This window comes from Anoplophora glabripennis, unplaced genomic scaffold (genome assembly GCF_000390285.2).
Source record: "Anoplophora glabripennis isolate ALB-LARVAE unplaced genomic scaffold, Agla_2.0 scaffold417, whole genome shotgun sequence".
Taxonomy (NCBI): domain Eukaryota; kingdom Metazoa; phylum Arthropoda; class Insecta; order Coleoptera; family Cerambycidae; genus Anoplophora; species Anoplophora glabripennis.
In genome coordinates this window covers 377,994-485,034 of record NW_019417057.1, presented here as the reverse complement: position 1 = coordinate 485,034, position 107,041 = coordinate 377,994, and the positions used below count along the sequence as shown (strand labels likewise).

The window sequence follows — 107,041 nt, the reverse complement described above, 5'->3', positions numbered from 1 at the left end:
GATTTTTATAAACCGATACATTACATTCTGTACATTTAACTTATTAGGACTAAGATTAAGGTTAATACTAAGACTAAGTTAGGACTAATACTTTTTATAAACCAACCATAAGGTTGATACGGCTAAGTTAGGACTAATACTTTTTTATAAACCAACCACTAAACTGATTTGTTACTTCAGACTCCTATTGGTATACTGTTCTGAACAACTAACAAGAAGTGGATTGGATGTAATTTAAATCTTTAAAAATATTTTTGCCTTCAAAATCACAGAAGTATTTGATTTGGCTGTAACTTAGAAACGATACTTCAGTAATTTTTAAAAAAAGCTCTGACAATTTTTTTGCTTTTTATGAAAATAAAAAAAAATGGAGAATAATTTACTTTGTCCTTCACATAAATGTAATTTAATGGAATTATTACCCATTCTTATGGATATTGACACAGAAGAAATAATTGTAAAAATGTGGTAACCCTCTACTTACATCTACTAATTTTTTAATTTATAGCTTTTGCCGTCACAGTTGAATAAAGAATTACAAATGTCTACAGAAGAACGTCTAACAAGACTATCTAAACCTACTAGAAAATACAGAATCTATACAGAAGTCAACACATTTAGTAGGACTCCTGACATTATAGTTTTTCAAAACTTCCAATCAGGATTAATGTATAAAACTACACTTTCCTTTTTGAATTTACATCCAGTAAATATTTTTTCTATAAAATTTTATATAAATTGCATAATTTTCAATAACCTAAGGTTTCAAGACATATCAGAGTAGTTAGTGGAAACTCTCCCTATTTTAAAATAGATGGTCCTGTTAAAGACAGCTCTGTGAAACTTGCACCTGGCATGTCATATACGTTCAACGTAGAGTTCTTACCAACAGAATATAGAAATTATATTCATAATATCACAATAATAACAGATACAGAAAATTTTGCCGTTCCGGTTTATGGTAACTATTAATATCTAATCTGCTGATAAAAATATACATACATATTTTTAAAGACTTATGTATGTCTTCATTTTACATTACTCAAACTTATGCACAAAAATGAATGCTACAAAGTATTTTAATTTGAAATCTTTTATATTTTAGGTTTAACAGGGCAAGCATTATTAAATTTACCAGATCATATAAAGTTACTATCTACAGCTGTTAACATAGCTTCAGAAAAAAAGTTAGTTTTGCACAATTTTGGCAGGACAGCTGCATCATTTACCATGTCGTCTAAAGATCCTTTTTCTGTTTCTCCTTATAAATATTTTTTACAAGCAGATGAATTCATAGAAATTACAGTTACTTGTAAATCACCCAATGTAGGCCATATTAAGGACTGTATCTATGTAACATACAATTATATAAAGCTAATGGTTCATGTAGAGTGCGAGGTATACTCACTAAATACTTATTTAGACATAGATAGCATATTATTCCAAGATATTTACATGGGACTCAAAAGACAACAATCAGTTACAGTTTATAATAATAGTAATCACTTTATCGATTTCAAATGGAAATTGTACAAAAGTTTTGCAGTTGATCAGTACCAAACTTCCAAAATGATAACAAATCTCGAGGGAATGAAAGAATTTGAAAAAAAACGTTCTACCAAGTTAGAAATGTTGAGTGTCATTGACAACGAAGGACATTCTAGAATTTATGAAAAAATGTTTGAAGATCAAGTGGCAGAGTTAAAAACCGACAATTCATATTTGTACCAGAATACAGCTTTCGATATTATACCTCTGGTAATCATTTTGTGGTATACAAACCATATCGGAACTATTTGATTAAAATTAAGGTTTAATTCGAGTTATCAAAATAGAAACAAAAATTCTATAAGTAACGCCTGAAATCGCTCGTTTTCCAGATACAGCGGATATAAAATGAAACAGTTTGTCCTTCGAACAAAATGTAAAAAACATATTTTTCTTAAGAAATCCAGAAATCCAGAAATATGCCACTGATTGCCATATTTGTATGTTAATAGGTTTTTACTTCTACTTAGATACATCGGTGGCCACAGTTTTATAGTGTACGTCAAATAGATGTTTCAGAAAATGTACATTTTTTTTCAAATTTCAACACCCTGCATTTTTTTGTTTAAAATAATTTATTCTATCACTTGATGAAGTTTTTGCCTTAAAACTTGAACAACCCTGCATTTATATTTTAATTCAAGAGTTTTATCTAGATTTTTATTTTTTTTGATGATTTTATTTTAATTTCAACACACAGTATATCGAAAACAAGGCATTTTGGGACATTGCTTCACAGGATTTGTTTTTTCATTTTGATCACTCAAATTTAAATTTTAAGTTTGTCCAATTAATCTAGAACGCCTAATAAAGTTGCAGTTGTGCTTGATAAATATTCTTAGTTTATTACCAAAAACTGTTTCAGGAAGGAAAAATTTTACCAAAGAAATCACAGACATTTACCGTTACATTCGCTCCAAATAAGAATAAACGGTATGAAAGTTGGGCATATTTAGATGTTACAGGAAACACCAGTAGATTACCTTTATACTTGAATGGCACAGGAAGAGGGCCATATGTCAGTCTTAATGTAAAAGTACTAAATATTGGGGATGTTTTTTTGTGTGCGACACATAATTATGAAATTGCTGTAAAAAATGAGGGTAACTAAATTGTTATATATTGGTTTACTTGCTTTGTTTTGTTTACCTTGTAGGAAATTTGTTTTGTTTACCTTGTAGGAAATATACCGGCTACGATAGTTTTTAAAGACATGGTTAGTGACTTTGATGCAGTCATCAAATGTGTACCGAAAAAATTGCATTTACCGTATCAGGATAGTTGCGATGCATTTATATTGAGCTTTTACTCTGAGCTTAAAGGAACATTCATTGAAACAGTTCAATTTGTTGTGAAGGAATCGGAAGAGATTATTCAATTTGTATTGACGTACTTATAGATAATGTAAAATTTATACTTACATCAAATTTATGTCGTATTTTTTAGAGGTAATGTAGTTTGTCCATTACTTAAAACAGATATTCGAGGATTAGATTTTGGCTTATTTCCGTTTGGTAAGTATTTATAAATTATATTGTTTTTATTCACCACGGTAGCGTAGTCGGTCGAGTATGCAGTGGCAAGCATTTCTCGGTCAGACTTACTATTCCGGTCCGGGTTCGATCCCTGGCGTTGGCACTGTCAATGTCGATGGATAAGTGTAGCCCCTTTCCACACAGCCTTTGGCTTTCGATTTGGGGGTTGTCTCATTTCTGTGGTACGTTTTATGTTTTTATTACATGATTACTTTTTAGGTGTAAACCAAACAAAAGAATTTTTCCTTAAGAATGATTGTCAAGTTCCTATAGAATTTAAAATAGTTCTAGAAGAAAATATAGATAATGAGGTAAAGTTTGACCCTGACAGAGGTGTTGTTGATGCTTACACGAAGCAACTTGTTCGCGTAAGATATTTTTATTTACTGAAATATATGCATTTTAACATATACTTATTTTAGGTTGATTTAAATATTTGCCGAAGTAAAGCAGTGGACACAAATTTTAAAGTCGTTATGTGGGGGTCAGAACAGTATTCTTTTAGTAAATTCATAAAATACACGTGCATATGCCCTAAGATAAAATGTGACCCAACTGATATTATAATGAAATTTAGTTTTATTAACTTTGATTATAAGAGAACTATTATATTGACAAATGAGGACAGTGTGTCTGGTTTCATAACTTACACTCCGGAGGTTGTTTTTATAAACAGAATTTAAACTGTTCTATATTGCTGTTTCTTTTTTAGGTTTCCGAGAATAATAACATAGTATGCACTTTAAATAAAAATAATTTTGAAATATGTCCTAATCAATGCGAAGAAGTTGAACTCTCTATAATGACAAATACTTTAGGAATGAGTTGCCTACCTTTAGTGTAAGACTATTAAAAAATACTTGTTCCCGCTTCATTATTTGAATAGAAATATGTTGTTTAAACGAAATCACTTGTCAAGTTTTTGTAAAATTAACTTCATGAAAATGTAAAATTTTGAATTTCTATTTCAGATTTACCGTAGCTGGAGGTGAACCCCAAGAGCTATGCAAAATTACGCTAGACGGACAGGGCCCCGTAATATCGTACAGGCCTGAAGAAATCGATTTCAATGAAATAACTCTTCTGCAAACTGCAGTGAAGGAACTAACTTTAATAAATGATTCACCTATTCCAGCTACTGTACAAATTTCAAAGGTAACAGCTTGTCCTCACTTATAAACATATTTTATGTATCAAGAATTATTTTGAAACTGCTATAGTTATTTTAAAGCTTTTATTCTCAGTCCTAAAATTAATAGAATAAACTTGTAGCCGCCCGAGAGTCTCTTCAAAGTCAATGTAAATGAAATGGATATAATGCCAGATGAAGAAAAAAATATTCGTGTGAGTGTGTATCTGATGGACGTAGGGAAATATGTTAGCAAAATTAATATCACGGTTCAAAATGGAGAATCAATAGACGTAAAAGTTTTTGGGGAAGGTGTGGGACATTCACTTTTATGCGAACCAATTCTGAATTCTGAGTATAATGCTGAGGAATTACTGACACACCAACAATTTGTGTTACCTATAAAAATGACGAACGTGGGAAAGCGATATTATAAAGTACGATGGACATCCTATTCTTCTATTAGGAATTTAAGGGATAAATTAGACCAACCGCATGCTGGGTAAGTGCTTATGAATATTTAGGAAAGATTAAAAACTCGAATTAATGTATTTATTTATAAACAGATATATTTTGTGTATGTACAGTGAAAATTATCTTCCCCTTTTTCTCTGTTATCATTTGAGATATCAAAAAAGTTAAGAATAAAAGTTGCAGGGGTTTTTTAAATTTTTTGACATGACAAAGGCAGTTGAATATTGCACATCTGAGATAAAGGTCTAACTTGTATTTTTCTATATGGAACACCCTGTAGATTTTTACACTATTGGAAGGATTATATGATATTTATCTGCTCCTACTAAAGTATTAGAGACTATTATTATAGACATAGAGAAGTATTAAAGACTATTAATACATTGTTTTTAAGGAGGTAAGTGTGTTTTACCGTAGAAGTGAAAGTAGCTATGGACAACGGGAGGTAAGTGAGGTACGTTACCTCCCTAGGGAAAAAATGCGATTTCGAGTTACAAAAGCATATTTTATGAATAAATAAATAGAAATATTTGATGAACATTATTACATTTTATTAATTATGAATGAATATTTATAGTACAGTTATTACATTTAGTAACATTTATAAAATCTGGATAATTATTACCCTCGCGATTACTAATTGTCACATTTTTCTCAAAATGATTTGACCGCTCGATTTCAGTCACCGGAGGCTCAATATTATCTGAATGGTCCATTAAAACAGCATAATGCAACGTACACTATGTGAACCTGAAGTGTCATTGTAAAGAATCCTGTTGGCTATTTCATTTTAATACTTAAACTGTCAGCAACATAACTTTCTGAAATTGTGGCCGATTTCCAACTACCATGTCCCTAATACATCAACTCCTGTATTAGCCAGTAACGTTGCCGATGTTCTTCAGAATGAATGGCCTGGCCAGGATGTTCTAGTTTCAGAAACTGTGCAATCTTATTAGGAATCATAAAAAGGGTATTCTTGCCAAATGGTTGGTTGTAACTTCTACCCGCTTAATAGCGCATAAAAAAGCGTAAAATTTCTGTTTTAATTTCCAATATAATCTTGATATATTTCTTGAGAATTTCTAGGTGAGAAACAGAACCCAGACAAAAAATAATTGTAAACGTATGTGACATACCATTTTTAGAATCTGGAATTGTAACTACAATAATGTCATCGAAATTTTTGAAATTGATGTTGTCCAAAGTAAGTTCGCATAACTCATCAGAACCGTCACTACCTTCATTAGCAAATATGTGTTATCAGGTGCCTGAATGAGAAAATCGTTGACTTGTTCTCTTGTAAAAACGTTTGACTTTTTTATGTGTATAGCCATCATTCTTATGTTTCAAAAATGCTCTCAACTTGGGGTGTTTTGATATATCCACGTTCTCCTCTATGAAATTAGTTGACTTAATCATTGAGTATCCACTCCACAAACTCGCCGGTGACTTTAAAGTTCCATGAAATATGCTAGCGGTGACATTTCAGAAACACCAGTATTTTTATTTTGGCACCATTCTTTAAAATTTCTATATGCTCGTCCGTAGCTCACTTTCGACTTCTCGGGCAATAAAAATTCGCAGGCAGCATTTGCTGCACTTTCTATTTGAAAATCACTGATTTAGAAATAATAATTCAAAACCAGCAAATTTGCAACTTTTATATAGCTTTGTTTAGAAATACCTTAGAAACGACAAAATTTAAACAACCAAGGTGACTTTGCAAAATTTCGAATAATAATTGATTAAGAAATGTCAAAAAATAAAACCTAATCTTTATTTCATGAACCATAAAGTTAGCAGTTAAGTATAATTTACTACTCTCGGATTCTATTACCAGCCCTCGCTCCGATCGGGCGCAAAATCGTCCTCGACTGGTAAATAATACTTACCTCCTTTATGGTGTAAATAACTATTATTTTTAATAGTTTTTGTGACATTACTTATTTTAATATAGTTTTACAAAATAGCCTTGGAAGAATATTGACAATTAAAGAAAGCAGAAAGGTGTGATTTAGTGACAATTTACTTGATATAAATTAATAATAATAATAATAATATATAAATTAATTTATTTTTTTTTTTGCAAAACGTGTATATACTACATATAATCTCATGGAACATTTCCTTCAAAACTTACCTTTAGAACACTAATACCAAAAAGGGGGCAACAAAATGATGGTGAATTAGAAAATAAGTGTCCTTTATTAAAAATGAATTCTTAATTAAAAACAGTTAGGTAGCTTATTTAATATTTTATCTTGGAAATACAGGAAAACAATTATTTTTAAGAGTTATGACCTTAAGTTACTTTTGTCAATAATAATATTTACATGGTTTTTTTCAATCTTTTTTTTCATCAATATTGATCATCCTGTATCTCTTACATACAGCAAATTTTTTTATTAACTTATAATGTAGAATCAACCTCTAAATTTTGGCCAAACGTTACAGTTACAACCCATTTATTTTCCATTTCAGGTACTGTTTTCGCATAAAACCTGAGTATTTTGAATTAGCCTACCTTGAATCGCAAGTATTCGAAATTCAGGGTCATTCAAATTTCCAAAGACATGTTGAGGAAGAATTTTTCTGTTATGCATTATTTGATAAAACTAATAAAATCCAACTCGTAATGTCGTTTATTATGAAAGCAAGTTTTGTGGAACCTTGTCTCAGCATTAGAAAACCAATACTTAATGTTTTGGTAGCGAAAAATGATTGCTTAGAGCTAGAAGGTGACTGAATATCTTTGCATTAATCAGTGTAGGTAATGTAAAGAAATAAATTACCACATATTTTTTAGATCGCATGTCTTTAGTAAATAACTTAGCTATACCTTTGAATATTAATCTATCTACAACAACTGATTATTTTATTGGGCATGAGGAAGGCTATCAGTCAAGTTTAAGTCACAAACTAGAAGGGAATGAAGCATTAATAGTGAAAATAAAATTTGCTCCAAATTTGACTGAAAAGAGATACAAAAAAAAAACTGGAGCAGTTTTTATTAACTATATGAATCATCCAAACAAGGTAAAAATTTTATCAATAGAAATGACATTTTTGTGTTATTACATATATACATATTATTTTATTATTTAGGTTAAACTTGATCTAACAACCGAAGTATGTTTCCCTACGATAAGTCTGAATGAATCAGAACTGGAGTTTAGTTGTATTCCACTAAATTCATACTCATTTAAAAATGTTATCATAAAAAATATTACATTTTTACCAGCAACTTACTCGTGGGAAATTTTAGAAGAATTTTTTGAAATAGAACCCTTACCACCAGTCAAGGTAATGATATACGGAGTGCAACTTAAGTAAGTGAAAGTATCTCAGGTGACTTTTAAAGTCATTTTAACAAGAACTTCTTGTGAAGGTTCGTACAACCTTTTTTTACATCAGCAGCATAGCTTTCGAGAATAACATCTACACAATCTCTCTGAAGATGTTTGACATGCGCTGATGAAATTTGGCTAGTGAGTTATTAACCTCTAGTGGTTTAACTAAGTAAAGTAAATATTCCCTGAATTTGTGTATAATTATGTCATTTAGAAGAAAAGATACTGGGAGTCGTTACCACCACTGGTGGTTTCTACATAGGGTCATTTGGTCAATAACTTCCGGCATAAATATATGATAATAAAGAAACATTCAATGTATTACTACAAATTATTGACATTTTATTTGTAATAATATTGTATTTTTATTGTAAAAACTATATATTTATTATCTAGCAACCATGGGGGAACGACTTTTAAACTGTCCTCGAAGCTTGAAGCCGAGGTTCATATTTGCATCTAAATTAATGGGTTGGAATGAATGAAATGAATGAAAGAGAAAGAAAATGAGAGTGGGGAATAGCCAATCGTCGATTCTTGCCATGTTTCTTTATGTGCAATGCATTGCAATGTTTATAGTCAAGTTCAGTGACCTGATCACTCTAATGTACAGTATGCTATCTAGACAGTACTCGAGTAAATTGTACAAAGTAAAAAGTACTTGGTACTGGGTACTCATGAAAACTTTTGTTTTGTCAGTACTCAGCACTCGAAATTTTTAAGAATTCTGTAACTTTTGAGTAGGTACTTTGAATACTCAGTACATATTTGATACATAAATCTGATCAGTACCAAGTATAAGAGGTATTAAGGTGAGCTAGTGGTTAACTTAACTTATTTTTAAATAATAATTTTGAACCACCACTGACTACACAAAAACACTCCAAAATTTCATTGATGCTAAGTATTTTAGAAATTCAGTCAGTGTCTTTGATTCCTAATGATGTTTCAAGAAAAATTTCATTTTATTTGGAATAGTAGGTCATTTTAGATATATTAATTTTTTTTTTTTTTTTTAAGTTAGGTTTCTTTTGTTTTCGATTAATTGGCTGTTACTTCCAAACCGGTTTTTTTCCCGGAAAAATTTTTTGGGACTTTTTTTTTTTTTTTTTTTCGGTTTAACCATTTTGGCCTTCAATTCTTTGTCTTAGAAATTTTGAATTTGAATTACTTCTTGAAATAAATCATAATTTCTACATTAGTGATTTTTTAGAGTTTTGATGATCACACTGTATTTAAATTGTATTTCTAACAAAGAATTAATATTATAATTACTCAAAAACTTTTTTGAATAGATAAAAAATATATTTTTTCTTTAAAATACAATTAGAAATCAAATTTACTAGTAGAGTTTCCAAATACTCTGTGGTGATGAAATTCCGAGGTTTTTAGTTGTGTTGCCTTCCAGTTTTAAATTTAGTTAATTTACCTTTACTAAATAAGTTTCATCAGATTTTAATATAGAACGTAGATTCATATGATTATTTCTGCATAAAATGACCATCCCTGATTTTTTTTACCTACTTAAGTTACACAGAGCATTCTAAACCAGACTTTACCTGGAGATAGAAAAGTTTTTTTGAATAAATCCAAAATGATTAAAGATAAACCAATGAAAATGACTTCATAAGATAAAATGATAATTATTTATCAACCAGAATCATTCAGTGGTTAATAAAACCAAAATTTTGACCCATTTTTAAATATATTTCTTTCCAAAACTTTATTTAACTTTAAGAATTAGATTACAATACTAATAAAAGTTTAAATCATTGGAACTTAAAATTGGGTAATTTTAAAAAACACAAAAGAAGTTCAAATTGTAAAGTGCTAGTATTAAATGAAAAAAGTGTACTTAGACCCTTCCAATTTTACCTATCATTATATTTTATAAAGAATAAACAGTAAAATGCCTCTATATAATTTCATTTGTTTAAATTTATGTATTTTGAATATTATAAAAAAAAAACATTTTCAACCTCTGATCACCTGAAAATGTTGGGATTATGAAATTTGTTATACTTTGTATTTTGCATAATAAGGGTGTCCATTCCAAACTTCCCAGACCGATATCCTGAAAACTGGAAGAGGAATCAGTAAAAAGTGTAGTGTAAATTATATAAATGAGTGCAAAGGAAGTTTCTCTTCATAGAAGTGTAGGTGGCACAAAAAAGCCAAAGACTTTTTTCGATAAGAATAACTTTGTAAAATCCAAGTAAATAATCATTTAATTTTGAACATCTATTGCAATATAAACAGTGCCTTGGAACATTTTCACGTTTGTAAGAAGTGATTTTGTGAAAAATTGTTTGTCGTGATAACATTTTTTTGGCTTGCTATATCATCTACATCACTAAGAAGAGTAATGTCATTTATATTCAGAACTAAGAGCGAGTGCGACCTAGTGACTTGACATTCGTGGCAACAATATAAAAAATCAAGCAACACTGATCGCGTTTGATACTTCGATGGGTGATCATCAAATTTAGTCGCAGTTTGTATAGAAAGACATACCATCTCTCGGGAAGGATGGTCTCTTGTTTTAGCAGTGTTAGACAAGTAAAAGATCCCAACTCTACGACAAATTGTGGGTTCGGCAAAATTTAATGTTGGGGTTTGCTCGTCTCCTGGCGTATGATCGAAAAACCAAGTAAATTCAGAACTAAAGTCGTTTAGGTGCACTAAACAAAATCTTACATAACTTGGAGATCTCTGTTTTCGAGATATCGAACTGGGGAGTTTTTATACAGAACACCTTGAATAGCCTGTGTTGTTTTTAAAACTAGGACGAAAGTGAAAGTGATGAATGCTTAGGAGATTTTGTGTCAAACGTCATTGAAAAACATAACGATACATTAGAAGAACTTTTTACTGGTGTGGATGAAGCAAAGTCTAATTCTGCCTGGGTTAATATTGATTATGTAACAGAAATGAAGAAAGTTCTGCTTCCTGCAGTGCAGCGATTTATGCATGACTGTAATGAACAGGATTTGTTTGGGGATATCAACAATGCTGCAGAATATGATGAGTATAATATTAATAACATTTTAAGCATTGAACCGTTTCGAGGTCAATTAGATCCTTATGAATATGGAGTTGTCACTGTAGGATTCTTCCCCCCGCCAAACACAAAAATTCGAGCTAAGGCAGTTTGTAAAGTGAACGAAGGAGAGAATGAAATCCTCTCCATAGTTGGAACTTCTTGTAAAATTTCCTACAAGTTCAACAAAAAATATGTCGAGTTTGGATGTCAGGTACAGTTTCTTTTTAATACAGGAGTGTGCTAATTTTGGTAGTTTTGATGGGTTTTCGTATTTCCCAAGAATACATAAATAATATTGTCTGCGACAATTTGTTTGTAACATTTTTTATTGCTCTTTTATTTATTTATTAGGACTGAATTAATTTTAAGGGATTCACAATATATGGCGTCAAAGTTCTGCCATTAGGCTTTTATTTTATTAATACATCAGTTACATCAATGACTTATTTATATCAAGAAACAATTAAATTACAAAAAAATAATTCTTGGCACATAGATACTCCTTTTAATATTAATATTATTTGAAAGAAAATTTTACACATTTCAAAATGTTATGTTTTTCTTCAAAATTGAGGAACTATAAGAAACCATCTCAAAAGGCCCGCCCTGTACAGCAGTTAATTTCAAAGTTGAATTTGCATATTTACGTAATTCGTAACTTGCAGCTGTTTTGTGAGATATGTGAAAACACGATAATTTTAACGAACAATGGCTATTGTGTCTTTAACTATTCAATTACCTGCGATAATATTCAGGAAAGTAACACTGATTTGGAACCTGGCTGGCTACATGTCAGCCCAATGTCTAAGAAGATATTCCCTAATACTAGTGTCACTCTGACAATAAAGTATTTCCCTGGAATGGTTGGAGAATTTAGGAGAACATTCAGAGTTGTGGTAAAAAAAAATAACGGGATCACTTTGTGTATATAGAATTGTCTATAATTTTCTAGATCGGATACTTAGATCCCTTTGAAATAAAAATACATGGCTTTGCGGTGTTTTCTCAAGTTTTTGCATATATTCCAAGACCTCTGATAGGTGTTCAACCTGTTGATCTCACATATAAAGCAATATCTGTTTTATCAACATACTATCATCATCGTTTGAAAAATATATCCACCACTGGTTCAAGTCAGTCTTCAGAGACAGAAATTTTATCTCAACTAGACGACGAATGGGTTGTAATCTCTCCCAAAGTAGGTATTCATAACACATGCATTTATTATATTATTTTAAATAACATTTGTATAGAAAATCTTGAAACATAAAAGTCTTAATTTAAATGTAATTTGGAATGCAATGCACTTTTGGTAGAAAAATATAATTTAGTTTTGTAAATATTTACATTAATTTAGAACGACTTTCCTTTAGTAAAACAGTTGATTCATTTTTTAGGGTAACTATCCAAGTACAATGGATATAGATCTATCCATAGAACGATTGCTGTTGGCACAATTTCTAATGAAACATTCGAATATTTTACACTTGCACACATTTAATCGTAAACTGAAAATTATCCCCGAGTTTAAAACTCCACCATATTTGTTAGACTTTGGATATGTTGTTGTAGAAAAATCGGTGTGTTACACTGTTACACTTTTAAATTATGGACCCATTGTGACTGAAGTTAAATTAATCAAAAATGGTGTGAGCTTAGAAAAAAATAAGTTCAGAATAGAATATTCACAAAAGAAGCTAGATGTCGGTGAAACTATAGATTTATATGTCATTTTTCTTCCTACTTTAAAGAGATTCCAAAATCTAGATGTTAATGTTAAAGAAAGCTTCTCTTTAGTAGTGACTCATGGTGCAACCATTCCGATACTGATAAACGCTACTGTGACATTGCCTCGACTTACTTTTGACTTCCAGTTTATAAATTTTGGGGCCGTACATGTAGGACAGTGCCTCAGGAAATCTTTGGTGATAAGAAATAAGTAAGTGTTTGAAAAATATTGCAATAAACTTTTATAATCCTATAAATAATGAAATAATAGTACAAAAAAAAATTACATAAAAATAAAAAATTAAATATTTTACACTTAAATCTTGTGATTTGTCAAAAAATATTTTAAATATGAAATAAACTGGCACATTTCTTATGTAATATTGATAAAAAAAACCACAATTGGAAGAAAAGGAGATTGTAATCACATTGATCTTTTTATTTTTTGTTTTGTGCATATGTCGACGCTTTAGTACGAAAACATGCTATCTCAGATTTCGATTGGAAAACATGCTATCTCAAATTTCAGTTGGAAAACATGCTATCTCAAATTAAACTTGGAGAACATGCTCACTCAGATCTTTAGGTAGAAACATGCTATCTCAGTGTGACTAGAAATTTAAGTCCGCACATTGAATGGTTGAAACCGTGCGTTTATAATAAACTTATATAATATAAGTTTATAATAAACTTATACATTTTTAAAAAAGTAAGGAATGTTTATGTTCAGGTACACTGTTTATTTTATTTTTTTTATTCGACATTTTTCAATTAATTTTGTTAAGTTACACTGTTATAAACGACAAAATTGTTAATTAAAAAAATAGAATAATATGCAGTGTGCTGTAACACGTACATTTCTCGACGTTTTTTAAAATAACAAATTATAAAAAAATAGCGTATGCCTCAAAATATAAAAATGTTTGTTATTACTAAAAATAATTCGACTTTTTTCATAAAAGTTTGCTTTGATAAAAAAATTAATAGCGTACTCTTACCTGATTTATAGTCACTACTCTTACTTTTGTTAATAGAGTTAACATAATAACCAGAATATAAATATAATGTATAAAGTTGAATGATAAGTATGCACATATCGATTCAATGGGCACATATGATTTGCACGTGCACATTTCGGCGGTTCCCCATGCACACATGTTTATCATCAGCAGATCATAAAGTACCGATAATAAAAGTGTCGCATACCTGCATTTTATTTCCAAAGTCTATGCAAGCACGCGACTACCGACTACCGTACCCTTAAGAAGCCATTTGTTTTTATTGAGGTGCAGTAAAAATTCTTTTTATTGCAGTCTCCTGAGGCTTACAAAATTATTTTCAGAATAAATTGTGCATTCCAGATTTTGTGAAATAGAAAAATAAGTGTATCAAGAGTAGCGACTATAAATCAGGTAAGAGTGCGCTATTAATTTTTACATCAAAGCAAACTTGTATGAAAAAAATCGAATAATTTTTAGTAATAACAAACATTTTTATATATTAAGGTAGGTATACACTATTTTTTTTTATAATTTGTTATTTCAAAAAACATCGAGTAATGTACGTGTTGCAGCATACTGCATATTATTCTATTTTTTTAATTAACAATTTTGTTGTTTATAACAGTAAATTAACAAAATTAATTGAAAAATGATGAATAAAAAAAATAAAATAAACAGTGTACCGGAACATAAACATTCCTTACTTTTTTAAAAATATATTATATAAGTTTATTATAAATGCACTGTTTCAATCATTCAATGTGCCAACTTAAATTTCTAGTCACACTGAGATAGCATGTTTTTACCTAAAGATCCGAGTTAGCATGTTTTCCAAGCTTAATTTGAGATAGCATGTTTTCCAACCGAAATCTGAGATAGCATGTTTTCGTACTAAAGCGTCGATGTATGGTTTGGCTATATTTTTTACTTTGGATCAAAAATTCTTTATTTTATTTTACTCTAGGAAAATTTTGATTTAGAGCTGGGTTTATGATATTGCAACACCTTTGGTAATTTGATATTCACCAATTCGCTGTTGAAAGAACCCCGCCACAATCAATGGAAAATGGGTCCCAGCCGATTTTGCTGATATTGCAGTATGTTATAGTTTTTGGCTTTCTGATAAAATGTTGTCATGGGTCCAAAGTGATCCTATGAATAGTTTCAGAGATAAAGAGGGGGGAAGTATGTAATTTTGGGTGTAGGCCCGAGTAAACTTCACGAAGTTTCAAGTTGATGGATTCAAAAACTGAGGCATGTAATGAATTTTGACCAGTAGGTACAATACTTTTGGGATCGCTGAACCTGAATTCGGGGATAGCTTAGCTATCTAAAGTTACCTGGAGGTGAGATAAAGGTCATTTCGAGGTCAAACTGAAGAAAAGTGTTACAGCAGACGTATTCTTCTGGAATGAAAAATGAAATGTTGGTTCCTGTACAAAAATTCTACAAGACCTGCAGTGACCTCTTGCAATGATCTTGATTAATGGTCAAGAACAAGTAAACAATCAGTTGATTATAAAATACTCAATTTTAAGAAAAATCGACAGAGACCCACTTTCCATTTGCTTCATGTGGGGCTTGAATTGAGATTAAGTCTAATGAAATGACCTTGACTTGATTTATAGGGCTAAGCTATCCCCGAATTCAGGTTCAGCAACCTCAAAAGCATTATACTTACAGGTTAACATTCGTGAAAGGCCTTTTCTTTACTTTGATCTTGAAATGATCTTGAATTCAGTTCCCCCTCAAAACAACTTATATACGTACTAGTTGAAATTCAATACAAGCCTTTTCTTTAGTTTGATCTTGAAATGACCTTGAATTGACTTGAAGGTGGTCTTTAGGGTTACGCTATCTCCAGATTCAGATTCTGTGAGCCCAAAAACCTATACACTTGCTGGTCAAAAATCAATACAAGTCTTTTCTTCAGATTGACCTTGAAACGACCTTTACCTGACTTCCAGGTGACCTTAGATAGCTAAGCTATCCCCGAATTCAGGTTCAGCGATCCCAAAAGCATTGTACTTACTGGTCAAAATTCATTACATTCCTCAGTTTTTGAATCCATCAACCTGAAGCTTACTCAGGCCTACAGCCAAAATCTCATACTTCCCCCCTCAATATCTATTCACAGGATCACTTTGGGCCCATGACAACTTTTGATCAGAAAGTCAAAAACTATAACATACTGCTATTGCAGCAAAATAGACTGGGACCCATTTTCCATTGATTTTGTGCGGGGTTCTTTCTCTTAAGCTGCCGTTGGATGCTACCGATTCAGATATATTTCTGCATAATACCTAACAAACAATGACTACTATAACCTGCTTTCATCTGTTTGTGTTTAGATTTTTTTTAAACAAATTAACATTAAAAGTATACTAGCATGAGGTATGTGCAGAATTTTAACTCAAAAAAAAAAGGAAATGATGAAAATCTTTTTTTTATTTTAACTTGTACACCCTGTACTATGAAAAATCATTATTTTTAGTGGATATGTACCCTGCAAGTGGAATGTGGACTGCAAAAAGAAACACACCTACTTTGTATCTCTCACTGAGGGAGAATTACTTCCGGGAAAGACAGCTCTACTGGATGTATACTTCATGCCAACAGTGAAGGACTATCTTTCGGGTAAATTAAACATACATGTTGAAGGAAATCCAATGAAATCTACAGTTCATATGGAGGGTTACGGGATAGGATCTAACTTAGTATTTAACAACACAGAGCTGAAATTTGGAAGTGCACTCCCTTACACAAAAGATAACGTCGTAATGTTTATAGTTCAGAATATATCTTCTGCCCCTGTTGAATTCTGTTTCGCAGATTATAATCAGTAAGTAGCGCCAAAAGTGAAATATAATGTTTAATCATTTTTATTTACTTTTTAATTTAACTATTATATTTTCAGACAATATGCACAAGAGAAGCTTTGGATCAATGCATATTTCGTTTCTCACTGTGTAAAAGGTGTGCTTGTACCAGAGAGAAATGTAGGGGGCAAGTTACACAATACATTTGAAGATAATTATTTCACGCAGGTCAATGAACTTCGTAAAAAACTTCTGAAAATAGATCAGGGGGACGCTGATGAATCTGAAACGAAAGAGGAATTATCAGAAGATTCAGTAGACCCTCTAACAAAATATTCACCTAGCGAAATTTTAAGAATGTTAAACGGTAATATTTATTTGAATTATAATTAAGTTTTAAGTTATAGTTAACAACAATTACCAATTATTTCATAGAATTCGTAGAAACTACACAGGCAGTAGGAGACTGGGGTAGTACTGATGTTCAAGACAATAATGATAACTTTCATTCAAAAATGACGATAGTGGAACCAAAAACAAATAAACCATTAATATCGAAAAAGCTGCAAAGTGGTATCTTTGTTATTTTCCATGGTGGGCCAAATACAGGTTAATTCTATTTTCAAAAAATATTTTCCAAAAAATATAGTAGCGAATTGTAGAATACTTCAAAGCTGCCAATTGGGCTGGGATAAAGCTAAAAATACCCGTTTACAGTATCGATAGATTAATATATGAGTCGTTGGTGGAAAACAGTGTAATTTGGGCAAACGAAATAAATAACCTTATTGATGAGGAATTTGAATATGTTGCAACCAAAGAAGATTTAGTTCCTGTCCCGGAAGAAGGTATAATTGAGGAAAGTTGAAATGGATATTTGCTTTGCTTTTTGATTATTTTACTTCGGCTTATTTCTGCTACTACGGCTAAACACCGATACCAGGAGACGGGGCAACCACAACCTGGAAATTTTGATATTTATTGCAAAAACTAATTCTCGTTTATTAAATTTTTTAGACGAATACGACACCCTGATGAGAAAGGTTTATGTAATACTAAATACAAAGAAAAAGACGAAAACTAAAATTTCCAGAGATAAAGTGGCAGATAAGACGAATAGGATATCTGAAAAAAGTTCTGCAAAGCAAACTGGTAAAAAAGACAAGGATACCAATACGTTAGGAGATATACCTGTGGAATTGTTTGAGGACCTTATAAAATATAAATGTAAATCTTTTACAAATGGCGTGATAATAGAAAGCCTACATAGCGACTTTCTTAGAAAAATCAGTGTCGCTTTAAATTCTTTACTGTGTGCCATCGGAAATTCAAAATATGTACATATTATACTATTGTCATATACATTACAAAACTATATCAAAGATAAAGTAGCAGACATTGCAGAAAAAGAAAGAACAATGGGAGAATTAAAGGCTGCAGAAAGAGAAAAAAATATAAAAGCAAAATTACGTAAAAATAATATTATATATGGTATATTCATCTTAATTAATATATTTTATTTCATAGAAAATAAGAGTTCACCGGAAATAAGTGAGAGTGGAAAATCAAGCAAAAAATCCAAAAAACCAAAAAAAGAGAAGTCCGATAATGAAAAATGTAGAGGTAAATATATTTTTTATTCATATAGCCAAATGATTTCTTTTAGCACCTTTAAAAGACCTTCAGAAAGACGAGAAAGATGCATTTGACAGTTTTCAAGCATTATTGGCTGATACCTTCGATCTTTGCCAATACTGGGATAGAAGAAGTTCTTCTCGTATTAAGGTGGGGATCATATACTTCTGTAACTAAGTATCTACATAATATAGTCTTTATCTTATTCGTATAGGCTACAAGAAGTATTCTTAAAGCAGATGTTGACCCCAAAGATGATGTAAAAGAATCAAAAGGTACACAGCAAAAGAAAAAGATAAGCTGTGAAGAAACTTGTGATGAAATTGGTATATTATATAAAGTTAATATCCTATTTGTCTGTTTTTTTTTGCAATAATCATTTTTTTTTGTTTGAGTCACATTATAGGACAAAACGCCTTGGGCATTGTAAATGTCTATATAACGCCCTAGGACTTTAAATAGTTATTTACACCATAAAGGTGGTAAATTATACTTAACTGCTGCGTGGTGTATAACATTTTATCTGCTACCACAATTCTTTATGGTTCATGAAATAAATATTAGGTTTTATTTCTTAATCAATTCATTTTGACATTATTCGAAATCTTGCAAAATCGCCTGGTTTGGATTTTGTCGTTTCTAAGGTGTTTATAAACAAACCTACATAAAAGTTTCAATTTTGCTGGTTTTCAATTATTATTTCTGAATGAGTGATTTTCAAATAGAAAGTGCAGCAAATGCTGCCTGCGAATTTTTATTGCCCGAGAAGTCGAAAGTGCGCTACGGACGAGCATATAGAAATTTCAAAGAATGGGGCCAGTACGAAAATACTGGTGTTTCTGAAATGTCACTGCTAGCATATTTCATGGAGAAGCCAAGAACTTCAAAATCACCGGCGAGTTTGTCGAGTGAACACTCAATGATTAAGTCAACTATTTTCATAGAGGAGAACGTAGATTTATCAAAATACCCCAAGCTGAGAGCATTTTTGAAACGTAAGAATGACGGCTATACATCTAAAAAGTCAAAATGTTTTTACAAGAGAACAAGTCAACGATTTTCTCATTCAGGCACCCGATAACACATATTTGCTAATGAAGGTAGTGACGGTCTTAGGCATTGCAGGAGCATGCTGTTCTGATGAGTTATGCAAACTTACTTTGGACGTCAATTTCAAAAATTTCGATGACATTATTGTAGTTACAATTCCAGATTCTAAAAATGGAATGTCACGTACGTTTACAATTACTTCTCGTTTGGGTTCTGTTTCTCACCTAGAAATTCTCAAGAAATGTATCATCAAGATTGGAAATGTATTATGTATGTATTAGATTGGAAATTAAANGTTCTGATGAGTTATGCAAACTTACTTTGGACGTCAATTTCAAAAATTTCGATGACATTATTGTAGTTAAAATTCCAGATTCTAAAAATGGAATGTCACGTACGTTTACAATTACTTCTCGTTTGGGTTCTGTTTCTCACCTAGATATTCTCAAGAAATGTATAAAGATTGGAAATGTATTATGTATGTATTAGATTGGAAATTAAAATTGAAATTTTACGCTTTTTATGTGCTATCAAGCAGGTAAATGTTACAACCAACCAGTCGGCAAGAATACCCTTTCTATGATTCCTAATAAAATTGCACATTTTTTGAAACTAAAACATCCTGAAACAAATACAGCCCATTCATTCCGAAGAACATCAGCAATGTTACTGACTAATACAGGAGTTGATGTATTAGCAATCAAGATACATGGTAGGTGGAAATCAGCCATAATTGCAGAAAGTTATGTTGCTGACAGTTTAAGTAACAAAAATGAAATAGCCAACAGTATTTTTTAAATGACACTTCAACTCTAGGTTCTAGTAGTACTTCGCATCATGCTGTTTTAATGGATCAATCAGATAATATTGAGCCTCCGGTGACTGAAATGGAGCGGTCAAATCATTTTGAGAAAAATGTGACAATTAGTAAACGCTAGGGGAATAATTATCCAGATTTTATAAATGTTACTAAATGTAATAGCTGTACAATTACTATAAATATTCATTCATAATGAATAGTAAAATGTAATGTTCATAAAATATTTCTATTTATTTGTTCATAAAATATGCATTTATTACTCGAAATCGCTTTTTTCCCTTAGGGAGGTAAGTTACTTTACTTACCTCCCGTTGTCCATAGCAATTTCCATTTTTACGGTAAAATCCACTTACCTCCTTAAAAACAATGTACCTATTTACTATAGTGGGAGCAGATAAAAAACATTACCATCAAAATAAATCAATTCAGTAATAGAAATTACAAGTAACACTTAACAACATTAATACAGATTAAATGTTAATCATACAAAAAATTTTTAGAATTAAATAACAGCCTAAAAGGACATTAAACGTTGAGGGTAATACTATATACAGGGTGTAACTTTGAAGGGAAGTCATATTTATATAGAGGCTCCTTTTGACCTTTAGAAATATGTAAGTGTGATTTTTTAAATCCCATTCTGAAAATTGAATCTCTAACCCTTTTTTTTTTTCTTAATTTTTGTACCCCACTGTTGGATAACCTCAAACAACCATACAGCATAGACAATGCACTTTAAAAATTGAATTATAACTCGACTGTTTATAAACTACTGGGAAAAATTAAGAAAACAAAAAAATTTTTATAAATTTTTTAGTGATTTTTGAAAGGCTGTATCTCAGTGAAAAATGGTAATGTCAGGATAAAAAATATATCATTTTGAAGCTTTAAGTCTAGATTCTAGATCTTTTGACAACAAATTTTTTTGCGTTACACTTATTGAGCAATCAATATTTTTTTAATTTTTTTTTAGGACACGCACTCAGCAGAATTTTTTTGAACTCAATCAGTGCAAAGGTCAGTTAGCCTGCTTATTCAGCTTCAATTTGCTTTTTGACAGGTGTCCATACGATTATTGATTACCGCGATATCGATGGTTGAATGAAAAATGTCACTATTGTCTTTAATCATCGATATCTCAGCAACAAATCATTGCTCAGTAAATCCAAGCACTGTTTCAAAAACTTGAATAAAGCCGCTACAAGAACCTATTGCGGTTTTCGAAGAAAATAAATTTTTTTCTTGTCATTAATTTGAAAAAAAAAAGCAAAAATGGCATTTTATGATTTTTTAGAAAATCTACTGCTAATTTATAAATATTAATAAATAGACAGCAATAGACATAAATTTTCACAGCTTAATGTACCTGCAATAACCCTATAAATTGATAAGCTGACCCATCGAACCATTTATCTGTCCCAAATGAACAAGTTTTGGAAAGAACGGAACACTTTTTTTTTATTTGAAAAAGTTGCTGGACATTTGAGAAAACAATATCTAGTCGTTTCTGGCAAAGAAAAATAAAGTTCAAAAAAACTTTATTTTTTTTACTGAAAAAAGAAGTTTTGAAAAAAGTTGTAAATTAACAAAGGACGAAATACAGGTTAAGACGTCAACTTGGCATTTAATGCAATTAAATAAAGATTAGTATAATCATGCCATGCAAAGGTTGAATTGTGTCAAAAGCAAATTTGGAAAAAAAAATTTATATTTCATTTGAAAGAGGTTTTTTTTCGAAATATTTGGAAATGAGACGTAAAACTTCAAAATGCTTTTTCTTTTTATCTCGACACGACTATTTTTCACTGAGCATTTCAAAAATCTTTTTGTTCCCTTAATTTTTTCCAGTAGTGTATGATGAAAAAACTGTCTCCCTCCCCTCACACTTAAAAAGTTACACCTTGTACAATTGCTATTATTAGAAATTTTAAATTTATTCAATATATCTACAGGATTTTTTTTATGGGTGATAAATCACGCAAATAAAGAGAAGCCGATAAATTTTTCCGAAAATATCTTTAAAGCATTAAACGACTTTCCCAACTTTCAAGAAGCTAAAAAGGACTTAGCAGAAGGGTTTGACGAGGCTAAAGATTCTGTTCTTTTTACCATTATAACAAAGTCTGATAATATTCACATGACCAAATCAGATTTCTTTAGTATTAGTACTAATGATCAAATCACTGACAAGAAAGGAAATGAGGTAAAAAAAACAAATAATATAATACATATATTGGGTGGCCCAGAAAGTTTGGAACACTGCTCGTTTGTAGACTCCTGGGGCCTATTATTTGAAAGTACTTTTCAACTTTTCACTTTTCATTTTACAAATGCAGAAAAACGAAGAATAATTCTGTTTTATAAAAAAATGTACTTTACATAAATCTTTATGCGTATTAAGAACCTTCAGTTATTCATTTTCACTGTGGTTGTTTGAATATTAATTTTGAAAACAGAAAATAGCCAGAAAAGTGAAATGTAAGGAGTGAAAAGTTAAAAAGTACTTACAAAAAACAAAGCCTACTGGAGTATAGCCCATAGAATGTGGTGCCTGGAAATAACATTTTTTAAGATCATACTATTTTAGTTACACGTCTTGTTTATTTAAGTGTACTTGACTACTCCATAACTCCTTTGTTTCCACAATTAAATATGTATTTTTTGATCTTTTATGAAATTTTGATACCTGCTATGGAGTTTGAGTGAAACAGAAAATTCTTGAGTGAAACAGAAAATTCTTGGGCCTTACATGTACAAGTTTGAGAATTTGTTTTTATATTTAGAGGAATGATTTTATACACATAATTCCTTTGACCTTTTGAAACACGTGTCAGTAATTTATTTTTTCAAATTCCGTCATAGAAAATTAATTTTTTTAACCTTTTTTTTAAATAATTTTCATAGCCTGCCGCTGGACGAGGTAGTGTAACCTCAACTAACGGCACGCTTTAGTTGCAACGCATGCACAATTCCATACCATTCGCCGCAAGTTACTTTTGTTGAGTGGGTGTTCGCCACACAAACAGTACATAGCAGGTAACCTAGCAAAAAAACTCAAGCAGTAATCAGTAATGATAAATGAAATACACAAAAATAAATAGTCTGTTAGCTTCCAGCAATGAAAAACATTCAAATGCACAGTTAAATGTACTCTCTCCAAATGCGGAACAACTGACTCCCTTCGCTTCGACCATGGTTGACCCACACTATCTCCCTTCTCATGCACTGTAGGTTGCCTACAATTCATGTATTTGCAATATATGAATGTTACAGTGGCGGTGTACACAAGTGTGAAAGTGCATTTTAAAAAACTAATAACTCGACTATTTATTTAATTAAAAAAAAAAGAAATTCAGATTCGTATTCAGGAAACACGTACTATTACCCCTAAAAAACTGACCCCCACTTAAAGTTACATAATATTTAAAAATAATACATATAAAAACTTATGGGTTTGTAGTATAACAACCCCGGTTTCGATTGAAAAAAATAAATATAAACGTAGTTGTGGCCAAAAATATGTGATCGTCATGAGGAATACCTACGTTGTATACATCTATTTTTAATTGACCGGAAGGCGCTATCTACTAACTTTAAACAGGGGAAGTATGTTTAATTTTATAAAAACAAAAGCAGAGTAAATACACCTAACTTTATTATTTACGTACAGCAGTCTTCAAATTAAACATGTGACACATAGAAAGAACAACAAAAACATTAACAACCATTTAACATAAAATGGGAGTGCCAGGCTCACCTAGAGCTCCTGTGGGGAAAGAGCATGGCGGAGAAACCCACAATCGTTGCTCTAACTACCCAAATATAAATACAAAACAACCGCTAACAAAAGGCATAAATTAAGATCCTTCGCTAATGATAAAATAAGACCTGACTTATTTAATGTCTCACTAAATGTCACCTCACTCGAATTAGACATACACACTTCCAAGTAAAACTGAAGAGGTTTGGTGTTAGTTAGCTGGCAGGGCCGGAAGGTAATAATAACAACAATAATAACAACAACAATAACAACAATTCTTTTTTTTTGTATTCAATTATTCTTTTTACAGATACATTCCTCACGGGCGAAAATGTTAGTAAATTCAACAGGGCTCTTATATGCGTATGACATAAAGTGAGAACAAGAAATGCTTTATTAGTTGTTTTTCGAACAACGTAATCATGACAAAACAAGTTAAATGTGAAAAAAAGGAGTTGTTATTGCAATATCTGGGCAGTCACGACAATATACACATATTTTAACATGTAATATATAATGAGCAATCTTCAATAATTGTAACAATTTTACGTTAGAAAAATATATGCCCCTGAGCGTAAGACAATGAAGGCTAAACATACACAGAATTTTTATCATGAAACATCTATAATCATCACAAGCATAAGATTACATAGAACAATTAACAACAAATTACATACTTAGAGAATAATTACCTGCTAACTAATACCGGTTAAACACTTTTAATTTTTCACTACTTATATATTTTCACCATACACGGATCGTCTTACTACCCATCTCCACCCTGTTCTCACTTCAACTATCTAGGCTTCCTTCCAGAATTCCCCACCTAAGCGCTTGTTTTTACGCTTCCTTCTACCAACTGTCAATATTACGTTTTCATTATTGTATAACACCCATGTAACAGGTGACGTTGAAGTTGATACGATAAGTATGGTTTTGCACAGGTTGGTGAAAGCCATATATGGTAGCACTCAAAAAAACATTTTGTATATCATTTTCTTGCATATTTTAGTATACTGAGAAATCTCTAGATCAAAGTTATGTGAAAAAATACTGTTTGACAATGCCACCTTGAAAGTGCTATAACTCAGTAGGTGTTGACATTTTTATATGTTCATGATCAAGCTGTTTCCAAAGTCTTTCGGGCACCCTTGGACAAATTTGAAATATGTATAAAATCTTAATTTTAGGGTTATCCACATATATCGAGTGTGAGTTTATTAAGTACAAGAGCTGCTATTTCTTCTAAAAAGAAAGCTGCCAAACATCATAAAGCCATTGAAGAAAAACCCAGTATTCAAGCAAAAGGTACAGTATTCAGAACTAAATGTAATTTTCTGAATAAATCTAGTTATACTACTGAATTTTGAGTTTTATAGACCATAAACTAATTATTTGTTAACTATACTATAATAAATACTATTTGTAGTCTTTGTTCATCATTGTACACGTACTTATGCAAGTCGGCCAACTTGACTTGTACTAGCCAATTCCACCGACTTACTTGCATGTCTGCAGCAGAAATCCTCACTACTAAATTTAAGATTGTTAACTAAAACTTGTGTGTATAGTAAACTGACTAAGCTGACTTAATATTCAACTTTGCTAGTTCAAGGCCAAGTCAGCCAACTTACCTGAGTGTTTGTAGGGACTTTGTGCCATGCAAAATTCGTCAATAATATATGACAAATTTTAGTTACAGAAAACGAAGTAGCACCTTTCGAACTTATGTCCAGACGTATTTTACAACCCGAAGAAGTAGCTTATTACACTTTTACTTTTTGCCCCAAAACGTGTGGCAAATACAATCACAATTTTACCATTCAAGTGACAGGATTGAATTCAGATATTATAATAAACTGTAGTGGAGTTTGCGAATTACCTACAATAGATTTTAATCCACATGTTATGTTTCCTACTGTTGTGGAAAGTTACCGAGACAAGGCTGCAAATAGTAATTTTGTCTATATTAAAGACATGAACGTACTTGATTTTGGCCTAGTTTTCTATGACACCGACAAGTAAGTTTTTTTACTAACCCTTATTCGCCACGTGCATATGCGACTATTTCTTAACATTTGTCTTAAAATTATATTAAAATATATTATTTATATATTTACACTTATAACCGATTTAAAAATTAAATTACCCAAATATCCGTGTATGAAGAGGGCATGGGTAAGGGCAATATGTTCAAAAAATAAACTCATCTCCATTTGCAAAAACATGGACATTTTTAATAAACTAACGCAATTGTTTCAAATATTTTTTAGACCTCATAAATATGAATATCAAATATTATTGAGAAATATCTCACAGTTACCCTGTGATGTTAAAGCAAGTTTAGAAGAGAAGTCATCTTACATTTTGCAGTCAAATTTGCTGCATATCGATCCGGGACAAGAAGTATATTTACCAATATCTGTAAAAGCCGCTAAATCAAGTATTTTAAAATCAGAACTCTGTATATCTGTAAAAAACAATCCCAGTTCACAAATAGTGAACCTTGTAACAAAACCCTGGAAATTGGATTTCCATATCAAACCTAAAGCATTGACATTTGACAAAGTTCCAGTTGCGTGTAGCTTAAAGAAAAAAATAATGTTATGCAATCTTTCTCCAGTAAACCTGTTGTGGAGATTTGCTGACTTTAATTGGGCTTTACAGATATTTGATATATCTAAAACTGAAGGGTTCCTAGGGCCATTTTCGGTTTTTGACGTAACTTTTTCGTACACACCACTTCGTGAAGAATCACATTCTAAGAAACAGTTAGCTGTTCAGGTAAGATGTAACCCTAAGAAAAAGCATTTTTAAATAATTTTGATTCGACATATTCTTTTTTTTAGGTTTTTGATCTGAATTACTCAGACCAAGTACCACTTTTTGTCGATTATTTTACCGTGCATGCAGATTCTTTTGACTGCGTGGTTGAATATTCTGATCATATTGATTTGGAAGAAATCAAAGGTGGAAAGGAACACAGAGTTTCATTTACATTAATGAACAAAGGACAACACAATACATGTATTACGTAATTTTTTTAAGCTTGGTAGACACCTGATAATGTTCACTAATGACTAACTTTTTAGATTCTCCAAAATTGATAACCCACTTGATAAATACAAGCAGATACGGAAATGTTTTGAAGTGATGAATACAAATGAAACATTGGTGCCTAACAAATTATTCACGGGAACTCTAATATTCAATCCCTCGAAGCCAATGGAATTTAAAGAAGTGCCCATATTTGTGTGCAATGTTGTGGAATGCACACATTCAGAAAACATTATGAATTCTATTATTATGAAAGTGTCTGCAAAAGTTTTCTTCTCAAGGTAAGTTATCATAATAAATTGTGAAATGCGGCTAATATACCATGATACCCTCAAAAGATTTATGCTCATTGAATGTTAGACAACGTTTTGTCATTTTAATTGTAAATATTTAAAGTGAGTTTCTTATCCAATTTTAAGAATACAGTGGGATTTCTCTTTGACATTCACCATAACCATTTGTCTGTCCAAGGAAGGTGGGCTAATGAAAAATTGAATAAAATATATTTTTAATTGGTTAAAAAGAGAAAATTTCTCTCTGGTGCATATCAAGTACCACATTATTATCAAAAGTGAATAAATTAAAGAAATAAGAAATCAAGAGCAACTGGCTGAGGTTGGGATTTCCAGTTAAATTGATCTTGCTCTCTCACAGCCAAAATATGCAATTCCGATACTACGGATTGACAGCAAGATTCATTGTAAAGTTTCAGGCACTCATTTTAATGATAATATTCACGCTTATAAATTTTTCTGTATGTTTAGAAAAAATATTTAAAAATATTAGAAATTTAGTGTCTATGTCTACTCAAAAGAGAGATTAAAAGGATTGTTACAACAGTGTTATTATGGAAAGCTGACGGGACCGGTTAAAACAGCTCGTTCGTAGAAGGTGTCCATACCTATACAGGGTGATTCACAACTTATTAAAAAAAATTTGGGAATAGATGTGTCGTGAAAATTGGTGCCAATATCGTAAAAAAATATTTGTAAAATCCTTATAATTTCCGAGAAAAAAATTATTGAAGTTGTATTTTCAACCTTTACATCACTGGACTACTGTAGTCTCTAGCGTCATTCGCATTGTACGCTGAGCGCAATGCTCTCTCTTGCAACGTGGCCCCAAGAGACTCCGAATACTGAAATCCAATATTAGTTTTTACGTTTTTACATTAGTTTTTCAAATGTCAAAAATGGTTTACGAGTATAGCAACTCGGGAGCTGATGGATATCGTTTTAATTATGGTGAAGCCAGACAACATTTGTGTTATGGTGAAGCATGACAGCATTTGTGTTAGTTCGTAGAAACTAGGCGAAACGACCCCAAATGTGTTTACACAAAACTTTGAATAGTTGTAATATCAGGTTATATCAAATTATTTCATTAATTAAAACCACGAATTAATTTTATTAGTTAATAACAATAGCGGTAAAAGCAGTTGAATTTGCTGTTAAAAAATAAAATAGCTGTTATAAAATTTTATTTATTTCTTTCCTTGGAAAAAAGAAATTCTTTCAGTGTTTTATCTGTTCATTTTTTATTATCCTTTGCCACCGTACCTGTCACCGACTGCTTGCTTTGCCTTGCATAGGTCAGGTTTTATAGTGGACCAGTTTCCAGTGCCGTACATAAATGTATTTTAAAATCATTTTAGAGCTGCCCTTTTTATTATTTTTTAAATTGTATTCATAATTTTTTTTTTTGGACATATTCTGAATCACCCTGTATAGTGATGCCAGTTAAAGGGAATTTCACTGTATTTTATTCTATAACATCTGACATTGAAATCTTAGTTTTTTAGATAGATAATTTTCTGCAAATAAGAAATTTTTTCTCTGAAAAGCAGTTTTTTGTCTACCTATTTTCTAATTAATGTTCAATTAATGGTTTTAAGTGGTTACATTACACTTTTATAGCCTTAGCTAGGAATATTTGACCTGACCTCGTTCTTCTCAGGCTAGACTCTGTCTACCCACTATTAGAACTCCTAGGCCCATCTTGATGTTCTTATTGTAGGTTCTAAGGCTGCTATGGACAGAACTGCTCCTCAGACAATGGTGATCTCTGAAATGTTCCACATTGACTTCTGTAACTGGTCATATCCAGTGCATCCAAACATTTCGCCATTCTTTACTGTCAGCTTTTTCAGTGGTGACTCTGCAAAAACTTTGCACTACTGAGTCTCAGCTGAATGTCTCAGAGGACCACCATATTTGAGGAAAATTCCGTTTGTAGTGGCCTTAGAACCAACAAAAAGAACAGAAATGAACATCAGGACAGAGTTCTGATAGCGGGTCACCCTCATAGAGCGTAGTTTGATAACAAGCCCAAGTCAAAGATTCCTGGGTAAGGCTATGGAAGTGCAATATAAGTTTATAAATGGCAGCAACCAGGTACATAGATTATGGCATAACAGCTACCCGGAAAACCATCTTACTTTAAATGATGTTCAATTGTTTTCCTGTTTATACAGAGTAATACTCATAAAACTTAAGAAAAAGTTCTCATGAGCATTGGTCAGCTCTAAAACCATAAGTTTATAAAATTATTTTTTTTAAATAGCAAATTTAAAATACGAAAAAATTTGACGGATATTTCTACACTTGTATAAATTTTGCCCCTACAGCAACTGGTGATATCAAAAAATTAATAGTCTAATCGGAAAGAGTAGTATTTGTAAGAGTCGAGGAATGTTTTTTAATAACATCTTTGGGTGTTGACTTTTTCACATCTTGGATACATTTTGATATTTTTCTTGCAATCGCTTGGAACAACGGTTTTTGAGAAAAATTTTTTGTGTAAATAAGTACGTAGCTATTGAAAATATGTTCACGATATAAAAAAAGACAACTCCAAAGATATTATTGAAAGACAACCCTCAACTCTTACAAATACTATCCTCTTCGATTGAACTAGTAATTTTTTGATATTATCAGTTCCTTTAGGGGCATATTAATACAAGCGTGGACATTTTTGTAAATTTTTTTTTTATTTTAAACTTACTCTTTTAAAAAAACAATTTTATAAACTTACCCTTTTAAGGACTCCTTAAGCTCCTTTATTATGCATTTGCAGACCATTATTTTTTTAAATTTTTATGAGCACAGTGCCGGCCCTTTGAAAGTGGACGACTCTTATAAGCAAATTGTCTATAATTGGCCTTTGTGAAGCTGACTTGAAAATGTGAGGTTCAAATCGGCTGTCATTATGTCAAATTTAATGTGTGTCTATCATACTAGTTCTAGTGAGCAAAACAAATTCAAATTAGGTAGCAAATTATTTATTTTTCCAATACTGATATATATTATATATTCTAACAGCCATTCATTCGCCGTCAACGAGATCTAAAAATGAAACACTTTCCGTCGTCAAAAAAAAGGCGATTCGTAAAGTTAGTATTTTGTCTAAGCACCATTTTTGTCTATAACACTGCAATCTACATAGCATTGATAAAATTAATGTTCTTGTTAGAATCCTCAGTGATGTTATCCCATGCGTTTTCAATTGCCTCCCAAAGTTCTTCGACGTTCACTGAACGGAAGTTTCTGTCGTAAATTGTTTTCACTATATATCCCCAGGAATTTGAGGGCCAAGGTAAAACATCGATGTTGTTATCAATGAACCATTCTGATGCAACTCTTGAGGTGTGAATTGCACAATTATCCTGCTTGAAAGTGAAATTCTGAGGATACAGCATAGTCACAACAAACATCAGGACTTTGGCAGCTTATCCAAGCACAAACGTTAATGGAGAATCCATCGCTGCGCTGTGTGGGTTTGACATAAGGCTCCGAATACCTTATAATCTCTGGTGGGTAGACACGGACAGAAGCATCGGAGCAAGACTAAAAACTTTTCTTGTCCGAAAATATAATATTCTCCTAGAAGTTGTCTGGGCTTCCTACAAATTGTCTTGCCAACTCTAACCTCTGTTGTTTATACTGGGGAGTCAAAGCAACTGTATTTGCGGCCACATAATTTTTCAGTTCTGAATCTTTCTCCCGCTTCCTTGCAGTTCGCACTGATCCAGGAAAATTTGTCTCAAAGGAAGCTGCTACTGCCATGTCAAAAGGATTTATTCTTATATTCTTCTTATTTTCAATTTATAGGATTTTCAAAATCAAAGAAAATATGTGGTTTATTTCAAGTTACAAATAATTTAATGCTTTGCAATAATTGGCCGGGATGGTCTAACATTCACACAATAAAATAGGTTTTTGTAAAGCTTGTAGTGCTTTATCGTAATAGCGAGTCAAATTTGAAACAACTTGCATAAGAAAAAAAGATTATTCCAGTTAAAATGGCTAGGTCCATCTTTTTTTTGTTGATTTATGATAAATATTTCTGTCCCACCCTGTATAGTTGTATATTTGTAGTTTCGAAATAAGTCCAGCAGCTGATATCAATTTTGGACATCAGCAGATTTTTTCTATAAAGACACACACAGTTGAATTGAAAAATACAGGAAAATTTCCATTCAGTTACACAATCACTTATATAAAGCCGGAGGAGATAAGCACTGACAAATCTATTAAAAAAAGCAAATCTGGGATAAATGCAGCAGAGAAGGGAAGTAAGAAAGGTAGCAGCAAGAAGAGTAAAGAAAACAAGGATGATAAAAAGTTATTAAAGTATCTTACATATGTATATATTTTTTGTACATAAATCATAAATCTTCAATTGCAGAAAGAAAACAAAATTTAATGTAGGATGTTTTTCTATTCATCCATCAGAAGGCGATATTATGCCTAACGAAATTGCCCAGATAGAAGTGGAATGCACTCCTGAAAAAAATGAAGAATATAAAGAGGTCATAACACTGTTTGTGTCTGAGTGTGTTGACGAAGATATAAATGGAAGACAAATTACATTAAATGTAATTGGTTGTGAACCAAAACTGAATTTTCACAACTTCAAAAGAATATTTAGAGAACATTTTATTGTAGATAAAATGGAAAATGTTAATGTTCCGAAAATTGTAAGTTGACATAATTCCAACATTATTTATTGTACCGTATCTTATTATATTTTCTGTACAATATGTGCCAATTTATAGGTGTTCGTTAACACAATAAATTAAAAAGTTCGGTCATCTTCTATTAAATAGACTCTAAGGTTAAAAATTAAATTGTTAAGCCTTCCTCAATTTTTTTCAGGTGTTAATTTTAGAAAAATAGTATTAAACAATTATTTTATCAAAAATCTAATAACAGGATGATATTCTATACTGTTTGACTTGGCCCACCACAATTTTTTTTTAATTTTAACATTAAAGATTAATTGTGCAGGAAAAGAACAAGTTGTTGGCTGAGGTACAACCGCGTAATTTCAGACAATTCGTTTCTGAGATTTTTTATATTGGTTTAAAATTTCACATCACATATGTTTGCAAAACCGTATACCGGGTAGGAAAGCGCCGATGGTCTATCACAAGTTACGTGAGAGCGATAAAGTAAGACATAGAAATCCATGCGATAGAGAAGGATGGCTATAATTAAGGCGTATCATAGTCAACGCCCATTTCGCCCTTCCACAAATAAGAAGTGGATCTTATTTGTGGAAGGGCGAAACGGGCGGTGACAAAGAGAAGCCTTCATTATAGCCATCCTTCTCTATCGCATGGATTTCTATGTCTTACTTTATCGCTCTCACGTAACTTGTGATAGACCATCGGCGCTTTCCTACACGGTAGGTAATATTTAAACAGGTTTTACGTTATAACTTGAAATAAAAATTAAAAACATGTAACTGTATATTAGTCTCAAAATTGTGTGTTTGCCATTCATTCGTTTGTAAGATAATTACTAGATGGTAAAAGTTAAGAAAATTGCATATACATACATTTGGAATGTGTAAATTATTGTTTATAAATCAGTATTTTATATGTAGATTAGGGAAAAAAAGTCACATTGATTTAAATTAGTGTAGTTGTCTTCTTCTTCTTCTTGTTCTTCTAGTGTTTGGTCCTAATAAGTCCCATAGCACTGCGGCCTGATTAGGCCTATTGTGCGGCCCACTACTAGTCCTATTTAGCAAGTAGATTTGTCCTTTTTACAAAGTCCAAAAGCTTCCTTGCTGACACTTCTCTCAGTTCCTTGGGTTCCAAATAGGGTCTCCCAAGGAGCGCCATTCTGCTACGTGCAAACTCCGGGCACTCGCCCAGGATATGCAGAGAAGTTTCATCCGCCGATTCACATCCTCGTCGGACCGGACTGTCTGCAAGCTTTAGCTTATGTATGTGTTTCCTAACGTGACAGTGTCCCGTTATGAGTCCTGTCACTCTCCTGAGCCGGATTCTGTTCAAGCTCAGTAGATCATTCGCTCTTTCCTTCGAAGGATACTCCATGAGCTCCTTAGAATGGCTATGTCCTGGCCTTGAAGTCCAGTATTTTCTGTGTTCTGTCTCAGTCCATTTGCCCAGAGCCCGCCTGACCACACTGGGAGATGTGCCACAGAAGCGCTCCGGGCCAATGAACTCTGTCTTGGATCCCTTCCTAGCAAGTTCATTCGCTTTCTCATTTCCACAAATGCTTTTGTGCCCTGGCACCCAACACAGTCTGACTGTATTGTTGGTGGCCAGTTCAGTCAGCATTTGTAAACAATCCCACACCAGTTTTGAACTTATCTTGCGTGCGTCTAAAGCTTTAATTGCAGCTTGACTATCAGAGAATATATATATGAGTTTACGTTAATAACCTCTACATACATTCTCTGCCAGACAAGCCATTATCGCGAAAATTTCTGCTTGGAATACGGTCGGGAACTCCCCACAGTGTAGCTTGCACTCCATCTGGGTCTGAGTCCTGATTTCTGCACCTGTCCCACTTGTCATTTTGGAGCCATCTGTAAACCAATACTAGGCTCCACCTTTCCAGGTTATTAAACCTTTCCTCCTATTTGCTTTGATCCTCTATTCGAGTCTCAAATGGCTTGTGGAAGTGAAACCTTGGAACCATCTTGTCTGATACCATGCCAAAAGTTGGTTCCGACATAAACGTGTCTATAATCATGAAATAGGAACTACCCCTCCAGTCGTAGTTATTCCTGAGTCGATATGCTGCTAGCCACGCTTCTCTTTCCACCACTATATACAGCGGTGGTAGATTTAGCATGGCTTCTAGTGCAGCTGTCGGGGTCGATGCCATCGCCCCTGTTATACCTAAACAGGCCAATCTCTGAATTTTATTCAGTTTTTCCCTCGCTGTGGTCTGTTGTGTTTTTTGCCACCATACCACAGCGCCGTAGAGAATCCTAGGTCTTACTATCGATATATACAACCAGTATGACATTTTTGGTTTCAGTCCCCAGGTGCTCCCAATAAGGCAACGGCATACACACAATGACTGCTTCGCCTTACTCACCACTTTATCCAAGTGTGCATTTCAGGTAAGCTTATTATCCAGTATCACTCCTAGATATTTTACTTCCCTGGAAAGCCTAATGCTCCTCTCCCCTATTATAGGTTCAGAGAGTCCAATTAAATTCCTTCTCCTGGAGAAGGGTACTACGGCGGTTTTGTCAGGGTTTACTGACAGTACCTGCCCCTTACACCAGTCATCTATCCATTTCAAAGCCCCTTTCATGAGTTCTGAAACGATAATATTATGTTTCCCGACTATGAGAACGACTAAGTCGTCCGCATAGCCTTGTGTATAAAATCCCTTTCGATTAATGCCCTCCAGTGCGCCGTCTACCACTAATCCCCATAACAAGGGAAACAGTACGCCTCCCTGGGGGCAGCCCCGGCCTACCTTACACTTGGATGTCTCTCCCGAAAGGGTAGCTGTTACTGTCCAGTTTCTCAACATGGTATCTATCCAACGACATAAAGTGTCATCAAGGCCCTCGTTGCGAACTGCCGAATTAATAGATTCGAAAGGTGTATTATCAAATGCCCCTTCAATATCTAAAACAGCTGCCAAAGCTAGATCTTTGTCGTCCATCGCCCTCTCTATCCTAGAGACTAGGCTATGAAGGGCTGTGTCGACTGATCTGCCTGCCTGATAGGCGTATTGGTACTTGTGTAGAGGATTTGCCCTCAACACCCCGTCTCTTATATGCCTATCAACTATTCTCTCCAACGTTTTCAGGAGGAAAGATGTTAAACTTATCGGGCGATATGCCTTTGCCTGGGCATACGATGGACGCCCTGGTTTAGGAATAAACGCCACGTTTGTCGATCTCCATGCCAGCGGTATATAACCAAGTGCAATGCTGGCTCTGAAGATGTGATTTAAAATCGGAGCTAGACAGTCCACAGTTGTCTTACAATGTTTTGAGTTAGAATCAGAAGTGAGATACATTTTGTTTAATGCTCTGTTTTCACCTTCGCCTGAAAAATTACCTGAATTGAGTTGCATTTTATATCACAGGTGAAAAGTGTAAATTGTTTATACAAAATGCACTTTTTTCAGTTTTAAATAAAAAAAACAGATAATTGAAACAAAATATACCAGGAACCTGTCACGTTTATAATTTTATATATGAAATTAAGCGATTTGTGTTTTTGCAAGGCATGAAATAACGTCTTACCATCAGATTTTGAATAAATTATTCGTTATATTTGCTACTATAATTTTTCAAAAATTGGCACCTAAGAATGAAGTTTTTTTTTGAAACCTGTTCTTAGGATCTATTTAATAAAGATATTTGAACCTCAATTGGTTTTCACCTCTTATTAAAGACTTCACACCTATTAACATATACATGGTGTTTATTAAGCAAACTTTAAAGGGTGAATCTTTGACTAAGTTTAAGAAAAAAGTTCATATGAACATGGGTCCGCCACTGCTTGATTCTTGAGATACAGAAAGTCCAAAAAAAATGTTTGTTTAAGTAATTATTGTAAATGTTATTAACTTATTTTTAGAAGTATGTAGTTTAGTTTAATCTTGTAAATGATCTGAAGTTTGTCATATTGCAATACAATCAATAAAAGACACATTTTTTCTCTTGTTTTTCAAAAACTCTTAATGATTCAACTTAACAAAATTCCAATGCAGGTTTAACTTTAAACTCGTTTTTTTACAAAACGGCTACTTTCAGCGACAAATATACTAAGAGTACTTTTTAAACGTAAAATTGAATGGAGAATAGGTAGGTAATAAAAGACATACAGTGCCGCAACGGTTAAGGTTATTTAAATCCAGGTACAACACTGTATGTGGCACCCTCTAACATTAAACAAAAAACTAAGTAATTATTTGAGTTTCTCATCATCAATATTCTCAATTTCCCGAATTTCGTCAAATTGCTCGTCAAATTGAACAAAAATATAATCAAAATACCAAACAAAAATTTTTTTTGAACGCTCTGTATTTCAAGAACCAGGCCTTTGTGAACCCATTTTTATATGAACTTTTTATTTTAAAATTAGTCAAAGATTCGCCCTTTAAAGTTTGTACAAATACTTAAAAACACCCTGTATAACAATTTTAAGTAATTAAAAATTTAGGTCACGAGCCATTGCATATATGAGGCATCAGAGCAAACACTGCATTTTAGAAAAGTCAATCTTAATACAAAAGCAGTTAGCAATATTTACATGCAAAATAAAGGGCACGTAATAGCTTATGTCACGGCTAAGATAGACGATGGAAATAAAAATGTATTTAAAGTGTTCCCAAATAGTATCGATGTAGATCCTTTCAGTACTAAATCGTTATCAATTATTTTCAAACCTGACTGTGTAGGGGTATGTTTGTGTGTTGACAAAACTTTAACAAGCCTCTTAATGAGCTCCTGTTTGTAGGAAACCTCTTGCAGATTAGAAATAACGTACAATTGCTCCACAAATAATAAATTTTCACTTGCTCTGATTGGTGAAGGGGTAATGCCTAAGCTAATGATTATTGAACCAAACTTGGAACAAAATAACAAAAGTACCATAAATTTTCTTCCAACATACATTGGACATAGCAGAAGCCAGAGAATTTCCATAAAAAATATTGGTTCTATATCCGCTAAAGCAATCCTTCAAATAAACAATAACATTAATGAGGCGCTTACACTTATTGCATGCGAGGATACCTATAGCATGTTAAATATTTGTGATTTAGAAGGTAGGCGATTTGTTAATTTCACAAAGATAGTCGAATTCCATCTGTTTTAGAATTTGAAAATACAAAATATTCCACATTAGTGAATTTGCAACCTGAAGAAATTGCAAATTTCATTTTAAATTATGAACCTAAATGTGAGGAGAGTTTAGATGCAGTTGTAAAAATTCACACAGTTAATAATCCATTTGAGATTGCACAGGTAATAATATTTAATACTTAGCACATTTCATATTATTAGGGCCTCTTTGATTTAGATAGCAGTATCTGGACAGAGCTATTACCATGATATATGCCTGGAAGGACTGACACCGTGCATCATTAAAGAAAGAAATACTATGGGTTATAAAATCGACTTTGGTTTTGTTTTCTTACATTACATCCAAAGGAAAATGTTTACAATAAAAAATTACTCTGAACAATATATTTACAAGTTTGAATTTACTGATTTTGGTCCACTAGTATTTACACCAAGAGTAGGTCATTTAAAACCTTTAGCTCACAAAGAAGTAATTGTCAGTTTTTGTACTAGAAAACCCCAGTATTACGATAAGGTAAAATATTTCTCTTTCATATCGATTGCTTTAAAATTATGAAATTTAGGATCTGGTAGAATTTACTGTAAATAAAATAGAATATATAACTCCAGCGTCAGATATTTTATCATGGGATGAAAGACTGAAATTTGTAACGTGGGATATTCCGAAAATTGAGTTCAGTGATAAATCCACTAAAAGATTTAGTAAAACCTCATATGATGAAGAAAATGAGGAATTCCTTGAAGTTGAAAGGTAACAACATATAAACATTATAAACAATCAGGGGAAAATAGAATATAAAAAATATTGCCAGTTTGCGTTATAAATCCATGTCTAATCATTCACAGCTTTGAAGGTACAGTGTGTTGAGTTAAAGGAAAAATGGTGTTAATGTCTAACCTGTTTCACACTGTAACAATTATGGACATATAAATAATTAGAATTTTAAGCTGGATTATAAATTCTTACACATTTTTAAGCAAAATATGAGCTTTGTTCATTATACTGAGCAGGGGCAGCCCCTCGATAAGAGCTGCAGAGCTGCAGGACCACCAAAATTATAACAGGAATATAGTGTATAGATCTACATCAAAATTTTTATCAAAATTTGGCATAATGATTTTTTTCGATTTTTAATGCTACAGCTCAGGGCACAGTTAAAAAGTAAGGGCTAATCTGTTACAAGACGAGAACAAACGAGAAAATGAAAATGAAAATTTGGCGAAATATATGGGGCATTCCACGCCAAATGGACCACTTTTAACCCTCACCCCTTTCGATTTGGCTGAAACTTTTTTATTGGTTTCTATCCCATTGAAAACCTCCGAGAATTTTTTCAAATTTTTTCACCCAACTCAAAANAACATTGTCAATACCTCGACTCGAGTTGATGGCAGCTATCATAGCAGTTCGACTATACACAATGTGCAGAAAAAATCTAAATAGTGAACTAGAAAGTTTTTTCTGGAGTGACTCGACAACAGTACTCAGTTGGATTAGAAGACCAGAAGAATGGTCAACATTTGTTTGGAATCGGGTGAAGGAAATTCGGACAGCATCTTCGGGCAAAAATTGGCATCATGTTCCTGGTACGCTGAATCCAGCTGACCTCCCATCTCGAGGTTGTTCTGCGAAACAATTGCTCGAATCGAGATGGTGGGAGGGCCCGTCATGGTTATATCGAGACTCGTCGTGTTGGCCTAGGGATAATCTCCATTATGATGAAGAGGAGATTAATAAAGAAAAAAGAGATCAGTCAGTGTCAAATAAATAAGTTTTTCGTTTGCATTTTACTTTTGAAAAAGATTCTAATACACCTAAAGAATAAAGATTTATTCAAGATCTTGCGACTTTATTTGGAAAAAACCGAACCGTCTGCTTAGGGTAAAACGGGTAGTTTTATCACGAAGCAATTGACACTTTGCATGTATTTTTTTAAAACCCACTGTTCGTTCAAAAATGGACCAAATAACTTTTTTTTTTCATTTTCTTTGTTTTTGGATGAAAAAATACAAAAAAATTGTTCAAAACGATCTATTTTTTTCTTAACTTTTTCAACAAAAATCAAATTTTTTTTTGTCATTATTTCTTTCATATATATTTTTTCAATTTTGGGATTCTATATACATTTTCAAAAATTTTCAAAATGGTGTGAAAAAAGCTAATCTGAAAAAAAATATTTTTCAATCAATAAAGAAAAATAGAAAACAAAAAAACCACTATTAAAAAATTTGAGGATTTATAAAAAATAGTTTTCTAGAAAAAAAAAAATTTTTTTAAATGGTAATCGAGAAATTTTCGTTTTTTTTCGAAAATTGAAAAAAAAACAAAAATTCATAACTTTTTTTGAGTAGGGTGAAAAAATTTGAAAAAATTCTCAAGAGGTTTTCAAAAAAAAAGTCCCAAATCGAAAGGGGTCAGCGTTAAAAGTGGTCGATTTGGCGTGGCGTTTGGCGTTTATTTTTCGTCACAACCTGTTTTGCACTGAGATTTTCTCGAATAGTTCTTAAGGTCTCGGAAGAGATAATCATTGAGCAACGTCTGATCTATAGGATTAAAAATAATCCCATTGGAATAGTTTAAATGAATTTACAAGAGCCATGGGCGGATGTGTATCATCATGAAAGAGAATGATTCTTGACCTCAACATTCCCTGTTGTCCGTTTTGAATAGTTCCTTTTTTATAGTGCTTAACTGTTAATAATTATGTGGCAAATTATCAGGCAAATTTGAAAAATATTTGATAAACTACTTTCCTCTGATTTTTTTTGCATCAGTAATAAACTATTTGAATTAATTAACTAATATTGTGAAATCTTTAGAATGAGTATAAAGAATACTGTTGATCGACCAGAACCTGACTTCAAGATAATCTCAGAAACATCAGAAATTATACCCTGTTTATTTTCAGTAATTGCAGATTACGCTACATACATTAATAAAATTTGTGACATTACTTTTCCGGATACTTATATTAACGAGGTAATTTTGAAAGAAAAAAATAAGTATAATAATAAATGTAGATTATAAAACACCCTGTTTACAGAAAAGAAAGACCCAGTTCGAAGTAGAAAATGATGGAATAGTTCCTCTAGAAATTGAATGGGATTTTTTTTATTCGAGAACTGAAACAACTAGAGCTGTGGAGAAGAAAAATAAAACCGTTGAAATTAAAAAAGGTAAAGACAACATTACTTACAAGTTATAATTAATTTGTTGTTTCCGTTTTAGATTTAGCAAGACCGATTAGTGCAAATTCTTTTATCAGCACCAATTCTAGCTGCTCTTATGAAGAAGAAGAAGCCATGCCATTTGCCATAACTCCTCAAAAAACCTCCATCTACCCCAACGAAGCTCAAGAATTTACAATTGAATTCAGGCCTTTGAAATATATGGATCACAACATGATACTTCAATCAACTATTATAGGTCTTAAACCAAAATTAAAAAATATACAAATAAATGTTACAGGAAAAAGCTTATTACCCATTTATTATTTTGAACTTGAGGAGACCAACTATCTGAGCAGAAGGCCCGATGTTATTAAAAAGTGTAATAGTATTGATTATGCGGATCCGAAAGTTATCGAATTTGAATCGGTTGGAATTGGAGTTTTATCTTTAAGGTAATATTGCTTTAAATTTAAAATAGTCTATTACTAATTTTATGCTTTTCAGAAAATTAAATATAGTAAATCCTGGTAATGAAAGTTTTACATATATATTTGATTCATTAGAACAATATCCAATATTTTCATACTTCGAATGTAAAACAGGTAGCGGTTTGGTAAAGGAAGGGAAAAAATCCGAAGTTATATTTACATTCAAATCACATGAATTTGGTAACTTTGAGGGATATTACATGTTTAAAATTTTAGAGGAAGAAATAAATGTTCCATTTTTATTAGCTGCGCGGTGTAGGCAGCCTGTTGTTTACTTTACACAATCGTACATTTCAATAAAACCTACAATTTTAAGTGTTCCATCAAGTGCTACAGTTAAATTATTGAATAATGAAGATATGGAGCTATTCTATAAATTTCATAACGAATCTCTCCTTAATGAAAATCAAGATCAACAATTGGGCATATCGCCAAAAAAAGGAAAACTTCAACCCCATTCAGAACAAATTATTGAGTATGAATTTTAATACCTTAATAGTTATTCTGATTGTTAATTAATAACATCACCCTTTCTTTAGGGTCACTTTTGAAGCAGAGAAATCCGGTGACGTCAATTTCTCCGTACTATGTACTGTAGAGAAGTTACCAACACCTCTCACTTTAAACATTTTTGCACAGTGTGAGGAAGTTTTTTCCTTAATATCCTATTGGGATAAATTTAATGCGATAATGAACACATTAGATAAAGATAATGAAAATATTATAAACTTAGGAATGGTAACTTTGTAGTCACTTTATATATAGTAAAAAAAATAATAATACTGCGGTTTTTAAAGATTACTCCAAAGAAAAGAGAAACAATAAAATTCTCAGTTTGCAATAAAGGGAAAACAGGATTTTTCTACACAGTGCAATTTAATGCAAAGCCTGTAGAGCACATGTTTTATATTGATGTAAACCAAAAAAAGGAATTTGTGGCCAGTAACAAAACCTCTACTTTAATAATATATCTCGAGGCTCTCAGAAAGGCGACTTTGAAGGATTTCAAGGTCAAAATAAATGTATTTATAAAATATTAAGCAAATTCTAGCCCTGATTAAAACTGTTTCAGATATCTTACGGACCGACTTATCTATTAAATATGAATGCAAAAGCTGAAACACCATTGGTCAAGCTTTCATTTCACACCCACAATTTTGGGTACTGCATTGTACAAAAAACAAAAACCACATATTACTCCGTTACTTTGGAACTTAAAAATATTGGAACTAGGATTTTAATGTAAGTAAAAGTACTGCATAGATCCATAGAATAATGCAGTTATTTGATATTGTTTTTTATTTAAAATTTTCATTAATAAAATCTTTCAAATGTGAGTAAAATCTTTTAGTTCAACATAAAGCAAATTATATTTTTTACCTGATGACAGAGTTAGGCATTAATCAATTAAATTTTCAATCAAATAATTAATTGATTGAAATAGTGCCTATATTACGTAATAAGTGTTGTAAAAAGCATTTTACGCACGAATGGAAAAGTTACGTAATTCTATGAGTACGTAATTGCATTACACCAATAAACTTTTTCAATTGTTTTAAAAAATGACTAAAACTAACAATTATCCTGCTTTGATAAAGGCAGACACTTTAATTTTATGCGAACAAATATTTGTATACAAACATTTGTATAGAAATGATTACTAAAACATGATTGTCAGTATTAAACTTAAATTGATAAGTGATTGTCAAAAATAACTTAAGAAATTATAATTAATACATCTATTCTGCAATTAAGTTTAATTAAAATTGGTAAAAAGAAATATATAGTAACCTTTTATTTGTTACGTACCTACATATTTTATTCATAACTTACATTATACTTTTATTTTGGCGCCACTATGCTGTTCATACTATTGCTTAATATATATAATATGCTCAGTTGTTAGTTGTTAATTGAATACATTACTAGCCGGCCTGTTGCTTTCATCAAATAGTGATATTTCGCTTCATGTTAAGTATCAACTAAATATATAAATTGTTAACAAGGCCAGCTACCGGTTAGTAATGCCAGTATCTTGTTTTGCTTTGCATTAGCTTTATGTTCAAATTTTGTTATTGAGGAATTTTGATACTTACTTTATTCCTACTTAAAATAAAAAATGTTTTCTTACAATCCTACTTTATTAGCTTTAAGAGCGACCAGTTTGAAGGTGTGAGGTAGCGAAGCGTGCAGCATGGCCATAATTTGACAAGTCTGAGCCTGCATAAAAATGCACTCATTGCGTAAGACAATGTATTCGAGTACAAAGAAGTACCCGAGTACACGGGAAAGTACTCGAGAACATTTCTTGCGATCTAAAATGAAAAGTACTCGGGACTGAGTACCAAATACACTGAAAGTACTTGGAAAGTATAGTGTCTGAGTACTTCTGCTCGAGTACCGCAAAGCTCTGCTTGTAATATAACTTAACTGCACAACTGTGCTGTTCAGCAACAATACAGTATAGTGGTATACACATTGTCTGGTCTTATCTTAATTATTAATCATCTACCTCATTTTTTGGTTTAATTAAAAACAAAATAATTACGTGGATATGGAAGTCTTGTAATTGAATGAATTATTATTATGTGGAAACATCCATATTTGGAAATATAATTGTACTCACCTCAAAGCTTTCTCATTCGATAAACTAACTGTTAAATTTAAAATTGTAATTATTTTTATTTGTAATGAGAATAAGACTACTATTGACTACTACTACTACAACTACTGTTGATAATTTTCAGAATGAGTTAAAATTTAAATTTAAATCAATGTGATTATTTTTTCAACTGAACCATATGGTGACCATTTCCAATCATTTTCATGAAAGATGAAAAAATATTTGATTATAAGTTTCTGAAATCCACAAAGCATTATTTGGTTTTTATCGAATATTCCAAATTTGACTTGATGGTATTTACTAATTTTACTATATTATATTTGTATCGAAAATACATTGATGGTAACTTACATAATAATTAACTAATTGAAAACCATGATAATTACAAAAAATTAAATTGAAAAATCCCTCACCTTAACAATCTAAAGGGATAAGGTCACTTGGGAAAAAAGTGGGCATATTTGCTTAGTTCTGGGAATATTTTCCCATTTTAGTAAATGGAATTCTTTGGTCACTAGTAAAAAGTTACATCTATAGACAAATGCTAGCATACCCAATTTTACTTAAATCAGGTGAAAGCTTTCAGGGTCATTTGAAAAATAATTAATTTTTTTTTTGTCAACTTTGATCCCTTCTTCAACTGTATGAAAAAACTTTGATTGTGGATGTTTAGATAAATTGTCTTATTTTCATCCCAAGAATCTGTAGTAGTTGTATGTGCTTATAATAGGATATCGTGTATATTACATATTCACAATTTCGACAGGTTAGAGAATTTTTATGAAAATAATGAAGATTTAACAATTGATTTCAAGAGTGGACATGTACAACCTTCTGCTACACAATATATAACCATGTATTTTCACCCCATGAATGTAGGTCGATATGAAATAAATATACCACTAAAAGTGAACTCTGTGAAGTACGTAGTCAAAATAATGGGTGAAGCAGTAGATATTAACTTGCAACTAGTTAAAAGTAGTGATAAATATATTGACCTTGGAGGAGTACTAGTAGGAACACACCAACACTATGTTGTTCAAGTAATAAATCGGACTCCTACTCACGTAAATGTATTTTTCGATCTATGGCAAAAATTACCCTTCCATACCAGACCCAGAGAAAAGATATATTCAGAAATAAAATTACCGGATGTACCAGAGCCAACAAATCAATTGTACTGCCTATAACATCGGTACTTTAAATTTTTTTAAACACATTGTTTTAGGGCATCTAAATCAGTTAAAACTATTATCAAAAAGAAACAAATAGAAGAAAACAAAAAGGCAAGTAGTAAAGAAAGCAAAAAAGAAGGTAAAAAAGAGAAAAAAGTCGTTGAAGATGTAGCTAACAAGATATCGAAGTATTGCACAATATACACGCTTTTACATTTGTTATGTTTTATTTACAAGTATTATTGTAGGTCCCAAAAACCAGATAAAGATAAGGGTAAAGATAAGAAGAAAAAAGAAGATGAAGAAGTAGTTCAAGACGAGTGAGACTATATCCTGTTAATAAAATTGAGCAGTATACCTCATATTTTGAGGGTGTACATAAATCTATTTTCTATCTTCAACAAATATAAAATAATTTTTAGTTTTTTTCAATTCAGATAATTAAGTATAATGATAATATTATCAAAAAATATAATTCAAGTCTCATTTAGTCACAACTGGCACTTAATCAAGTAACACTTTTCAATTTTAGCATATTAGAGTTAATAGAGCCACCAAAGAAAACTGCAATTGACTTTCTGAAAATATCACCAAGAGATTGCATTCAATTAGGGCCAGATAAAAAATTTCAATTCACTATAGACTTTATGCCAACAGAACGAATAGAACATTTTTCGGAAAAAGTATATTCGCATCAACTTTAGTAATTTGGTTTATTAATAATATAATTCCTAGATTTTCTATGAAATTCAAGACCATATTGAACCGTTATGTGTAGTAAAAGGTTTCTGTCTTATACCAAAATTTGTACTGTCTCAAAGTCAGTTAAAATTTTCAAATGTAGTAATAGGACTCAAGCATACGATGAAGACTTTGTTAAGGAATATGGGTGACTTTAAAGGAAGGTAATTAAAATTTAATTCAAATTTAAAAACATGACTTTCTCAATTGGATTAACATAGATTTCAGTGGACATTAGATAAGAAAATTGACGTATTTAGTATAACACCATTGTCTGGTTTTGTTGGCCCATCATCAGAAATAGAAATTTGTGTCACATTTGCATCAAAGACGGTTGACAGCATATATAAGACAAAGGTAATACGTATTGTAAAATTTTATAAATAGTTTATTATCTTATAAGTACATGCTTTTTAGGCCAAATGTTTAATAGGTGGGCTAGAAAAACCTCTGGAATTGATTTTAGAAGGTAACTCCACCAAAGTTCCTACACCCATTTCTACTCTACATTTCCGCTGCCCTGTACGAGAGAAAATTCAACAGCAGATTAAAATTTTCAACAAGTATGTTAAACTCAATAAGACTTTTCAATTGATATCATCAATTACAAACTAAAATAAAATAATAGTTCATTACCTTTCATCTAATGGCTAGTAAGTTTTATAATAGTTTATTCATTTGTTAATCAATTTGTTTCATATTGTAAACATTTTTCTTTAGAACCAAAGAACGGTGGGTCATCCACCCTTTCATATCAAGCGAACAGTTTTCGACAGAAAGAGACCTAATAGTTGAACCAGATACCGAGTACACTTTAGATGTTACTTACAAACCTGAAGTGATGACTACATTAGCTCCTCACAATGTAATAGCTAAAACATATTAACAAGTAATTCAAAATTATAGTTTGTTTTTTCTAGGCAACGTTATTTTTACCCTTACCAGAAGGTAAGGCAATTATATACACACTAATAGGACAAACGCTGCCTCCTTTACCAATAAACAAAATTAAGATGGACATTAAGTGCAAAATGTACCACACACAAGTACTATCTATACGGAATTGGATGAACACAAAGCAGTGTTTCAATGTTACAACAGAATTAATGACCCCACTGACAACAAAGTGTTTGTACAAAGTTTCCGGAAATCCCCTGGTGGAACTTTTTCCTAATGAATCTAAGGACTATATCTGGAAAATTTTTATTATAAACGAGATACCATTGGATTTTAAGGTGGGTATAAGAAAAAAACTGTTAAAAACTAGATTAATTTGCAATATTTCCAAACTACTGAAAAGTTTTAAGTATAAACATTTATGTATATTTATGCCTGTTTATACAGGGTATTACTAAAAACTAGGTTAAGCGGTTAACCAATATAATTTGCCTTGTGCTGTTTTTCAAAAAAGAACTTTATTAATAATTCCTTTATTTTTTTAAAACATTCGTATTTTTCTTTAATTTTTGTCACTTGTAAAAGTTTTGTTTAGCTCTTAGTTTGTGAGAAATTGCAACTTGTTTAGAGATCTATGTTATATTGACCACTCGCTCGTGTTTAATTTTCCAACTTTTCTTAAGCAATTTTGAAAAGTGGCATTGGATAATGCATAATAATCAGATGTGTTTCTGCATAACATCTATCAGCTTTGCAATTATAATTTAAAAAAAAAATCTGTTATTAAAATTGCAGAACATTGAAAAAATTAGAAATTTTCCAGTACATTTGCTTGTCCCATTAGCAGAGCCCAAATGTTCGTTCATAGATACATTGAATATTAAATTCTTATGTTTGTCTTCTTTTCTGATCTTTAAAATGCCAACGTAGTAAACTTCATATCTTAGTTTTAAATAAATCTAAGTTTTAAAATTAGATTTAAGTAAATTACGAGAACATTTATTTAACCAAAACCATTGTCTAAATCGATAATTTAAATCCACTAATTTTCTTGTACAAATGCGAAGCCATAAGTCTAACATAAACAGAAAAATTTCATGTTATATCCAAAAATGAGGCAATATGTCCTCCAACCATATATCAAAATTTTACAAGCATGAAAAAAAAATGAATGATATAAATGACTATTAAAACTTCCGCCCGTTACACTAGGCCTTCAATGTTTTAAAAAGAATTAGGCAAAAGTGTGTCAGCATAAGATAAAAGTTTGTACAAAATTTTAATAGTATTGTAAAAAATAACCATATTATTAATGAAAATCTTTTTTAATTTGTAACATAAAAATTGCATCTTGAAAAGGGCGCAAAAAAAGACAAGGATTATTATTTTTGACCAACGGCTTGACTACCTTTCTACAATACCCCGTATTTGTAAAATGTTGAATATTTATTATGCTACTATATCGCTACCCTTATAAGTTATTAATATTTTAGGTTATTTTTACAAATATCGAAACTAATGAATACATGTATTATGAAATATATATAAATGTTTTGCCCTGTGATGCCTTAGAAACAAAAGTTGTAACTACTTGTGTACGAAAACCAGTGGACTTCATGATAACATTAGAGAATCCTATTGATTACCCCGTTACCTTTACTGTAGAGTGTGATCTTGCAGAGTCAATTTTCGATCAATATGTTACATTAGAACCATGCAGCAGGGTAAGAGACTGGTTATTTCGGCAGTAAAGAAAATTTATCGCATGTATTCTTTGTAGTATCAACTTCCTTTCGCATACTGCCCTCTCAAGAGTGACGAAATCACTACGTATTTGTATGCCACATGTCCAGAACTCGGCACATTCACTTACTGTGTAAAACTAATAGCGAAACCTCCGATGCCAGAAAATACAGTGAAATTTAAGGCTGAGTTGGGGGAAAAAGTTAATAAATCAGTTCTCTGGAATAATACTTTTAAAGCTGCTGTCGAATTTACTGCAAAGGTATTTATCACATCGCAAACATGTTTACAACTGAACACATGATAAATATTTTAGTTTGACCATCCTGTCTTTTCACTAGAAAAAGTGTCTAGCATACCAGAAGGAGAAAGTGGAAGACTTAAATTTGGTTTTGAACCGAACCAACTGGGTACAATACAAAGTAAAGCTATTGTTTTTTCACCACAAACTGGAAATTATGTGTAAGAGTTTAACACATTTTATTATTCTTAAATGTAATAGTTGTTTCAATAATTTATTTATTTACGTATCTTTCATCATAAATTAAAAAATGAAAAAGATATCTTATGATAACCGAGACCTCTATAATGCGGCTTGAAAAATGGGTACTCGGTATATTTAAATAACTGTTTAATTTGCAGTACATATTAAGAATAAGCACATCAGACAGGAAAAATGCTCTATATTAATATTAAAATTCAAATATTTAATTGTCTCTAACAATGAGAAGGTAAGTTAATCGGATTTTTGTAATTTTGTGATATTTATAGTACGTGTAGTTTGGACCTTGAATAAGAATTTTCTGAAGTAGTTCAACGCAACGTTCATAAATTACCGAGATAATCGATTTTGAAAATGGAAAATGGTTTTTTAATTCTTTTTCTCATCTCGAAAATTATGAACAAACGAAATATTAGAATGACTACTTATTTATAAGTTTCAAATATTTCATTAAAATGCACAATTGGTTGATAAACAATATTTATTATGAATTAACAATAAGGTTTCATTAAAAAAAAAAAACAAACGAGGTCAGGTAGGATGCTTTTTATTTCATTTTTAGTATTTGACATTTTACGCAGTGTGGCATAAGCTAGAATGATGATGTTGAAAGTGTGAAAGTGGAAAGCAGAAATTTTTTAAGCATCTAGCACGTCGTGTAAATGTTATGTTTTTACAGACACATTTTGTTTGCAAAATATCGGCATCAAAGCAAATTTCGTTAACATTTTGAAAGATTGTTCTTTCATCGCACAGTTTCGATGCTTCTCTACCCTTTATGGAATTTATCAAAACTTTTTATGCCCGAGCAGATGTGTTCTGTAAGCAGTTTTTCTCAACACGGTGGACGACCCACATAACCTAGCTCAAAATTTTAATCAAACACTTGAAGAATATTCCTACATACAGTTCTTATAATATTTCGTTTGTTCATAATTTTCAAGATAAGAAAAAGAAGATGAAAGAAAGCTAGATGCTTAAAAATTTCTACTTCCCATGTTTCTATGATAACTACCATTCTGGCTCGTGCCACACTGCGTAAAATGTCAAATACTAACATACAAATAAAATAAAAGAACATCGTACCTGACGCCGTTTGTTTTTTTTTTAATGAAACCTTATTGTTAATTCATAATAAATATTGTTTTATCAATTGTGCATTTTAATTAAGTATTTGAAGAAGAAGAACATACATAAGAACTTATTATAATATTTCGTTTGTTCATAATTTTCAAGAGAAAAATAAAAAACCATATGGTGGGTTTCAAAAAAAAAAAAAATGTCACACGACGGACTCGAACTAGCGATCTCGTGACTGTCAGACCTGAACGCTACCAATTAGGCCATGCTCATAGTTGATGAATGTGTCGCATCTAGTGGATTTAGCTGTCAGGTTAAACTTCAAAATCGATTATCTCGGTAATTTATGAACGTTGCGTCGAACTACTTCGGAAAATTCTTATTCAAGGTCCAAACTACACGTACCATAAATATAAAAAATTACAAAAATCCGATTATCTTACCTTCTCCTTGTAAACATTATAAAAATTATAAAACTAATAACAATATTTTAGTAGATACTACATCATTTTATTTTATTTGGGAGATACATTTTTAAATAATTTTAAAATTGGTAGATTGGTAGAGAAAAATTTTTAAGTAACAGTTAAAAAGTATTATAATGCAATTTTCTTTGCAAACTGCTGAAAAATTTCTTTTAGGTATCCATTAATTGGAGAATGTGTCTTACCTACTCCGAAAGGTCCCTTCTCTGTTAAACCAGGTGGATCAACACAGATAAGCTTTGTTAATCCATTTATGGAAGATCAAACATTCAACTACTACATCGACTCGAATGCTTTTTATTTAAAAACAATAACAGAGACATTGAAAGCTAAGAAATCAACAAAAATTATCGTCAACATGCAAGCCTTAAAATACTTGGATGTAAATGTACAACCACGCCAAATAACTGCAAAACTACACGTTGAGGTGGCCGGTAGCCCTATGAACAACATCAAATGGGTTTTTTATATTCAGAGTGAGATTTAATATATATATTATATACCGATTTATTTATGAGCATAAATAAATAATGACTTACCACCTACAGGCATTTTCTTGGTACTTCTCTATTTTTTTATTGCAAGTAAAACAACGTATTTATAAAAATGATTAATGTTGATAAACTGATGATAATAATAAATGTATGTTGTACTTAAATAGTAAATGGAATATCAGAAAAGATGAAATATTTAATCTTCACCAGCAGGCATTGCATCTTCCAATCTTCTTATAAATTTTACTCTGATTTCTGTGTTCTGATCACCTTTTAACTGGTCCTAAAATATAATAAAAGGTGTCACAATTTTTGTATTACTGAAATATTTCTGAAATACCTGCACAATCCAACTTTGCACATCCAACTGAACCATTTCTAGAGCACCTCTTATCGCGCCACAAATAATATTACAGTATTTCAGACTCTTAAGATCGTCTGGTAATTCTACAAGGTCTGTCAGAGGATTTGTGTCCAAGATAAAAGAAAACTCGTCTCCTGCTGCACTCCAGTTTGCTACGTTTGGTTGTACACCTAAATACATTCTAAAAGCAGTCTGTATTTTATCTGCTGTATCTTTTAAATCTAGACATCTCCCAGTACCAGTTTTTGCCAAAAAATCTTCGATAAGCCTAATTCCCATGTTATAACCAAGCCGTTCTAATTGCTTACTAACATCGTCAGTATTATCAAGATCTTTCATCATTTGGGCAACCAGAGCACCATACGTAAGAGTAACTAACTCTGAATTCTAAAACGAAACAACTGATCATAAAAATAAAATAACTTATATCCCAAACATACCACTTTTTTAGTATCAAATCTTGTTGAAGATCTCGACATGTTGGTATTTTGTTAAATGTTTCTTTCAAAAATAAACTTTTCTGTAAAATTAGTCTTTTTAAAAAATGTCAACTTTACATTCTTAACCTCCCCAAATTTCTTTCGACTTTGACATTTACAAGACGTCAGAAACAGTGACCAGTGACGTTTTACGTCACTTGACAGTTCGCACTTTTGTGCTTTCGAATTCCGAATATGAAAGACTGAATCACACCCAAAAAATAGGCTAATAGTCATTTATAAAGAATATTGAGAGCCATAGAACGAATTGGGTTACAAAACTTTATTCGTGCTATTTTTACAAACGCAATTACTTGAATTCATACATATTTGATTTTGCTACTATCGAAATATGTTCACACCTTTAATGTTAAAAGACGTTTAATCAAACTTTAATCCGTTGTAAATCGTACTTTTCAATTTTCCTGCCAATTAAATTTAGGTTATGTGGTGAACTTGTAAATTCTTCAGTATGTTACCGTGTTATAGTTCAAGCGAACAATAAATAATAGCGTCATTTAGTAACAATAAAAATGAGTAATTCGTCGACTTTTATATTTGTAAAATCGTAGTACTTCCCTTCCAACAATGGTTTATAACGGGAGCACTATGTCAGTTATGGACTGGTCAAGTGAAGATATTAGATCCTGTTTAAAAAAAGAAGGTGTCGAGGAAGATACAATTATAATATTATGTGATGAAAATAAGCTGGATGGTAAATGCCTCCTAATGTTAAACGAAAATGATTTTGCTTTGGACCCCATTAGTAAACTAACACTTCGAGATAGAAAAAAGTTATATTTTTTATGTAAAATGTTGCAAAGAGAGAATCAGAGTGTTTTAGCTGATCTAGGAGTGTTAGATAGCCACACTAGCAGTATATACAGTCCTCAGACGCAGTATAACAAATTAGAAAGTGAATATGGTGATTCTGAAAGAATATCTCCTCCAATATCAGAAGATGGTAGACCTCGTTACCCTCCAGAAAAGACGAAAGCATTGCTTAGTTTGTTATATGTTGTTGCTGTGACTTGGATAACAGCTTTCGTCATGGTAATAGTGCACGATAGGGTTCCTGATATGAAGAAATATCCACCTCTTCCAGATATATTTTTAGATAATGTTCCCCATATACCATGGGCATTTGATATGTGTGAAGTTACTGGAACTATTCTATTCACGATCTGGCTCATAGTGCTACTTTTTCATAAACATAGGTATGTAATTTATACTCTCATTTATATCTGCATTTATGAATTTAAAATACATTATAATGGTTCTCTTCCTATCTACATGTGTCACTTTTAATGCAGATCAGAATATTACTATTCAAAATCTTATCTGTAAAATGTGAACATTTTTGTGGTCAGTATAAATTGTTACGTCAATTTAAATTGAAATTTGATTCACTTGTTTCCCATTTATTCGTAAATGTTAAAAATGGAATTCTTCATGTAATGATTTTACATCTAATCTTAATCTACTGAAAATCTTGACCTCTGACCTCTTGTGAATTACAACTGAAGTTCCTACATCAAATTATGATTAAAACAATAAATAATAATAATATATATCTGATCATAGATCATATTTATATGTTATAATAATATTATCTTTATTATAAACCAAGTATCCAATGCTGACATTTTATTCTATTAAATATAACCTGAATGAATCATAACTTGATTGGATAATGATTTTTGTATTGTTTATAAAATATTTCAGCTCGTGCGTGACTTAAGTGATATGAAAATATGTGCACATGAACTTTGCTTCATAGTTACCAATCAAATTGAACAATGAAACAAAGGATTAACAAATATAAAAACGAATTCTGTTTGAACAGTCAATATTTACATTCTGTTACACTTCCAGCTAACACTGTTTTTATTTTTTTAGTATTTTTCGGAGCTGCACACTTTAAAAACGCAATTACAGCAATAACAAATAAAAAGACATTTCATTTTTTATAGAAACTTATATTTTACAGGTTTATTCTTATGAGAAGATTCTTTGCATTATCGGGAACAGTTTTTCTCCTACGTTGCGTCACAATGCTTATAACATCATTAAGTGTTCCTGGGGCACACTTACAATGCCAGCCTCGTAATTATCTCACGCAGGGATCGTCGAGCTTCTCTGATCTGGCGAAAAAATTCTCTCAAGCTTATGTGATATGGAGGGGCGCTGGAATGTCTATACAGGGTGTCCGGACATGTGGTGACTACATGTTTAGTGGACACACTGTGGCACTGACAATGTTAAATTTTTTTATTACCGAATGTAAGTGATTTTAATAAGTTTCTAACTAGTATTTTTAATAACTAATTTTCAACTAATAATTTTGTCAATGTTGAAAATGTAAAGATAGGATGATTTATTTGAATATGCCCTCGCAGAGAAACATTCATAAAACCAATAAAAAAGTTTCATACATTTGCCTATTACGTGAGTATGTTTGCGACACTGTCAATAGGTCGTAATAGGTTTTGTTCACTATTAGTTGTGCATATACATACCAAGATATACTCGCACAGAAAAAAATTTATTATCTTAACCAACATTGAATGTCCAAAAGGACAGGACTTCTACAATACAATGTGTTTGATATTATCGGAAAATGCAATGCAATATGATGTTACAATTTTGCATCACAATCTTATCTAAAATGTTCATACTTGCGAGTCGCTTTATTTAATTAAACTAACTACAAAACAAGTGGGAGTGTTGAGGATGCACACTTTGTTCAATCTGTTGGTTGACTATTGTACTTCACAGTTGTAATATCGGGAATTATTATACAAAAAATATAATTAGAAGTGAATTGAAATTTTACAGGTCGTCTTTTACACAGTAGACTAACCTACCTTTAAAATATTGCCGTGTTCTAATAAATCACCTCTGTATATTATATATTCACATTTTATTACTATTTATTTTAGATACTCCAAGACACATATACTATATTCATACCTTCTCTTGGATGTTGAACATGTTTGGAATTTTCTTCATTTTGGCAGCCCATGAGCACTATTCCATTGATGTCTTCGTAGCTTTCTATATAACCAGTCGTTTATTCCTTTACTATCACACTCTCTCGAATAACCAAGCACTAATGCAAACGGATTCAACTAGGACGCGGGTATGGTTCCCGTTATTCTCATATTTTGAGTCCAGCGTCGAAGGTATAGTACCAAATGAATATGAAACTCTGAGTGAGATAATTATAAACATCTGTCAGTTCATAAAGAGCCGATACAATGACATTAAAATGCATGTTACTGTTGCCGCTAAGAGTAGTACCTCTACCAACCATGTAATAGAGACTGTTAGTAGAACAATTACAGAAAATAATAAAAATAAATGAGTTGTTGGTGTGTGGGTCTTAGAAACAATTAAAAGTACGAATTTAAAAAGTATTATTATTTAATTACAGCTAACGTATCATTATTTGAAGTGGTGCAGAATTAAATAAAATAATAAGCAACAGTATTGCTGAAATAATTTATTTAATTATCATGTACTGTAAGTAATAAAATTTTAATTACGTTAAATTTGAACTGCACTATTACAAATATTATTACCTTTACTGATTTTGGATACTAATAAGGCTGATATTTATTACGAAGTGTTCATGAATTCTCTTTTATTATAAAATTTATTTATTATCTTTTTGCGTTTGCAATTTCCAAAAATACCAAAGACTTCCACTATGTTAGGATTGCTTCCAGAAATTAATTTCATTTATCCAATTGGAGATGGATATGTATACAAAATTGTTGAAGCAAATTATCAATACATATATACTTTAATTGCTGTAGTTTATTGTTTTGTAACGTGTTAATAAAAGTTTCTTTCGTGTTCAAATGGGACCATTTTCGATTTATCAAAAGAAGCTATTGTTTGTTATTTATGAACTATATCATAGTCATTTTTGTTATTAAAAAAAAATATTTATATTTTGTGTAAATATATTTCATATATTATTTATTGTAGTATATATAGTCCTCAGACGCAGTATAACAAATTAGAAAGTGAATATGGTGATTCTGAAAGAATATCTCCTCCAATATCAGAAGATGGTAGACCTCGTTACCCTCCAGAAAAGACGAAAGCATTGCTTAGTTTGTTATATGTTGTTGCTGTGACTTGGATAACAGCTTTCGTCATGGTAATAGTGCACGATAGGGTTCCTGATATGAAGAAATATCCACCTCTTCCAGATATATTTTTAGATAATGNATTGTAGTATATATACGAATGTCTGTTTTTAAGACGTGTTACACTTAGGAGAAAATGGGCAACAGTAATATATTTTTTTGCGTTTCAGTTCGTTTTCAGAGGACCGTTTTTTTATTATAAATTAATTAAGTAGCACCAAATAGGATCATTACTTTTAATATGTATATATGTTTATTATATATTTTTTCTTTTTTCAAATAATCAATCAAAAAAGTACCACAATAAAAAATAGTAAATATTGTGAAATAATCTTATTTTTCTAAACAATACTGTCAAAGGAATATTGTAAATGCAATATATATCTTGTCAGTTCTTATTCATTGGGTATATGTATATTGTTTACTAATTAATATTCTTAAAGGAGCTACAAATCCATCCAAAACTGCTTGAGAGAAACGATTACTTTGATTTTTTTTTTTTAAATATTCGTAAACTTCTGCATGAGAAAGTTAACTATACCTTTCCTTCAATCGACTTTTATTAAATATGGGTACTTTTAAATCTGTCAAGTCTTCTAAACTTAATTATTGGCTCAAATATGTACTAACCATAACATAATTAGGTAGTTATTGTTACAAATCTCTGTGATAGATAATTTATTAATGTTTATTGAAAATATTTTCTTGGTGCTAATAATTGTCCTATTAATACCTTACATGATTATACAAATTACGAGTTAAAATTGTATCCATACATGGTACTTGCAGTGGCGGTTCCTCAGGTGATGCAAGTGACGCACCGCTTCACCTAAAATTTCCATTTGGCTGTGCAATTTAAAATTATTTTTAATTTTATATAAATTTTATACTTTAGGTATAATTCTATATTGAAAATGTATTGTGTTTGTTTAATACGCAGAAATAAACAGAATAGTTGCGCGGTGAACGCCTTCTAAAAAATATTGCCTTTGTTGAGCGCGAACATCAACCTCGTACATACCATACAACGTATAGTATACGCAAGTGACGCAGTTTGAAATTGGTCTGTATTCTGCTTCTCTTCATAGCGTTGTTTACGGCGGTTGTCATGGCAACGAGGCGGCCAACTCGGGATTAAACTACGGTGTGGGGGAACGAGTGACGCAAAAATTTAAGCAGCATCGTCCATCGCCTGCCATTAACAGTTTATACTCTACGCGTCGCCCAGTGCACGATTATAATGGTTCTTAGTTAATATTTGTTTTATATAATAATTGTAGAAATGTTTCCAATGTATGATCTAGTATGTTTTTTATTGGCAATGCCATCTTCCAGATGGAAAATTGTGGACAATAAGAATTTTTTAAATTGCGAGAGACCTGTACCTTATTGTCTCGATATGGAAAAAAGGGGAAGTCAAAAGACGTGTACGTTCGAAAGTTTCGTAATGAATGGTATTCAGAGTATTAAGTGGTTGTGTGTTGTGTGGAAGTGTTCGTGTAAAAAAACTTCTGTATGCCGTGTTTAATTGTGGGTGTAAAGTTGTACGTGTGGAATAAGAAGGGATTTAACAATTTTGGGAACGTCACGCAAGGCTGTCGTAATCACAAAGCTTCTTTAGAACATACATGTACGGTGTGTGTTAATGTTCGCAGAAGACCACAAGCCAAACTAATATTCCTATTTTGTATAAAATCTAAATGAAAACCCTTCTCAAGAACGTCAGTTTTTCAGTAATATTGCAAATGCAACTAAAAATGACCAGATTCATTTAAAGCCATTTGACCTTGAAAATTTGAAAATTTTCGTCAACGCCAGCAGCGCTTTTTTTCTTTTTAGTCAATCAATGAATATGCTTCACCTATTCTCAATGTCATGAGCCGCCACTGGGTACTTGTAACATGGGATCTGTATAGATATAATAATTTATAGCAAAGCTACTAATTATGTCACATCATTTGAACGTGCAGGTCTCCCACTCAAGTGCTTAGATTTCATCACCACAAGTTCTGTTACATTTTAATTTTGCTAGCTTATCAACGCACAAATATTATGTTACCTGACCTTTACCATTTACCTATTTGTTAAGATAGGTATATCTACAATAAAACCATATAAAGTAGGTTTTAGGTACATTGTTTGAAATTTTTAAATACTAAATTTTTTATGCTGTATTAAATATATGTATTTTTTTAATAATTAAAAAAATATTTATTGTTACAGTCAAACATATTAAATGTGAAGGAATATCTTATTACAAATCCCTATTAATATGAAAATATTTCTTTTTGTGTCATTTATTATGTACAGTTGTTTGAATTTTTACCAAATAAAGATATTTTTCTTATTATTGTATTGTTTTATTATTAAAATTAAAAAATTTATAAATATACTGGGTGTTACAGACACGAAAAAAAAAAATTCTTGAATGATACAAATTGAATGCGCTGGGTGTCCGTCTTGTTGAAAGTAAAGAAAAAAACAAAGTTGGACGATCAAATTGAAAATTGATAATCTGTCATAACTTTTAGTTCTCAATAACTTTCTAAATAAATATTTTTGATATTTTTAAAAACAAAGGTACTTTACTTATGACAATTTTTGAAAATTCATTGTAAAAACACCCTGTACATTAATTAATTGCACTAATTTTTTCAGCTTACTAATTTAAGGCTGAGCAGAGATAATGCCCAGAAGCTCAAATTTCAACTCGAAAAATTTTTGTCATTTACATCATACGTGCACACAATCCGTGGACACTGTATGTAATAAGTAATAACGATAAATGCGTAACTTGTTAAATCTTGAGGGTATCAATAATAATGCCCCCTGGATCTTGACGGCGTGCAAACGTCAAAATTTGTGGGCAAATATCAGCCCTTATTTTTTTAAATCTAGTGGAAAGCGCGCTGGACTTCATTTTTACTGTTGTCGAGTGATCCAAGCATGATGATCGTCTTTGTATGGTGTCTATCTTTCACAATACATTAAAAATAAACATTTACCTTGAAAAAGTTTATTATAAAAAAGTGCTACATTTATCAATAAATAAATAAATATAAAATACCATATAATTTAAATTTCTGGTGGTTTCCATTTTGTACCCCCAATTTGTACAGAAATTCGTAATTAACAAATAATGCTTATGCTCTTATTAATTAACAATAGTTAATTAAAATGTCTTTTACAAATACTTATTGTTAAATGAAGAGAGATCGAATCTAATTCAATTTTCACCCTAGACTCTTGACCGCACTAGCTCTATCTCTATCGCACATATCTGTGCAGTACAGAGTGATTAACAAAATATTTGTTAAGAAAGACAATTAGCCATAGGCCACGGGCCTCAAATTTTTGCAATATATTTGTGCTCAATAAGTTAGCTCTTTTCTATGGGTTTTCATTTATTTTTTACAAAGTTGGTGTTCATGTGAGCCAAACTTTGCGCTTGTAGACTTATCAGTCAAGTTATTTATGGAAAATATATGTAATAATTTGTGTTGATGCTTCGTATTTAATAAGTTGACCCTTTTATCAGTCCTTGATCTTTCTGTGGTAGTGATAACAACATCTCATGTTGGTAAAATACAAAGCGTGTGGCGTTGTGTCGCGTATTGATCACCAATATTGTTCAGAATTACCTGTCAACAAAAGAGATGTATACAATTCAACATGTTCAGCGCCCAGAAAAGCCAGAAAAGGAATCTATCCACTCAGGACATTTCATGGTATCACACTTTGAAGCTGAGGAACAAGACGATGAAGACAATGTTGCTATACCAATCCCAGAGGTTACGGATACAAAAGCTATCGTACAAGTTAGGTCACAAAAGCAAGGATCTCTCATTGATTATGTGGAAAATAAAAAAAACCAGCAGCAGCTTGCAATTGACACGAGTTTGTCTAAACTCTTTCAATGCATGTCGTTAGCTTACAGGTTTGTCTTTCATTTTACCAGTGTTAGTTAACTAATTTGTCAAATTATCAAGGAATAAGGTTATCCATTTTTGTTTATGTATATTTTTCTTCAAATTGGTCTTTTCAGTTAATTTCTAAATATTTCTTATACTGAGACATTCTGTTTTTTAGATATACTTATCATGTTTAAAACTCGTAATTTCAAAAAATGCAAAAAGCATTCATGGGATATGTATTTATCAATATTAAAAATGTATTATATGTAATACTGTTTCATACAAGACATGAATGTAATGATTATAACTCATATAAATTTAAAATACTTATTCATACAACAGAATATTTTCGATTTTATAATATAACCATTGCTAAAGTGCTATATAAATTTATAGCTTGCAACATATGTTTTATCATGCAATCAAGACAAATTTAAAATAACACTAATTTAGCCCATTCTAATAACATATTCCAACTTGTAAACAGATTAATCCTCTGTAAATAGTTTATATTTATAACTAGCCTAAAAGTTGTAGAAACTTGTTTGCAAATATTTATATAGGTATGTTAATTAGGAAAAAATTAATTACACTATTTTTTCAATTGTTTACAAGTTACTAAGCTACAAATTTATATTTCCCATATACTTCTAAAGTTAAGAAGTTGCCAGGGTTTAATAAAACTGATGGTTATAATTTCAAAGCAGAATTGTAATTAAATACATGAAATTTGATGACTGGATAAAATTTATCACATATCAATTGTTATCAATTGACCTGCTCTTTTATTAGTATTTAATCTTAATATTCAATTAATCAATGATAATCTTAAGAGATACTCCATAAATACACATGTATTTCTGTAAAAATCAGTTAGTGTAGAGCTTTTGCATGAAATTTCAGTTATTTAAAAATATTTTTAATGAAATAATAAAGCTTATGATCTTTTTGTTTTTCACTTTCAATGTATGAGTAATATAAAAGTTTTAAAATAAGTTTAAATATCACAATTTTAAGAAATGCTAAGATGAAAGTTAAATGAACTCATTACAATGTAAAAAAAATAATGCAAAATTTATTTACTAGAATGATTATAACTGGACAAATTTCACTTGAGTCCAAAGTGTTCATCTCTTAATTATTTGTTTCTGTATTTTAACATAACTATATGATTACTTTGTGTTTATTTTTGTTATTTGTTTTGATATTGCAACTAAATGTTATTGTAAATGTAAACAGACATTGTTTACTTTAAAAGTGTACAATCATTTTATCAGATTACATTTATTGACATTTGTCTTCAATAATTTATATTTTTTATTTATAAAAGTTATTAGAAATTTGTTTCCTACTCAAGGACGCCGAATTCATTAAATAGTGTTTTCCGCAAAGACAAATAATTTCAAACATTTAATAACTGAATAATCTAAATCTAAGGAATGTTATGTCATGCCATCTGGGTATTTTCAAAGACGCCCTAGTAAAACGAATAAACAGGTGCAAAAAACGATCAAACCATCAAGGTTTTAGGCACTGAAATCTACGAAAATACAAGCTTTTTTATATATAACTCCACATGTAAATATTCTTATAACATTTACTTGTTTAGTCCTACATATAAAATTGTTAACTTTTATTTATAAGTACCTGAAAATAATTCTTAAAATGTGCGATTAGGATAACATCAAACGCATGTTTTACAAATGCTTTGTTTTAAGTTATAATTTTATTTGAGTAAATTTAAATAGTAACAATGAATAAACAGAACATTAAGGATTTTATTTTTGTGCTTACTTTTGTTCTACACGTTTTAGTTTTCAAGATTTCAGTACCTAAATACACCAGAAAGGATCCCGCACATTTTATATGGAAAACGGTCCTCCGGTGAAATTTGCTAAAAATTTGGGAAATTGTTCGTTTTGTACCCCTGATCAAGTGTCAATGGGGTCGAAGCTCAAAATGCCCATCTTTAGGCTCTACGGCAATTTTTAGTGGCCAAAAACGGCAAAAATTCATTTTTTAAAAATATTATGTTTAATGCTTGTACAGTCCCTTAAGTTTTCATTAAATTGTATGCGTGTGAGTATTTTACGTAGGAATATGTCCATGTCTAATTATATATGTGTATATGTATTTGTGTGAGAGGGTTTTTGAATGCACAATTATACAAGATTTAATATACACCGTCTCAATATTATTTTGTGGTTTTAATAACCTTCATTGAACTCGGAACTCTCATGCATTTTTTCAAAGAGTTCCCAAGAGTTGCCAAAGATTTTCCAAGAGTTCGCAGTTCATAACGGAAGTGGATTTCTAGAGAAAGAATGTAAATAAAGCGAAAGAGAAGACATGCTGAATGAATTTTTGCCATTTTTGGCCACTAAAAATTGCCGTAGAGCCTAAATATGGGCATTTTGAGCTTCGACCCCATTGACACTTTTGATCAGGGGTACAAAACGAACAATTTCCCAAATTTTTAGCAAATTTCACCGGAAGACCGTTTTCCATATAAAATGTGCGGGGTCCTTTGACTATTTCTCGGCCAGGGATATGGTCACCTTAATAATTTCACATAGAATGTTTCTTGCTCTCTGCCAATTAATGGTGGTTGTCACGAAATTAGTTTACTTCTTTTTACTACATATGGGGAATTCCATGACAAATCATTGACGTGACCATTTTCAATTTTCCAGATTTGTTTGATATTATTTAGTACCCATTCATAATTTTTATTTCAACCCACCAAGAAGTTAGTTGAATATTCTGGGTAAAAAATTTTGATAGCTGATCTAAATAGGTACTAAATAACAAAAAAATAGGAAAATTAAAAATGGTTTGGTCACGACCTGAGTAATTTGTCATGGTATGCTCCATATGTATCTCGTTTTATATAGGTAAAACCATTTTACCTGCTTATTTATAGATCATCAGTTGTAATTATTTTCTGATTTTTTTTTGTTTGTGTTATTTTTATTATTTAAACTGTACTGTTTGATATCAGTCAATAAAATCAAATAATCCTTAACTATCAGAATATGGAATAGAACGGTATTTACAAGATTACTTTCATAAATATATTAGTGTATATATGGAATTTGTCCAGTTGACATAGTTGTGTATGATTTACTACAAATGAAAAGATACAAGGTCGCTGAACCCAAGGCATTCCTAATGGAATTCTCCTAGAATTCCTAATTTGCACTTATGTATTTTGATTATTTTTAAATTTGACGTAGTGTAGTATAAAGTGATGAGTTTATAATGAGGACTATTAATGAATAAATGTAAAGAATTTGTACAAATTGACAAAAATAAAAAATGTACCTAATGTGTTTTCTCTAGACAAAAGTTAACATCACCAAAATGGAACAGATTTCGTGGAATAAGACTTAGATGGAAAGATAAAATACGCTTAAATAATGTTATATGGAGATGCTGGCATCTGCAGTGTAAGTCGGAAAGTTACTCGTAAGATGTAACTTCTTTAAAAATATTTTTTCCAGTTATAAAGAAAGAGAATACTTTTGTATGCCAGTTCGCCTCTCCACTTGATGTAGACACGCATAACAAGCCTGAGGTAAGTAGTATTTTTTTCAAGTTCAATGGTTTTTTAAATTCTGCGAATTTTTTCATCTTAAATGATACATATTCCCCCTTTTGTTTGAGTTAATGTAATAAATTATGAGTTCATATTTACATTTATTTGTTTAAGTAGTATTGTAGTTAGTTATCTATTGTATCAGTGTTTTCTTTGAGATTAATGAGGTGGAAGTGATATGCTATCACATTTTATGAAACACAATATTTAAAATCATCCTTAGAACTTTGAAAAACATACATCTATATGTCTTCTGTTTAAATATGAAGGTAGTGGCAATATTAATAAATTACGCTGTTTTTTATCTAGTTTAACTAATATTCTTATCATTTATTTTCGGAACATGCTGCAAAGAGAACAAAAATCTGGATATTAGAATTTTATCAGCCAATATCAATATTTTGTTTTGCTGAAAATAACCAGATATGGGAGTGAAGTAGATTATTACATGTAATTTCAGTCAAAATCAGATCTCATATCAGCAAAATCATTTGGCAAATATTTTGAATGCAAGATAAGTTTTTGGTACATTCTACTCTTAAATAATACCTATCTAATCTAAATAAAACTTCTAATGTTTACTGGTTTATATAAAAACAAGTAAATTAATAGTGTGCAAATGGAATTTTGTATTGGCTTGAATTCAAATATTATGAACTTTGAACTGTTTACAAATACGGGATTCCTGTATTTAAAACCAGCTATGCTTAATGTTGTATTTTTAAATAATATGCAAATGCTATTAAGGAGCGCTGTTAGATTGAATCAATTTTCGTTTATATATTCCTTAGAAATTGAAGATGTTTATAATTTTCAGTAAGTGTATCTATAATATTATTCTAATTTAATGTTTAATATAATTATTAATTAACGAAATAAATAAATTAATGTAATAATTTTGTTTAATCATGGTTATTTTTTTTTCATACTTTTAAAGAATTCAACATTACTTTTTGTTATGAACATTTTATTTAAGTTGGAAGTATATACAATAAGATTCAGAAATAATAAATACAATGATAAAAATCTCCTTCATTAGTTTTCAATGCACTATAATAGAAATATGACTTTTAAACATTTGAAATTGTATATTTTTTGCATATGTTTTATAGTTTTAATGATTTAGTATTTTTATTATTTTAGACAGAGAATTTAGTGTTATTAATATGTTTTTTTTTTTACATAGGGACTAGTTACTCCAACTTAATTATTTAATGTCGTACTAGATTGTTATTCTGCAGTAATCATCCTATTTCGAATTACATTAAATAAAAGTAACTCCTCTGGACATTCTGAGTATTAAAGCCGCCTAGGGAAATTTTAAAATACATTATCATTGAGATGAATCATTTGAATGATAGAAATTACAAGTAAAACAAATAAATAATTCACACTAGCTATAGATCAGATAATTTTTAAATGAAATAGGCACGTGTGTTATAGTGTAATATCGCCCTCGGTCGACTACATTCCCGGGCCAGAAGCCCTCGGGAAATATGAGCATAACACCCTAGATACCTTAATTACTAGTAGTTACAAAAAAGTGGTTCATTATTTATAGGCCGTTGTTCTGGAAGGGAAATATTGGAAGAGAAAGCTTGCTGCCGTAACAGCTGAATACAAAAGATGGCGGATGTTTTATCGAAACAACCTTTTGGGCCACATGGCCAGGGATGCAACAGATACGGTAAGCACAGATTAATAATAACGGAAAATAATGTAATATCATATTTGATTATCATCTTAATTCAGCTCAGCGATGTGGACTTGCTCGTTTGGGATTCCAACAGTTCCGACAACATGAATATGATGGTGGATGAGGACTACATGGGCTTGATGAGCGATACGTTATTTTCAACAATCACTAATCAACCGTTTGTCTTCCCAGATTCTAGAGAAATTGGTAATTGTAACAAAAAATATATATACAGGGTGTTTGGGAACTGTGAGCAAAACATTTAGGGAGTGATTCAAATTCTCTAATCCTGTATATCTAATTGTTTGTGGTTTCCAAACATCTTGTATTCACTACATTATTTGAAATTAATGATTTTTGTATGTAAATATGTTTTGATTTAAAGTTATATGTATATTAGTAGTGAAATCATATTTTAGCTAAAGCTGGTTTGGCTGATTTTATCCAGCCGAGCTTGGGTCCACTTCAACCTAACTTGGATGACTATATGGATACGCTTGATCCGTTACAAGGTAAAATATCATTAACCTGTATTGTATCTTATTTTTTTTTTAACAAAGACCTTATTGTAGAGCTTATAAGCAGTAGGTTACCAACAGTGCCTGAAGAAAACCAATCCACACAACAGACACAACAGCTGACCTGGGGTTATATAGATAGTTCTATGTCTTCCGCCACAACCAATTTACAGGTAAAAATGAAGGGGAAAAAATGACGGCGTGAATTTAGAAAGTTTACATAGCTTCAATTACAGGTTTCGAAAATAATACTTCATTTCTCAACAAATTTCAATTGTGTGAATTGTTAAGTGCAGTATAATTAATTTTTATTATTAGGTTCCCACATTGTCGTCATCACCTCAAATAAACCAGTACCAGCTCCAGCAAATACAGCAGATGCCCGTGGAGAAGCAAGTCCCCATCCAGGATACCCGGCAGCAGAATATCCAAGCTTCCTACAGTGACATGATCCTCCAGCAGCCCATAGAACAGTACGTTACCCATCAGAGTCAACCACCACCTTACTCGTCTGTGATCTCAAAAAATACCAAATCCATGAAGAATGTATCTCAGTCCAGGGGCAAGCTCCAGCAGAACATCCAGACTGTCTACAGCAAATCTATGGATAATATTTATCCATCCTATTCACAACAAAGTGTATCCAACCAGATTTTGGTCAGCGATCGAATATGCCGTAAGTTTATTTTATTTTCATGTTTGTCTATATTTTTTGGTACAAAGGTTAATTCTATCTTCGTTTGATGAAAATCTGAATAAACCAGTAATGCATCACATTTTGATAATTTCTTACTATATTTCTAATTTTCGCGTAGACATGTTTATCTTGCTGCAAATAACTTTGGAACTGATGAACTGCATCCAACCCGATTTGAACGAATTTTGCAGTTTAACATTAAGAACATTAGATCACTCCAAAATGGACCCCCAAAATTGGTCTTCTGATCAAATTTGGTAAACAATAAAGAAGTAAATGAAATCTCTGTAGATTTGTTAGCCGTAGTCGTACATTATTCAACATATCAACATAAAACAAATTCATACGTGTGGGGTAAACCTTTAACTTTTCATTTTCGAGCGCGAGCTCCGCTCTTCGGCGCTTGTATACTATTAGAAATATGCAACAGTAAATTTAAACAATTGTTTACTTAAAGTTAAAGGTTTACCCCACACGTTCGTTTTTGTTTTATGTTGATATGTTGAATAATGTTCAAGTATGGCTAATAGGCGCAAAATGTTAAGTAGCTTAGGATCTAAACGATGAAAATATTTTTGTTTTTAAATTGTAGGTAATTGTGCTGGCTAATCTACCATAATGGAATATTTTATAAATATACATAAATATATGTCCAAAAATTAAAAAACGGTGACGTATAAAACTAGGGTGACGTATAAAACCTTACCAAAACTGCAAAAATGAAGATACTTGAATTTTGCAAATTGCTTTTGGTTTCTGCATATTTACACTATGCGTGTACCAAATTTCAAGTGTCAGCAAAGCTTCGAACAAATTTGGCAGTTTCGAGTTTCAGATGCCGATGGATGTATAACACCTTATAGAAGAAAAAGTTTTGCTCTCCTGATTTTCGGCTTTAGTGTCATTATTGTATATATATTGAACTATAGTTTTCGAAAGTTTTATCACTTTTTGTTTATAATTGACATTTCTACAGCAACTTTAAAAAATTGACGTTTTATATCGTTTTTTCAATCTCATGGCTTTGTTATTACAAATTTCATAATCGGACCACCGTCATTTTGTAGCTATTTTTATTACGAACAAAATCATGTCCTAAGCATTTTTTCGTACAAAGTCATCCCGCTGAGTTATTTAAAGAAAACTACTAAAAAAAAAATTTTTTCACTATTAAATTATTAATAACTTTTTTTCCTGATAAAATACTTTGTCAGCAAATTAGCGTGTTATTGTACTCATCATTTAAAGTAGGCCTGTGTAGTTATTTCCGGGTTATCAAGGTTTGACACAGGCTGAGCCTCTACCAACTGGACTATTTGCCATTATTGTTATTATTAATAAAATTAATTTGAGGTTTTAGATAATAAAATAATTTGACATATCTGATGTTACAACTTTTCAAAATTTTATCCACTGACGTGTAAATACAAATGTTGTCTGGTTTCACCATAAATTAAAACGATATCCATCAACTCCGAGTTGCTATACATGCAAGTAGGGCTTACAATCCCGCAATGAATTGAAAATCCCGGTATTTACGGCACTTGACGTTAAAATCCCGCGGGATCTCGGTATAAACGGGATCCCGCGATAAAATGATATATTATTATAGTATAATACCCACATTTATTTATGTACCTATTAAATAAAACAAGTATAAAATTAAACTTCTATCATTTATTTTCAATATATCAAAAAAATGTTCTTTTTTGAACACTAAACATAAATAATTATGCAGATTAGGCTGTATTACGCACTCAAACACAGCTTAAGATAAACAAAATGATATGTATTTAATATAAAATAACAAAATTAATATCAATCAAAAAAATTATTAATTTTTATTTATTGTTTTTGCTGAAAATATTTCCGAAGAAAACAATATATTTACGCTGTGGTCTGATAAGGAGCTCCGTATGTCATTTACTAGATAACCGGCAGCAGAAAGAGCTCTCTCGGCCTCGACAGTTGTTGGGATTACAGATTTTAGACAAATATAGGCTAGTTCTAGATACTTTCTTTTAGAACGTATACGTTAATTATTCTGTGACAGACTACCACCACTAACAATGTAGAAAACAGTATTCGTGCCACGTGTGAAATCAACGACGCCAAACGGACAGTGAGAAGCAGCTGTGCACAATCACAGAATCCCGCAATCCACAACGGGATCCGTATATTTAAAAATTGGTGCGGGATCTCGGTATTTCGGGATCCCGGTATACCGGGATTGCAAGCCCTACAAGCAAGCCATTTTTGACACTAACTACTAAAAAACTATTGTAAACACCACCACAGTAAACACCATATGAATAACTAAATAAGAGGGTTTTATCTCAGACTAATAAATAAAGGGGACGCCGTTATTTACATTCGATAGTGAAGTGTTGATATATGTGTATTTACAAACATTGGTACTTGTGACGTCCTTGACGACGTTGATGCCAATGTTACAGTTTTATCTTTATAGCTAGGTACAGCGGTCATTTTAATTGATTAACATACAAGGATCTACCTCATTCTTGACCTCAACTTACAAATTAGTTACATTGTAATATTCATAAGACTATGACACTATTTTCTTGCAACTTGTTTTATAATTATAGATTCTGAATATTCGAAAAAAAAATACATTATTGAAATTCCTAGCAATACAAACGCCGTAAGTGGCATCATTGCCTGGTATTAAACCGTACTATGAGGGACGCCATTATTACAGTCTGTTATTGTGAAATCGATATTAGCCGAGTTCAGTGTTTGGTGTCTCTTTAAACTGTGTTTTTTTATTTAATTCAATAAAAATTCCAAAGTGGTGTATAATATGCCGACAATTACAGGAAAAGAGCCAAATATGTGCTACTTCTTTTCACAAGTAAGTTTGACATTGTTTCCATGGGCGTTCTTACAAGGGTGTAAGGTGTCTGTCCTAAGTATTTTATTTGTTAATTTATTATGTTTGTATTTTGATACTAACACTAGCTCTGTGTTTATTTGTAGAATACCATAAGATTCTGCAATACGAGCAGTGTGGCTAGAAAATTTAGCCATATCTGAATATGATTTATCAAAGGATAATTATGTCTGTTCGAAACATTTCCGTGCTACAGATATTAAGGAAAACGATGCCTCACACATGGAGCTATCCCTATTAGTACAACATTTGGAAGGTAATACGTTTTAAAAAAGTAATAAGAATAATTTAACAAATATTTTTAGCAGTGTAGATGAAAAGGTTTTGCCGTCTCAAAGGTTGCTTCCTTCGAGAAATTGCCAGTGAAGGAAATTTTATAGATGTTGCTATAAAACATCTTCAATCACATGTTGTCCCTGATCCGTAAGAGAGGAGCTGTCAATGCTATGAGCTCAAAATTCAGTTTATTTTTGTTGTGTGCATATAAAACCTGCTTGGAACATGTTTATTTTCCCATATGATTAAATGTTCAATGTAACTTAATTTTTCTGCTACTTTTAGTACAAATATGTTTTGTTTTCTTTGCATTGTTTATATTCCAGCAGATTTTAATGAAATATATTTTTGCTCCTTTTCTTGTAGTTTTATTTAAATTATTTATTTTAATAAATGTAGTTTTTTTTGAATTTATATTAAAGGAAAAACTTCTTAAAGTAAAATGATTTCATTAAACGAATACATTTATACTTTATTGACAACTTTTTGTGTAACTACAACAGGAAAACAAACATAATAATAATAATCTGTCAGACTTTTGTTTTCCAAGAGTAACTAAACTTTTCATACGATTATTATTTGACAGTTTTTCCAGTAATCGAGGACTACTATGAAATAATAGAACTAATAGCAGGCAATGACATCGAATGCATCATATTTTGTAGCATTGAATACGTTCACTTGGTAGCTATAGTATAATGACAGTTTCAATCGAGGAGTTTTCTTTAGTCACTTTTGTTCTGGAAATGTTTTTAAAATATTAATTATAGATTTTGAAGAAACCACTAACTTTTTCCTATTTATTGTCTATTTATTACACATGAAAGCTTAGATAATCGAGCACTTCTGATTTTATCAAATTCTATTAAAAAGTCTAATATGGTTTCCTTATATTATGATAGATTTTAAACCTAAACTCGGTACGCCACTGTACCAGGGACCATTCTGTTTATTTATATATCATTTGTTTATCAACATACAATAGGTTGAGGTTACATGTTTACAATGTGTACTGAAATAGGGAATGCGGTCTCCCCTTTATTTATTTCTCTGAGGGAACTTCAGCGCTGCAGCGCTTTGACGCAGCGGTTACTTGAATAAACAAAACACGGCCAGTTCGCTGTAGCGCTGTTTTAAAGTAAAGTAAAGCATATATTGTCATATGCTGGGCCGCTGAAAGTTTTGACATTATAAAAAAGCGGCAAAAGTTAAATTTTAAGTAAGGTTGAATTCAGCCAACAAAATGAATATTGGAGAAAGTAATCTTGTTTGTGTCAGGGGTGTATAAAGGAATCGTTTGCTCAACGTAGTTTTGATTTCTTCCTGGATCTATTGATTCTAAAGGACCTGCTAAATTTTCTACTTCATAGGCAACAACATTTAAGTTATTGTTAACTATGTTTAAAACTATTTCGTCATCTTCGTCGAGGACCTGCCCCATCATATTATTCATGATGAAAATATATGGGTTTAATATTAATAACTGAGAAATTAAATAGGAACTATTTTAGATGAAAACACGGTAAAATGAAATTATTTTTCCACCTTCTGCCCTAAACCATAAATGCAACCTAACAACAACAACCATTTAAATTTAAGTCAAATGTCATTCATCACTTTTACAATTGACATTTGTCAATCAAACCGAAAGTCATTCAGCGAATGCAAGCTGAAAAGGGCTGCAGCACTGGATCGCTGCAAATTACCTGAATACACCCATTGAAGTTAACGTGAACCATTAACAGCTGTTCCATGACCTGTTTACTTATGAAACACTTTAATTATCACTTGGTTAAATGAAAAAGTTAAAGCAGTGATACTTAAATATGTGACAAATATACAAATTCATTTTGTTATGAATTCGAAAATATTTAAGTATCAAAAAAATGTACAGGAAGACTTGTAATTATTATTTTTTAAAGAAACCATTAAAACCTGCAAATTTTAAAGAATTTGAAAGAATTATTTACCTGCCTTTATGTAAAATGCATTGCACAGGTGACGACAAAAATTATAGTTAGATACATTTGTTTCGAAGTAATTGGTTTTCATCAGTACGATGTAATATACTACACTTATAGCAAATAACAATTTTAATTATATGCATTTCGATTTATTAAAAGGTGGAGGTGAAAAATCATCCTACATTGAAGTTCGGCAGCTCGTACTCTGAAAATTCTGTAATGTTACGTTAACAAATTGTTTTGCTGAATGTTGGATACTATCCGAGGATTCAGAGGTGATATTACTACAATTAATAGGTGAACTTGTACTTGACCCTAAAAATAATGTTGGTACAGCACTTCCCATTACTGTTTTTTAAACATTTTTTACTCAAAATGGTCATCAAAAATAATGATGTGTTTGTCGGAGTAAATTCTGATTTACATAATTTTCGAACTGATTCTATCCACAGAAATTGTCTGTCTTTTGTAATTCTGAAAAAACTTTTATTTCTATAGAATATGTTACAGATATTCATATAGTAAGAAATGCTTTTGCAATTTGGAGCACAACATTGACTTATAGTTCTACCAGGTAAACTCATTTTGGATAAAAAAAAACGAATAAAAAACAGTAAGGCAGTTCAGATGTTTGATTCAATAAATCCCTTATTATATTAATCTAAAACAAAAAAATTTATTAATGTATAAAACGCAGCAACGTACCTGAAGTCCTGAAGATAAACTATAACCTCAAATCTCAAACATTCTACGTTGATTGAAATATTTCAGTCAACGCAATTCTATTTCTGTTGATTGAAAGATTGAAAATACAGATTTGATCTGTGGTTGCAGATTTTTGTTTAACAATTTCTATTAAGGATAATGTTTAGCTGCACCAACGTGAGATGGCCTCAGTAAATGCATGTTCTGTCCGCCCTATCCAATAAAATCCTCTTATTTATTTACTCTTACGGTAAACACTATCGCAATGACGACGATTGTAAAATCGGATTTTAGTATTCGGAGTCGCTGAGGCCATCTGGCTCTCCACGTGTATTGCGAATGATGCTAGAGACTACAGTTGTCCAGCTACGTAATGGTTGAATGTACTACAACTTCAATAATTTCTTTCTCGGAAACTATAAGGATTTTACAAAAATTTTTTTTTACGATATTGACTCCATTTCTCACACCACATCTATTCCCAAATTTTTTTGGATAAGTTCTGAATCACCCTGTATATAATAGCTGTAAGTTTGGACACATGCATCTTTCTTTTTGTTCCTGTCCATTGCATATATACACCACCCAAAATTATTTTCTTATTTTTAGTCAAGTGTTGAACATTATTGACTATAATTATCTATTCTAGAAATGGCGCCTAAGAAACAATATGCTAACCCTAAGGCAAAAGGTAGAAATTATTCAAATTTATAATAAAAAAAACTCGGTGTGAGTAATTTGGCAATACGATTTAATATTACAAAAACTGGAGCGGGTGAAATTATAAGAGAAGAAATATTGAGACATTTTTTTTTCCATTGAGCAAGCAATATACGGGGCTCATAAAAATGAAGTTTAATGAAAGAAAATGGGATCAATCGTTGCGGACTATTTTTTATATTGAAGTACAAGTATTCAACAATAACGTGTAAATTTCAGCCCGATTTGTCGATTTTTGGAAAAAAACAGACTTTTCTGAACTGAAATCAAAAAATGTATTAAAGTTTTATGGCCCCGAAAAAAAAAAAATATTTGCACATAATAGTGTAATTATTAAAGCCCAACCCTGTTCCGAAAGATGCCTATGAATTATGGAGATTTTACAAAAACGTTTTTTTTCGAAAAACTCGATTTTTGCAAAAACTAAAATATTTTTTAATTTTGAAAAAAATCATTTTATGTTGCTCATCAATAGCTATCCTTTCACCAAGTTTCATAAAAAAATATTTAGTTTTGAAAGAGATACAGCTAAGTATTTGAAAAAATTGCGATTTTTAGCGGTTTTTTTGCAATAACTAATTAATTTATTTATCGATTAAAACCGGTTTAGGCTTATTCCATCCGTATTAAAAATTCCTACAACTTTTTTGAAACATTTTTGTCTAAATTGTTTAGTTTTTTAATAAATGAAAAAAACTGTTTTTTTCAAACTGGACGCCATTTTGAAAATTAAACCCAAAAATTCAGGTGGGGTAAAGTAGTTCATTGAATTCTACGGAATTTTTACCTAATTTTTACATATTTTCAATTACTGAACTATTTTTTGGCAAAAAAATGGGGTATTTTCGACAATTTGTTTGGACTATTAGGCATGGTACTTTGAGTCTCGGTTAAGCCTTGGTTAAGTAATCACATGATTAGACTGAACATATACTGATTTATTTTATAATCACAGTCTAATCACTTGATTAATTAATCAAGTCTTAACTGAGACTCAAAGTACCGGCCTTAACCTATTAATGTAATGTTTTTTTTAATAAAAAAATTGTACTCATTCAAGAAACTTGGATCTGGGGTGGGATATATAAAATATACGTTGTACAAGCCTGGTACAAATAGTCTGCATATGTGCAAATGCATAAAATTAAAAAACCTCTAAAATTTTAGTGCCAATGCAAGAATTGAAAGATGCGGTGGAGTCCCAGCAGCAGAACCAGCAAGCTCAGCAATTGCAAGAGCAACAACAGCAGCAATTCCAGAAGTTAGTACAAGCATCACATGAGAGCAGACAGGTGCAGGGTTACAAATTCTCTGTGCCGACCACCCCTAACATTAAGTTCACATCACCCCAGCAGGTACAGCACCCACAAATGATGCCACCCTCCTTCTCCTCACTTTCTCAGTACAATGCTTCTCACCTTGTAAGTTTTATTTTCTCTTCTAGCCTCATATTTTCTTCATTCCTTAGTAGTTAGATATCTCTGCTAAGTAGGTACTTTTGGTACGCTAGTAAATAATTTTTGGGGGATAGTTTTACATGATCCGTGTCGCAGTATGCACTAGTATTGATTATTAGATGTAACTCTTAATCTGGGTATACATCTGAGCATGGATACGAGGCAAGACAAACTCACCATGATGAACCATTTTTTGTACATTTGTATGATTTTTGTCTTGCTTCACGCCTAAGCTTTATACTCTAATGCAATTATTTGCTTTTATATGGTAAGTCAAAATAAGTTTTAAATAACGTATTTAATATACAGGGTGATTTATTTGAATATGGCAAAAATAAAATGAATGGATGTTCCCGTTAAGAAATGTTTATAATTGCAGAAAGAAATACATAAAAATTTGCATATAAGAGACATACTCGTATTAAAACTTTTTAAGGTTTTACGTTCGAGGCACTGTTCTAATCAAAAATTACTATAATAATGCCTGATACAATGTGTTTGGAACAGTAATTTTATTTCCTTCATGTTGGCAATTACATTTCGGTAAAATTAAAACTATACGATCAAGTTTTACATTAAAATACAACATTCTGTTTCACTGATTGGCGATTGGTGTAATTTTTCACGAGATTTTATTCAACCAATTAGCGATCGCAGTCATATAATTTTTTCGTTAATTGCGTCCTGATATTGTACTGTGGTAATTCCATGAGCAGATCCTTAATATAATATGCCTGAATGATTTTTGAAACCATTTCATGATATATATATATGTACATTTTCTTTTACAATACATTATGTTATTATATCACAATATTCTTAAGAGGTAATTAAATTAAAATAGTATTGTTAAAACTTTTGCATACAATATGTATGAAAATTTAACAGTTTCATACTTGGTAGCAGTGGCGGTTCGTGACATTGAGAATAGGTGAATCATATTCATTGATTGACTAAAAAGAAAAAAAGCACTGCTGGCGAAAATTTTCAAATTTTCAAGGTCAAACGGCTTTAAATGAATCTGGAAATTTTTAGTTGCATTTATATTATTAATAATAATAATAATGATATTGCATTTATTGCCCAACAGAACAAATGTTCCAAATACAGGACAAAAAAGTATCGACATTCAAGTATAAACATTAAAAATATAAAAAATCATAGTTCTAAATAAATACAAATATATGGTTTAAAATTTATTGAATTAAAAAATTCAGTTGCATTTGCAATATTAGCGAAAAACTGACGTTCGCGAGAGGGATTTTCATTTAGATTTTATAAAAAATAGAAATATTAGTTCGTCTTTTTGAGTTCTGCGAACATTAATGCACACTGTACATGTATGTTCCAAAGAAGCTTTGTGGTTACGACAGCCTTGCGTGACGTTCCTAAAATTGTTAAATCCCTTCTTATTCCACACGCCCGACGTTACACCCACAATTATACACGGCATACAGAAAAGTTTTTTTAAATGAATACCTACTTCCACACAACACTCAACCACTTATACTCCGAAACTTTCGAACGTACACGTCTTTTGACTTCCCCTTTTTATATCAAGAGAATAAGGCAATTTAAAAAATTCTCTTTGTCCTCAATTTTCCATCTGGAAAATGGCATTTCCAATAAAATACATACTGGATCATACATAGTAAACATTTTTACAATTACTATACAAAACAAAATATTAACAAAAAACTGTTATAATTGTGCACTGGGTGACGCGTATTGTATAAACTGTTAAAGGCAGGCGATGGGCAATGCTGCTTCAATTTCTGCGTCACTCGTTCCCTTACGTCGTAGTTTAATCCCGAGTTGGCCACCTCGTCGCCATGACAATTACAATTACTATACAAAACAAAATATTAACAAAGAACTGTTATAATTGTGCACTGGGTGACGCTTATTGTATAAACTGTTAAAGGCAGGCGATGGGCAATGCTGCTTCAATTTCTGTGTCACTCGTTCCCTTACGTCGTAGTTTAATCCCGAGTTGGCCACCTCGTCGCCATGACAACCGCCGTAAACAACGCTACGAAGAGAAGCAGAATACAGACTAATTTCAGTCTGCGTCACTTGCTTATACCATACGTTATATGGTACGAGGTTGATGTTCGCACTCAACGAAGGCAATATTTTTTTAGAAGGCGTTCACCGCACAATTATTCTGTTTATTTCTGCGTATCATACAAACAAATACAATACATTTTCAATATAGAATTATACCTAAATTATAAAATTTATATAAAATTAAAAATAATTTTAAATTGCATAACCAATCGAAAATTTTAGGTGAAGCGGTGTATCACTTGCGTCACCTGGCGAGCCGCTACTGCTTGGTAGCCGAGTTATTGAACTAAACTAATTACAAATTAAGCAGAAGTGTTGCGTTGGCGGTTAGGTTACCAAATAATAGAATTAATGAGCTTGCAAACTGCCTTTAAATTTTGCAGATAATCTTTTATTTGGTAGACATGTAAAATATTGCCGTCTTCAAATAAATCACCATGTAAAAAAGTGTGAAAAGAAGAAAAAATGCTTTCAAAAAGTACATTAGAATATTTAAAATAAGAATGTTTAATATTATGAGAGGGAAATATAAATATTCTAAAATGCTTAATTTTTTATATATTAACTAATAATTTTATCTGGTAAAGTAAAACTATTTTATATAAAATTTTCAATAAGCAGCAGAAATTATTTATCAAGTACATCTTTTGTGTTTAGCTAAAAGACGAAAAACCGGATCTTAGACGTCGTGGAGCTCCTAGAGGGCGAGGAAGGTCAAGGTCCAACACAAGGGAGCCTCAAAAAAGACCACCCCTAATATCTGCCATTAGCGACCCTTCCTTACTTACACCGCAGACTAGTGTCTTACTAACCCAATTACTCACAAATAGTAAGTTACAACAATCAGTATACATTTAAAATGTAATGGCCCCTCACTTTTAGTGTTCAGCAGAAAAAAAAAACAATGTCTGAAGTGGTTTATAAGTAATATTTTTAAAATATCAGTGTTTAACTGAATGCTTTCATCTACAGTCGGTTTTCTATATTTATTTAATTGGGACTTGTCCTAAATTACAAAACTTATTTCCTGTTTTATTTATTTTATATATTTGGAGTTTATTAGAGTATTTGTTATTAAACAATTCACACTTCCATCTGTTTCGTTTCGTTGCCATATCCAAGCACAATTAAAGTTTCTTTCCTTATCTGTTGGTTTCACCATTTTTTTTACGATACAATTAAATTGTTTTGTTCGGTTTCAATAAATTTTTTCCATATGATATTTTGTCAGAACTAACAAGCAAAAACGTTTGATCTTTCTTTTTCCCCTAAAACTGACTTAAAAAATTATTTAGTGTTACTTGTAAAAATTAAGTTCATGTAAAGGCAAATCGTCGTAAAACAAGTGTTATTTTTGACCATTGTTTAACGTTTTTTTCCAAAAATGTTTTTTCTGTAACTCTGTGATTTTTGCATTACCGTACTTAAAAAAATTGATATAAGCTAAAGTAAATAAAAAGATGTGCAATTGTACGTTTTTGTAAGATATTAACAAATTATGTTCAAGTTATAACATACTTTTTATTATAACTTTGTACTCTCCCAATGTCTTGTAAATCACTCAGTGAGGGACCGACACATTTTAAACGTACAGTCGTTAGTTAACAATAAACGTATATGTATATTTTTAAGGCACAGAAGTTAACAATTCCCTCTACAGCCAGAGTCAAAACATGGGGTCGAGTCAGTCTAACCAGATACGTATAAAGGAAGAGACAAACTCTGTCCCCATTTTACCCCAACCTCCCCCCACTACTTTAATTATTCCATCTCAAGTTAGTATTAACACTATTCAACCTACCACGTCAGACCCGGTAAGTATGGGATTTTACAAACGTTCAGTCGTCTGTATCTCGCTGCTTTTCAGTTATCTCTGAGCAGCCCGTTCAGCAACTGCGAGAGCCCGGTTCTAGATCCTACCTCACAAAACTTACATTCACCGACATCATCGCAGGGCTCGATGGGTTCGCCTAACAGGGAGTCGTCCCATCGCGACAGGAGAGCAGGGCACATTCACGCAGAGCAAAAGAGGAGATATAACATCAAGAATGGTTTTGACATGATCCATTCCCTCATTCCACACCTAAACCAAAATCCAAACGCAAAAGTACGTACCGGCTGTTTAAGAGTATGATTTTTTTATATTTGTTTGTCTTTAGTTGAGCAAGGCAGCTATGCTACAAAAAGGAGCTGAGTATATCAGACAACTGAAGTTGGAGAGGAACCAACTTAAGGAGGAAATGATTTCGTTACGTCAACAGATCGAGACTTTGAACACTTCCATAAGGTATGTTGATTTGTACTCAGATTTTGATGTGGATTTATTATTATTTTTTTGGAACGGTGTGTGTAACTTTAAGTTAGGGGGGTCAGTTTTTTAAAGGTAACAGTACATATTCCCCAGAGTACTAATCTGAAATTAACTTTTTTTTTTTTAATCGAATGATTTAAGTTTTTTATCCACTTAAACTCTTCAGCTTCCAGACTCTGTTGAATTTTACCTTTTTAAGCCAATTGTATGAAATTAACGGAACGATAGAGACCAAAAGTGCAATGGAAAATAATTTTGTAAAAATATATAATTTTTGTATGACTGCATGTTCTTTTAAAGTCACCATATTTTTCTGACATCCATACAGATGAAGCGCCGAACATAAAAAAAATGTTCAAGGTTTTTTAAAACTTAAAATTTCTTGCACGATTCATTAAATATTAAGTAATATTGTTGCGTGAATAATTTAATGTACAAAATAAAAAAAATAAAATAAAAATACTTACTGTTCAGATAGATTTGTAATATTTTTAAAAATCATTTAAAGTTTTTAATAAAAAGTATTTTTTTAAAGCACTGTGTTTAGTTTGTGAATCTGTCAGTGACTTCTGACCTTGGCCCAGTTCAAAACCAGCTATTACTTTCCTTTCCGATTATTAACAATTTAACAATTTGATTTAATTCTAATTTGGAACCTTTACCTCCTTTCTCGTGTTTTCACGCCTTATTACAAATATGGACTTCTTTGTTCTGTCCCAGACCAGGCTGGCGCCTCCCAGACGCAGCAGATGACTGTTATATGGTGATATGTTTTTAAGAACTTACTTAACCCGAAGTGGTTTGGGGTTCTAATTATCAGTTTGTAAATTTATTAGTCTCCGGGACAAAAGCTCTTCAGACCACCCTCTAAATACAAATATTTAACCCTCCTCTGACCATAGTAAGTTGTTCTTAGAAGGCCTAATAGAACTATTGAGCCCGTCTTTCTGAAAACCGCCCCATAAATTACAGGGATCTGGCTTTTGTTACAAACCTCTACCCTCTGGCCGCTGACTGTCTAACTTTCTTAAAATATGGGTAATGGCACCAATTAAAAGGAGTTTCTTGTCCTATTATCTAATTGTGATGTGACAATGGAGTGTTAGGCAAACAAAACAAACAGCCAATGTTAATTCAGCAGAACGAGAATGTACAAACCTCTCAACGCTTCATTTTATTACATTTATTTCAGTATTTATGAGGTGTTTTTGAAATGGTAGGTAATTTTGTGACTTCTATATGAAGTATTAAACTTTTAGTACAGTGTGTCTTCATTGTTAAATTCCTATGTGATATAAAACATGTATACGAATCAAGAAAGATGAAATTTGAAAATATTACATGCCATAGCTCCCAATTAGATATGTGTTTGAGGTTATTTGAGGTTAAACTAGCTAGTCCACCAGTGAGGTATGAAAATTATATAAAAAAAAATTCATGTTCTGAGATGGAATTTCAGAAAACAAAGAGTAACCACAAAAATCACCCGTTTTTTCACAGTTCACAGAGAACTAAAGAAAATAGATAAAAATAAGTTTTTGGTCTCTAATTACTCGTCGTAAAAAATTAAGATGAGCATAGCTTTTAGTTTTTTAAAAATTTCCAAAAATCACGCCTATTTAGTGGTTGAAAAGACGCTCAAAATGAAGAATTGAATATTACCAATAAATATAAAAACTATTAGCATGTGAATTTTTTTATCGAATGATTCTTGATATAAATATTTATTCTCATTACTGAAATAAGCATGTTGAATTAGAAAATCCACCCTTAAGCGTGTTCAGGGGGTGGAATCATCCCCAAAAATAGAGAAATAATCTTAAAAATTCCAAAAAAAATATATAATTCACATACTAATAGTTTTTATATCAATTGGTAATATTCAAATTCTTCATTTTTGGCATTTTTTCAACCCCTAAGTAGGGGCGATTTTTTAAATTTTCAAAATACTAAAAGCTATGCTCATTTCAGTTTTTTGCGGCAAGTAATTTGCTACAAAAAACATATTTTTATGTATTTTTTTAATTCTCTGCTAATTGTGAAAAAATGGTCGAAAATCACAAGTTTTTCGCGGTCACTCTTTGATATGTGTTTCTAATCATCAAAGGTAGCCTCTGTATAAATGTGAACCCCATTCAAAGTTACACCCTATATAAAGAAATTGCTTATGTTTTTTACAGTAATTGTCAGTCCATGTTACCTGCCACTGGGGCCCCTGTTTCTCGAAGGAGGGACAGTAAGATGCAAGAGATGTTTGACGAATATATTAAAACAAGGACCAGGGAAAACTGGAAGTTTTGGATTGTATCCTTTCAGCAGTATATACATGGTGTTTTGAAAAAAAGATGCTATGATTTGAGACGTTGATAGAACATAAAAAATATTTTTCCCATGCGCCTTGATTGGATTATCTTTTTTTGGTTTTGAAATACAGTGTCAAACATTCCATTTAAAAACTTCATTTTTAAAAAATTACCATATATATTTTTTAAAATAATGTATTGCATTTGGTACAACTAGGGTTCTAAGGATGCTAAAATTTTAGTATTTTAATTTTTAATTGGAGTTGAAATTTAAAATTTTTTCGATACACTTATTAAACCGGTTAATTTAGTTTTTTACTCTCAATGTTTTTCAGTTAAAATCGTAAAAACTAAAAAGTCCCCTGTTCTGACTGATTTTATATTTAAACTGTTCAGTGCAGTTTTCTAGAATGTGTCAAAACTTCAAAGAGGGGCTGAGGGGACTAAATGGGGTTGGTCAGAGTTTGATCAAATGTTTGATGACGTCGTCAAACATATTCGTCAAGAGCAGTTTATTTAAAAAATGGTTTCTTTATACGTAATAAACAAATGGCGATATGAATTAAAAAGGTTTATAATTTTTTTGGGACATCGACTGCTGATGCTGCTCTGCCGCTGGATCCTAAAATCTATGTATCGCTAAATTGAATGTAATAGTAGGAATAGTTTTAAATAACAGCTACACTAATATTATGCAACACTACTTTTTCTCATCTTTTTGGCAGCATACGGATTCTGCGTCGAAAGAACAACTAATCTTTTGATGCTATCCACCAATTGATCCAATTTTTGGTATCTTCCTAAGATTGGAAGCGTTGCTTAGCAGGCCATGTTCTACGGATCAGGACAAGTAGTAATCCGATGGAGCAATATCTGGTGAATATGGCGGATGGGGTAAATCAGTCCATTTCTGCGTTTAGTAATTTCAGTATTTCTTGACTTCATGAGCAACATGTGGTCAAGTGTTCTTGAAAATTACTTTATCGTGCCTTTGCTCGAATTTAGGCCACTTTTCCTTCAATGCATAGCTCAAACATATCAATTGTATTCGGTAGCATTCACCACTGATAGTTTCATTTGGTTGAAGCAGCTCATAGTACACAACACCAAGCTGGTTTCACCAAATACAGAGTATGGTCTTCGAACCATGAATATTTGGCCTTACCGACGATGTTGATGTCTTACCAATCAAACCCCACAATTTTTTACACTTGGGTCCATCACCAGTGATGATATGATGCAAAAAAACCCTTTCTTTTTTGCTGTTGAAGCAATTTCACATGTGAAAAATTGCCGTTCAATATCTCGGCTTCAGTTCCTATGGCACCCAATTTACTTGCTTTTAAATCATATCGAGTGCATTTAAATGTTTGGAAACTGTTGTGCAATCAACATTCAAGGATTCAACAAATTCATCTTGTGTTTGAAATGAATCTTGGACGAGTAATGCTTCCAATTATCCTTATCTTCCAATTTTTTCGGTTAATCACGGCGTTCTTTGTCAACTGTATCAAAATCACCACTTCTAAAATATCGAAATCAATACTCATACATTTTTATCGATGGAGTAAGTTCGCCCTAAGTTTCCAACAGCACTCGATGACTTTCAACAGCACTTTTTAAAAAAAGAAAAGTAAAACTTCCACAAATGGTGTTTTGTTGGCTCGTAATGCTACATCTTCAGAGCTGAGAAAAAATATGTTGTTTACACTTCGGCAAAATGACACATAATAAGAAGTAACGCCTAATGACAGAGATTTAACATGAATATAATTACAGAAGGACCCGATTCGATGTAGCATAAGTTGCGCCATCTATTGTAAATCTGTGAAAATTAATTCACAGTCCTTGTAATTTTGAATGAATGAATCAATCTATCAATTGTAACTGATAAGCTGATTATTAAGATAATGCAATTATGTCCGTATCTATGGAAAACTAACAACATTTACAAATGTGTTATTTTCAAAAACTTACACATAATAAATATCAGTGCATCCATTGCTTTTAAAGATATTGGCAAGGTTATATTTAAAAAATGTATTTGATGCTTTGTGTCTGTAGGCTAAAAATTATCTTATTTTCTGATCTATCAACCCCTGAATTTAGGATTTTTCTAAATTTCCTGAATAGTCCTTTAATGATCAGTGTTTAAGAGATTTAATGATTTGTCAGTATTTTTATGTCAGTATTTTTTTCATTCTAAATGTTTTTAATTATTTATGTGTCTTTTTTATTCTACTCTAAATTGTTGTTTTATATTTTGTGTTATTCTCTTACAGTTTTTACTAACTACTGTTTATAATATGTAATTTATATCCTTTATATGGGCATTAGCCTGATTAATAAAATTATTATTATTATTATTATTATTATTATTATTATTATTAAAACGTCTCAATTTGCTTAAAAAATTGAAAAAAACTCAATGTTTTATTCAGGCGGTGATTTATTTTACATTAAAAAATTTTATATTCCTCAGAAAATTTTCCTCAACGAGACACAGTTTAGTTTAATCTTCAAGCCATTGCTGAACTCTTTCAATAATTTTGTATCGACTTCCAGTCTTGATGACCTTTATTCATCTACACTGCTTTGGATTGAGCAACATTGTACACTTATGGATCTCAGACCAGGTAATTACATTTCAGCAATTCCCCAAGTTGTGTATTTCATATGTTCCTGTTTTTAGTTGTTCTTAATTCTCTTCGGTACCTGTGCACAAAGACAGATATTTTGTCAGAACCAGAGAAGTTACCCGACGAAGCTCGAAAGATAGTCCTTAGTAGTAATCTCCCTCAAAGTAAATAGCTCACTTCTGGTGCTTCAAGCAGTTGGTTTTACATATATTTGCTCAGACTAATATAGAATCGTGATATGCAGTGCAAATTTGTTTTAACAGTACACTAGTTTGATAGTTTCCAGAGTTAAGGTCTTGCCAAATTTTTTAAATCGGGGTTTTTATACTTTTATTTTTTTATTTTAAAGGAATGAGTAAAATTAAGTTTGAAAGTGCGAAGATGCCTTATACGTTGAAACTATTTTTAAAGGATCTACCTTTAATCTTAATCGTTTTATATGTGACTAATATAAAATAGTACAACTATTCTTTATGTTTTTGTATATAATTTCGGTAGTGCCTTAAATGATGAGCGTGATAATTTTATGTATAGTGTTTCATATAGGGTACTTAACATAATTGTATAAAGTTGTTTTATGTTTTAACATTGTTAATTTTTATGTATATTACGTGAAATCAATATAAATACATTTTATTTGTTAAACAGTTATGTATTTCTTTTTAAAATATATATTATTTTTATTTCAATTTGCACTTTGAGGTGTATTTTCTTTCATTGTGTGAAAAAATATATACAGTAGACCTTCGGTATATCACGGATTTAGGGCGATGACACAAAAACGTGTTTTTAAACTTGAGTATATATATATACATACATACATACACATTAGCACAAAAAAAATTATTGATGATTAGTACATATTTTTTGTATGTACATTAGGGTGCTTCGTTTGAAACGAAATTTTTTTCGTTCCATTAGCTGAATATATATGAGCAGCTTTATCGACCGATTTGGCCGATTTATCGTTGAATTATTGCATAAATTGTAGATATAACTGCTAGTTTGGGTCATCAAGAAAATTTGTAAAATACCAAGATTTTGGCGGATAAATTGCTGCCAAATAATTTGGAGCAATTATTTTGTCACATACACTAACACAGCGAGTAAACGGCAGATAAATCTGCCGTGAATTATCGAGCGATATTTTGTAGAACGTCATCTGCGTGTTAGTACATGTTGGAGGAAATATCTGCGTGATATGTAAAATCGGTTAATTTCTGTCTTGGGTTCAGAACTTACTACAAATTCAAATATGGCATCAAAAGAATTTATTAGTGGACTGATTGAGTTATATCGTAATCACCCGTGTTTATGGAAAACAACCTTACAAGAATAAAAATATTAAAAACGAGAGTTATAAGGAATTAGTGGTGTATTGTATTCTTTCCACAATAATGTTTTAACCCACTTGTTTGCTTTTTTCTGCATTGTTTTATAATCCCATAACCCATCATTCCAAGTAATAAAACACGTTTAAAGTCGTATTTGTTTATGTTTTTGTAGAACACACAAGCAAATTACACTTACGAATAATAAATAAATTTGATTTTTTGGACTTCCGAAAGATCAACGATGACAGAATAATCTTACCAAATTTAGAGATAAATCTTTGTGAATGACATAGACGTAACGAATAAACAGTCAGATAAACTTTGTACAATAATTCGATTCAATAAAACTTCGCATTAGTGTCCTCTCTGAGATTTGTCTGAAAGGTTTTTCTTAATGATTTATATGACAATTATTTTGTACAATTTATCGCTCCAATGAGTCTTTGCATGTGTATTCAGCTATTGACGAAGTATTGTTCTCAACATTGGAAAAGAAATCTTAAAGTTAATTTTATCGATTTTTGTATTTTTCTCATAAATGACTAGACCTACAACAAAAACGTAAATGACAGTTTTATAGGAAATTAAATTTACTATAAAAAGGGTCCTCAGTATCTAAGCTTACAAACTGAAAACCTTTTTTTATAGAAATTTAATTTCCTATAAAATTGTCATTTACGTTTTTGTTGCAAGTCTATTCATTTATGAGAAAAATGCAACAATAGATAAAAATTAACTTTACGATCTTTTAGGCACTTTGAATGAACAAAGATTCCCCTATAATTATCACCTGTGGACAATAAAATAATGTGAAATGCAGTTGAGAGATAAATAATTTAAAGAAAGTAGGTTTACGTGTTAAATCAATAGGAAAATTTTAAAATTTAAAAAAATTAAGTACTGAAATTTGGTGAGAATTTCTTTTCCTATGTTTAGAAGAATATTTCTTCAATGGAGCGAAGAAAAAAAAATTTGGGTCAAATAAAACACTAATGTACATATTTTTATATAATTTTACGCTAATAAATGAATCAAAAAACTAAGCAAGAACTATTCCTTTGAATAGTACAAATGAAACAGCCTTTTTCAGTGACAAAGAAAGGTATAAATTAAACTGAAAAAATCTGTAATTTTATTTCCTTCAGATTTTGAGATTTGTTTTACATGTTTTTTTTTAGTGAAGTAGGATATGATAATCGTACGTGCGGAAGTTGGTTAGCGACACGAACGTCTAAAGCCGACATGTTCTAAATGAATGCATTCTATATAGAGCCGCGGTGTATCGAGGGTACACTGTATATAGTAATAGAATATTTGTTTTAACTTCATCGACCAAAGAATGCATAATAAAAAAGTTTAAACAATCTGCAATGTATTGTATGATTATACAAATTATGACACAATTGATGTTTTATTTTTATAGTTTTTTTTTTGCCTTTATAACACATGTATTTTAAATAAAAATATTTGATGTATGAATACAATTGAAATGTGTTTGAAAATATTTCCTTATAACCAAATGTACTTATTGTAGTGGTTTTAATATTTTCAAGGCCAGTACTGTTATATAAAGTACTGTGCATTCAGGTTGTGATACCATGGCCCATGTACCTTGTTTCTGCCATTTACAGCCTTTACATGCATTTCCTTAGCTAATAATCTGCATGACCTGTCCTTGTTTTCGGGCTAGGCTCTGTTGAGGGCAGATCGGATGTCAGGATCCCTAGGCCTGCCCTGATGATTTTGATTCTTATGTTTTGAGGCCGCTTTGCATGGAATTGCTTTTCAGACAATGGTGGCCCTCCGAGACGTTCCGTAATGGTCCCTATGATCCTTTTAGGAACTGTACTTGTCCTAATTTCAAACTAGTAATCTATAGGGTGTTGGGCAGGGTGTCTTTATTGTCTTGCCTTAATTTTAATGTGCTCTTCAAGTTGGTCCAATCAAATCTTTCCTTTAAATATCCATTTCATTTAAAAACAAACCATTATGATGAAATCGAACTTAGTTGCGAAGGTATGGAATATTTGACTGCTAACGGATTTAATTCAGTTGAATTCCTTTGATAATCTGAATATGAGCTGGGCATCTAATTGTAATCATTTCCTGTTAATTTGAACGTAACTTTTTATTACGTTTCTAAAATTAGCGCTACTGGCGCTATCTATGTTGACGTTCCCAACATTTGACAAGGATGTCTAAATACAGATGATCGTATATAAAACAGATATATATATATGTGACTATTTAATCATAGAACGAACTAATATTCCTATGTTCTTGCGCGTTTCTGGGTCGTCTCTGTTATTATATAGAACATCAGCGCACCTGTTGAAGCGTTACCATACTAAAACAAAGATCTTTAAAAAATCGCGAAGTGAACAGCCTTGGACTAATGTAACGGCATTGTTCATATAATTACTGGTAGATATAATAAATTTTAGAGGTTGGCAGTAGTTCTAATCACTATTGTACAAAATTAAAATTTACAAATTAGGTTATGATGTTATGAGTGTCATGTAATGTTTATGTATTGTATTTTAATACATTTTATTGGTATAGGTAATACAAACTATTGATGTAGTTATTTTAAAGAACAATACTGAAACAGAAATGAATTATTCTTTACACTCAAATTTGTCGAATATCTGCAGAACTTGTTTGACAGAAAGTTCTTCCATGAAATCTGTATTTAGTTATGAACAAGTAATGGAACAAAAAATCTTGCTTGGGGATATGCTGATGTCTTGCACCTCTATTCTGGTAATGGAAGGTAATGTCTAATTCATAATTGATTTCCTATAATTTCTTTAATTTAGATAATACATGGAGATGGTCTTCCGGAAAATATTTGCGAGAATTGTTCTCAACAAGTCCATACAACATATTTATTCCAAAAATTATGCGAAAGATCTGATGCCACTTTGCGAGAGTGTACAGCTATTACGGACTTAAACAGTGATCACAGTAATATCTTCACAATTGAGATAGAGAGCAGTAAATTTGATATGGCTTTAGAAGAGAAATCTTTAAGTGACCATGAACAAAATGAAATCAATATTAAAAATGAAAGTTGTCAAACAGTATTTGGTAAGAAATTTAATTTACCAGTAGAATAGGTGTATATCCTGTAAAATTTTCTAGATGGAATGATAGACATGGAACCAAATAATTTGGATGAATCAAATGACGATAATGCAACGCTGAAACCAAATAAGGGTAGTTTGTCTCCAGATCGTAGTGATACGAGTATATCTGGAGATAAAGTAAAAACAGTTTTTAAGTGTGAGCACTGCAGTAAAGAGTTAGTAGTTAAATTGTTTAATAATCTGTATATATTTACAATATTTAATCACTTTTAGATTTAATGCAAAAAGTTTCCTTTGCCGTCATATGACAGTACATAAAAACAATCCACGAACAACAAAGCATAGAAGTAAAAGTGGTGTAACAAGAAAACGTAACCAACCTCGTACTTGTGAAATTTGTAACAAAACTTTTAGATTTCATAGCAACTTAGAAAGGCACAAGTTAACACACACAGGCGAAAAGCCTTTCTTATGTAATGTCTGCGGTAAAGGTTTTGCTCAAATGGCATACCTTAAAATACATTCATTTATACATGCAGGTTTGTATGCAGTTTTATTTGCTTTTTAATTACTATTGTTTTTATCCTAAAAATCTTATTTTGAAGGCGAGAAACCATACAAATGCCAAATGTGCGACAGAAGCTTTGCAGCACCCGGAACACTTATGACCCACGTAAGAACTCACACTGGTGAACGGCCCCACATATGCAAAATATGTGGAAAGGATTTTCCTCAGTCTGGATACTTGTCAGCTCACATCCGGACACATACTGGTGAGAAACCAATAGAATGCAAAGTATGCAATCGACGGTTTAATCAAAGTGGAAGGTTGATTGTCCACATGAGAATTCACAGTGGTGAAAAACCGTACCAGTGCACAACGTGCGGTAGGAGTTTCGCCGTTAAGGGCACCTTAAAAAAACATATCCGGACACACACTGGTGAAAAACCTTATAAGTGCAAGGAATGTGGGCAAGCGTTTGCTCAAAGCGGTACTTTAGCTAACCATATGAAAACTCATAAGTCCAAAGGGGAAAATGATAAATTAGTATCTTGGAGGGATGATATTTTGGTATAACTAGTTAGTTTTCTAAAGTACTTTTATAAACCACAAAATAGTTTTTTGCATTAAACCCTTAACTGGTTATAATATATACAAATTTAAAATTTTTTCTAGTGCTTATGAGGAATATATTAATTTCTTAATTTTTAAAAGGGCCCTCCATGGATAACGAATATATTCGCCTGCTTTGTTGTGATCTCATTCTCTCAATTAAATCTACAATGTGACGTAAAATATTCCATATATTTTTTTAAATTAATCTCTATTAAAGCAGTTAGTTTGCGTTGTTAAGGTGGGCCACATATCAAAAGGAGGCATTTATAAAAACTTAAATTATTCCAAAAATTCCCCATACCCTATTTGGTATGTTTAAGACAGATGCGGGTCAGCTAAGAGACATAGGACTCAATTTCAATGAAAGGCATTTTCTCTAAAGACAAATGTTTTTTAAAGTTTAAACTGAATTATATAAGGTTTAGTGAATAATAACCAGGCCCGGTCTGGCTCTTTGAGGGGCCATCAGGAAAAATCGAAATCGGGGCCTATTTGGTTTTGTCTGTTATTAGGGTGCATATCGACTCTCCCAAGGAAAACTGTCGTATCTCAAATTTGCTTATACTGAGATAATTGCATTTGAATAGTTGAGAAAATAATAATGTTCATTATTTTTTTTATTACAAGAGCCAAATCGTTCTTCTTTAACAAAGTAATTATTGTTTAGTCTTAATTAATTATTGATAATTGAAAATAGTGTAGGATAAGAAAAAAATGGATTTTGAATGAGTTACTACAGTTTTTGTCGCCAAATTTTTATTGAGAAACAACTTGCTACATTAATAAGGTACAGAAAAATTAAACATTTTCTATTTTTAGATAAAAAAATAATTGTTAATGATCAATAATGACATAAAAGGAAAATTTATTACGATTCAGAGTCAGAGTCATCTTCTTGGTCAATATTACTTTCTTCCTGGTGGTCAGTCTTACTAGCAGGCCGAAAGGAGTTGTAAAATCCATGATACATCGATGGTATTAAATTAGCCTTACACAGACCCAAAAGACCGTTTAATTTTTTACCGTCAATTGGCAGCAAACCTTGATACAATCTTGGAAATTGATATTCTTCGCGTTTGCGTGTGTTTTTTGTTTGTAAGTATAGTTCTTTATGATTTTCTCCAAAATTATACACAAAAAATATTTAGTGATGTGAGTGAAAATATATAACAAATTGATATATATTTTGATACATATCAGCTATTATATATATGTTAATAGCTGATATATATCAATTTTCCCGCCATTTCATCAATAAAGCCAAATTTCAAACTTAACCCTGCATTTTAAAACTAAAAACTTGTGGTGTGGTAGGCTTGGGTTGGACTGTAGTAGCTCTTGGGTACCTGGCATATCTCCGACAAAAATGAATATAAAAATCTGAAATTTTAGGGGTGTACTATACATGGGAAGAACTAAGAGCGCACGTAGTTTCAAGTCACCCCTTCCACCCTAGGGGGTGAGGGGTGGTTTTTTAGATGTACCCTACTCATTTTGCGAGTTTTGGATTCTACGCGTAAAACTACCCCAGAAAGCGTGTTCTTGCCGAATTCGCACAAAAACCAAACCACCACCCTCGTATGGACTTTGTCATTTTTTCGATGGGCATTTTTCTTGGGCACATCTCCGTCAAAAATAAATATAGAAATCTGAAATTTTAGGGGTGTACTATAAGTGGGGAGACCTAAGAGCGAACGTGATTTCAACTCACCCTTTCCACCCTAGTAGGTGCAGAGGGGGTGGTCTTTTAGACGTACCCCCAAGAACGCGTTTCCGGGGGTAGTTTTACGCATAGAATCCGAAAATCACAAAATAAATAGGGTATGTCTAAAAAGAAAACCCTTCACCCCACCCCCTAGGGTGGAAGGGATGAGTTGAACAGGTCTCCCCATATATAGTAAACCCCTAAAATTTCAGATTTTTAAGTACTACTTTAAAGCAGTTTCTTTATTATCATGTTTTTGATAATTTTTATTTCAATTTTTATCTTTAATTTTTTTTTAAGTACGTATTGTGATATACAAAGACTAAATTTTCTTGTTCTAGAAATTTCCCATTTTTTATTTGTGGGTTGATAAAACTAAATTGCTAATAAACAGCGTAGTTGCTTATAAACAGTCAGTAGTACGCAACAAAAATTAGAAGTCTAGAATCTAAATATGAAAAAAAAATAAAGATCACTTGATAACTTTTCTAAAAGTTCATATATATGACATGTATTTGGTGTCAAATTAATCAGCAAGGCATTAACAATATAAAAAAACTAATTTGAGTATAGTTTTTTTTTAACAAAATTCATCTGATATATATAATGATATATATTTTGATATATATCACCCAAAACTAAATAGCATGCTATTTTACATCACTAAAAATATTTTATTGGGATTGGAATTTCTCTGATTTTGCTGATTTTTACAGCCTCTCCAGTAATATTTTTTTTCCGGTTTTGTTTCTTTACCATTGGTTTAAAAGTTACAAAATCTTCTTGAGACATTTCTTTTACTTTGTACTGTGGGGCATTTTTATTAGACTAATCCACTGATCAGGACTACCAGGAGTGTATACAGCAGAGCGACGTATTTTTGCAACTTCAATCACAGCATGCATGCTGTCATTTTCATTTTGTGTGTGGCGATTTTTTTTCCAAAAAAAAACAGATTACAGCATCCCTTAAAACGTCTTACCACCAAGTTTCATCAAAATCAATACATCTTTAAGTGAGCACTCCGTGATGTGAAATGTAATACAAACCTTTATTTTTCGGACGATAATTTTTTTTATGAAATGTAGGGTAAAAAAACTATCTGACTGTGATACTGCTGTTTTTTTTATTAATGCAATACACGACCAACTAGTGCTCGTCTAAAGATGTATTTAATTTGATGAAACTTGGTGATAAGACATTTTAAGGGATGCTAAATGAGAATACGTAATTTGTTTTTTTGGAAAAAAATCGTTAAAATACCAATTAGCTGTTTTGACGTCAAAAAAATGCGTCCTAGTTGGCCATGAATTGCATTAATAAAAGCAGCAGCATTACAGTTATAGTTTTTTTATCCTACATTTTAAAAAAAATTTTTGGAAATTGGTCAAAAAACAAAGGCTTGTATAACATTTAAGCGGGACACCCTGTATAACCAGAGAATACCATGTCAAAAATATATCATGTTAAAAAAAATGTATGGGATGAAGTATGATATGTTTAACTAATGTGTGTGTATTTGCCAATGTCTAACAAAATATCAATCGTACGCCCCCGATCACCTAAAAAATAGTCGGCTGCCTAATGTCAATCATGTACATTCTTTCTGAATGTATGAAACTAGTTGTTCAAACATTGAAATCCCATACAGACTGACATTTTCAATATTTTTAATTGCAAAATTGCTACCTTTTAGCAATATAAGTACTACAATTCCCAAGTAAGACATTCTAGATTATTTATACCTTTAACGGAGTTTAAATTTCCACGCTTAGAAATTACATCATTACGCCTGCTGATATTCTCACCTTAACTTTTAGTTTTACGCTATTTTTGACTGTTTTTTTTTATTGTGTACTGCCGAATATACTGATACCTCTTGTCTACCAAATTTTTATAAATTAGTGTATGTAATTTTATACTTGTGTTGATTGATATGAACGTCAGTATTATATTCATATATTTGTGATATTACTGCATCTAAAATAAAAATGAAACAAACAGTAATCTCAATATAATGCATTTTATATTTACAGTTTTGTAATAAAAATTTTATGAATAAATACTTAAGACTATTATTCACTGTCACTATCCTCATCAGAATCTTTAAGTGCACTAGATTTTCCATGCTTTCTTGTCCTACTATTCTCAATATCCGATCCTTCTTCGTCAGAGGAATAGATAGCTCCTCCTAAAAATTGAATTCATTGTCGTAAGTTGAAACTACATTGTTTAATAGAACGGAAATTGTATACATAGGCTCTCTGCAGTATAAGTGCCATGTTTATAATGTGATCGTGTGGATTAAAATAAAGAAAAAAGCCGCAATGGAACTGGGAACATCAGCATGTGCAATTTGAGGCGCACATTTCATGGGTTTCCACAACGGAAATAGTTACAGCAGCAGACAGCCGTAAAAATCGAACTGCTCCGGGCATAGACGAGATTCCGCCAGAGGCCATTAAGGTCTGGGCAAAGGAGGCTCCGGCTTCCTTAAAGGACTTGATAAATAAGTACATGAGTCGCGATGTTTTTCCCGACGAATGGAAGAAGGCACGTCTGGTACTTATCCCCAAACCAGGCTAAGATCCAGAGTCGGCTTTCGGTTTCAGACCAATATGTCTCTTAAACACCTTGGCCAAAATAATACTAGCGAGGCTAGAGGAACAGATTTCTAGAAACGGGGACTTCAGCCCAGGGCAATTTGGGTTCATTCACTATGGTCGCGATCGAAAAAGTACTAGAGGTGGTGTCATGGGCCAGGAGGGAAAATAACCTATGTGCACTGATCCTGATTGACATAAGGAATGTTTTTAATTCTGCGTCTTGGCCTAGGATAATGCAAAAATTAGCCCGGAGGATGGATCCTCAGATCATGAACCTGACTGGGAGTTATTTTAATAATCGCTACTTAGAAGTATGTAGGAGTCAGAGCATTCGGTGGAGGACAGGTGGAGTTCCCCAGGGTTCCATACTAGGCCCATGCTTATGGAACGTCCTATACAACGACGTGCTGAATTTAAATATTCTACGAGGATCTGCATTAGTAGCTTATGCAGACGATCTCGCAGCTTACTCGTTGTAAGAAACGAGAAAGTCCTTATGGAAAACAGAAATCAGATTTTTAAAAATATTTTGGAGTGGATAGAGCGGAACGAGCTGGAAATCGCGCCCGATAAGACAGAAGCAGGCTATTAATCGTCATGAAAAGACCGAAAGGGGTGAAATTTATGATGGGCGGCACGAACATCGAGCCGAAAAAAGACGTGAAATACCTTGGCATCATGATCGACAAGAGCTTAACTTTTGGCGCCCATATCAACAGAATCTGCGAAAAGGCGAAAAAAACTGTGTCAGCACTCTTGCGCTTGATGCCCAACATAGGCGGAGTCGGGCAGAAAAAAAGGAGGGCTTTGACAGAGGTCGTAAACGCTACCCTTTTGTATGCGGCACCAGTGTGGGCGAAAGCCCTAGAGATAAATAGACACAGCCAAAGATTGATCGGCACACAAAGGAAAATGGCAATTAGAGTAGCCTGTCCCTATAGAACCACATCCACAGAAGCTGCGCAAGTTATAAGTAGTATTATCCCGATAGACGAACTCTTTAGGGAAAGAGTGGACATGTCACAGAGGGAACGCCCACCAGAAACCAAACTTAAAATGGCTAGGATAGAGATGCTACGCCGTTGGCAAACCAAATGGGATCACACCAGAAATGGTAAATCTGGGAATCATATTTTAATTCCGAGTTTTATTGACATATCCACTGATATTCAAAAACACTTCGACAAATCAAATAGAAAAACTTTAGAATCATTTTTTAAATATCTACGGAATATGTTACCTTTTTGTTTTTGTCACATATTACATGACATTTATTCCGCGGAGTCCTTGAAGATTAATATATAAATTACCTTTTTGTGTAACATGTGCTCCATGTTTATACTTATTTTTAATAGCATTGAGAGAAATGGCTCCCTCATCATCACTGCCTTCTTCTTCCCTGGAAAAGCTTGTTGCGTGTAGTCTTGCTCCTCCATCAGCTTTCTTTCGTATTGTTTTTGGTTTTGTTGCAGTTTGCTTTAGTTTTTCTTCTTCTTTCTATTTTTTTTATTAAAAAAACCTCATGAACATATGGAAATTGTGATTTTCTGTGCTACTCACCTTAATTCTAGTAGCTTTGTCTAAATCAGGATCGACTCCAACTTGAGACATTATTTTAATTCCAGAAGTTTTCGTAGAGCGATCGGCCAGAGATAATGTCATCTTTCTGTGGGTGAAACTTTCAGTGGAATGAGGCCTAAAACTGAGCTTAGTTCGGAAAACAGCCTGTCCTTGAAGACCAGTTCCTTGTCGAATGAACAAATGGTTATGGTCACCCTGCAGAAAAAGTAGTAACCATGTAGTTCGTAACACCAATCTTCGATATGTTATAATTTTGGTCCCCTTTCGAGTGTTAAGCTACTTTCTAGATTTAATATACTTAAGTTGCTTTTATGTTGCAGATACTACTGTAGTCTTTCTATATAAATTACTAAATACTTTATTATATTAAATTATCTCCTCCAAAGTTAATGTGCTTCCATTCTCCTATGTATCATATACCTACCTATACATAGGAGTAATGAATGCTATTAAACCTTATTTGAATTAGCTTCATACGGAAACCGCGCTTGTGCGTCTTAGTAGCGATATGGCGTGGATCTGCGCTTTCCGCAATGAAAGGGTTAATAATTGTCCAATTACTCTATAGGTCGTAATATTCTAGATATATATTAATGTGTGTAAACTTTGTGAAATTCTTTGGCTATTTTTATTTTTTTTTGCCTTGTTCTGTAATTGAACTCTGCCCGAACAATGCACTTCTAAAAAATAAATAAATATATAGTTAGCACTTACCTGCAATGGTTGTTTATATACATCAAAAATTTCGGCTCCTAAATGTAAACTAAAAGATCCGTCAGACCATTTAACAAATCTGGCATTCGATTCTTTTTTAACATTTCCTTCATCATCCATTATATCCCTCCACCTTATTGTATTTTCTACCTTTAGTTTAAGTCTGCCAAAGAAATTACAAACGTGAACTTTTAAAGTACCGTACGATTTATAGAGAAGCTTCAATATTTAATATTAAAATAAAATGGCATATGCAATGCATACCTTGCTCGTCCTTCTTCATCCAAAGTTTCCTCTTCATCAATTTCGTCTTCGTATGTCTCCGGATCAAACGGTCTGGTTTCAACTGACAAAAAGTTAGGTAGTTTAACAAAATTGATATCCCTTCCTAAATCACAGCTAATTTTTGGAACTTCTACATCTATTCGTGTTTCTGGAATTGGTTCGGGTTCATTTTCTTTGTCTTCGTCCTAAAGACATAAAAATTAATTGCTACATGTGAATTTAACATGTACTATAATGTATATTACATCTTCAATAAGTGGCCTTTGTTCTGCCTCATCTTCTGAACGTGAACGTCTTCCATCGTCAGACCGTGAGTGACGCCCATCCTCTCTGTCCGATTCGGCTTTCTCTTTTTCTTCTTCACTGCTAATGTCATCAGCATCACCAAATATATCAGCAGCATCAACTGAAAATTCGAAATAATGTATATACACTGTTATTTTTGTAATTCATACTACCTTTTTCTGCATCTCCTTCAGCTTCACTGTCAGAGTCTAAAACTCTCATTTTTTTCTTTCCTTCTCGTTCTTCAGAGCTATCTCTTTGCCTTTTCTCACCTTTTTCTTCATCTTCATCAATTTGTAAATTGGGACTGTTTGAGCCACTACGGTCTCTTGATCCTTCCCTGGATCTTGATTTAGAATGAGTTGATCTAAAAAATATATACATATTGAAGTGTTTGCATTAATCATGGATGGTAGGTTTTACCTATTTTGTGACTTATTAGATGCTGCACTGCCTGATCTTCTTGAATCTGCAGAACCTGAGCGAGACCTTCTGGAACCTGGTGATCCAGTTCTAGACCTTTTAGAAGCAGCAGATCCTGACCTTGACCTTTTAGAAGCAGCAGAACCAGATCGAGATCTTTGCGATCTATTGGAAGTGACAGATTTAGATCTTGATCGATTGGAAGCGACAGATTTGGATCTTGATCGATTGGACACAACAGATTTTGATCTTGATCTATTAGAATGAGCAGATTGTGACCTTGATCTTTTTGAGGCAGGTGAACCAGATCTGGACCTATTTGAACCAGCACTGCCGGATCTTTGCGAAGTTTGAGAATCTGACCTTTTGGAAGCGTTAGATCCTGACCTTTTAGAAGCTGCCGAGCCAGACCGCTTTGAAGCTGGGGTTCCCGACCTAGATCTGTGTGAACCTGCAGATTCTGATCTATGAGAGGCTGCAGATGGGGACCTTTGTGCGCCAGCAGACCCTGAACGTCTTGAAGCAACAGACTCTGACTTATTTGAAGCAACAGAACCTGATCTTCTAGATTCAGCAGAGGCAGATCTTCTAGATCCAGCAGATTCCGACCTAGATCTAACCGACTTATTTGGACTACCTGATCTATGGGACCCTGATCTATTCGAAGCAGCACTTCCAGATCTAGATCTGCTCTCAGATCTCTCAGACTGTCGACTAACTGACCTTTCGTGGCTACCGTCTCGGGATTTACTGTATTCTCTGGGAGAATTTGATGCTGATCTATCCAAACCATGACCTGGTGTTGGTGCTGGACCTTGATTAGAGTTAACACTTCGATTACTTTCACTGTCTGATTCAGAATCTGACATGTTGTACAAGAAAAGTTATCAAACCACAATGTTTCAGTTAAAAAACTAGTTATCTAACCTTACAAAGCTTTATGGATCTGACAGGCAAGGTAAAAAATGTTTACTTGTTCTGTGGATCATTGAGCATTGAAAAGTATAGACTGTTTCAACCATAGATACTTTCGCTAACGAGATCGGGATAATCCAAAGTGATCCAGAACAATCCTCAAGTATATTTAAACGTTCCAGTGCTCAGGAGTATGATACATCGTAGTGCTCTACTTTTCCCCCCTTCGCCCTGAACACCAACCGTTTTTTTGGTGTTTTATGTTCGGCCTTGCATAGTTGAAATCATGACTTTTTTTTTATTCCTTCATGTAATTTATATTAATTGGTATCAAAAATCTTATCTATATTTTTATTATTAATAAAGGAAACAATCAACAAATAAAATAAATGAATTATAGTTTAATTTTCATAGTTAAAAAAGATTAGCGTCCTGTGTCAGGAGCTTGATGTTTTGCACCCGAAAGCAGCTCATGATTTTATTAATAAAATAGTTGGGAATATGGTCATTTTATACCAAAGTCGTAAATAACTGAATTTTGACTGTATTATCCTTTTGTCCAACAGTAGGTAAAGCAAAATATAGATTACCTATACAGTTTATTGCAATCTAACAGTGTTTTACGAATACGAAAGAGAAAATATTTTAAAAAAATATTGTCCTATACTCCGCGGTCGAAATTATAGAGAGTGATTCATCGCTAGCTTTTGGACTAGTAAGGGGGATGAAGCGTGCCGGGAACGAAAATCCATTGGCGTGTCTGCGTAAAAGGCAACAAGATATAGAAAATATTGAAAAAAGATAATAAAATATAACATCTAATATTTTCTACGGTTTGCTATAATCGGCAATTTGATCCATTTTAATTATTACAGCATTTTAAAACGTCCCATTTGTGTTTTTTTAATTTATAAGTTTATTATAGCCATGGTATTAGACCCCTCGTCTACGCTTATGCTATGACGTTTCTCAGGACTGGTAAATCAAGTCCGTTTACACCCACTAAAAAAGCATTTCCCTATTCCCTACCAAGTGCAAAAGGCAGAAATAGAATATAGATCGACGTTCAGTGTAACTCAGTCTATAGACGATTATAGATTCTATCGATGTGCGTAGCGAGCGGCACAAAGATAAATAATATTGAACCGTATAAAAATCATTTTATATTTTATACGCATTATGGTAATAGTGTTTTTATATTATGTCTGAATCACTCTCTATAATTTCGACCGCGGAGTATAGATTCTCCATCATGTAGTGAAAACGGAAGTCAGTAGATATAATAAATGATATCGTTACTAGAAAGTTGTTAAATTATAAAATAAAATATAACTTATTGTAATATTTTTATTATCATAACAAAACAAAACAAGTATAAACATGAAATTATAATAATAAATATAAAACAGTAAAAAAATATAAGGTGGAAATTTTATTATTTAGAAATATTGTCAAACTCAATAATTATTTATTTTTATTGGAACTAAATAACGTATCTTGATATCCAAGCATCCAATATTTGTCTTTAAATTCTCCGTACAATAATTATTCAAATAATAAATAATTACGATATAATAAAGAAACGAAACTTAAATATATTATGAAAGTCATAGCAATCAATCAATATAGTAAAATTCAATTGTTGATTTAAATTTAATTTAAATAAAGTAAATAAAGGATTTAAATAAAGTATATACAGTGTAGGAAAGTACCGATGGTCTATCAAAAGTTACCTGAGAGCGATAAAGTAATGCCATAGAAATCCATGGGATAGACAAGGATGAATATAATGAAGGCGTCTAATAGTCAACGCCCATTTCGCCCTTCCACAAATAAGAAGTGGATCTTATCTGTGGAAGGGCGAAACGGGCGGTGACTAAGAGACCCCTTCATTATAGCCATCCTTCTCTATCGCATGGATTTCTATGGCTTACTTTATCGCTCTCACGTAACTTCAGATAGACCATCGGTACTTTCCTACCCTGTATAAGTATTACAGCGTTCCCGGTGGTTGAGCCAAGAAACGCGATTAGGGAAAGGCCACGTGCCTGTAGATGTATTCATTTATATTTCCTTTGTCGTTGGCTAAATACCCTCTGGGTGAAGGCCAAAAAAAGAAGAAGAAGAAGATATTTCCTTCGTCTATGGTCTATGGGTCGCATTAGTGAAGTGTATTTTGTGTGGCCTATCTCCATGCTCCACGCGTATTATTCGGTATGTAGTAAATGAGCGAAATCAATGAATTTATCATGAAATATATTGAAAACAAAATTCTGGTTAAAATAAATGATTTTCTTTTTGAAATATTTTAATAATTGACTGGATTCATAACCTTAAGCTACATACGTTTTGTTTAAAATTTTTAATAAAATTCAGTTTGACAAATTCACAAGACCACTAAAAAAACATGGATTTTGATTCAGATGAGGAAAATGTTATAGAAGAAGACTTTTATTCGTTTTTAAATGTCCCCAAGGAGGTAAGGTAATTTTTTTTACTTCATTTAAAATTGTGCAAATATTTGATCTATAACTTTTCTCTCCTAACCTATAAATTGTATTATTTTGTTGTGTAATATTTGTAGTATGCACTTTTAGGCTACTAAAGAAGAAATTAACAATGCATATCGACGTCTTAGTCGCATGTACCATCCTGACAAACATGTTGATCCAGCTCTTAAAGCAAAGGCAGAAATTATGTTCAACAAAACGAAACGTGCCTACGAAGGTAATATATTATTTACTTAAGTAGGTGTATCACGTATTTGATGTCTGGATTCCTCGTATTTAATATGATGTAATATAATGTATTTAATATATGTATAAATGTATATACAGTCTAGTGATAGGACTCTTTAAACTTTCAATTTTGTATTTAGTGTTGTCAGATCCTCACCAAAGGGCAATATATGACTCACTGGGTACCAAAGGTTTAGAAACTGAAGGCTGGGAAATAGTTCAGAGAACTAAAACTCCTGCTGAAATTAGGGCTGAATATGAGCAGTTAGCTGAAGAAAGGGCAGAACGAAGAAAAAAGCAGGCTACAAATCCTACTGGAAATATTACGATAGCGATTAACGCTACAGATTTATTTAATCCGTACGATAACGAGTTATTTGATGATGAGTTTGAAAGGTAAGCATATTTTATATACATAAAAAAAATGCTAACGTAAATTAATTTACAGTGACTTTATTTCAAGTATTCCATCAATTGAAGTATCTTCAATGCAATTTAATCAATCTGTTGACTTTCCTCTAACTCAAAAGGACACATGTACTCTATCGGGGCAACTGCAGACTCAAAATGGTACTGGAGGTGGCGGTATTAATTTAAGTTGGAGGCATATATTTTCTCATAAGAGTTGGGCGGAAGTAGAAATGACAGCGGGTACATAGCTTTAAGATCACATCTGTTAATTTGAGCTGGTGGTATTTATTTTTTTAGGTAGTGGACCAGCATTATCTTTTAAGGGTTTTAGGACATTAACGAAAAGGTTTTTCTGGAATGGCGGCACTATACTGCAATTTACACCGGAGGGAGTAAGGCCCGGAATTATGTCTAGTAAGTGAGAAATAAATAGGCGTATGATGAAAAATATTAAAATTTTTCAAATTACAGCATTGGCGATGCAAATTGATAAATATTCGGTTGGATATCTTTCATATCATGGCGGAATTAGATCATTATTTTCAACGCAAGTTATTAGGGATACAGGTGAATAGACATTTTCATAATATTAAGATGTTTGTATAAACTGTTTTTTTTTTTTAGAAAATAATAGATATAATTTTTCCATACAAGTGGGTTTACCACATTCTTTTGTGCTTTTGCAGTATACGAGGAAGATGATGAATCAAGAATTGAAATTAAAAATAGCAGTGAAGTAATAAAAAAGTAAAAAATGTAAACAGTAACAATTTGTTAGTCATATTTTTTTGTAGGTATGGGACTTTTGGTGGAGTTATTGAATACGGCGCAGAGAAAAAAATATCGAAACACAGTAACTTGTCTTTTGCAGTAGTTTGTGGAGTACCGTCTGGAGTAAAGTTAAAAATCAGGTAATTGCATTTAGCGAATTATTATAATTTCAAGTTTTCATGATTTTGGTATCCTACAAATCAGTTACATTTTTTAGACTAACAAGAGCCTCGCAGACTTATTCGTTCCCTATTCATTTGTGTGAAGAGGTCATGCCTGCCCCTATATTCTATGCCACCATAGTGCCTTTAGTAGTTTTCGTTGTCGTTAAGAAAGGTTTCGTTGAACCTTTTCTCAAAGAAGAGAAATCGAAGAAAGTCGAGAAACAAAAACAAAATAATTACAATAAACTACTGGAGAAGAGGAAAGAAGCAGTGGCAGCTCAAGAACTTATGATGGCAACGTACAATAGAATACGGGAGGAAGAAAGTAACAAAAAAGGAATGGTGATTATAAAAGCCATTTATGGACGGATTATAACAGGTAATTTAATTCATTACACTAGAGTCCCAAAACGGTAGGCAGAGACTCGTTCTTTACATTAGATCTGTGCGATGAGTAAGGTGTGTGAGGAATGCGATTCCAGCTTAGGACAGCAGGAAAACTTATCCTCTGAAAACTGAATTCGTGCGTTCAAATGCGCTCTTACTTTCAAAATCTTCATTATCTCGACTTCTGGACCACGTACAAAAATAAGCGGTTTAACACAAGCTCTTATGGGAAAAATGGCTTGAGAATATCAAACGAAAAATCATTTTTTGACTCCCAGGTTATTAACAGATTGGCTATTAGCACCCGCACATGTTTCTAGAAACTCACTGAAATAACTAAAATGTGAATATAAAATGTTTTTTCGTCTTGCACGCGTTTGATATGAAAGGAAACGCCTAAGCTGAAAACTGGCACATCGTGCCGTGAAACTATGCAGCTCTAGTCGTCTCTTTTTTACGTAATAAGTAAAGTTAGAATATCCAAAATTATTCTCAGATTAAGAACTTCAAAAAGTATGGTTTGATTCATTTTTTGAGATTTACTGCCTACTATATTGGAACTCTGGTATAAGAAATTTAAAATTATTATTTTGATATTTTTTAGAACGTGGTAATCAAGGTGATGCGGAACTGTCTAATGAAGTAATTGATGTTACTGTACCTATCCAGTGTTTAGTCAAAGACAGTAAATTGGTCATTCATGGACGCACAAAGGTAGCAAATCATAAAGTCGAGACATGCAACTTTATTTGTTTTCTTTTAGAGTGAATTACCAGGTTTCTTTGACCCAGCCTTAGGGGAAGAGAAAATGTTACACATAATTTATAATTATCATGATCAGCCCCACGAAGTTACTATTGCGGATAATGAGTCTTTAAGGTTACCTAAAACATGTAAGTATTCACTTTTATATTTGGACAAGAGCACTTCTTTATACATGTTAATATTTGTTCTTATTAATTTTTCCATTGATTTTTTCTTTTTCAGCCCACAGAACAAATATAACGTAGTAGCAAATCATGCGTAGTTAAAAATGTAGTGATTGTAAAAGTGAACTGGTACTCATGAAGAGTTGGTGCAAAGTTTGTAATTTCATTGTTTGTGCCAATGAATCAAATTGTTTTTATTTCAAAGTGCGCTTGTTGTGAAAAGACTATCTTTTTTAAAAAACAATAAAATTGTTATTAATTAAATTCTGTTTATTTATTACTGTTACGTTAACTATCAGAGTTTGATATAGCCTTCATCCCTGAAGAATTTGAGTATATATCCTTAAGAAAATTTAATCCTTCGTATCTTGTTTCTTCTTGGCCTGCGGGAGTCCAACTGAAGTCTACCTCGAGTCGGAAACTGCCTAAAAAATGATGTGGTACGTTTATCCATTCCTAAAAGAAACCAGATTAGAAAAATTCATGTTTGTTTTTTATTAACATACATGTGGTGATAACATGCCAAAATATTTTTGTCCAGAAGGCTTTTCATAGAGATGGTACACGTGCCCAGGTTTTTTTACAAAATTGCAAGCTGCGTTGTTGAGGTCATTATGTAATTTCGTTTCATTTACAACTTCGTTCATAAGGACATGTAAATTTTTCATCTAGAATTTATACATTATTGTGACTATATATTAGCTGTGTGTACTGGGCACGTACCTGTTTACCTATTATATCCAATTTGTTTTTAGCATTGGCTTGAATGAACGATTCACTCTAAAAAATACAATGTTTACAAATTTATATAGATATATAGAAATTTTCTCACAGTATGAAGACTTTCCCCTAACTCCATTAACTCCAGGTGTGTTTTTTTAGAAGTTCGTAAGGGATTTACTAAAGCTATTCCCCCAGGTTCTGGTTCTCTTTCCACAAGTACAACTATAAAATTAGTGTATTTCTAAATATTTTTCTCGGCACTTTTGTGAGTGGTGAGCTATTTTATTCAAATTATATATTAGTTTTGAATTAAAATTGTAGAAAATTTATTCAGCTCCAATTTTAATAAAAAAGTAAGGTTTGGACTAGAATATTCCCAAATTCTTGGTTGTCTGTAACTAAAGACTGCTGAAAAAATTTAAATCCATTTTTCTGTGGAACGGTACAATTTAGACACATGCAAGTATACCTTCTTTAGAATAAATAGTATTAAAAAAAATCTGTCGTAAAACTTATGGCAAAAATAACAAAATACTGTTCAGGGAATTTTTATTTATTTAAAAAATTAAGTGAATCTTGACAGAATGATTAAAAATGTTTTCGAAAACTTGCAACTTTTTAAGGAAGCGAAATTTCTATTAAGGTAACTTGAACTAAAGTGGTTTATTTTGACCTAAGGCAGCTACTGTTGCAGTAAGAGTAACCTTTGCAATTAAAATTTCATTGATAATTTGATTATGTACTTATTTCTTTAAAAATTGCATTAAATACGTACAAATTCATCCAATATCTACCTTTATTTTTTGGTGCTTCTTCAGTGTCTGTTTCATTTGATATATTTTGAAAGCAACGTTTCATTTTGGAAAAAAATATTTATATATTTAATTAAAAAAAAATTATAGGTTACGTTTCTTATTTTCTCTAATTTTGACAACAGGTGACAACATAGATGAGAAGGGTGACAATCTGACAATAGGCGTGTTTTATTTATCTGAGTTAAGTTACTCTCAATTAATTGCACAATAAATATCTCAGAGTAGCTTAGAAGTTAAGTAACTTTTGTTTGTTTCCACCAATGATTTTATTGACGTTAGGGAAAGAATCATTTTCGCTAAGTAACCTTTTTTGTTTACATTGAAGATTTATGGCAGCATGCCATGGAGACTAGATATGCGGCATGCCATTACGAAAAGTGTGGCTGAGTGTGCGAGAGAGACAGACAGTATCTCAGTAATTGCTGTCTCACTATAGCACGCACGCGATTGGTTGGAGCATTCGGAACATTCATTTCCAACCAAGTAGTAGTATATACCAGAGATGGACTAAACTGCTTTTTTTGCGGAGCAATGACATCTGCTACTGCTCCGGCAACAGAGCAGTGACAAATAGCTGCGATTTTTCGGAACAGCTCCTGGTAGCGCGCGCATACATTCNTGTAAAGGATTTTTTTATTATTTATTTTTTATTTCATTGTTACTTTTTCTCTGTTTTTTAATAATTCTTCGTCCAGCTGAGGTTTTTTGGATTGGGATAATTCTTCCTCTTCTTCGACTACCATCAGCTCCTGAAAAAATTACTCAATTACTTAATCAATCATGGTCTTTATTTAAATATTAAAAATTGTTTATTTCGTCTATTTTTAAACAGCACTTTACAGTTTAAACAAATATGTATACATATTATTTCTATAAAATTGTAAACCATATAAATAAATAAAAAAAAACAATATACAATACAATACAGGGTATTCCATTTAAAAATAATATAACTTTGATCTGCCACCCTGTTATGCAACACCCTCTGTATCTACGAAAATATATTTTGCAAAAAGTTTACACTAAACCCTACGACTTTCGTATTTAACATGTTAATTAACAAAATAAAAAATAATACACCAACAACCAAGAAAAAATGTCATAAAACCGACACCAAAACAGGTCAAAACCAAAAGCAGTAGAGAAGACACAGTACTATTTATTAGATATTTAACACATACCAAATTTCAACACTTAGGTGTTGAAGAATCCTCACGTAACTGCTATAGGAAGAAAAAATATATTAACACCCTTTTAGGAATGTAAAACTGATATCATATAATAATTTAGAAAATAGCAAAAAAATCTTACCAAATCCAAATGTGGCTATTGCTGATGAAAATGATGCTGGTGTTTTAATTTTATGCAATGTAGAAATCATTTTTTCCATACTGCCGGTTACCTCTAGTGGTGATTTTTCATAATATTTATCAAAACATTGATTCATTATTGCTAACAACTCTGTATATCTTTTTCGGCTTTCATCAGGATCAAATATTGGTACATCCATAGTACTAGTTGAAGGTAGGCTTGTGTTCTCCGAAAATGACAATCTGTTTTCCTCATTTGTTTGTGTTAAAGCAGGGCTCGATTCAGTTTCAAGTGTAACAATTAAAGGTAAAAGCCACTCACCTTTACTGGGTTGCCCAGTAGCCACCAAATAAAGATTTTCTTTAATCTTAAGGTTATCTATTTTATTAATGTATTTGTCGGTGCAAAACAGAGCATTTGCCCAATGAATATGTTTGCAAATGGCACCTAAAAAAGAGAAGTTTTGGTAAGGATTTGAAAACACATATTAACAATAATTTTATAGGTATAGTATAGCATAATATTTTTTTTAGGAAACAAATTCAATCTTCTCCAAGCATAAATTTAAATCTTTATTACCTGTACTTCCTACTGTGCATGAGCATATGAGGACTTCAGTATTAACTAAATACAATAAATTTGGTTTGGTTTCACTCGGGACAGCAACTATGTTTTCATTAAGTTTCTTAATCAGTTTTATTAAATCTAAGGGAGGCATTTTTATGTCCTTATCCAAAAGATTTTTACTGGAGCGGTTGCTGGTAGCATCTAATAGTTTTCTCTCTGTGTAGTCCTCAAATTTGGTCAACATAAAATCCACCATTTGCATTAAGTTAAATGCTTTTATACGGGAAAAGATTTTGTCTTTGATTTGACGAATTGTACTTTCGGAATAATTATTGGTATGATTGTTTTTCATTAACACACCACGTCTATAGGCCTTCACCCAACATTCGCGTTTTGGCCACCAATAATTATTTAAATAATTGATGTATTTAGGGAATAATTTTGCATTTTTAACAGCTATAGCATATTTGGCTGTCGCCTCCTCCAAACTGTTTGCATATAGAATATTTTGAAAATCTCTATAAATACTTGTTTGCTCGTCTCTGGGAATACCATTTTTTGATTTTGAGAGCCATCTAAAGACTGCCTGCAAAACATGAAATATGCACAGCATTCTTTTTGACCCAGGCCAAGTATCGCCAATGGCTTTTTGTTCAGATTGAGAATCGTCTGTCATGAAAACTGCTGGACCTTCCTCATGTCCCCCAAAAATAGGTTCTCCTACAAGTTCCTTGATTATGTTGAAGCCAGATTTGATGGCATCTACACATTCAGATGTTGTAATTATAAGCCCTAGTGGTAAAGCTCCACATTCACTGTGTGTCAACATAACAAAAATCCGACTTCCATCCCTATCCATGGTTCCCGAAGAATCAATAAACACAATTTCAGAAGCAGCTTCCACATATTTATGGACTCTCTTCATAATAGGAGTACAAAT

The 107,041-nt window shown here is 31.9% G+C and overlaps 10 protein-coding genes and 1 long non-coding RNA gene across 15 annotated transcripts; 7 read left to right on the top strand and 4 right to left on the bottom strand.

Moving 5' to 3' along the window:
- The first annotated feature begins 2,419 nt into the window (after window positions 1-2,419).
- Window positions 2,420-12,145, top strand: LOC111692126 (hydrocephalus-inducing protein homolog). The gene is made up of 13 exons (XM_023455885.1): window positions 2,420-2,651; window positions 2,730-3,062; window positions 3,303-3,451; window positions 3,506-3,742; window positions 3,796-3,923; window positions 4,055-4,238; window positions 4,356-4,714; window positions 7,171-7,427; window positions 7,496-7,725; window positions 7,795-7,992; window positions 10,826-11,293; window positions 11,748-11,978; window positions 12,048-12,145. The coding sequence occupies exons 4-13, from the start codon at window positions 3,560-3,562 to the stop codon at window positions 12,060-12,062; spliced, it is 2,253 nt and encodes a 750-aa protein (XP_023311653.1). The 5' UTR covers window positions 2,420-2,651; window positions 2,730-3,062; window positions 3,303-3,451; window positions 3,506-3,559; the 3' UTR covers window positions 12,063-12,145.
- A 717-nt stretch (window positions 12,146-12,862) lies between these two features.
- LOC108911751 (hydrocephalus-inducing protein) lies at window positions 12,863-50,465 on the top strand. Its single transcript, XM_023455884.1, has 42 exons — window positions 12,863-13,021; window positions 16,306-16,653; window positions 16,729-16,997; window positions 17,066-17,239; window positions 17,293-17,478; window positions 17,648-18,100; window positions 18,158-18,247; window positions 18,297-18,415; window positions 18,480-18,591; window positions 22,088-22,338; window positions 25,086-25,203; window positions 25,592-25,916; window positions 26,169-26,679; window positions 26,745-26,929; window positions 26,988-27,233; window positions 31,329-31,583; window positions 31,639-31,930; window positions 36,407-36,646; window positions 36,704-37,013; window positions 37,064-37,212; window positions 37,268-37,564; window positions 37,614-37,801; window positions 39,871-40,030; window positions 40,095-40,227; window positions 40,280-40,673; window positions 40,726-41,184; window positions 41,249-41,447; window positions 41,507-41,731; window positions 41,782-41,951; window positions 44,099-44,509; window positions 44,561-44,695; window positions 44,756-44,827; window positions 45,040-45,190; window positions 45,243-45,412; window positions 45,470-45,605; window positions 45,666-45,811; window positions 45,969-46,113; window positions 46,169-46,483; window positions 47,639-47,869; window positions 47,926-48,150; window positions 48,205-48,350; window positions 50,112-50,465. The coding sequence occupies exons 2-42, from the start codon at window positions 16,421-16,423 to the stop codon at window positions 50,440-50,442; spliced, it is 9,357 nt and encodes a 3,118-aa protein (XP_023311652.1). The 5' UTR covers window positions 12,863-13,021; window positions 16,306-16,420; the 3' UTR covers window positions 50,443-50,465.
- A 6-nt stretch (window positions 50,466-50,471) lies between these two features.
- LOC108911753 (trafficking protein particle complex subunit 3) lies at window positions 50,472-51,399 on the bottom strand. Its single transcript, XM_018716762.1, has 3 exons — window positions 51,254-51,399; window positions 50,790-51,200; window positions 50,472-50,732 (listed from the first exon to the last, which is right to left on the bottom strand). The coding sequence occupies exons 1-3, from the start codon at window positions 51,290-51,292 to the stop codon at window positions 50,646-50,648; spliced, it is 537 nt and encodes a 178-aa protein (XP_018572278.1). The 5' UTR covers window positions 51,293-51,399; the 3' UTR covers window positions 50,472-50,645.
- A 139-nt stretch (window positions 51,400-51,538) lies between these two features.
- LOC108911752 (sphingomyelin synthase-related 1) lies at window positions 51,539-55,263 on the top strand. The gene is made up of 3 exons (XM_018716761.2): window positions 51,539-52,509; window positions 53,283-53,575; window positions 54,235-55,263. The coding sequence occupies exons 1-3, from the start codon at window positions 51,881-51,883 to the stop codon at window positions 54,657-54,659; spliced, it is 1,347 nt and encodes a 448-aa protein (XP_018572277.1). The 5' UTR covers window positions 51,539-51,880; the 3' UTR covers window positions 54,660-55,263.
- A 3,644-nt stretch (window positions 55,264-58,907) lies between these two features.
- LOC108911735 (MLX-interacting protein) lies at window positions 58,908-83,872 on the top strand. Of its 2 annotated transcripts, none has more exons than XM_018716740.1 (16): window positions 58,908-59,389; window positions 62,709-62,815; window positions 62,870-62,943; window positions 64,526-64,651; window positions 64,717-64,867; window positions 65,080-65,172; window positions 65,233-65,351; window positions 65,497-65,854; window positions 73,619-73,872; window positions 76,636-76,807; window positions 77,611-77,792; window positions 77,846-78,085; window positions 78,138-78,265; window positions 80,470-80,593; window positions 83,099-83,228; window positions 83,285-83,872. In XM_018716740.1, the coding sequence occupies exons 1-16, from the start codon at window positions 59,109-59,111 to the stop codon at window positions 83,401-83,403; spliced, it is 2,658 nt and encodes an 885-aa protein (XP_018572256.1). In that variant the 5' UTR covers window positions 58,908-59,108; the 3' UTR covers window positions 83,404-83,872. The 2 variants fall into 2 exon arrangements, with proteins under 2 accessions (XP_018572256.1, XP_018572257.1); XM_018716741.1 differs by having other exon boundaries at window positions 59,109-59,389; window positions 73,619-73,806.
- Window positions 68,327-69,382, top strand: LOC108911741. The gene is made up of 3 exons (XR_001964516.1): window positions 68,327-68,747; window positions 68,873-69,042; window positions 69,092-69,382. It is a non-coding gene; the product is annotated as an uncharacterized LOC108911741 (long non-coding RNA).
- Window positions 83,873-87,089: 3,217 nt separating the features above from the next.
- LOC108911740 (zinc finger protein 501) lies at window positions 87,090-89,392 on the top strand. Its single transcript, XM_018716746.1, has 5 exons — window positions 87,090-87,328; window positions 87,385-87,655; window positions 87,710-87,869; window positions 87,928-88,193; window positions 88,260-89,392. Exons 1-5 carry the CDS (start codon window positions 87,179-87,181, stop codon window positions 88,730-88,732), a joined length of 1,320 nt encoding a protein of 439 aa, XP_018572262.1. The 5' UTR covers window positions 87,090-87,178; the 3' UTR covers window positions 88,733-89,392.
- A 3,088-nt stretch (window positions 89,393-92,480) lies between these two features.
- On the bottom strand, window positions 92,481-97,311 carry LOC108911736 (another transcription unit protein). Its single transcript, XM_018716742.1, has 8 exons — window positions 96,371-97,311; window positions 96,121-96,314; window positions 95,908-96,068; window positions 95,642-95,847; window positions 95,378-95,540; window positions 94,643-94,858; window positions 94,393-94,579; window positions 92,481-92,667 (listed from the first exon to the last, which is right to left on the bottom strand). The coding sequence occupies exons 1-8, from the start codon at window positions 97,237-97,239 to the stop codon at window positions 92,552-92,554; spliced, it is 2,112 nt and encodes a 703-aa protein (XP_018572258.1). The 5' UTR covers window positions 97,240-97,311; the 3' UTR covers window positions 92,481-92,551.
- A 2,164-nt stretch (window positions 97,312-99,475) lies between these two features.
- On the top strand, window positions 99,476-102,949 carry LOC108911737 (dnaJ homolog subfamily C member 11). Its single transcript, XM_018716743.1, has 12 exons — window positions 99,476-99,764; window positions 99,883-100,012; window positions 100,164-100,419; window positions 100,472-100,674; window positions 100,732-100,848; window positions 100,906-101,001; window positions 101,059-101,170; window positions 101,229-101,345; window positions 101,423-101,748; window positions 102,361-102,470; window positions 102,520-102,649; window positions 102,744-102,949. Exons 1-12 carry the CDS (start codon window positions 99,693-99,695, stop codon window positions 102,764-102,766), a joined length of 1,692 nt encoding a protein of 563 aa, XP_018572259.1. The 5' UTR covers window positions 99,476-99,692; the 3' UTR covers window positions 102,767-102,949.
- Window positions 102,941-104,340, bottom strand: LOC108911739 (uncharacterized protein C1orf50 homolog). The gene is made up of 5 exons (XM_018716745.1): window positions 104,203-104,340; window positions 103,518-103,630; window positions 103,409-103,465; window positions 103,192-103,353; window positions 102,941-103,141 (listed from the first exon to the last, which is right to left on the bottom strand). Exons 1-5 carry the CDS (start codon window positions 104,264-104,266, stop codon window positions 102,974-102,976), a joined length of 564 nt encoding a protein of 187 aa, XP_018572261.1. The 5' UTR covers window positions 104,267-104,340; the 3' UTR covers window positions 102,941-102,973.
- Window positions 104,341-104,861: 521 nt separating this feature from the next.
- On the bottom strand, window positions 104,862-107,035 carry LOC111692125. Of its 4 annotated transcripts, XR_002763146.1 has the most exons (5): window positions 106,114-107,035; window positions 105,856-105,981; window positions 105,535-105,784; window positions 105,405-105,446; window positions 104,862-104,972 (listed from the first exon to the last, which is right to left on the bottom strand). XR_002763146.1 is itself a non-coding variant. In XM_023455882.1 (4 exons), exons 1-3 carry the CDS (start codon window positions 107,024-107,026, stop codon window positions 105,436-105,438), a joined length of 1,371 nt encoding a protein of 456 aa, XP_023311650.1. In that variant the 5' UTR covers window positions 107,027-107,035; the 3' UTR covers window positions 104,862-104,972; window positions 105,405-105,435. The 4 variants fall into 4 exon arrangements, 2 of the variants coding, with proteins under 2 accessions (XP_023311650.1, XP_023311648.1); XM_023455882.1 differs by having other exon boundaries at window positions 105,535-105,981; XR_002763145.1 differs by having other exon boundaries at window positions 105,405-105,981.
- Window positions 107,036-107,041: the final 6 nt, after the last annotated feature.

Bases quoted from the DNA above. Each gene is read 5' to 3' on its own strand.
- LOC111692126 (XM_023455885.1), top strand. From the start codon at position 3,560: ATGTGGGGGTCAGAACAGTATTCTTTTAGTAAATTCATAAAATACACG. The intron at 3,924-4,054 runs GTAAGACTATTA...TTTCTATTTCAG, and splicing joins ATGAGTTGCCTACCTTTAGT to ATTTACCGTAGCTGGAGGTG. The intron at 11,294-11,747 runs GTACAGTTTCTT...CGTAACTTGCAG, and splicing joins ATGTCGAGTTTGGATGTCAG to CTGTTTTGTGAGATATGTGA.
- LOC108911751 (XM_023455884.1), top strand. From the start codon at position 16,421: ATGCCAACAGTGAAGGACTATCTTTCGGGTAAATTAAACATACATGTT. The intron at 25,204-25,591 runs GTACAGTATTCA...GACAAATTTTAG, and splicing joins ACCCAGTATTCAAGCAAAAG to TTACAGAAAACGAAGTAGCA. The intron at 31,931-36,406 runs GTAAGTTGACAT...TTAAAAATTTAG, and splicing joins ATGTTAATGTTCCGAAAATT to GTCACGAGCCATTGCATATA.
- LOC108911753 (XM_018716762.1), bottom strand. From the start codon at position 51,292: ATGTCGAGATCTTCAACAAGATTTGATACTAAAAAAGTG. The intron at 51,201-51,253 runs GTATGTTTGGGA...GTTTCGTTTTAG, and splicing joins GATTTGATACTAAAAAAGTG to AATTCAGAGTTAGTTACTCT. The intron at 50,733-50,789 runs GTATTTCAGAAA...ATTATATTTTAG, and splicing joins TGCAAAGTTGGATTGTGCAG to GACCAGTTAAAAGGTGATCA.
- LOC108911752 (XM_018716761.2), top strand. From the start codon at position 51,881: ATGGTTTATAACGGGAGCACTATGTCAGTTATGGACTGGTCAAGTGAA. The intron at 52,510-53,282 runs GTATGTAATTTA...TATATTTTACAG, and splicing joins CTACTTTTTCATAAACATAG to GTTTATTCTTATGAGAAGAT. The intron at 53,576-54,234 runs GTAAGTGATTTT...TATTTATTTTAG, and splicing joins AAATTTTTTTATTACCGAAT to ATACTCCAAGACACATATAC.
- LOC108911735 (XM_018716740.1), top strand. From the start codon at position 59,109: ATGTATACAATTCAACATGTTCAGCGCCCAGAAAAGCCAGAAAAGGAA. The intron at 77,793-77,845 runs GTAAGTATGGGA...GCTGCTTTTCAG, and splicing joins AACCTACCACGTCAGACCCG to TTATCTCTGAGCAGCCCGTT. The intron at 78,086-78,137 runs GTACGTACCGGC...GTTTGTCTTTAG, and splicing joins ACCAAAATCCAAACGCAAAA to TTGAGCAAGGCAGCTATGCT.
- LOC108911740 (XM_018716746.1), top strand. From the start codon at position 87,179: ATGAATTATTCTTTACACTCAAATTTGTCGAATATCTGCAGAACTTGT. The intron at 87,329-87,384 runs GTAATGGAAGGT...TCTTTAATTTAG, and splicing joins TGTCTTGCACCTCTATTCTG to ATAATACATGGAGATGGTCT. The intron at 87,656-87,709 runs GTAAGAAATTTA...AAAATTTTCTAG, and splicing joins AAGTTGTCAAACAGTATTTG to ATGGAATGATAGACATGGAA.
- LOC108911736 (XM_018716742.1), bottom strand. From the start codon at position 97,239: ATGTCAGATTCTGAATCAGACAGTGAAAGTAATCGAAGTGTTAACTCT. The intron at 95,541-95,641 runs GTATGCATTGCA...TTTCTTTGGCAG, and splicing joins GATGAAGAAGGACGAGCAAG to ACTTAAACTAAAGGTAGAAA. The intron at 94,859-95,377 runs GTAAGTGCTAAC...CTTTTTCTGCAG, and splicing joins TATATAAACAACCATTGCAG to GGTGACCATAACCATTTGTT.
- LOC108911737 (XM_018716743.1), top strand. From the start codon at position 99,693: ATGGATTTTGATTCAGATGAGGAAAATGTTATAGAAGAAGACTTTTAT. The intron at 100,420-100,471 runs GTAAGCATATTT...ATTAATTTACAG, and splicing joins TTTGATGATGAGTTTGAAAG to TGACTTTATTTCAAGTATTC. The intron at 100,849-100,905 runs GTAAGTGAGAAA...TTCAAATTACAG, and splicing joins AAGGCCCGGAATTATGTCTA to CATTGGCGATGCAAATTGAT.
- LOC108911739 (XM_018716745.1), bottom strand. From the start codon at position 104,266: ATGAAACGTTGCTTTCAAAATATATCAAATGAAACAGACACTGAAGAA. The intron at 103,631-104,202 runs GTAGATATTGGA...CTAATTTTATAG, and splicing joins AGAAGCACCAAAAAATAAAG to TTGTACTTGTGGAAAGAGAA. The intron at 103,354-103,408 runs GTACGTGCCCAG...TATAAATTCTAG, and splicing joins TGGATATAATAGGTAAACAG to ATGAAAAATTTACATGTCCT.
- LOC111692125 (XM_023455880.1), bottom strand. From the start codon at position 107,026: ATGAAGAGAGTCCATAAATATGTGGAAGCTGCTTCTGAAATTGTGTTT. The intron at 105,982-106,113 runs GTAATAAAGATT...TCTCTTTTTTAG, and splicing joins ATGCACAGTAGGAAGTACAG to GTGCCATTTGCAAACATATT.